This window comes from Zea mays, chromosome 8, assembly GCF_902167145.1.
Source record: "Zea mays cultivar B73 chromosome 8, Zm-B73-REFERENCE-NAM-5.0, whole genome shotgun sequence".
In the NCBI taxonomy this organism is placed as follows: Eukaryota; Viridiplantae; Streptophyta; class Magnoliopsida; order Poales; family Poaceae; genus Zea; species Zea mays.
The window spans coordinates 49514050-49658228 of record NC_050103.1 but is presented as its reverse complement, the minus strand read 5'-3'; positions in this window follow the sequence as shown (position 1 = coordinate 49658228).

Sequence of the window (144179 nt, the reverse complement as noted above, 5' to 3'; positions counted from 1 at the left end):
AAACTCATGTTTGGGGTAGTTTCACGCAATTTCGTTGTCGCACGTCACCCATTTCGAAAACGGGTGTCGGGGTGCATACAAAGCACGAGTTTTTGCCACCGGAACCATTTCTTCGTTTTTCGCAACGAACATGCCCAATCCACTACTTTAGGTACAAAACTCATGTTTGGGGTGGTTTCGCGCAATTTCGTTGCCGCACGTCACCCATTCCGAAAACGGGTGTCGGGGTGCATACAAAGCACGAGTTTTTGCCACCGGAACCATTTCTTCGTTTTTCGCAACGAACATGCCCAATCCACTACTTTAGGTCCAAAACTCATGTTTGGGGTAGTTTCACGCAATTTCGTTGTCGCATGTCACCCATTCCGAAAACGGGTGTCGGGGTGCATACAAAGCACGAGTTTTTGCCACCGGAACCATTTCTTCGTTTTTCGCAACAAACATGCCCAATCCACTACTTTAGGTCCAAAACTAATGTTTGGGGTGGTTTCGCGCAATTTCATTGTCGCACGTCACTCATTCCGAAAACGGGTGTCGGGTATGCACAAAGCACGAGTTTTTGCCACCGGAACCATTTCTTCGTTTTTCGCAACGAACATGCCCAATCCACTATTTTAGGTCCAAAACTCATGTTTGGGGTGGTTTCGTGCAATTTCGTTGTCGCACGTCACCCATTCCGAAAACGGGTGTCGGGGTGCATACAAAGCATGAGTTTTTGCCACCGGAACCATTTCTTCGTTTTTCGCAACGAACATGCCCAATCAACTACTTTAGGTCCAAAACTCATGTTTGGTGTGGTTTCGCGCAATTTCGTTGTCACACGTCACCCATTCCGAAAACGGGTGTTGGGTGCATACAAAGCACGAGTTTTTGCCACCGGAACCATTTCTTCGTTTTTCGTAACGAACATGCCCAATGCACTACTTTAGGTCCAAAACTCATGTTTGGGGTGGTTTCGCGCAATTTCGTTGCCGCACGTCTCCCATTCCGAAAACGGGTGTCGGGGTGCATACAAAGCACGAGTTTTTGCCACTGGAACCATTTCTTCGTTTTTCGCAACGAACATGCCCAATCCACTACTTTAGGTCCAAAACTCATGTTTGGGGTGGTTTCGCGCAATTTCGTTGTCGCACGTCACCCATTCCGAAAACGGGTGTCGGGTGCATACAAAGCACGAGTTTTTGCCACTGGAACCATTTCTTCGTTTTTCGCAACGAACATGCCCAATCCACTACTTTAGGTCCAAAACTCATGTTTGGTGTGGTTTCGCGCAATTTCGTTGTCGCACGTCACCCATTCCGAAAACGGGTGTCAGGTGCATACAAAGCACGAGTTTTTGCCACCGGAACCATTTCTTCGTTTTTCGCAACGAACATGCCCAATCCACTACTTTAGGTACAAAACTCATGTTTGGGGTGGTTTCGCGCAATTTCTTTGCCGCACGTCACCCATTCTGAAAACGGTTGTCGGGGTGCATACAAAGCACGAGTTTTTGCCACCGAAACCATTTCTTCGTTTTTCGCAACGAACATGCCGAATCCACTACTTTAGATCCAAAACTCATGTTTGGGGTGGTTTCTCGCAATTTCGTTGTCGCACGTCACCCATTCCGAAAACGGGTGTGGGGTGCATAAAAGCACGAGTTTTTGCCACCAGAACCATTTCTTCGTTTTTCGCAACGAACATGCCCAATCCACTACTTTAGGTCCAAAACTCATGTTTGGTGTGGTTTCGCGCAATTTCGTTGTCACACGTCACCCATTCCGAAAACGGGTGTCGGGTGCATACAAAGCACGAGTTTTTGCCACCGGAACCATTTCTTCGTTTTTCGCAACGAACATGCCCAATCCACTACTTTAGGTCCAAAACTCATGTTTGGGGTGGTTTCGCGCAATTTCGTTGTCGCACGTCCCCCATTCCGAAAACGGGTGTCGGGTGCATACAAAGCACGAGTTTTTGCCACTGGAACCATTTCTTCGTTTTTCGCAACGAACATGCCCAATCCACTACTTTAGGTCCAAAACTCATGTTTGGTGTGGTTTCGCGCAATTTCGTTGTCGCACGTCACCCATTCCGAAAACGGGTGTCAGGTGCATACAAAGCACGAGTTTTTGCCACCGGAACCATTTCTTCGTTTTTCGCAACGAACATGCCCAATCCACTACTTTAGGTCCAAAACTCATGTTTGGGGTGGTTTCGCGCAATTTCGTTGTCGCACGTCACCCATTCCGAAAACGGATGTCGGGGTGCATACAAAGCACGAGTTTTTGCCACCGGAACCATTTCTTCGTTTTTCGCAACGAACATGCCGAATCCACTACTTTAGATCCAAAACTCATGTTTGGGGTGGTTTCTCGCAATTTCGTTGTCGCACGTCACCCATTCCGAAAACGGGTGTGGGGTGCATAAAAGCACGAGTTTTTGCCACCGGAACCATTTCTTCGTTTTTCGCAACGAACATGCCCAATCCACTACTTTAGGTCCAAAACTCATGTTTGGTGTGGTTTCGCGCAATTTCGTTGTCGCACGTCACCCATTCCGAAAACGGGTGTCAGGTGCATACAAAGCACGAGTTTTTGCCACCGGAACCATTTCTTCGTTTTTCACAACGAACATGCCCAATCCACTACTTTAGGTACAAAACTCATGTTTGGGGTGGTTTCGCGCAATTTCGTTGCCGCACGTCACCCATTCCGAAAACGGGTGTCGGGGTGCATACAAAGCACGAGTTTTTGCCACCGGAACCATTTCTTCGTTTTTCGCAACGAACATGCCCAATCCACTACTTTAGGTCCAAAACTCATGTTTGGGGTAGTTTCACGCAATTTCGTTGTCGCACGTCACCCATTCCGAAAACGGGTGTCGGGGTGCATACAAAGCACGAGTTTTTGCCACCGGAACCATTTCTTCGTTTTTCGCAACGAACATGCCCAATCCACTACTTTAGGTCCAAAACTAATGTTTGGGGTGGTTTCGCGCAATTTCGTTGTCGCACGTCACTCATTCCGAAAACGGGTGTCGGGTATGCACAAAGCACGAGTTTTTGCCACCGGAACCATTTCTTCGTTTTTCGCAACGAACATGCCCAATCCACTATTTTAGGTCCAAAACTCATGTTTGGGGTGGTTTCGTGCAATTTCGTTGTCGCACGTCACCCATTCCGAAAACGGGTGTCGGGGTGCATACAAAGCATGAGTTTTTGCCACCGGAACCATTTCTTCGTTTTTCGCAACGAACATGCCCAATGCACTACTTTAGGTCCAAAACTCATGTTTGGGGTGGTTTCGCGCAATTTCGTTGCCGCACGTCACCCATTCCGAAAACGGGTGTCGGGGTGCATACAAAGCACGAGTTTTTGCCACCGGAACCATTTCTTCGTTTTTCGCAACGAACATGCCCAATCCACTACTTTAGGTCCAAAACTAATGTTTGGGGTGGTTTCGCGCAATTTCGTTGTCGCACGTCACTCATTCCGAAAACGGGTGTCGGGTATGCACAAAGCACGAGTTTTTGCCACCGGAACCATTTCTTCGTTTTTCGCAACGAACATGCCCAATCCACTATTTTAGGTCCAAAACTCATGTTTGGTGTGGTTTCGTGCAATTTCGTTGTCGCACGTCACCCATTCCGAAAACGGGTGTCGGGGTGCATACAAAGCATGAGTTTTTGCCACCGGAACCATTTCTTCGTTTTTCGCAACGAACATGCCCAATCCACTACTTTAGGTCCAAAACTCTTGTTTGGTGTGGTTTCGCGCAATTTCGTTGTCACACGTCACCCATTCCGAAAACGGGTGTCGGGTGCATACAAAGCACGAGTTTTTGCCACCGGAACCATTTCTTCGTTTTTCGCAACGAACATGCCCAATCAACTACTTTAGGTCCAAAACTCATGTTTGGTGTGGTTTCGCGCAATTTCGTTGTCACACGTCGCCCATTCCGAAAATGGGTGTCGGGTGCATACAAAGCACGAGTTTTTGCCACCGGAACCATTTCTTCGTTTTTCACAACGAACATGCCCAATGCACTACTTTAGGTCCAAAACTCATGTTTGGGGTGGTTTCGCGCAATTTCGTTGCCGCACGTCACCCATTCCAAAAACGGGTGTCGGGGTGCATACAAAGCACGAGTTTTTGCCACCGGAACCATTTCTTCGTTTTTCGCAACGAACATGCCCAATCCACTACTTTAGGTCCAAAACTCATGTTTGGGGTGGTTTCGCGCAATTTTGTTGTCGCACGTCACCCATTCCGAAAACGGGTGTCGGGTGCATACAAAGCACGAGTTTTTGCCACTGGAACCATTTCTTCGTTTTTCGCAACGAACATGCCCAATCCACTACTTTAGGTCCAAAACGCATGTTTGGTGTGGTTTCGCGCAATTTTGTTGCCGCACGTCACCCATTCCGTAAACGGGTGTCAGGTGCATACAAAGCACGAGTTTTTGCCACCGGAACCATTTCTTCGTTTTTCGCAACGAACATGCCCAATCAACTACTTTAAGTCCAAAACTCATGTTTGGTGTGGTTTCACGCAATTTCGTTGTCACACGTCACCCATTCCGAAAACGGGTGTCGGGGTGCATACAAAGCACGAGTTTTTGCCACCGGAACCATTTCTTCGTTTTTCGCAACGAACATGCCCAATCCACTACTTTAGCTCCAAAACTAATGTTTGGGGTGGTTTCGCGCAATTTCGTTGTCGCACGTCACTCATTCCGAAAACGGGTGTCGGGTATGCACAAAGCACGAGTTTTTGCCACCGGAACCATTTCTTCGTTTTTCGCAACGAACATGCCCAATCCACTACTTTAGGTCCAAAACTAATGTTTGGGGTGGTTTCGCGCAATTTCGTTGTCGCACGTCACTCATTCCGAAAACGGGTGTCGCGAAACCACCCCAAACATGAGTTTTGGACCTAAAATAGTGGATTGGGCATGTTCATTGAGAAAAGCGAAGAAATGGTTCTGGTGGCAAAAACTCATGCTTGGTATACACCCGACACCCGTTTTCGGAATGGGGTGACGTGCGACAACGAAATTGTGCGAAACCACCCCAAACCTGAATTTTGGACCTAAAGTAGTGGATTGGGCATGTTCGTTGCGAAAAACGAAGAAATGGTTCCGGTGGCAAAAACTCGTGCTTTGTATGCACCCCGACAACCGTTTTCAGAATGGGTGACGTGCGGCAACGAAATTGCATGAAACCACCCCAAACATGAGTTTTGGACCTAAAGTAGTGGATTGGGCATGTTCGTTGCGAAAAACGAAGAAATGGTTCCGGTGGCAAAAACCCATGCTTTGTATGCACCCCGACAACCGTTTTCAGAATGGGTGACGTGCGGCAACGAAATTGCGCGAAACCACCCCAAACATGAGTTTTGGACGTAAATTAGTGGATTGGGCATGTTCATTGCGAAAAACGAAGAAATGGTTCCGGTGGCAAAAACTCGTGCTTTGTATGCACCCCGACAACGGTTTTCAGAATGGGTGACGTGCTGATGTGCACCCGTTGGGTGATTGCCCGATCTTTCGATGAGAGGGTGTGGAATAACTCGATTGGGGAAGGAGACGACGTTCACGGCCCGACTACAGCCTTCCAAAGACGCTGCGCTTTAGCAACCGATACACCACCTCCTATGGCTGTCACGATCTTGTGGAGCGTGACACCCTGGCCCTTAGGGCACTCGTCCTGCAAGCAATCGAAGAACTAGCAAGAACAAGTAGAACAAGTTCTGAATTACTAGATCTAAATGTAGGTTTCAAAATCAAACTCCAATATGGTGGGGTTCCGAAGACAAGAAGACGGGCGGCTGAACCAGCACGCGCGCTTACAAGCAAGTAGCGAGAGCTAAACTTGATCTAAACAAAACCCGTTGTTCTTGGTGGCGGCTAGGGGGTTTATAAACATGGGAGGACGACCACAAGGGTATTGGGGTCATGCTGCAACCCTAGGATGCGTCCCTAATGGACCTAACTTGATATACGACCCATTGGGCCAAAATAGGGTGACGCAGCACCATGGGCAGAAAAGGCAGGAAATGTCTCGGTAAGAAAACAATGATTACGGCGGCCTCAGAACAGATATGACTATAATTCCGGATCCATATGAAAGTAGACTTGATAAGCTTTCCATGTTGTGCTTGAACATTCCAATCGGAGCCCGCATCTGACCGTGGTGACCGTCACAAGTTGGTGTTCTTCTGCAGTCCGAATCCAGCATGTTCAAATCCTTTTCCCTTTCGGTCTTCTCCCTGATTCCTAAGCAAAACAAGAGTGCACGGGTCTCCATGGTCTAAATATGATGGACATGAACTCAAGAGTGTAATCACCTGATGGTTGAGTTGACGAGCACGAGCGCGAGTAATGGGACCAGAAATTGGTACTTGTATTGGTATAGATGCATCAGTAGTGTGGATGTCTTCATCATTCTCCCCTTCTTGCATTTGAGTCGTCCTCGACTCAAGCTCAACTTCCTCTCCCAAGTAGGGCTTTAAATCTGCAATGTTAAATGTGGGGCTAACCCCAAAGTCTGCAGGCAGATCTAGCCTATATGCATTGTCGTTAATTTTCTCTAGCACTTTAAACGGTCCATCGGCTCGAGGCAACAATTTAGATTTTCGTAATTCAGGAAACCTTTCCTTTCTCAAATGCAACCAAACTAAATCTCCAGGTTCAAAATTTATTTCCTTTCTACCTTTATCACTAGCAAACTTATATCTAGCATTCATACGCTCTATGTTTTCTTTAGTAGTTTCATGCAGTTTTAACATCAATTCAGCACGCCTAGTAGCATCAAAATTTAGTTTTTCAGAAGATGGCAAAGGCATTAAATCAATAGGAGCACGAGGCAACAAACCATATACAATCTGAAATGGGCACATCTTTGTAGTAGAATGCAATGATCGATTATAAGCAAATTCAACATGAGGCAAACAGTCCTCCCACATCTTAATATTCTTCTTTAGAACTGCCCTTAACATAGTAGACAATGTTCTATTCACAACTTCAGTTTGACCATCAGTTTGAGGATGACATGTAGTAGAAAATAAAAGCTTAGTCCCCAATTTTGCCCACAAAGTCCTCCAAAAATGACTAAGAAATTTAGCATCACGATCAGAAACGATTGTGTTGGGCACACCATGCAAGCGAACAATTTCACGAAAGAACAAATCAGCAATATGAGTAGCATCGTCAGTTTTATGACATGGTATGAAATGTGCCATCTTAGAAAATCTATCAACAACCACAAACACACTATCACGTCCCTTCCTAGTCCTAGGCAATCGCAGCACAAAATCCATAGAAATATCTTCCCAAGGAGCACTAGGAACGGGTAGAGGCAAATACAAACCGTGTGGATTTAACCGTGACTTCGCCTTTTGACATGTCGTGCAACGAGCAACCAATCTCACCACATCTCTTCTCATCTTGGGCCAAAAGAAATGACCAGCAAGTATGTCCTCCGTTTTCTTTGCTCCAAAATGTCCCATTAAGCCACCTCCATGTGCTTCCTGTAACAACAACAAACGAACGGAGCTAGCTGGAATGCATAGCTTGTTAGCTCTAAACACAAACCCATCACTAACGATATATTTGTTCCATCCTTTCCCATCTTTACAATGCAGCAACACATCTTTAAAATCAGCATGATGAACATATTGGTCTTTAATCGTCTCTAATCCAAAGATTTTGTAGTCAAGTTGATTCAGCAAAGTATATCTCTTAGACAAAGCGTCAGCAATGATATTCTCTTTTCCTTTCTTGTGCTTAATAACATAAGGAAACGATTCGATAAATTCAACCCACTTAGCATGTCTACGGTTCAGTTTTCCTTGACTACGAATATGTTTCAAAGATTCATGATCAGAATGAATAACAAACTCTTTGGGCCACAAATAATGCTGCCATGTTTCTAATGTTCGCACAAGAGCATATAATTCATTATCATAAGTAGAATAATTTAGAACAGACCCACTCAATTTTTCACTAAAATATGCAACAGGTTTGCCTTCTTGTAACAAAACACCACCCAATCCAATTCCACTAGCATCACATTCAAGCTCAAAAGTCTTATTAAAATCAGGAAGTTGGAGGAGAGGTGCATGTGTCAACTTATCTTTCAGCACGTTGAAAGCGTGCTCTTGTACTTTGCCCCAACTAAAATGCACTCCCTTCTTCGTAAGCTCATTCAAAGGTGCAGCAATGGTGCTAAAGTCCTTCACAAAACGGCGATAGAAGCCAGCAAGTCCTAGGAAACTCCGCACCTGTGTGATAGTCTTTGGCATAGGCCATCCATGTATCGCTTCTACCTTGGCTTGATCAACCTCAATTCCCTGTGGAGTCACAACATAACCAAGAAACGAAACTCGATCGGTGCAAAATGTGCACTTCTCAAGGTTACCAAATAAACGTGCATCTCGTAAAGCATTAAAAAAAGCACGCATGTGATCAACATGTTCATCCATAGATTTGCTGTAGATCAATATGTCATCAAAGTATACTACCACAAATTTTCCAATGAAGGCACGCAAAACCTCGTTCATTAATCTCATGAAAGTGCTAGGTGCATTAGTTAACCCAAAAGGCATGACTAACCACTCATACAATCCGAACTTAGTTTTGAAAGCAGTTTTCCATTCATCTCCCAATTTCATACGAATCTGGTGGTACCCACTACGCAAATCAACTTTAGAAAAGACAATGGCACCACTCAATTCATCAAGCATATCATCTAAACGTGGAATAGGGTGTCGATAACGTATCGTGATATTATTAATAGCCCTACAATCAACACACATACGCCATGTTCCATCTTTTTTAGGCACTAAAATAACCGGAACAGCACACGGACTAAGAGACTCACGCACGTAACCTTTGTTGAGTAGTTCTTGCACTTGTCGCTGAATTTCTTTTGTTTCCTCTGGATTTGTCCTATATGGCGCACGATTCGGCAAAGATGCACCAGGAATAAGATCAATTTGGTGCTCAATCCCTCGTATAGGTGGCAGCCCCTCTGGTATCTCACTTGGAAATACATCAGAATACTCCTGCAAAATGTTAGTAATAACAGGAGGCAAAGAATGCTGCATATCATGAATTGAAATCAAAGCATCCTTGCATACCAAGGCGTAGGCAACAGTAGTGGAAGCAAATAATTCATTAACATCAGTTTTTGTTGCAAGCAAGCAATGTCCTTTCAATTTTATCCCATCTTTGTTATTACCAACAGCTTTAATATTCTTGTTGTTCTCAGTTTTAGCTTTGGTAGCTTTAGCAACATCATCACGCACAATAGCCTCAGGGGACATGGGAAGCAAAATAATTTTCTTATCATGGTGTATGAGAGAATATTGATTTGATCTACCATGATGCATACAATCTGAATCAAATTGCCATGGTCTACCTAGCAGAATATTACTAGCATCCATAGGCACAACATCACAGTCAACAACATCACGATATGAACCAATAGCAAAATTAATTCGTACCAGCTTGGTTACCTTGACCTTACCACTATTGTTGAGCCATTGAATGTGATATGGATGCGGGTGCGGTTTGGTCGTAAGTGCAAGCTTCTCCACCATGTCGCTGCTAGCCAAGTTGTTGCAGCTACCTCCATCAATGATCAAACGACATGAACGCTCCTTAATGACACACTTTGTTTGAAACAACGTATGTCGCTGATTCTGCTCTGCCTTCTCCATTTGTGCACTAAGCACACACTGTACAATGAGGCTCTCATAATGCTCTGCATCATCTGCACCAATCTGTTCTTCGGGTGGTTCCTTAGTGCCTGCATCATCAGCCGCAAGCAAAGCAAGTGTAGCTTCATCCAAATCACTAGCAGAGGAATACCCACCATCGTCTTTTACCACCAAAACACGCTGATTAGGACAATCACGCTGCACGTGTCCATAGCCCTTGCATCGATAACACAGAACATCTCTTGTTCTACCCGTGGAGGCTACTGAAGAGGCACTACCTGCTGGTTTCTGGGCAGATTTGGTTGTTGAATTTGTGGAAGATGCACGTGGTTTGTCGCCGGAGGAAGGCGGGGGTGCTGGTCGACTTGGCGAGGGAGTTGGTGCTGGTGTACGACCGGTCATGGACGTAGTCGTGCGCTGTTGCCATGGTGTAGATTTTCCTGCAGAAACATTAGACCTTGCACTAGCACGTCGTCCCTGCACTTCCCTTTCAGCTTTGCAAGCAAGATGAAACAATCGGGTTACATTAGCATAATCTTTATAAGCAAGGATGTCCTGAATTTCCCTATTTAACCCGCCCAAAAATCTAGCCATACCAGATTCCTCACCCTCCTCTATGTTACAACGCAGCATACCCATTTGTAATTCCTGATAATATTCTTCTACACTTTTAGTACCCTGTCTCAATTGTTGCAACTTGTTTAACATATCACGTGCATAATAAGAAGGAACAAATCTAGCCCGCATGACCCGTTTCAACGCATCCCAAGTTTGTGGCATGTTATTAGGATTCTTCTTACCATGTTCTATCCACCAAACAGAATCAAATTAAGTAAACTCACTAGTAGCAGCTCTAACCCGCGCATTCTCAGGAAATTCATGGCATGCAAACTTTTGATCAACCGCAATCTCCCAAGTAATGTAAGCATCAGGGTCATATTTACCATCAAAAGGAGGTATTTTAAATTTAACCTTACTAAAAGCATCATCAATCCATGTACCTCACGTCGGCGAAAACCACCCATACCTCTACGGTTCGTAGTCGCCGGCGATTAGGTGCTTCTTGGTCATCTTGTTCAGTATCAGCAACATAGTCATCCTAGTTACCTTCGGCGCCCTCATCACGCCCACCATTGGTATTAGCATGCATCTCATCAAATCGCCTCAAGAGTGCGACAAGGCTCTTGTCAATATGAGCAACTGTCATTTCCACATTTGCAAGTTTGGTGTTTGTGTCAATCTGTGTGGCCTCCAATTGCCCCATCTTTTCATTCGTCACCTGCATGTCATTATCAAGACCTTCCGTGTGCGTTTTCACCAGCCTTACAAAGTGTTGTATGATACCCTTGGTGCGAGGAGAGTGTGGCATATTACGAGAAGCATCATTAACCTCCAATCCTGCCATGGTTAGATGAACAGAGGCAACAAGAAAAAAAATGTGAAGGAATAAAAACTCTACAACTATTAGGATGTAGCTACTGCAAGGCGCTCACTTTCAACCTGCCACACAAGCTCTTACCATTTCTTACCTTGCACAACAGGAGGGGTCAGCAACCAACAAGTCTGCAACCGTGGAATAAGTGTATCGGTGCCGCAGCAACACGACCTGTCAAACTGTAGTCGAAATATGTAGAGTTGTAGGTGGGCTGAAGCAAGGAATACACTAGTACCACGTTAGTTACAAAAGCAAGCTGAATAATCGTTCAACGGTGGTACTGTGCTGGTCCTAGGCTAAACCATGCTAGAGACGTGAGCCTAGGCACAAAGGTAGTCACTGAAAAAGAACAACTAGCACAGCACAAAGAGAAACAACAGATTTAGAGATTCAGCCCCCATCTTCTTCTTTTCCTTTTTTTTCTTTTCTATTCTTTCTTTTCTTCTTCTTCTGTTTTTTTTGCAGGGACCTAAACCCTTTTTTTCACTATGACAACCCAAACAATAAAGATATTGCTAACAGCCCCTTTAAATCAGATTTAACAAATCTTGTTAATATAGAAAGTCCAGAAATCTCTACGATGATTGCGGAGCGCTCAGAACGAGTTTTGAGATAAGGTCAGATCCGTTGGAAAGAAGATAAGATAAGCTTTCCAGATTGTATTTAAACTTCCAAATCGGATATGATATGTATCCGTGGTGGCAAAAACGAACCAAAGATGTTTTTGGTGATGGTGGATCTCGTGGTGACCAAAACGTGGTAGAACTCAAAACTCTAAAGGAATAAACTAAGACCAGCAACTCGACACAACCGATGCAACCAAAAACTCAACAAGCCCTAACTAAGTAGTACTAGTAAATGCTCAATGGTTTATAGGATTGCGGTAAAACTAATCTACTATTTTTTTGGCTTTTTCTGGACTATAGGAGATAAGAAAACAGCGAAGAAAAGTAAACCTCTCACAGATAAACCTTGCTCTGATACCAACTGATGTGCACCCGTTGGGTGATTGCCCGATCTTTCGATGAGAGGGTGTGGAATAACTCGATTGGGGAAGGAGACGACGTTCACGGCCCGACTACAGCCTTCCAAAGACGCTGCGCCTTAGCAACCGATACACCACCTCCTATGGCTGTCACGATCTTGTGGAGCGTGACACCCTGGCTCCTAGGGCACTCGTCCTGCAAGCAATCGAAGAACTAGCAAGAACAAGTAGAACAAGTACTGAATTACCAGATCTAAATGTAGGTTTCAAAATCAAACTCCAATATGGTGGGGTTCCGAAGACAAGAAGACGGGCGGCTGAACCAGCACGCGCGCTTACAAGCAAGTAGCGAGAGCTAAACTTGATCTAAACAAAACCCGTTGTTCTTGGTGGCGGCTAGGGGGTTTATAAACATGGGAGGACGACCACAAGGGTATTGGGGTCGTTCTGCAACCCTAGGATGCGTCCCTAATGGACCTAACTTGATATACGACCCATTGGGCCAAAATAGGGTGACGCAGCACCATGGGCAGAAAAGGCAGGAAATGTCTCGGTAAGAAAACAATGATTACGGTGGCCTCAGAACAGATATGACTATAATTCCGGATCCATATGAAAGTAGACTTCATAAGCTTTCCATGTTGTGCTTGAACATTCCAATCCGAGCCCGCATCTGACCGTGGTGACCGTCACAAGTTGGTGTTCTTCTATAGAACGAATCCAGCAAGTTCAAATCCTTTTCCCTTTCGATCTTCTCCCTGATTCCTAAGCAAAACAAGAGTGCACGGGTCTCCATGGTCTAAATATGATGGACATGAACTCAAGAGTGTAATCACCTGATGGTTGAGTTGACGAGCACGAGCGCGAGTAATGGAACCAGAAATTGGTACTTGTATTGGTATAGATGCATCAGTAGTGTGGATGTCTTCATCACGTGCGGCAACGAAATTGCGTGAAATCACCCCAAACATGAGTTTTGGACCTAAAGTAGTGGATTGGGCATGTTCGTTGCGAAAAACGAAGAAATGGTTCCGTTGGCAAAAACCCGTGCTTTGTACGCACCCTGACAACCGTTTTCAGAATGGGTGATGTGTGGCAACGAAATTGCGCGAAACCACCCCAAACATGTGTTTTGGACCTAAAGTAGTGGATTGGGCATGTTCATTGCGAAAAACGAAGAAATGGTTCCGTGGCAAAAACTCGTGCTTGGTATGCACCCGACACCCTTTTTGGAATGGGCGACGTGTGACAACGAAATTGCGCGAAACCACCCCAAACATGAGTTTTGGACCTAAAGTAGTGGATTGGGCATGTTCGTTGCGAAAAACGAAGAAATGGTTCCGGTGGCAAAAACTCGTGCTTTGTATGCACCCCGACAACCGTTTTCAGAATGGGTGACGTGCGGCAACGAAATTGCGCGAAACCACCCCAAACATGAGTTTTGGACCTAAAGTAGTGGATTGGGCATGTTCGTTGCGAAAAACGAAGAATTGATTCGGTGGCAAAAACTCGTGCTTTGTATGCACCCCGAAAACCGTTTTCAGAATGGGTGACGTGCGGCAACGAAATTGCGTGAAACCACCCCAAACATGAGTTTTGGACCTAACGTAGTGGATTGGGCATGTTCGTTGCGAAAATCGAAGAAATGGTTCCGGTGGCAAAAAGCTGTGCTTTGTATGCACCCCGACAACCGTTTTCAGAATGGGTGACGTGCGGCAACGAAATTGCGCGAAACCACCCCAAACATGAGTTTTGGACCTAAAGTAGTGGATTCGGCATGTTCATTGCGAAAAATGAAAAAATGGTTCCGGTGGCAAAAACTCCCGTTTTTGGAATGGGTGTCGTGCGATAACGAAATTGCGCGAAACCACCCCAAACATGAGTTTTGGACCTAAAGTATTGGATTGGGCATGTTCGTTGCGAAAAACGAAGAAATGGTTCCGGTGGCAAAAACTCGTGCTTTGTATGCACCCCGACAACCGTTTTCAGAATGGGTGACGTGCGGCAACGAAATTGCGCGAAACCACCCCAAACATGAGTTTGGACCTAAAGTAGTGGATTGGGCATGTTCTTTGCTTTAAACGAAAAAATGGTTCCGGTGGCAAAAACTCATGCTTTGTATGCACCCGACACCCGTTTTCGGAATGGGTGTCGTGCGACAACGAAATTGCGCGAAACCACCCCAAACATGAGTTTTGGACCTAAAGTAGTGGATTGGGCATGTTCGTTGCGAAAAACGAAGAAATGGTTCCGGTGGCAAAAACTCGTGCTTTGTATGCACCCCCGACAACCGTTTTCAGAATGGGTGACGTGCGGCAACGAAATTGCGCGAAACCACCCAAACATGAGTTTTGGACCTAAAGTAGTGGATTGGGCATGTTCGTTGCGGAAAACGAAGAAATGGTTCCGGTGGCAAAAACTCGTGCTTTGTATGCACCCCGACAACCGTTTTCAGAATGGGTGACGTGCGGCAACGAAATTGCGCGAAACCACCCCAAACATGAGTTTTGGACCTAAAGTAGTGGATTGGGCATGTTCGTTGCGAAAAACGAAGAATTGATTCGGTGGCAAAAACTCGTGCTTTGTATGCACCCCGAAAACCGTTTTCAGAATGGGTGACGTGCGGCAACGAAATTGCGTGAAACCACCCCAAACATGAGTTTTGGACCTAACGTAGTGGATTGGGCATGTTCGTTGCGAAAATCGAAGAAATGGTTCCGGTGGCAAAAACCTGTGCTTTGTATGCACCCCGACAACCGTTTTCAGAATGGGTGACGTGCGGCAACGAAATTGCGCGAAACCACCCCAAACATGAGTTTTGGACCTAAAGTAGTGGATTCGGCATGTTCGTTGCGAAAAATGAAAAAATGGTTCCGGTGGCAAAAACTCCCGTTTTTGGAATGGGTGTCGTGCGATAACGAAATTGCGCGAAACCACCCCAAACATGAGTTTTGGACCTAAAGTATTGGATTGGGCATGTTCGTTGCGAAAAACGAAGAAATGGTTCCGGTGGCAAAAACTCGTGCTTTGTATGCACCCCGACAACCGTTTTCAGAATGGGTGACGTGCGGCAACGAAATTGCGCGAAACCACCCCAAACATGAGTTTGGACCTAAAGTAGTGGATTGGGCATGTTCTTTGCTTTAAACGAAAAAATGGTTCCGGTGGCAAAAACTCATGCTTTGTATGCACCCGACACCCGTTTTCGGAATGGGTGTCGTGCGACAACGAAATTGCGCGAAACCACCCCAAACATGAGTTTTGGACCTAAAGTAGTGGATTGGGCATGTTCGTTGCGAAAAACGAAGAAATGGTTCCGGTGGCAAAAACTCGTGCTTTGTATGCACCCCCGACAACCGTTTTCAGAATGGGTGACGTGCGGCAACGAAATTGCGCGAAACCACCCAAACATGAGTTTTGGACCTAAAGTAGTGGATTGGGCATGTTTGTTGCAAAAAACGAAGAAATGGTTCCGGTGGCAAAAACTCGTGCTTTGTATGCACCCCCGACAACCGTTTTCAGAATGGGTGACGTGCGGCAACGAAATTGCGCGAAACCACCCAAACATGAGTTTTGGACCTAAAGTAGTGGATTGGGCATGTTTGTTGCGAAAAACGAAGAAATGGTTCCGGTGGCAAAAACTCGTGCTTTGTATACACCCGACACCCGTTTTCGGAATGGGTGACGTGCGACAACGAATTTGCGCGAAACCACACCAAACATGAGTTTGGGACCTAAAGTAGTGGATTGGGCATGTTCGTTGCGAAAACGAAGAAATGGTTCCGGTGGCAATAACTCGTGCTTTGTATGCACCCGACACCCGTTTTCGGAATGGGTGATGTGCGACAACGAATTTGCGCGAAACCACACCAAACATGAGTTTGGGACCTAAAGTAGTGGATTGGGCATGTTCGTTGCGAAAAACGAAGAAATGGTTCCGGTGGCAATAACTCGTGCTTTGTATGCACCCGACACCCGTTTTCAGAATGGGTGTCGTGCGACAACGAAATTGCGCGAAACCACCCCAAACATGAGTTTTGGACCTAAAGTAGTGGATTGGGCATGTTCGTTGCGAAAAACGAAGAAATGGTTCCGGTGGCAAAAACTCGTGCTTTGTATGCACCCGACACCCGTTTTCGAAATGGGTGACGTGCGACAACGAAATTGCGGGAAACCACCCCAAACATGAGTTTTGGACCTAAAGTAGTGGATTAGGCATGTTCGTTGCGAAAAACGAAGAAATGGTTCCGGTGGCAAAAACTCGTGCTTTGTATGCACCCCGACACCCGTTTTCAGAATGGGTGACGTGCAGCAACAAAATCGCGCGAAACCAACCAGAACATGAGTTTTGGACCTAAAGTAGTGGATTGGGCATGTTCGTTGCGAAAAACGAAGAAATTGTTCCGATGGCAAAAACTCGTGCTTTGTATGCACCCCGACAACCGTTTTCAGAAACGGTGACGTGCGGCAACAAAATTGCGCGAAACCACCCCAAACATGAGTTTTGGACCTAAAGTAGTGGATTGGGCATGTTTGTTGCGAAAAATGAAGAAATGGTTCCGGTGGCAAAAACTCATGCTTTGTATGCACCCGACACCCGTTTTCAGAATGGGTGACGTGCGACAACGAAATTGCGCGAAACCACCCCAAACATGAGTTTTGGACCTAAAGTAGTGGATTCGGCATGTTCGTTGCGAAAAACGAAAAAATGGTTCCGGTGGTAATAACTCGTGCTTACAACCGTTTTCAGAATGGGTGACGTGCGGCAACGAAATTGCGCGAAACCACCCCAAACATGAGTTTTGGACCTAAAGTAGTGGATTGGGCATGTTCGTTGGGAAAAAGAAATGGTTCAGGTTGCAAAAACTCGTGCTTTGTATGCACCTGACACCCGTTTTTGGAATGGGTGTCGTGCGATAACGAAATTGCGCGAAACCACCCCAAACATGAGTTTTGGACCTAAAGTATTGGATTGGGCATGTTCGTTGCGAAAAACGAAGAAATGGTTCCGGTGGCAAAAACTCGTGCTTTGTATGCACCCCGACAACCGTTTTCAGAATGGGTGACGTGCGGCAACGAAATTGCGCGAAACCACCCCAGACATGAGTTTTGGGGCATGTTCTTTGCTTTAAACGAAAAAATGGTTCTGGTGGCAAAAACTCATGCTTTGTATGCACCCGACACCCGTTTTCGGAATGGGTGTCGTGCGACAACGAAATTGTGCGAAACCACCCCAAACATGAGTTTTGGACCTAAAGTAGTGGATTGGGCATGTTCGTTGCGAAAAACGAAGAAATGGTTCCGGTGGCAAAAACTCGTGCTTTGTATGCACCCGACACCCGTTTTTGAAATGGGTGACGTGCGACAACAAAATTGTGGGAAACCACCGCAAACATGAGTTTTGGACCTAAAGTAGTGGATTGGGCATGTTCGTTGCGAAAGACGAAGAAATGGTTCCGGTGGCAAAAACTCGTGCTTTGTATGCACCCCCGACAACCGTTTTCAGAATGGGTGACGTGCGGCAACGAAATTGCGCGAAACCACCCAAACATGAGTTTTGGACCTAAAGTAGTGGATTGGGCATGTTTGTTGCGAAAAACGAAGAAATGGTTCCGGTGGCAAAAACTCGTGCTTTGTATGCACCCGACACCCGTTTTCGGAATGGGTGACGTGCGACAACGAATTTGCGCGAAACCACACCAAACATGAGTTTGGGAGCTAAAGTAGTGGATTGGGCATGTTCGTTGAGAAAAACGAAGAAATGGTTCCGGTGGCAAAAACTCGTGCTCTTATGCACCCCGACACCCGTTTTTGGAATGGGTGACGTGCGACAACGAAATTGCGCGAAACCACCTCAAACATGAGTTTTGGACCTAAAGTAGTGGGTTGGGCATGTTCGTTGCGAATAACGAAGAAATGGTTCCGGTGGCAAAAACTCGTGTTTTGTATGCACCCGACACCCGTTTTCGGAATGGGTGATGTGCGACAACGAAATTGCGCGAAACCACCCCAAACATGAGTTTTGGACCTAAAGTAGTAGATTGGGCATGTTCGTTGTGAAAAACGAAGAAATGGTTCCGTTGGCAAAAACTCGTGCTTTGTATGCACCCCGACACCCGTTTTCAGAATGTGTGACGTGCGGCAACGAAATTGCGCGAAACCAACCCAAACATGAGTTTTGGACCTAAAGTAGTGGATTGGGCATGTTCGTTGCGAAAAACGAAAAAATGGTTTCCGTGGCAAAAACTTGTGCTCTGTATGCACCCGACATCCGTTTTCGGAATGGGTGTCGTGCGACAACGAAATTGTGTGAAACCAACCCAAACATGAGTTTTGGACCTAAAGTAGTGGATTGGGCATGTTCGTTGCGAAAAACGATGAAATGGTTCCGGTGGCAAAAACTCGTGCTTTGTATGCACCCGACACCCGTTTTCGGAATGGGTGACGTGCGACAACGAAATTGCGCGAAACCACCTCAAACATGAGTTTTGGACCTAAAGTAGTGGATTGGGCATGTTCGTTGAGAAAAACGAAGAAATGGTTCCGGTAGCCAAAATTCGTCCTTTGTTGCACCCCCAACAACTGTTTTCGAAATGGGTGACGTGCGGCAACGAAATTCCGCGAAACCACTCCAAACATGAGTTTTGGACCTAAAGTAGTGGATTGGGCATGTTCGTTGCGAAAAACGAAGAAATGGTTCCGGTGGCAAAAACTCGTGCTTTGTATGCACCCGACACCCGTTTTCGAAATGGGTGACGTGCGACAACGAAATTGCGAGAAACCACCCCAAACATGAGTTTTGGACCTAAAGTAGTGGATTGGGCATGTTCGTTGCGAAAAACGAAGAAATGGTTCCGGTGGCAAAAACTCGTGCTTTGTATGCACCCCCGACAACCGTTTTCAGAATGGGTGACGTGCGGCAACGAAATTGCGCGAAACCACCCAAACATGAGTTTTGGACCTATAGTAGTGGATTGGGCATGTTTGTTGCAAAAAACGAAGAAATGGTTCCGGTGGCAAAAACTCGTGCTTTGTATGCACCCGACACCTGTTTTCGGAATGGGTGACGTGCGACAACGAAATTGCGCGAAACCACCCCAAACATGAGTTTTGGACCTAAAGTAGTGGATTCGGCATGTTCGTTGCGAAAAATGAAAAAATGGTTCCGGTGGTAATAACTCGTGCTTACAACCGTTTTCAGAATGGGTGACGTGCGGCAACGAAATTGCGCGAAACCACCCCAAACATGAGTTTTGGAACTAAAGTAGTGGATTGGGCATGTTCGTTGCGAAAAAGAAATGGTTCCGGTTGCAAAAACTCGTGCTTTGTATGCACCTGACACCCGTTTTTGGAATGGGTGTCGTGCGATAACGAAATTGCGCGAAACCACCCCAAACATGAGTTTTGGACCTAAAGTATTGGATTGGGCATGTTCGTTGCGAAAAACGAAGAAATGGTTCCGGTGGCAAAAACTCGTGCTTTGTATGCACCCCGACAACCGTTTTCAGAATGGGTGACGTGCGGCAACGAAATTGCGCGAAACCACCCACAAACATGAGTTTTGGGGCATGTTCTTTGCTTTAAACGAAAAAATGGTTCTGGTGGCAAAAACTCATGCTTTGTATGCACCCGACACCCGTTTTCGGAATGGGTGTCGTGCGACAACGAAATTGCGCGAAACCACCCCAAACATGAGTTTTGGACCTAAAGTAGTGGATTGGGCATGTTCGTTGCGAAAAACGAAGAAATGGTTGCGGTGGCAAAAACTCGTGCTTTGTATGCACCCGACACCCGTTTTTGAAATGGGTGACGTGCGACAACGAAATTGCGGGAAACCGACGCAAACATGAGTTTTGGACCTAAAGTAGTGGATTGGGCATGTTCGTTGCGAAAAACGAAGAAATGGTTCCGGTGGCAAAAACTCGTGCTTTGTATGCAACCCCGACAACCGTTTTCAGAATGGGTGACGTGCGGCAACGAAATTGCGCGAAACCACCCAAACATCAGTTTTAGACCTAAAGTAGTGGATTGGGCATGTTTGTTGCGAAAAACGAAGAAATGGTTCCGGTGGCAAAAACTCGTGCTTTGTATGCACCCGACACCCGTTTTCAGAATGGGTGACATGCGACAACGAATTTGCGCGAAACCACACCAAACATGAGTTTGGGACCTAAAGTAGTGGATTGGGCATGTTCGTTGCGAAAAACGAAGAAATGGTTCCGGTGGCAAAAACTCGTGCTCTTATGCACCCCTACACCCGTTTTTGGAATGGGTGACGTGCGACAACGAAATTGCGCGAAACCACCTCAAAAATGAGTTTTGGACCTAAAGTAGTGGATTGAGCATGTTCGTTGCGAATAACGAAGAAATGGTTCCGGTGGCAAAAACTCGTGTTTTGTATGCACCCGACACCCGTTTTCGGAATGGGTGACGTGCGACAACGAAATTGCGCGAAACCACCTCAAACATGAGTTTTGGACCTAAAGTAATGGATTGGGCATGTTCGTTGAGAAAAACGAAGAAATGATTCCGGTAGCCAAAATTCGTCCTTTGTATGCACCCCAACAACTGTTTTCGGAATGGGTGACGTGCGGCAACGAAATTCCGGGAAACCACTCCAAACATGAGTTTTGGACCTAAAGTAGTGGATTGGGCATGTTCGTTGCGAAAAACGAAGAAATGGTTCCGGTGGCAAAAACTCGTGCTTTGTATGCACCCGACACCCGTTTTCGAAATGGGTGACGTGCGAGAACGAAATTGCGAGAAACCACCCCAAACATGAGTTTTGGACCTAAAGTAGTGGATTGGGCATGTTCGTTGCGAAAAACGAAGAAATGGTTCCGGTGGCAAAAACTCGTGCTTTGTATGCACCCCCGACAACCGTTTTCAGAATGGGTGACGTGCGGCAACGAAATTGCGCGAAACCACCCAAACATGAGTTTTGGACCTATAGTAGTGGATTGGGCATGTTTGTTGCAAAAAACGAAGAAATGGTTCCGGTGGCAAAAACTCGTGCTTTGTATGCACCCGACACCCGTTTTCGGAATGGGTGACGTGCGACAACGAAATTGCGCGAAACCACCCCAAACATGAGTTTTGGACCTAAAGTAGTGGATTCGGCATGTTCGTTGCGAAAAAACGAAAAATGGTTCCGGTGGTAATAACTCGTGCTTACAACCGTTTTCAGAATGGGTGACGTGCGGCAACGAAATTGCGCGAAACCACCCCAAACATGAGTTTTGGACCTAAAGTAGTGGATTGGGCATGTTCGTTGCGAAAAAGAAATGGTTCCGGTTGCAAAAACTCGTGCTTTGTATGCACCTGACACCCGTTTTTGGAATGGGTGTCGTGCGATAACGAAATTGCGCGAAACCACCCCAAACATGAGTTTTGGACCTAAAGTATTGGATTGGGCATGTTCGTTGCGAAAAACGAAGAAATGGTTCCGGTGGCAAAAACTCGTGCTTTGTATGCACCCCGACAACCGTTTTCAGAATGGGTGACGTGCGGCAACGAAATTGCGCGAAACCACCCCAAACATGAGTTTTGGGGCATGTTCTTTGCTTTAAACGAAAAAATGGTTCTGGTGGCAAAAACTCATGCTTTGTATGCACCCGACACCCGTTTTCGGAATGGGTGTCGTGCGACAACGAAATTGCGCGAAACCACCCCAAACATGAGTTTTGGACCTAAAGTAGTGGATTGGGCATGTTCGTTGCGAAAAACGAAGAAATGGTTCCGGTGGCAAAAACTCGTGCTTTGTATGCAACCCCGACAACCGTTTTCAGAATGGGTGACGTGCGGCAACGAAATTGCGCGAAACCACCCAAACATCAGTTTTGGACCTAAAGTAGTGGATTGGGCATGTTTGTTGCGAAAAACGGAGAAATGGTTCCGGTGGCAAAAACTCGTGCTTTGTATGCACCCGACACCCGTTTTCAGAATGGGTGACGTGCGACAACGAATTTGCGCGAAACCACACCAAACATGAGTTTGTGACCTAAAGTAGTGGATTGGGCATGTTCGTTGCGAAAAACGAAGAAATGGTTCCGGTGGCAAAAACTCGTGCTCTTATGCACCCCGACACCCGTTTTTGGAATGGGTGACGTGCGACAACGAAATTGCGCGAAACCACCTCAAACATGAGTTTTGGACCTAAAGTAGTGGATTGGGCATGTTCGTTGCGAATAACGAAGAAATGGTTCCGGTGGCAAAAACTCGTGTTTTGTATGCACCCGACACCCGTTTTCGGAATGGGTGACGTGCGACAACGAAATTGCGCGAAACCACCTCAAACATGAATTTTGGACCTAAAGTAGTGGATTGGGCATGTTCGTTGAGAAAAACGAAGAAATGATTCCGGTAGCCAAAATTCGTCCTTTGTATGCACCCCAACAACTGTTTTCGGAATGGGTGACGTGCGGCAACGAAATTCCGGGAAACCACTCCAAACATGAGTTTTGGACCTAAAGTAGTGGATTGGGCATGTTCGTTGCGAAAAACGAAGAAATGGTTCCGGTGGCAAAAACTCGTGCTTTGTATGCACCCGACACCCGTTTTCGAAATGGGTGACGTGCGACAACGAAATTGCGAGAAACCACCCCAAACATGAGTTTTGGACCTAAAGTAGTGGATTGGGCATGTTCGTTGCGAAAAACGAAGAAATGATTCCGGTGGCAAAAACTCGTGCTTTGTATGCACCCCCGACAACCGTTTTCAGAATGGGTGACGTGCGGCAACGAAATTGCGCGAAACCACCCAAACATGAGTTTTGGACCTATAGTAGTGGATTGGGCATGTTTGTTGCAAAAAACGAATAAAATGGTTCCGGTGGCAAAAACTCGTGCTTTGTATGCACCCGACACCCGTTTTCGGAATGGGTGACGTGCGACAACGAAATTGCGCGAAACCACCCCAAACATGAGTTTTGGACCTAAAGTAGTGGATTCGGCATGTTCGTTGCGAAAAACGAAAAAATGGTTCCGGTGGTAATAACTCGTGCTTACAACCGTTTTCAGAATGGGTGACGTGCGGCAACGAAATTGCGCGAAACCACCCCAAACATGAGTTTTGGACCTAAAGTAGTGGATTGGGCATGTTCGTTGCGAAAAAGAAATGGTTCCGGTTGCAAAAACTCGTGCTTTGTATGCACCTGACACCCGTTTTTGGAATGGGTGTCGTGCGATAACGAAATTGCGCGAAACCACCCCAAACATGAGTTTTGGACCTAAAGTATTGGATTGGGCATGTTCGTTGCGAAAAACGAAGAAATGGTTCCGGTGGCAAAAACTCGTGCTTTGTATGCACCCCGACAACCGTTTTCAGAATGGGTGACGTGCGGCAACGAAATTGCGCGAAACCACCCCAAACATGAGTTTTGGGGCATGTTCTTTGCTTTAAACGAAAAAATGGTTCTAGTGGCAAAAACTCATGCTTTGTATGCACCCGACACCCGTTTTCGGAATGGGTGTCGTGCGACAACGAAATTGCGCGAAACCACCCCAAACATGAGTTTTGGACCTAAAGGTGGATTGGGCATGTTCGTTGCGAAAAACGAAGAAATGGTTCCGGTGGCAAAAACTCGTGCTTTGTATGCACCCCCGACAACCGTTTTCAGAATGGGTGACGTGCGGCAACGAAATTGCGCGAAACCACCGAAACATGAGTTTTGGACCTAAAGTAGTGGATTGGGCATGTTTGTTGCGAAAAACGAAGAAATGGTTCCGGTGGCAAAAACTCGTGCTTTGTATGCACCCGACACCCGTTTTCGGAATGGGTGACGTGCGACAACGAATTTGCGCGAAACCACACCAAACATGAGTTTGGGACCTAAAGTAGTGGATTCGGCATGTTCGTTGCGAAAAACGAAGAAATGGTTCCGGTGGCAAAAACTCGTGCTCTTATGCACCCCGACACCCGTTTTTGGAATGGGTGACGTGCGACAACGAAATTGCGCGAAACCACCTCAAACATGAGTTTTGGACCTAAAGTAGTGGATTGGGCATGTTCGTTGCGAATAACAAAGAAATGGTTCCGGTGGCAAAAACTCGTGTTTTGTATGCACCCGACACCCGTTTTCGAAATGGGTGATGTGCGACAACGAAATTGCGCGAAACCACCCCAAACATGAGTTTTGGACCTAAAGTAGTAGATTGGGCATGTTCGTTGCGAAAAACGAAGAAATGGTTCCGTTGGCAAAAACTCGTGCTTTGTATGCACCCCGACACCCGTTTTCAGAATGGGTGACGTGCGGCAACGAAATTGCGCGAAACCAACCCAAACATGAGTTTTGGACCTAAAGTAGTGGATTGGGCATGTTCGTTGCGAAAAACGAAAAAATGGTTTCCGTGGCAAAAACTTGTGCTCTGTAGGCACCCGACATCCGTTTTCGGAATGGGTGTCGTGCGACAACGAAATTGTGTGAAACCAACCCAAACATGAGTTTTGGACCTAAAGTAGTGGATTGGGCATGTTCGTTGCGAAAAACGAAGAAATGGTTCCGGTGGCAAAAACTCGTGCTTTGTATGCACCCGACACCCGTTTTCGGAATGGGTGACGTGCGACAACGAAATTGCGCGAAACCACCTCAAACATGAGTTTTGGACCTAAAGTAGTGGATTGGGCATGTTCGTTGAGAAAAACGAAGAAATGGTTCCGGTAGCCAAAATTCGTCCTTTGTAGGCACCCCAACAACTGTTTTCGGAATGGGTGACGTGCGGCAACGAAATTCCACGAAACCACTCCAAACATGAGTTTTGGACCTAAAGTAATGGATTGGGCATGTTCGTTGCGAAAAACGAAGAAATGGTTCCGGTGGCAAAAACTCGTGCTTTGTGTGCACCCGACACCCGTTTTCGAAATGGGTGACGTGCGACAACGAAATTGCGGGAAACCACCCCAAACATGAGTTTTGGACCTAAAGTAGTGGATTGGGCATGTTCGTTGCGAAAAACGAAGAAATGGTTCCGGTGGCAAAAACTCGTGCTTTGTATGCACCCCCGACAACCGTTTTCAGAATGGGTGACGTGCGGCAACGAAATTGCGCGAAACCAACCCAAACATGAGTTTTGGACCTAAAGTAGTGGATTGGGCATGTTCGTTGCGAAAAACGAAAAAATGGTTTCCGTGGCAAAAACTTGTGCTCTGTAGGCACCCGACATCCGTTTTCGGAATGGGTGTCGTGCGACAACGAAATTGTGTGAAACCAACCCAAACATGAGTTTTGGACCTAAAGTAGTGGATTGGGCATGTTCGTTGCGAAAAACGAAGAAATGGTTCCGGTGGCAAAAACTCGTGCTTTGTATGCACCCGACACCCGTTTTCGGAATGGGTGACGTGCGACAACGAAATTGCGCGAAACCACCTCAAACATGAGTTTTGGACCTAAAGTAGTGGATTGGGCATGTTCGTTGAGAAAAACGAAGAAATGGTTCCGGTAGCCAAAATTCGTCCTTTGTAGGCACCCCAACAACTGTTTTCGGAATGGGTGACGTGCGGCAACGAAATTCCGCGAAACCACTCCAAACATGAGTTTTGGACCTAAAGTAATGGATTGGGCATGTTCGTTGCGAAAAACGAAGAAATGGTTCCGGTGGCAAAAACTCGTGCTTTGTATGCACCCGACACCCGTTTTCGAAATGTGTGACGTGCGACAACGAAATTGCGGGAAACCACCCCAAACATGAGTTTTGGACCTAAAGTAGTGGATTGGGCATGTTCGTTGAGAAAAACGAAGAAATGGTTCCGGTAGCCAAAATTCGTCCTTTGTAGGCACCCCAACAACTGTTTTCGGAATGGGTGACGTGCGGCAACGAAATTCCGCGAAACCACTCCAAACATGAGTTTTGGACCTAAAGTAATGGATTGGGCATGTTCGTTGCGAAAAACGAAGAAATGGTTCCGGTGGCAAAAACTCGTGCTTTGTATGCACCCGACACCCGTTTTCGAAATGTGTGACGTGCGACAACGAAATTGCGGGAAACCACCCCAAACATGAGTTTTGGACCTAAAGTAGTGGATTGGGCATGTTCGTTGCGAAAAACGAAGAAATGGTTCCGGTGGCAAAAACTCGTGCTTTGTATGCACCCCCGACAACCGTTTTCAGAATGGGTGACGTGCGGCAACGAAATTGCGCGAAACCACCTAAACATGAGTTTTGGACCTATAGTAGTGGATTGGGCATGTTTGTTGCAAAAAACGAAGAAATGGTTCCGGTGGCAAAAACTCGTGCTTTGTATGCACCCGACACCCGTTTTCGGAATGGGTGACGTGCGACAACGAATTTGCGCGAAACCACACCAAACATGAGTTTGGGACCTAAAGTAGTGGATTGGGCATGTTCGTTGCGAAAAACGAAGAAATGGTTCCGGTGGCAAAAACTCGTGCTCTTATGCACCCCGACACCCGTTTTTGGAATGGGTGACGTGCGACAACGAAATTGCGCAAAACCACCTCAAACATGAGTTTTGGACCTAAAGTAGTGGATTGGGCATGTTCGTTGCGAATAACGAAGAAATGGTTCCGGTGGCAAAAACTCGTGTTTTGTATGCACCCGACACCCGTATTCGGAATGGGTGATGTGCGACAACGAAATTGCGCGAAACCACCCCAAACATGAGTTTTGGACCTAAAGTAGTAGATTGGGCATGTTCGTTGCGAAAAACGAAGAAATGGTTCCGTTGGCAAAAACTCGTGCTTTGTATGCACCCCGACACCCGTTTTCAGAATGGGTGACGTGCGGCAACGAAATTGCGCGAAACCAACCCAAACATGAGTTTTGGACCTAAAGTAGTGGATTGGGCATGTTCGTTGCGAAAAACGAAAAATGGTTTCCGTGGCAAAAACTTGTGCTCTATATGCACCCGACATCCGTTTTCGGAATGGGTGTCGTGCGACAACGAAATTGTGTGAAACCAACCCAAACATGAGTTTTGGACCTAAAGTAGTGGATTGGGCATGTTCGTTGCGAAAAACAAAGAAATGGTTCCGGTGGCAAAAACTCGTGCTTTGTATGCACCCCGACACCCGTTTTCAGAATGGGTGACGTGCGGCAAAAAAATCGCGCGAAACCAACCCAAACATGAGTTTTGGACCTAAAGTAGTGGATTGGGCATGTTCGTTGCGAAAAACGAAGAAATTGTTCCGGTGGCAAAAACTCGTGCTTTGTATGCTCTCGACACCCGTTTTCGGAATGCGTGCCGTGCGACAACGAAATTGCGCGAAACCACCCCAAACATGAGTTTTGGACCTAAAGTAGTGGATTGGGCATGTTCGTTGAGAAAAACGAAGAAATGGTTCCGGTAGCCAAAATTCGTCCTTTGTATGCACCTCAACAACTGTTTTCGGAATGGGTGACGTGCGGCAACGAAATTCCGCGAAACCACTCCAAACATGAGTTTTGGACCTAAAGTAGTGGATTGGGCATGTTCGTTGCGAAAAACGAAGAAATGGTTCCGGTGGCAAAAACTCGTGCTTTGTATGCACCCGACACCCGTTTTCGGAATGGGTGACGTGCGACAACGAAATTGCGGGAAACCACCCCAAACATGAGTTTTGGACCTAAAGTAGTGGATTGGGCATGTTCGTTGCGAAAAACGAAGAAATGGTTCCGGTGGCAAAAACTCGTGCTTTGTATGCACCCCCCCGACAACCGTTTTCAGAATGGGTGACGTGCGGCAACGAAATTGCGCGAAACCACCCAAACATGAGTTTTGGACCTAAAGTAGTGGATTGGGCATGTTTGTTGCGAAAAACGAAGAAATGGTTCCGGTGGCAAAAACTCGTGCTTTGTATGCACCCGACACCCGTTTTCGGAATGGGTGACATGCGACAACGAATTTGCGCGAAACCACACCAAACATGAGTTTGGGACCTAAAGTAGTGGATTGGGCATGTTCGTTGCGAAAAACAAAGAAATGGTTCCGGTGGCAAAAACTCGTGCTCTTATGCACCCCGACACCCGTTTTTGGAATGGGTGACGTGCGACAACGAAATTGCGCAAAACCACCTCAAACATGAGTTTTGGACCTAAAGTAGTGGATTGGGCATGTTCGTTGCGAATAACGAAGAAATGGTTCCGGTGGCAAAAACTCGTGTTTTTTATGCACCCGACACCCGTATTCGGAATGGGTGATGTGCGACAACAAAATTGCGCGAAACCACCCCAAACATGAGTTTTGGACCTAAAGTAGTAGATTGGGCATGTTCGTTGCGAAAAACGAAGAAATGGTTCCGTTGGCAAAAACTCGTGCTTTGTATGCACCCCGACACCCGTTTTCAGAATGGGTGACGTGCGGCAACGAAATTGCGCGAAACCAACCCAAACATGAGTTTTGGACCTAAAGTAGTGGATTGGGCATGTTCGTTGTGAAAAACGAAAAATGGTTTCCGTGGCAAAAACTTGTGCTCTGTATGCACCCGACATCCGTTTTCGGAATGGTTGTCGTGCGACAACGAAATTGTGTGAAACCAACCCAAACATGAGTTTTGGACCTAAAGTAGTGGATTGGGAATGTTCGTTGCGAAAAACGAAGAAATGGTTCCAGTGGCAAAAACTCGTGCTTTGTATGCACTCGACACCCGTTTTTGGAATGGGTGCCGTGCGACAACGAAATTGCGCAAAACCACCCCAAACATGAGTTTTGGACCTAAAGTAGTGGATTGGGCATGTTCGTTGCGAAAAACGAAAAATGGTTTCCGTGGCAAAAACTTGTGCTCTGTATGCACCCGACATCCGTTTTCGGAATGGTTGTCGTGCGACAACGAAATTGTGTGAAACCAACCCAAACATGAGTTTTGGACCTAAAGTAGTGGATTGGGAATGTTCGTTGCGAAAAACGAAGAAATGGTTCCGGTGGCAAAAACTCGTGCTTTGTATGCACTCGACACCCGTTTTTGGAATGGGTGCCGTGCGACAACGAAATTGCGCGAAACCACCCCAAACATGAGTTTTGGACCTAAAGTAGTGGATTGGGCATGTTCGTTGCGAAAAACGAAGAAATGGTTCCGGTAGCCAAAATCCGTGCTTTGTATGCACCCCGACAACTGTTTTCGGAATGGGTGACGTGCGGCAACGAAATTCCGCGAAACCACTCCAAACATGAGTTTTGGACCTAAAGTAGTGGATTGGGCATGTTCGTTGCGAAAAACAAAGAAATGGTTCCGGTGGCAAAAACTCGTGCTTTGTATGCACCCGACACCCGTTTTCGGAATGGGTGACGTGCGACAACGAATTTGCGCGAAACCACACCAAACATGAGTTTGGGACCTAAAGTAGTGGATTGGGCATGTTCGTTGCGAAAAACAAAGAAATGGTTCCGGTGGCAAAAACTCGTGCTCTTATGCACCCCGACACCCGTTTTTGGAATGGGTGACGTGCGACAACGAAATTGCGCAAAACCACCTCAAACATGAGTTTTGGACCTAAAGTAGTGGATTGGGCATGTTCGTTGCGAATAACGAAGAAATGGTTCCGGTGGCAAAAACTCGTGTTTTGTATGCACCCGACACCCGTATTCGGAATGGGTGATGTGCGACAACGAAATTGTGCAGAACCACCCCAAACATGAGTTTTGGACCTAAAGTAGTAGATTGGGCATGTTCGTTGTGAAAAACGAAGAAATGGTTCCGTTGGCAAAAACTCGTGCTTTGTATGCACCCCGACACCCGTTTTCAGAATGGGTGACGTGCGGCAACGAAATTGCGCGAAACCAACCCAAACATGAGTTTTGGACCTAAAGTAGTGGATTGGGCATGTTCGTTGCGAAAAACGAAAAATGGTTTCCGTGGCAAAAACTTGTGCTCTGTATGCACCCGACATCCGTTTTCGGAATGGGTGTCGTGCGACAACGAAATTGTGTGAAACCAACCCAAACATGAGTTTTGGGCCTAAAGTAGTGGATTGGGAATGTTCGTTGCGAAAAACGAAGAAATGGTTCCGGTGGCAAAAACTCGTGCTTTGTATGCACTCGACACCCGTTTTTGGAATGGGTGCCGTGCGACAACGAAATTGGGCGAAACCACCCCAAACATGAGTTTTGGACCTAAAGTAGTGGATTGGGCATGTTCGTTGCGAAAAACGAAGAAATGGTTCCGGTAGCCAAAATTCGTGCTTTGTATGCACCCCGACAACTGTTTTCGGAATGGGTGACGTGCGGCAACGAAATTCCGCGAAACCACTCCAAACATGAGTTTTGGACCTAAAGTAGTGGATTGGGCATGTTCGTTGCGAAAAACGAAGAAATGGTTCCGGTGGCAAAAACTCGTGCTTTGTATGCACCCCGACACCCGTTTTCAGAATGGGTGACGTGCGGCAAAAAATTCGCACGAAACCAACCCAAACATGAGTTTTGGACCTAAAGTAGTGGATTGGGCATGTTCGTTGCGAAAAACGAAGAAATTGTTCCGGTGGCAAAAACTCGTGCTTTGTATGCACTCGACACCCGTTTTCGGAATGCGTGCCGTGCGACAACGAAATTGCGCGAAACCACCCCAAACATGAGTTTTGGACCTTAAGTAGTGGATTGGGCATGTTCGTTGCGAAAAACGAAGAAATGTTCCGGTAGCCAAAATTCGTGCTTTGGATGCACCCCAACAACTGTTTTCGGAATGGGTGACGTGCGGCAACGAAATTCCGCGAAACCACTCCAAACATGAGTTTTGGACCTAAAGTAGTGGATTGGGCATGTTCATTGCGAAAAACGAAGAAATGGTTCCGGTGGCAAAAACTCGTGCTTTGTATGCACCCCGACACCCGTTTTCAGAATGGGTGACGTGCGGCAACAAAATCGCGCGAAACCAACCAGAACATGAGTTTTGGACCTAAAGTAGTGGATTGGGCATGTTCGTTTCAATACCAAGCAGAACATGAGTCTCAATACCAAGCTGCGGGAACGACTCAACACTGTCCGGGCTGATAGCTTCAATGAGTTGGTCAACATGGCCATCTCACAGGAGGATTGCATTGTTGCTCACCGGGCAGAGAAGAAGAGAAAGGCACCAATGGCAGCACCATCCGCTCAGGCTCAGAGGTTCCGGATTGTTTCTCACAATCAGAGTAGGGGTTTTCAGCAGCAGGCAGGCAGATGGGTGATCAGGCCACCTCAGCAGCAGCAGCAGCCGACACCCAACCGCTACCCAGCTCCCGCTCCAAGGAACAATCAGCCTCCGCAGCAGCAGCAGTTCCGCCAGGGCAATGGGAACAAGTGTTTCACTTGTGGTAATGTGGGCCACTATGCCAAGAATTGTCCCAGGAACCAGCAGAAGCAGATGCCAGCACCAAATCAAGACAAGGGAAGAAAGCAGAAGGTGCAAGTCAGGCAAGGGAAGCTCAACTTCACTACTCTGGAGGAAGTACCTGAAGGAGCTCCTATCATGACCGGTACCTTTTCAGTTTATAATCAACCTACTTTAATTCTGTTTGATTCTGGTGCATCTCATAGTTTCATTAGCCAAAAGTTCAGTGCTAGATGCAAACTGCCATTCTCTCACTCAAAAGGGTCATTCATGATAGTCACACCTAGGGGTAAAATTGCAACTAATCAATTAAACCAAAGTGTGCCTATTCAACTGGGAAGCCACATTGTCAAAACCACTCTTCTTGTGTTGGGATTGGAAAATGTGGACATTATTCTAGGGGCAAATTGGATGACCTTGCACCAAGTTGTGCTTGATGTAGCCAGTCGTACCGTGGAAGTTAATTCTCCTTTCTGCGGGAATTTCACTTTGATTCTGCCTAGTTAGGGTTCTTCTCAGTCATGTGCTTTCTCTATGACGGAGTTACCCCTGAAGAAGATCCCAGTGGTCTGTGAGTATGCAGATGTCTTCCCTGATGAATTGCCAGGAATGCCACCAGACCGGGATGTTGAATTCGCCATCGAGTTGCAACCGGGAACGACCCCAATTTCCAAGAGGCCCTACCGAATGCCACCCGCTGAGTTGGCAGAGTTGAAGAAGCAGTTGCAAGAATTGCTGGATAAGGGTTTCATTCGCCCAAGCACTTCGCCTTGGGGATGTCCAGCACTATTTGTGAAGAAGAAGGATGAAAGCTTGAGGCTGTGTATAGATTACCGCCCTCTTAATGCGGTAACTATCAAGAACAAGTATCCTTTGCCTCGTATTGATGTTCTCTTTGACCAGTTGGTCGGGGCCAAGGTGTTTTCCAAGATAGACCTTCGCTCTGGCTACCATCAGATCAAAATACGAGCAAGTGATATCCCGAAGACGGCATTCTCAACCAGATATGGGCATTATGAATTCTTGGTGATGTCATTTGGGCTGACAAATGCACCAGCATATTTCATGTATCTGATGAATTCTGTTTTCATGCCGGAATTGGACAAGTTCGTGGTGGTTTTCATCGATGACATTCTGGTGTTCTCAAAGAACGAAGAAGAACATGCCGGGCATTTGCATGTAGTGCTTCAACGTCTGCGAGAGCACCACCTTTATGCCAAGTTATCCAAGTGTGATTTTTGGCTAAAGGAAATCAAATTCTTGGGTCACACTATCTCTCAGGCTGGAATAGCTGTTGATCCTGATAAAGTACAAGAAGTGATGAATTGGAGGCCACCAACAACTGTTCGCCAGATTCGGAGTTTTCTGGGATTAGCTAGTTATTACCGAAGGTTTATTCCGGACTTCTCTCGAATTGCGAAGCCTATTACTGAGTTGCTGAAGAAAGAAGTCAAATTTGTGTGGAGTCAGAAGTGCGAAGATGCCTTCCATGCATTAAGGCAGCATCTGACCACAGCACCAGTATTGGCGCAACCTGACAGCAGCAAGCCTTTTGATGTGTATTGCGATGCCTCTAGCACCGGGCTAGGTTGTGTCTTGATGCAAGACAACCGAGTCATTGCTTATGCCTCGAGAGCACTCAGGCCTCATGAGCAAAACTATCCCACTCATGACCTTGAGTTAGCAGCAGTGGTTCATGCATTGAAGATGTGGAGGCACTATCTAATGGGAACCCACTGCAACATCTTCACTGATCATAAGAGCCTTAAGTACATTTTTACTCAGACTGATCTCAACATGAGGCAGAGAAGATGGCTAGAGCTGATCAAGGATTATGACCTGGAGGTACATTATCACCCAGGAAAAGCTAATGTGGTAGCAGATGCCTTGAGTCAGAAGTTGCAATGCAATTGTATTCTGATGGATTCTCGCATTAACACCTTGTGTGATGAGTTGAGCAAGATGCAAGTTGAAGTGATTCCTTCTGGTTCTTTGTCTCACATTTCTGTTGAGCCAGCTTTGCAAGACCAGATTATCATGGCCCAGCTCAGTGACAAGGGAGTGCAGATTATCAAAAAGAATCTCCATCAGAAGGTTGAGAAGTATAATTGTTTCCACCAGGATGAGAAGGGTGTGTTATGGTTCAAAAGCAGATTGGTGATTCCTAAGGACCAGGATCTCAAGAGGAAAATTTTGGATGAGGCTCATCTCTCCAAATTCTCTATGCACCCGGGAAGCACCAAGATGTACCATGATCTGAAGCCTTTGTACTGGTGGACCAGAATGAAGAGGGAGATAGCCCAGTATGTATCAAAGTGTGACACCTGTCAGAGGATAAAGGCAAGCCACTTGAAGTCAGCTGGAGCTTTGCAACCACTGTCTGTACCTTCGTGGAAGTGGGATGACATCATCATGGATTTCATTGTGGGTCTGCCCAACACCTCTCGTCATCATGATTCGATTTGGGTTATTGTGGACCGATTGACGAAAGTGGCACATTTTCTTCCTGTGCACACCACTGATAAGGCTCAGAAATATGCAGAATTGTATATTGACCGGATCGTGTGTTTGCACGGATTACCTCGGACCATTGTTTCTGACCGAGGAGCCCAATTTGTTGCCAGATTTTGGGAACAATTGCAAGAGTCTTTGGGAACCAAGCTAATCAGGAGTTCAGCTTACCACCCACAGACTGATGGTCAGACGGAAAGGGTAAACCAAATCCTGAAGGATATGCTGAGAGCTTGTGCGATCGATTGTGGCAAGAACTGGGATAAGCACCTCTCCTTGGCAGAGTTTGCTTATAACAATAGTTATCAATCCAGCCTAAAGATGGCACCTTTTGAAGCTCTCTATGGAAAAAGGTGTAGGACACCACTCAATTGGTCTCAACCTGGTGAAAGAGAAGTTTTTGGACCTGATTTAGTGACTGAAGCTGAAAGGAAGGTCAAGCTAATCAGGAAGAATCTAGAAGCTGCTCAGGCCAGGCAGAAGAGCTATCATGATAAAAGAAGAAAACCTCTCCAGTTCGAGGTGGGAAGTTTTGTATACCTCAAGGTATCACCCACCAAGGGAGTGCAGAGGTTTGGGATCAAAGGCAAGCTAGCCCCTCGTTACATTGGACCTTATGAGATCATAGAAGCATGTGGACCCGTGGCATACAAGCTGAAGTTACCTTCAAAGATGTCTGCCATTCACAGTGTATTCCATGTATCTCAGCTGAAGAAGTGTGTTCGATTGCCGACCGAGATCATAGCAGAACCAGAATTGGAGATAGAGCCAGATCTATCGTACCAAGAGTACCCCTCCAAGATTCTGGATTGCAAAGAAAGATCAACTCGGGCTAAATCGATCAAGATGTACAAGGTCCAGTGGAGTAATCACTCAGAGGAGGAAGCTACTTGGGAAACCGAGGAATTCTTAAGATCCAACTTCCCCGATTGCCTACCTAAGGAAGCTGGTACGTAATCACCCCCAACCCCTCCTCCCGCCCTTCGAATCTAATTTCCAAAAATATGATCTTAATTCAGAATGAAGAAACTATGAAGTAAAACTTAAAAGGACTTCCTTCTGATGTTTCAAAGAGAATGACATTCGAAGAGCAATTTTACCCTAATAATAACAACAATCACCCATTTCGTATAAGTCTCACCCTTCGCTTCACCCTAGGAGGACTCTGGCCCGAATCTCGGGACGAGATTCCTTTAAGGGGGAAGGCTGTGACACCCCAGTGTCACCTAGGGTTTCTCTCAAAATGCCAAACCTAGAACCATTATTTTATGAGAACCAAAGTAAGCATGAGCATCAAAATAACTTAAGTAATAAAGAAGTCACCAAGTATATACTTAAAAGTGTCATGATCAAAACAATTGAGTCCTTGAAAAGGTAAGAATGTGCAGCCCTAATTAAAAACCCTAAGTGAGCCCCATGAGCAAAATTCAAGAAAATAAGAGAAAGGGAATGAAAAGTTTAAAATGTTGATTTGAGCCAATTATATAAGTTAAAGTATATTTATCGAGCAACAAGAAAGGTTGAGAAAGCTTAGCCAAAATAACTCAAATAAATCCCCAAATCAGCCCTTGATCTATGAACCCTTAGAGAAATTCAGATTTCTGAATTTCTGAATTTCAGACCTCTTCCCAAAGATCATCTGCGTTCTCTGCTTTTTGAAACTCAAAGCCAGGAGATCCAAATATCAAAGTCGTGCCAAATTCCCTTGAACACATCCTGGAAAAGTTTGAACTCAAACCAAATTCATTTGGCATGGTTTTGGCGCAGCTTGACCTCGGGACCAGGCATTCTGACACTAGCACCTTGGTGACGCTACAACTCCCTGTCCCTAGCCTAAAACCGCGCGACGTCCATACACAAAAGACAAAGCTTGGTCAGGTGAACAAATCCTTCACAACGATCTTGCCCAAATTCACGACGGCCAATCACTCGGGCCCGTGCCAGAGATCTTAACTTCGTCATGCTACTGAAGAATGAGGGCCCAGAAGAATAGACGACCAGCCCAACTGCGGCCCATAGTGGACGACCTAGGGTTGGCCGCCCTAGGGGCTGCGCCCCCTCTATTTATCCAGGAGCTGCGCCTCCTTTATTCTCGAGTTTTGTTTTACGTTAGCCTTAGCTACTCTCGAACACGCGCAAATCTGCGCTGTCTTCGTGTATTCAGAACTCCACCCTCGAGTAATATATTAGATTGCTCGCATCTTGTTCTTGTTCGTTCTTCGATTGCGCACAGGAAACGATCTTCGTGATCAGGCCGATCTCGCATCAGCAAGGTCGGTAACCACAGGGAGTTGGTTCAGCGATTGCATTGGCGCCTCGGGCTTGCTCGTCGTAGTCGGATCGCAAGGGTCATCTTCCGACAAATCGGAATTATCTCTACTCACCGAAAGATCGGGCACCTCAGCTTCATCACCATGTCTGCTTAAAAGAAGCAAATCTAGCTAAGTTAATGATGGTAGAATTTGAAAAGCTAAAAATTGATTTTAGAAACAACTAGTGCTTTTGGCAAACCAAACCCCTCAGCCAAACAGCTGCATAGTCTAGAGGTAGAGGAGTAGACTCCTCACACCGGTTAAGTCTAGCTGAGTATTAGTATACTCAGCCTTGCTTGTGGCACCATTTTTGCAGGTACCATTCAGGATATGGTTGATGGTGTGAGTTGGCCTACCACCCTGCCACCTGGTTGGACGGTCGAGTGGGATGTTGCTCCGACTGGAGAGGAGCATGAGGAATAGTGGGCTAGGCCTTGTCCATTTCCTCATTACCAACGACATCGATTATCCGCTGCACTTTATTTTGTGAACTTTATTTGCTACGCAAAAACTCCGATTTATGTAATAACTCAGTACTTAATTTGTGGTTTCCTGTTTTATTGTATTTCTTCTGTGACTCACCTTCGAGTGAGATTGTGGAATTTGATCCTAGTTAAGTGGCTCTATCAGACTAGATCTGAAGAACTGACGGGTTATTCCGATTTAAGTGTGTTACGGCCCCTGAGGCATGACTGAGGCACTTAAGCTGGAATAATTCGGGTGGTTCTGCCACAGTGTCGGGGTGCATACAAAGCACGAGTTTTTGCCAGCGAAACCATTTCTTCGTTTTTCGCAACGAACATGCCCAATCCACTGCTTTAGGTCCAAAACTCATGTTTGAGGTGGTTTCTCGCAATTTCGTTGTCGCACGTCACCCATTCTGAAAACGGGTATCGGGGTGCATAAAAGCACGAGTTTTTGCCACCGGAACCATTTCTTCGTTTTTCGCAACGAACATGCCCAATCCACTACTTTAGGTCCAAAACTCATGTTTGGGTGGTTTCGCACAATTTCGTTGCCGCACGTCACCCATTCCGAAAACGGGTGTCGGGTGCATACAAAGCACGAGTTTTTGCCACCGGAACCATTTTTTCGTTTTTCGCAACGAACATGCCCAATCCACTACTTTAGGTCCAAAACTCATGTTTGGGGTGGTTTCGCGCAATTTCGTTGTAGCACGTCAACCATTCTGAAAACAGTTGTCGGGGTGCATACAAAGCACGAGTTTTTTCCACCGGAACCATTTCTTCGTTTTTCACAACGAACATGCCCAATCCACTACTCTAGGTCCAAAACTCTTGTTTGGGGTGGTTTCGCGCAATTTCGTTGTCGCACGTCACCCATTCCGAAAACGGGTGTCGGGTGCATACAAAGCACGAGTTTTTGCCACCGGAACCATTTCTTCGATTTTCACAACGAACATGCCCAATCCACTACTTTAGGTCCAAAACTCATGTTTGGGGTGGTTTCGCGCAATTTTGTTGTCGCACGTCACCCATTCGGAAAACGGGTGTCGGGGCGCATACAAAGCACGAGTTTTTGCCACCGGAACCATTTATTCGTTTTTCGCAACGAACATGCCCAATCCACTACTTTAGGTCCAAAACACATGTTTGGGGTGGTTTCGCGCAATTTCGTTGTCGCACGTCACCCATTCCGAAAACGGGTGTCGGGTGCATACAAAGCACGAGTTTTTGCCACCGTAACCATTTCTTCGTTTTTCGCAACGAACATGCCCAATCCACTACTTTAGGTCCAAAACTCATGTTTGGGTTGGTTTCGCGCAATTTCGTTGTCGCACGTCACCCATTCTGAAAACGGGTATTGGGGTGCATAAATGCTCGAGTTTTTGCCACTGGAACCATTTCTTCGTTTTTCGCAACGAACATGCCCAATCCACTACTTTAGGTCCAAAACTCATGTTTGGGGTGGTTTCGCACAATTTTGTTGTCGCACGTTAGCCATTCCGAAAACGGGTGTCGGGTGCATACAAAGCACGAGTTTTTGCCACCGGAACCATTTCTTTGTTTTTCGCAACGAACATGCCTAATCCACTACTTTAGGTCCAAAACTCATGTTTGGGGTGGTTTCGCGCAATTTCGTTGCCGCGCGTCACCCATTCTGAAAACGGGTGTCGGGGTGCATACAAAGCACGAGTTTTTGCCACCGGAACCATTTCTTCATTTTTCGCAACGAACATGCCCAATCCACTACTTTAGGTCCAAAACTCATGTTTGGGGTGGTTTCACACAATTTCGATGTCGCACGTCTCCCATTCTGAAAACGGGTGTCAGGGTGCATACAAAGCACAAGTTTTTGCCACCGGAACCATTTCTTCGTTTTTCACAACAAACATGCCCAATGCACTACTTTAGGTCCAAAACTCATGTTTGGGGTGGTTTCGCGCAATTTCCTTGCCGCACGTCACCCATTCTGAAAACAGTTGTCGGGTGCATACAAAGCACGAGTTTTTGCCACCGGAACCATTTTTTCGTTTTTCGCAACGAACATGCCCAATCCACTACTTTAGGTCCAAAACTCATGTTTGGGGTGGTTTCGCGCAATTTCGTTGTAGCACGTCAACCATTCTGAAAACGGTTGTCGGGGTGCATACAAAGGACGAGTTTTTGCCACCAGAACCATTTCTTCGTTTTTCACAACGAACATGCCCAATCCACTACTCTAGGTCCAAAACTCATGTTTGGGGTGATTTCGCGCAATTTCGTTGTCGCACGTCACCCATTCCGAAAACGGGTGTCGGGTGCATACAAAGCACGAGTTTTTGCCACCGGAACCATTTCTTCGATTTTCACAACGAACATGCCCAATCCACTACTTTAGGTCCAAAACTCATGTTTGGGGTGGTTTCGCGCAATTTCGTTGTCGCACGTCACCCATTCGGAAAACGGGTGTCGGGGCGCGTACAAAGCACGAGTTTTTGCCACCGGAACCATTTATTCGTTTTTCGCAACGAACATGCCCAATCCACTACTTTAGGTCCAAAACACATGTTTGGGGTGGTTTCGCGCAATTTCGTTGTCGCACGTCACCCATTCCGAAAACTGGTGTCGGGTGCATACAAAGCACGAGTTTTTGCCACCGTAACCATTTCTTCGTTTTTCGCAACGAACATGCCCAATCCATGTCACACCCGGTTTTGAAGGTAAACCGAATGCGAACCATGTACGTGCCAGGATCAGTAATTCACGTACACAGCAATTACATAAATGACTCATCATAGCACAATGCTTCGAATTACAATAAAGACTAAGTAATAATATTACAGACTAGAGTCATTTACATAATATAAATCAAAGTACACAGAATCGAAACGTAGCCAACGTAAATAAACCCACCACAGGCAGCTGACTGGGGGAGGTCGCTAGCCTAATCCTCGAACTCATCGACATCCTGTAATTCCTGGAGATCCGCCTCGACGCCTTCTTCTTTACCTGAGCATAGATTGCACCAAGGGCAACCTGGTGTTTTGTGAAAGCAAGGGTGAGTACACATCAACGTACTCAGCAAATGTCCCGTTTGGCTGAAGTGGACTAGCTTTATGTGGGGTTAAGTCGAGCAGTTGCTTTTAGTTGGTCGGGTTATTATTACTAGTAGAAAGCCAGGTTTTAGCATTAACCCAAGTTATTAACCCAAAGTACTCTTTCCAAACGGAAAGAATACCACTTACCATTACCATAAGCATAATCATAACCATCCTCCTCATCACCACCTGTAAACCAACCATCTCTGATCAAGTATCACTAATCAATGGAGCTCCCTTGGCCGCTCATAACCGCGAGCACGGCTGATATATCAGTTTCATAACACTCTGCAGAGGTTGTGCACTTTACCCACAAGCCGTGATTCCCTCTTGCCTCGGGCCGATCAAACCCTTAAACACTACCAAGGTGAATAGGCAGGGTTTCACTACGTAGCCTTTACAAAGATTCCCCGGGGCTGTAGCCACCCGTTAGGTTTCCTAAATGCACCGCACTCCTCCCCAAGGGGCAAACCCAAACTTGGCAGAGCGAGCCGCATACACCGAGCCCCATTGACGGCACGACGGCTAAGTGAACTACATCCCGGATCCTCTAATTATTCAGCTAAGGGCACCCCATTCCACCCTCATGGTTGCACTGTTTTCCCGGGCGGTCATCCATAGAACAGGTCCTTACGGAGAGGCACTCGAGAAACCGCTCGAGTCCCCTTGAAAACCACAAGTATAATCATAAAGAAGAACGGGAAAACAGCGTATCATAGATAATCACATCATGTTCATTGATTAGAGTTGAGCAATAGCATCAGACTAAGTAGTAATAATCCGACCCAAATAGGTAAACAAGGACATGGATAACAAAAGCTAGTCAATCCTTAGGTATAAACGTGTAATGCGGGAGGTGAATTAAAGAATGAATAGGACATAGATAGGTCAAAGGACACTTGCCTCCACCAAACGACTGCTGCTCAGGGGCTTCTCCTGCGAATTCCTCGGGCTCTTCGACCGGATCGTTCTCTATGCGAGCGCAAACATACATACATACATCCACATATTTAATACAAAAGAACAGTACACCATACAAGATAACAAATAAAGCGAATATGCATCCAGTATGACATTCGATAACGCATTTGTTATGGTTAGAAAGAAACGGGGAAAGGTCTCGCAGGGGGTTAAATCTTATGCACTAATGACACAATTGGTTTTTAACAAAATAATTCTGTTATATATATTTATATATACTGATGGAAACCTAATCACTTTTAGTTGATCAACATTGCACAGGGTAAACAATTAACTACGTGAATCAATAACATAACGAAATTTTAAATTAAACTTCCTATTTTCCTATAGCATGAACAGTGATTAGCCTACTTAAAATACAGTAATTATGATCACAGAAAGTAAATAAAATAAAATAAAAAAAATAAAAAAACAGAAGGGGGGGGGGGCGGTTGAACCGGCCCTAGGGCGGTTGAACCGGCCCTAGGCGGGGCGCGGGCGCGGGCGGGGCTGGGGCTGACCGGGCGGCTGAGCCGCTGAGCCGGCCGGTTGAACCGGCGGCGGGCGGCCGAGCTGGCGGGGGGGGGGGGCGCAGGGGGCGGCCGAGCCGCAGGGCGCGCAGGGGCGCGGGGCAGGGCGCGGGGCAGGGCGCGGGGCGGCCGAGCGGCCGAGCCGGCGGGGTGGGGCGGGCGGCCGAACCGGCCATGGGGCCGAGCGGCGAGGGGAAGGGGAGGGAGGAGAGGGGAGAGAGGGAGGAGGGAGAGAGAGAGGAGGGGGGGGCTCACCGGCGTCGGGGATCGACGGCGAGGGGCGGCCGGCGGCAGGGGGCGGCGCGGCGACCTAGGGCAGGGGGCGGGTAGGGGGTAGGGGCGGCGGCTTAGGTGGGGAGGGAGAAAATGAGGGGGGAGAGGGAGAGGGTTAGGGAATAAGGGAAAGAGGGGGGGGCGGCTGGGCCTTCCAGGCCCAAGAGGGGGGGCGCGCAGGGGCCTGGGCCGGCCGGGGTCGGCCCACGGCGCGGGAGAGAGAGAAAAAGAGGAGAGAAAAAGAGAGGGAGAAAAAAGAAAGAAAAGATCTTCTCCACATTTTCGAAATCCGATCTTTCTACATGAATGCAATTGCACTTTCAAAGCAATCAAAAGAAATGCAAGGTTCGGCATGGTGCATCAAACAACATAAAGTATTTAGGGTTTTTCCTTACACGGGAATTCCAAACCGAATCCCGCTTAGAACTTTGGAAAAGGTCAAGGTTTAGCGAAGGGAAAAAGAAAAGGAAAAGGTAACGCCCGAATTTTGGCGAGTAAAGAAAAGAAAAAAATTCACTGCAAAATTCGGGGCGTTACAAACCTATCCCCCTTAAAAGAATCTCGCCCTCGAGATTCAGGGCTGGCTAGCAAAGAGCTCCGGGTACTTAGCCATCAGATCATCTTCACGCTCCCAGGTTGCTTCTTCCTCAGAGTGGTGACTCCATCTGACTTTGCACATTCTGACGGTCTTCCTTCGGGTGACTCTATCTGCAACCTCAAGGATCTGAGCTGGCTTCTCAACATAGGTCAAGTCCTCCTGGACTTCCAGACCTTCCACTGGCAACTGCTCTTCTGGCACACGCAAGCACTTCTTCAACTGAGACACATGAAAGACATCATGCACAGCAGACAAATTCTCTGGCAAACTGAGCTGATAAGCCACTTCTCCTCGTCTTGCAAGAATCTGATACGGACCAATGTAGCGGGGTGCTAGCTTGCCTTTCACTCCGAATCTTCTGACTCCTCTGATCGGTGACACTTTCAGATAAACAAAGTCTCCGACTTCGAAACTCAGCTCTCTTCTTCTTGTGTCTGCATAGCTTCGCTGCCTTGATTGCGCTATCTTCAGATTCTCTCGGACCATCTTGATGTTCTCTTCGGCTTCAAGCAAAATATCTGGCCCAAACACCTGCTTCTCTCCAGGCTGATCCCATTGCAACGGAGTTCTGCAACTCCTTCCATACAGCGCTTGAAACGGTGACATCTTCAAACTGGCCTGATAACTGTTGTTATAGGAAAACTCTGCATAAGGCAATCGCTTGTCCCATCCGGACTGATCTTGCAACGCACAGGCTCTCAACATATCTTCAAGAATTTGATTGGTTCTTTCAGTCTGACCATCTGTCTGCGGGTGATAAGCTGAACTGAAATTCAGATGCGTGCCCAAGGCTTCATGCAACTGCTGCCAGAAATGAGAGGTGAACTGCGTTCCTCTGTCTGACACTATCTTCTTTGGCACACCATGAAGACAAACGATCCGAGACATATACAATTCTGCCAATACTGCACTGTTGTAGTTGGTCTTGACAGGTATGAAGTGGGCTGACTTGGTCAAGCGGTCCACTACTACCCAAATGGAATCGTAGCCGGCTCGAGTGCGAGGCAATCCGACTATGAAATCCATACCAATTTCATCCCATTTCCACTGAGGGATCTGCAACGGTTGCAACAATCCAGCTGGTCTCTGGTGTTCTGCCTTAATTCTTCGACAACTATCGCACATAGCCACATGCTCTGCGATTTCTCTTTTCATTCCGTACCACCAGAATTTCTTCTTCAGATCCTGATACATCTTCTCACTACCAGGGTGAATCGAATAGGCTGTCTCATGAGCTTCCTTGAGAATCAACTCCCGAATAGACTGGACATTGGGAATACACAAGCGGTCTTTGAACCATATCACGCCTTCTGCATCTTCTCGAAACTCTTTGCCTCTGCCATCTAGAATCAGTCGCCGGATCTCACTGATTTTCTCATCATTCTTCTGCGCTTCTTTGATTTCGCGCTCCAAGGTAGGTTCCAATTCAACTGTGACTCCTCGCGAATTGTTCAGAAATCCGAGACTCAACCTGTCAAACTCTTTGGCCAACTCATAAGGCATCGGGCGAGCAACCATCAGATTGACTCGACTCTTTCTGCTCAAAGCATCTGCCACTACGTTTGCTTTGCCTGGATGGTAATGAATCTCCAACTCATAGTCTTTGATCAATTCTAACCATCTTCGTTGCCTCATGTTCAATTCTGACTGAGTGAATATGTACTTCAGACTCTTGTGGTCTGTGTAAACATCGCATTTCTGTCCATACAGATAGTGCCTCCATGTCTTCAGTGCGTGAACCACTGCTGCCAACTCTAGATCATGGATTGGGTAATTCTTCTCATGAACCTTCAACTGTCGGGACGAGTAAGCCACAACTCTTCCCTCTTGCATCAACACACATCCCAAACCTGTGTAACAAGCATCGCAATACACCGAGAAGGACTTGTGCACATCAGGCAAGACTAGGACAGGCGCTGTTGTCAACTTCTCTTTCAGCGCTTCAAAGGCCTCTTGGCATTTCTGGGTCCACTTGAACTCAACCTTGTTGCCTAGCAACGCTGTCATTGGCTTCGCAATCTTCGAAAACCCTTCAATGAATCGCCGATAATATCCGGCCATTCCAATGAAGCTCTTGATTCCTCTAGCATCTGTTGGCGCTTTCCAGTTCAGAATGTCTGCCACTTTCTTCGGATCCACAGCCAATCCTTCCTTGTTGATTATGTGACCCAAGAACAGGACTTCATTGATCCAGAACTCACACTTGCTCAACTTTGCATACAACTGGTGCTCTCGCAATCTCTGCAATACCAGCCTCAAATGATCTGCATGCTCTTCTTCACTTTGAGAATAAACCAGAATATCATCAATGAATACCACCACAAACTTATCAAGGTAATCCATGAATACACTGTTCATCAAGTTCATGAAGAATGCTGGCGCATTGGTCAAACCAAAAGACATCACTGTGAACTCGTACAACCCATACTTGGAAATGAATGCCGTCTTCGGAATGTCCGAAGGTCGGATCCTGAGCTGATGATAACCTGACCTCAGATCGATCTTGGAGAACACACTGGCTCCTCTCAACTGGTCGAGCAGATCTTCTATTCTGGGCAAAGGATACTTGTTCTTGATCGTGACCTCATTCAAAGCTCGGTAATCGATACACATCCTTTTGGTGCCATCTTTCTTTTCTACGAACAAGACAGGGGCGGCCCAAGGCGAGGTGCTTGGCCGGATGTAACCTTTCTCTGACAGCTCATCAATTTGCTTCTTAAGCTCAACCAACTCTGGTCCAGATATTCTGTAAGCTCTCTTAGAGATGGGGGCGGTTCCAGGAAGAAGCTCTATAGCAAACTCAACTTTCCGCTCTGGTGGCATACCCGGTAAATCCTTTGGAAACACATCTGGGAATTCAGACACAACCTTGATACTCTCAATTGGGTCTGCTTCACTGCTATCGACAGCCATCTGATAACAACTTCCTTTCTTTGGCTCAGGCGGGACTAACTCGGTCACCACTTCCTCTCCTAGTGGGGACACCAACTTGATTGTCCTTTTATCACAACTGATAACTGCCTGATACTTATCTAGCCAATTCATCCCTAGGATGACATCTATTCCCTGAGTACCCATTACTATAAGGTTGGCGGGAAATGCTATCCCCCTTATTTTCACACTTATATTCAAACAAATGCTATCGGCTCGAATTCTACCACCGGCTGAGTCAATTTGAATGGGGGTTAACATGGTAGTAGTTGGAAGATTATGTGCTTCTACCCATGATGCAGTAATGAAAGAATGTGTTGCTCCAGTATCAAATAACACTGCTGCAATATGGGAGTCGACTGGGAACATACCTACTATCATGTCGGGGGTCTCCTGAACTGCTTCAGCCTCCAAGTGATTCAGCCTTCCATGATTATAGCGCTGTTGAGGGCGATTGCCTGCTCCAGGCTGAGGCACATTCTGCTTCGCTGGGGCATTGGGGCCTGACTGCTGCTGGGCTGCCTTCTTCGGGCATTGCATCACCCAGTGGCCTTGTTCTCCACAGTGGAAACATGCTCTGTTTCCAACTTGAGCTGGTGCTGCCTGACTGTTCTGCTGATTTGCTGGGGCAGGAAGACGAGGGGCCTGCTGATTCTGCTTTTGAAACTGACCTCCTGACTGATTGCTCTGACGGTTCTGGTACTGATGCTGAGGATACTGCCTTTGGAACTGCTGATACTGCTGACGCTGCTGATGCTGCTGAGATGGACGCTGGTTCTGCCTGAACTGCTGAGGTTGATTGCCTGAGAAACGGGGACGGCTGCTGCTTCCAGGCTGGGGTCCACTGATCTTGCGCTTACGATCTTCCATCTCCTTGCGCTTCCTTTCTGTCATGATTGCTCTGTCAATCAGGTGCTGGAATGTCGGGAAGGTGTGATTCATCAGCTGATACTGCAGAGGGTCAACCAAGCCTCTCAGGAAACGGTACTGTCGCTTGGCGTCGGTGTTGACATCTTCAGGAGCATAGCGAGACAACTGCAGAAACCTGTCCCGATACTCACTGACAGACGATGACCCTTGCTTAAGGGCCAGGAACTCCTCCTTCTTCACTGTCATCAGACCTGCAGGCACATGGTACTGACGAAAGCTACCTCGGAATTCTTCCCAGGTGATGGTGTCGGGGTTGGCATGGGTGGCGAGGTAAGACTCCCACCATGACTGGGCTGCTCCTCTCAACAGACGGGGACCATACAGAACTTTCTCCCGGTCATCGCACTGAGCGGTATGCAACTCCCGCTCCACAGTGCGCAGCCAATCTTCAGCATCCATAGGGTCAGAAGAGTGAGCGAACGTTGGTGGATGACCTCTCATGAATTCAGCACGCTTGTCTCTAGGCATCTGAGGCATCTGAGGCTGGGGTGGTGCTTGCTGCTGTTGCTGCTGCTGCTGCTGCTGAATGGCGGCCAGAGTTTGACCGATGGCTTGAACTGCCTGAGTCTGCATCAGAAACATCTGCTCAATCGACATCGGGGGCGGGGGCGGCAGGTGCTGCTGCTGGGGCACCTCATCCTGCGGAGCGGCTCGCTCCTGCTGAGCACGCCTTCCTCCTCTACGCCTGTTCTCTGACATCTGCAGAACGCAACCACACATCAGAACTGATCTGGCAAAGCTTGCAGCATAAGAAAAGAGTATAGAATTCTCCAACAGCACTGAACAGATGAGCATCTTCACTGATCTCCAACACAGACCACACAGCTTCTCAGATAAAGAGGAAAGGAGAATAATGGGTTTCCCAACTATATAACTAACTTTATTGACATAGTATGTAAACCAAAATGCAGGGGATACCCACACTCTGGTAACAGTCATTACAAAGATCCAAACCAAACATAGTTCATCATGACAAACATAAATGCACAGGATATAGCAAACTACCCTGTCTAACTAAGACTAACTAAGACCGAGACTAACGCTAAGACTGAAGCTTCTACGTATATATATTTCGTATTAATTACAAGATCCAACTCTAACGATCTATGGTTCTAGGTTTATCTTGGTCTTGCAGGCGGGATTGCCATAAGACTGGTGTCCACGCTGAGGTGAGCGGTACGGGTGCTGAGTCCCAACGGGAGCGGGGGAACCACCGTCCAGATAACGACGTTCCGCGCGCTCAGCCCGCAGCAGGGCGATCTCAGCACGAGCCCTACTCAGCTCGTCTAGTGCATGGTCCAGCTCCGTGTTTAGCACGGCGGCTAGGTTGACTGTGCTGCTCAACCTAGGATTGCCCTCACCGACAGGTGAGACAATCACGCCTCCTGTGCTGCCAGATGAACGGCGGGGGTAATACTTCAGGTCAAGACCGTCAGCTGCCCCACCGAAAACCGAGCAGTAGTGCGAAAGCGCACGCCGTGCAGCATCTTGCATGGCTGCCTCAGCTGAGTCCCGTTCAGAGATAGAATAGTGCTCTGAACAGGCCTCTGCACCCTGGAGACTGTCCTCCGGGCAGCGCACCAAGCAAGTCGCCTCCCAGCGGTCCGGGTAGACCCCGCGACTATGCTGGTAGACCACACAGCGATACTCGACGGACCAAGTATGCCGGTCAAATGCCCGACGTAGCAGGGTGTCGAGCGCATCATGGAAGTGACACCCGCGAGCAGCGTCGCGAGTGATGGGTCGAGCAACCCATCCTTCCGGCTCAGGGTTAGCAGAGAAGTCGGTGTCGTGGCTCGAGCTGTCGTCGCCTCCTCCGTCGTCTGGGTCTCCTCCAGCAGCTACTCCAGAGGCTGGGGCGCCCAGTGGTGGTGCAGGGGGCGGCTCCAGAGGAAGCACAGGGGAGCAGCTCCTCACAGACTCTATCTCCTGGTGGAGCGAGAGGGAAGAGCTCTGCTGCTCCTGTCGTCGACGTTCCTGCTCCTCACGCAGGCGGTGGTGTAGTCTCTCCAAGTGGCTGGACTGTCCGGCCACGGGACGGCGGAGCGGACGCTCAGCAAGGCGGGAGGGTAAGAAGGGGATGACTGACTTTCGTGCGGTGTGTCTAAGTCGAGCCATCTACAAAAGACATCGCAAGCAAAAGGGTGAGAACAGAATTAATATGACCAGCAAGTAATGAATCATAAATAAATGAAGGATCAGAATAAAACATAATTTTCAGCAAGGTATAATATATAGTAGAACATAGGTTTGGTCGGTAGGACCAACTTTTGAAGGGATATCAAAGTCAAGGAAGAGACAGAGGTCTATAATCCTTAGAACGACCATTCTACTCTAGGTTAGCGGTCCTACAGTCACCTGGCTCTGATACCACTTATGTCACACCCGGTTTTGAAGGTAAACCGAATGCGAACCATGTACGTGCCAGGATCAGTAATTCACGTACACAGCAATTACATAAATGACTCATCATAGCACAATGCTTCGAATTACAATAAAGACTAAGTAATAATATTACAGACTAGAGTCATTTACATAATATAAATCAAAGTACACAGAATCGAAACGTAGCCAACGTAAATAAACCCACCACAGGCTGACTGGGGGAGGTCGCTAGCCTAATCCTCGAACTCATCGACATCCTGTAATTCCTGGAGATCCGCCTCGACGCCTTCTTCTTTACCTGAGCATAGATTGCACCAAGGGCAACCTGGTGTTTTGTGAAAGCAAGGGTGAGTACACATCAACGTACTCAGCAAATGTCCCGTTTGGCTGAAGTGGACTAGCTTTATGTGGGGTTAAGTCGAGCAGTTGCTTTTAGTTGGTCGGGTTATTATTACTAGTAGAAAGCCAGGTTTTAGCATTAACCCAAGTTATTAACCCAAAGTACTCTTTCCAAACGGAAAGAATACCACTTACCATTACCATAAGCATAATCATAACCATCCTCCTCATCACCACCTGTAAACCAACCATCTCTGATCAAGTATCACTAATCAATGGAGCTCCCTTGGCCGCTCATAACCGCGAGCACGGCTGATATATCAGTTTCATAACACTCTGCAGAGGTTGTGCACTTTACCCACAAGCCGTGATTCCCTCTTGCCTCGGGCCGATCAAACCCTTAAACACTACCAAGGTGAATAGGCAGGGTTTCACTACGTAGCCTTTACAAAGATTCCCCGGGGCTGTAGCCACCCGTTAGGTTTCCTAAATGCACCGCACTCCTCCCCAAGGGGCAAACCCAAACTTGGCAGAGCGAGCCGCATACACCGAGCCCCATTGACGGCACGACGGCTAAGTGAACTACATCCCGGATCCTCTAATTATTCAGCTAAGGGCACCCCATTCCACCCTCATGGTTGCACTGTTTTCCCGGGCGGTCATCCATAGAACAGGTCCTTACGGAGAGGCACTCGAGAAACCGCTCGAGTCCCCTTGAAAACCACAAGTATAATCATAAAGAAGAACGGGAAAACAGCGTATCATAGATAATCACATCATGTTCATTGATTAGAGTTGAGCAATAGCATCAGACTAAGTAGTAATAATCCGACCCAAATAGGTAAACAAGGACATGGATAACAAAAGCTAGTCAATCCTTAGGTATAAACGTGTAATGCGGGAGGTGAATTAAAGAATGAATAGGACATAGATAGGTCAAAGGACACTTGCCTCCACCAAACGACTGCTGCTCAGGGGCTTCTCCTGCGAATTCCTCGGGCTCTTCGACTGGATCGTTCTCTATGCGAGCGCAAACATACATACATACATCCACATATTTAATACAAAAGAACAGTACACCATACAAGATAACAAATAAAGCGAATATGCATCCAGTATGACATTCGATAACGCATTTGTTATGGTTAGAAAGAAACGGGGAAAGGTCTCGCAGGGGGTTAAATCTTATGCACTAATGACACAATTGGTTTTTAACAAAATAATTCTGTTATATATATTTATATATACTGATGGAAACCTAATCACTTTTAGTTGATCAACATTGCACAGGGTAAACAATTAACTACGTGAATCAATAACATAACGAAATTTTAAATTAAACTTCCTATTTTCCTATAGCATGAACAGTGATTAGCCTACTTAAAATACAGTAATTATGATCACAGAAAGTAAATAAAATAAAATAAAAAAAATAAAAAAACAGAAGGGGGGGGGGCGGTTGAACCGGCCCTAGGGCGGTTGAACCGGCCCTAGGCGGGGCGCGGGCGCGGGCGGGGCTGGGGCTGACCGGGCGGCTGAGCCGCTGAGCCGGCCGGTTGAACCGGCGGCGGGCGGCCGAGCTGGCGGGGGGGGGGGCGCAGGGGGCGGCCGAGCCGCAGGGCGCGCAGGGGCGCGGGGCAGGGCGCGGGGCAGGGCGCGGGGCGGCCGAGCGGCCGAGCCGGCGGGGTGGGGCGGGCGGCCGAACCGGCCATGGGGCCGAGCGGCGAGGGGAAGGGGAGGGAGGAGAGGGGAGAGAGGGAGGAGGGAGAGAGAGAGGAGGGGGGGGCTCACCGGCGTCGGGGATCGACGGCGAGGGGCGGCCGGCGGCAGGGGGCGGCGCGGCGACCTAGGGCAGGGGGCGGGTAGGGGGTAGGGGCGGCGGCTTAGGTGGGGAGGGAGAAAATGAGGGGGGAGAGGGAGAGGGTTAGGGAATAAGGGAAAGAGGGGGGGGGGGGCGGCTGGGCCTTCCAGGCCCAAGAGGGGGGGCGCGCAGGGGCCTGGGCCGGCCGGGGTCGGCCCACGGCGCGGGAGAGAGAGAAAAAGAGGAGAGAAAAAGAGAGGGAGAAAAAAGAAAGAAAAGATCTTCTCCACATTTTCGAAATCCGATCTTTCTACATGAATGCAATTGCACTTTCAAAGCAATCAAAAGAAATGCAAGGTTCGGCATGGTGCATCAAACAACATAAAGTATTTAGGGTTTTTCCTTACACGGGAATTCCAAACCGAATCCCGCTTAGAACTTTGGAAAAGGTCAAGGTTTAGCGAAGGGAAAAAGAAAAGGAAAAGGTAACGCCCGAATTTTGGCGAGTAAAGAAAAGAAAAAAATTCACTGCAAAATTCGGGGCGTTACAATCCACTACTTTAGGTCCAAAACTCATGTTTGGGTTGGTTTCGCGCAATTTCGTTGTCGCACGTCACCCATTCTGAAAACGGGTATTGGGGTGCATAAATGCTCGAGTTTTTGCCACTGGAACCATTTCTTCGTTTTTCGCAACGAACATGCCCAATCCACTACTTTAGGTCCAAAACTCATGTTTGGGGTGGTTTCGCACAATTTCGTTGTCGCACGTTAGCCATTCCGAAAACGGGTGTCGGGTGCATACAAAGCACGAGTTTTTGCCACCGGAACCATTTCTTTGTTTTTCGCAACGAACATGCCTAATCCACTACTTTAGGTCCAAAACTCATGTTTGGGGTGGTTTCGCGCAATTTCGTTGTCTCGCGTCACCCATTCTGAAAACGGGTGTCGGGGTGCATACAAAGCACGAGTTTTTGCCACCGGAACCATTTCTTCATTTTTCGCAACGAACATGCCCAATCCACTACTTTAGGTCCAAAACTCATGTTTGGGTTGGTTTCGCGCAATTTCGTTGTCGCACGTCACCCATTCTGAAAACGGGTATTGGGGTGCATAAATGCTCGAGTTTTTGCCACTGGAACCATTTCTTCGTTTTTCGCAACGAACATGCCCAATCCACTACTTTAGGTCCAAAACTCATGTTTGGGGTGGTTTCGCACAATTTTGTTGTCGCACGTTAGCCATTCCGAAAACGGGTGTCGGGTGCATACAAAGCACGAGTTTTTGCCACCGGAACCATTTCTTTGTTTTTCGCAACGAACATGCCTAATCCACTACTTTAGGTCCAAAACTCATGTTTGGGGTGGTTTCGCGCAATTTCGTTGCCGCGCGTCACCCATTCTGAAAACGGGTGTCGGGGTGCATACAAAGCACGAGTTTTTGCCACCGGAACCATTTCTTCATTTTTCGCAACGAACATGCCCAATCCACTACTTTAGGTCCAAAACTCATGTTTGGGTGGTTTCACACAATTTCGATGTCGCACGTCTCCCATTCTGAAAACGGGTGTCAAGGTGCATACAAAGCACGAGTTTTTGCCACCGGAACCATTTCTTCGTTTTTCACAACAAACATGCCCAATGCACTACTTTAGGTCCAAAACACATGTTTGGGGTGGTTTCGTGCAATTTCGTTGCCGCACGTCACCCATTCTGAAAACGGTTGTCGGGTGCATACAAAGCACGAGTTTTTGCCACCGGAACCATTTTTTCGTTTTTCGCAACGAACATGCCCAATCCACTACTTTAGGTCCAAAACTCATGTTTGGGGTGGTTTCGCGCAATTTCGTTGTAGCACGTCAACCATTCTGAAAACGGTTGTCGGGGTGCATACAAAGGACGAGTTTTTGCCACCGTAACCATTTCTTCGTTTTTCACAACGAACATGCCCAATCCACTACTCTAGGTCCAAAACTCATGTTTGGGGTGATTTCGCGCAATTTCGTTGTCGCACGTCACCCATTCCGAAAACGGGTGTCGGGTGCATACAAAGCACGAGTTTTTGCCACCGGAACCATTTCTTCGATTTTCACAACGAACATGCCCAATCCACTACTTTAGGTCCAAAACTCATGTTTGGGGTGGTTTCGCGCAATTTCGTTGTCGCACGTCACCCATTCGGAAAACGGGTGTCGGGGCGCGTACAAAGCACGAGTTTTTGCCACCGGAACCATTTATTCGTTTTTCGCAACGAACATGCCCAATCCACTACTTTAGGTCCAAAACACATGTTTGGGGTGGTTTCGCGCAATTTCGTTGTCGCACGTCACCCATTCCGAAAACTGGTGTCGGGTGCATACAAAGCACGAGTTTTTGCCACCGTAACCATTTCTTCGTTTTTCTCAACGAACATGCCCAATCCACTACTTTAGGTCCAAAACTCATGTTTGGGTTGGTTTCGCGCAATTTCGTTGTCGCACGTCACCCATTCTGAAAACGGGTATTGGGGTGCATAAATGCTCGAGTTTTTGCCACTGGAACCATTTCTTCGTTTTTCGCAACGAACATGCCCAATCCACTACTTTAGGTCCAAAACTCATGTTTGGGGTGGTTTCGCACAATTTCGTTGTCGCACGTTAGCCATTCCGAAAACGGGTGTCGGGTGCATACAAAGCACGAGTTTTTGCCACCGGAACCATTTCTTTGTTTTTCGCAACGAACATGCCTAATCCACTACTTTAGGTCCAAAACTCATGTTTGGGGTGGTTTCGCGCAATTTCGTTGTCGCGCGTCACCCATTCTGAAAACGGGTGTCGGGGTGCATACAAAGCACGAGTTTTTGCCACCGGAACCATTTCTTCATTTTTCGCAACGAACATGCCCAATCCACTACTTTAGGTCCAAAACTCATGTTTGGGGTGGTTTCACACAATTTCGATGTCGCACGTCTCCCATTCTGAAAACGGGTGTCGGGGTCCATACAAAGCACGAGTTTTTGCCATCGGAACCATTTCTTCGTTTTTCACAACAAACATGCCCAATGCACTACTTTAGGTCCAAAACTCATGTTTGGGGTGGTTTCGCGCAATTTCGTTGCCGCACGTCACCCATTCTGAAAACGGTTGTCGGGGGTGCATACAAAGCACGAGTTTTTGCCACCGGAACCATTTCTTCGCTTTTCGCAACGAACATGCCCAATCCACTACTTTAGGTCCAAAACTCATGTTTGGTGTGGTTTCACACAATTTCGATGTCGCACGTCTCCCATTCTGAAAACGGGTATCGGGGTGCATAAAAGCACGAGTTTTTGCCACCGGAACCATTTCTTCGTTTTTCGCAACGAACATGCCTAATCCACTACTTTAGGTTCAAAACTCATGTTTGGGGAGGTTTCGCACAATTTCGTTGTCGCACATCACCCATTCCGAAAACGGGTGTCGGGTGCATACAAAGCACGAGTTTTTGCCACCAGAACCATTTCTTCGTTTTTCGCACTGAACATGCCTAATCCACTACTTTAGGTCCAAAACTCATGTTTGGGGAGGTTTCGCGCAATTTCGTTGTAGCACGTCACCCATTCCAAAAAACAGGTGTCGGGGTGCATACAAAGCACGAGTTTTTGCCACCGGAACCATTTCTTCGTTTTTCGCAACGAACATGCCCAATCCACTACTTTAGGTTCAAAACTCATGTTTGGGGTGGTTTCGCACAATTTTATTGTCGCACGTCACCCATTCCGAAAACGGGTGTCGGGTGCATACAAAGCACAAGTTTTTGCCACTGGAACCATTTCTTCGTTTTTCTCAACGAACATGCCCAATCCACTACTTTAGGTCCAAAACTCATGTTTGGGGTGGTTTTGCGCAATTTCGTTGTCGCACGTCACCCATTCCGAAAACGGGTGTCGGGGTGCATACAAAGCACGAGTTTTTGCCAGCAGAACTATTTCTTCGTTTTTCGCAACGAACATGCCCAATCCACTACTTTAGGTCCAAAACTCATGTTTGAGGTGGTTTCTCGCAATTTCGTTGTCGCACGTCACCCATTCTGAAAACGGGTATCAGGGTGCATAAAAGCACGAGTTTTTGCCACCGGAACCATTTCTTCGTTTTTCGCAACGAACATGCCCAATCCACTACTTTAGGTCCAAAACTCATGTTTGGGTGGTTTCGCACAATTTCGTTGCCGCACGTCACCCATTCCGAAAACGGGTGTCGGGTGCATACAAAGAACGAGTTTTTGCCACCGGAACCATTTTTCGTTTTTCGAAACGAACATGCCCAATCCACTACTTTAGGTCCAAAACTCATGTTTGGGGTGGTTTCGCGCAATTTCGTTGTAGCACGTCAACCATTCTGAAAACGGTTGTCGGGGTGCATACAAAGCACGAGTTTTTGCCACCGGAACCATTTCTTCGTTTTTCACAACGAACATGCCCAATCCACTACTCTAGGTCCAAAACTCATGTTTGGGGTGGTTTCGCTCAATTTCGTTGTCGCACGTCACACATTCCGAAAACGGGTGTCGGGTGCATACAAAGCACGAGTTTTTGCCACCGGAACCATTTCTTCGTTTTTCGCAACGAACATGCCCAATCCACTACTTTAGGTCCAAAACTCATGTTTGGGGTGGTTTCGCGCAATTTCGTTGTCGCACGTCACCCATTCCGAAAACGGGTGTCGGGGTGCATACAAAGCACGAGTTTTTGCCACCGGAACCATTTCTTCGTTTTTCGCAACGAACATGCCCAATCCACTACTTTAGGTCCAAAACGCATGTTTGGGGTGGTTTCGCGCAATTTCGTTGTCGCACGTCACCCATTCCGAAAACGGGTGTCGGGTGCATACAAAGCAAGAGTTTTTGCCACCGTAACCATTTCTTCGTTTTTCGCAACGAACATGCCCAATCCACAACTTTAGGTCCAAAACTCATGTTTGGGTTGGTTTCGCGCAATTTCGTTGTCGCATGTCACCCATTCTGAAAACGGGTATTGGGGTGCATAAAAGCACGAGTTTTTGCCACTGGAACCATTTCTTCGTTTTTCGCAACGAACATGCCCAATCCACTACTTTAGGTCCAAAACTCATGTTTGGGGTGGTTTCGCACAATTTCGTTGTCGCACGTTAGCCATTCCGAAAACGGGTGTCAGGTGCATACAAAGCACGAGTTTTTGCGACCGAAACCATTTCTTTGTTTTTCGCAACGAACATGCCTAATCCACTACTTTAGGTCCAAAACTCATGTTTGGGGTGGTTTCGCGCAATTTCGTTGCCGCGCGTCACCCATTCTGAAAACGGGTGTCGGGGTGCATACAAAGCACGAGTTTTTGCCACCGGAACCATTTCTTCGTTTTTCGCAACGAACATGCCCAATCCACTACTTTAGGTCCAAAACTCATGTTTGGGGTCGTTTCACACAATTTCAATGTCGCACGTCTCCCATTCTGAAAACGGGTATCGGGGTGCATAAAAGCACGAGTTTTTGCCACCGGAACCATTTCTTCGTTTTTCGCAACGAACATGCCTAATCCACTACTTTAGGTTCAAAACTCATGTTTGGGGAGGTTTCGCACAATTTCGTTGTCGCACATCACCCTTTCCGGAAACGGGTGTCGGGTGCATACAAAGCACGAGTTTTTGCCACCAGAACCATTTCTTCGTTTTTCGCAACGAACATGCCTAATCCACTACTTTAGGTCCAAAACTAATGTTTGGGGAGGTTTCGCGCAATTTCGTTGTAGCACGTCACCCATTCCGAAAACGGGTGTCGGGGTGCATACAAAGCACGAGTTTTTGCCACCGGAACCATTTCTTCGTTTTTCGCAACGAACATGCCCAATCCACTACTTTAGGTCCAAAACTCATGTTTGGGGTGGTTTCGCACAATTTTGTTGTCGCACGTCACCCATTCCGAAAACGGGTGTCGGGTGCATACAAAGCACGAGTTTTTGCCACCGGTACCATTTCTTTGTTTTTCTCAACGAACATGCCCAATCCACTACTTTAGGTCCAAAACTCATGTTTGGGGTGGTTTCGCGCAATTTCGTTGCCGCACGTCACCCATTCCGAAAACGGGTGTCGGGGTGCATACGAAGCACAAGTTTTTGCCAGCAGAACCATTTCTTCTTTTTTCGCAACGAACATGCCCAATCCACTACTTTAGGTCCAAAACTCATGTTTGAGGTGGTTTCTCGCAATTTCGTTGTCGCACGTCACCCATTGTGAAAACGGGTATCGGGGTGCATAAAAGCACGAGTTTTTGCCACCGGAACCATTTCTTTGTTTTTCACAACGAACATGCCCAATCCACTACTTTAGGTCCAAAACTCATGTTTGGGTGGTTTCACACAATTTCGTTGCCGCACGTCACCCATTCCGAAAACGGGTGTCGGGTGCATACAAAGCACGAGTTTTTGCCACCGGAACCATTTTTTCGTTTTTCGCAACGAACATGCCCAATCCACTACTTTAGGTCCAAAACTCATGTTTGGGGTGGCTTCGCGCAATTTCGTTGTCGCACGTCACCCATTCCGAAAACGGGTGTCGGGTGCATACAAAGCACGAGTTTTTGCCACCGGAACCATTTCTTCGTTTTTCGCAACGAACATGCCCAATCCACTACTTTAGGTCCAAAACTCATGTTTGGGGTGGTTTCGCACAATTTCGTTGTCGCAAGTCACCCATTCCGAAAACGGGTGTCAGGGTGCATACAAAGCACGAGTTTTTGCCACCGGAACCATTTCTTCGTTTTTCGCAACGAACATGCCCAATCCACTACTTTAGGTCCAAAACGCATGTTTGGGGTGGTTTCGCGCAAATTTCGTTGTCGCACGTCACCCATTCCGAAAACGGGTGTCGGGTGCATACAAAGCACGAGTTTTTGCCACCAGAACCATTTCTTCGTTTTTCGCAACGAACATGCCTAATCCACTACTTTAGGTCCAAAACTAATGTTTGGGGAGGTTTCGCGCAATTTCGTTGTAGCACGTCACCCATTCCGAAAACGGGTGTCGGGGTGCATACAAAGCACGAGTTTTTGCCACCGGAACCATTTCTTCGTTTTTCGCAACGAACATGCCCAATCCACTACTTTAGGTCCAAAACTCATGTTTGGGGTGGTTTCGCACAATTTTGTTGTCGCACGTCACCCATTCCGAAAACGGGTGTCGGGTGCATACAAAGCACGAGTTTTTGCCACCGGTACCATTTCTTTGTTTTTCTCAACGAACATGCCCAATCCACTACTTTAGGTCCAAAACTCATGTTTGGGGTGGTTTCGCGCAATTTCGTTGCCGCACGTCACCCATTCCGAAAACGGGTGTCGGGGTGCATACGAAGCACAAGTTTTTGCCAGCAGAACCATTTCTTCTTTTTTCGCAACGAACATGCCCAATCCACTACTTTAGGTCCAAAACTCATGTTTGAGGTGGTTTCTCGCAATTTCGTTGTCGCACGTCACCCATTGTGAAAACGGGTATCGGGGTGCATAAAAGCACGAGTTTTTGCCACTGGAACCATTTCTTTGTTTTTCACAACGAACATGCCCAATCCACTACTTTAGGTCCAAAACTCATGTTTGGGTGGTTTCACACAATTTCGTTGCCGCACGTCACCCATTCCGAAAACGGGTGTCGGGTGCATACAAAGCACGAGTTTTTGCCACCGGAACCATTTTTTCGTTTTTCGCAACGAACATGCCCAATCCACTACTTTAGGTCCAAAACTCATGTTTGGGGTGGCTTCGCGCAATTTCGTTGTCGCACGTCACCCATTCCGAAAACGGGTGTCGGGTGCATACAAAGCACGAGTTTTTGCCACCGGAACCATTTCTTCGTTTTTCGCAACGAACATGCCCAATCCACTACTTTAGGTCCAAAACTCATGTTTGGGTGGTTTCGCACAATTTCGTTGTCGCAAGTCACCCATTCCGAAAACGGGTGTCAGGGTGCATACAAAGCACGAGTTTTTGCCACCGGAACCATTTCTTCGTTTTTCGCAACGAACATGCCCAATCCACTACTTTAGGTCCAAAACGCATGTTTGGGGTGGTTTCGCGCAAATTTCGTTGTCGCACGTCACCCATTCCGAAAACGGGTGTCGGGTGCATACAAAGCACGAGTTTTTGCCACCAGAACCATTTCTTCGTTTTTCACAACGAACATGCCCAATCCACTAATCTAGGTCCAAAACTCATGTTTGGGGTGGTTTCGCGCAATTTCGTTGTCGCACGTCACCCATTCCGAAAACGGGTGTCGGGTGCATACAAAGCACGAGTTTTTGCCACCAGAACCATTTCTTCGTTTTTCGCAACGAACATGCCCAATCCACTACTTAGGTCCAAAACTCATGTTTGGGGTGGTTTCGCACAATTTCGTTGTCGCAAGTCACCCATTCCGAAAACGGGTGTCGGGGTGCATACAAAGCACGAGTTTTTGCCACCGGAACCATTTCTTCGTTTTTCGCAACGAACATGCCCAATCCACTACTTTAGGTCCAAAACGCATGTTTGGGGTGGTTTCGCGCAAATTTCGTTGTCGCACGTCACCCATTCCGAAAACTGGTGTCGGGTGCATACAAAGCACGAGTTTTTTCCACCGTAACCATTTCTTCGTTTTTCGCAACGAACATGCCCAATCCACTACTTTAGGTCCAAAACTCATGTTTGGGTTGGTTTCGCGCAATTTCGTTGTCGCACGTCACCCATTCTGAAAACGTGTATTGGGGTGCATAAAAGCACGAGTTTTTGCCACCGGAACCATTTCTTCGTTTTTCGCAACAAACATGCCCAATCCACTACTTTAGGTCCAAAACTCATGTTTGGGGTGGTTTCGCACAATTTCTTTGTCGCACGTTAGCCATTCCGAAAACGGGTGTCGGGTGCATACAAAGCACGAGTTTTTGCCACCGGAACCATTTCTTTGTTTTTCGCAACGAACATGCCTAATCCACTACTTTAGGTCCAAAACTCATGTTTGGGGTGGTTTCGCGCAATTTCGTTGCAGCACGTCACCCATTCTGAAAACTGGTGTCGGGGTGCATACAAAGCACGAGTTTTTGCCACCGGAACCATTTCTTCGTTTTTCGCAACGAACATGACCAATCCACTACTTTAGGTCCAAAACTCATGTTTGGGGTCGTTTCACACAATTTGGATGTCGCACGTCTCCCATTCTGAAAACGGGTATCGGGGTGCATAAAAGCACGAGTTTTTGCCACCGGAACCATTTCTTCGTTTTTCGCAACGAACATGCCTAATCCACTACTTTAGGTTCAAAACTCATGTTTGGGGAGGTTTCGCACAATTTCGTTGTCGCACATCACCCATTCCGAAAACGGGTGTCGGGTGCATACAAAGCACGAGTTTTTGCCACCAGAACCATTTCTTCGTTTTTCGCAACGAACATGCCTAATCCACTACTTTAGGTCCAAAACTCATGTTTGGGGAGGTTTCGCGCAATTTCGTTGTAGCACGTCACCCATTCCGAAAACGGGTGTCGGGGTGCATACAAAGCACGAGTTTTTGCCACCGGAACCATTTCTTCGTTTTTTGCAACGAACATGCCCAATCCAATACTTTAGGTCCAAAACTCATGTTTGGGGTGGTTTCGCACAATTTTGTTGTCGCACGTCACCCATTCCGAAAACGGGTGTCGGGTGCATACAAAGCACGAGTTTTTGCCACCGGTACCATTTCTTTGTTTTTCTCAACGAACATGCCCAATCCACTACTTTAGGTCCAAAACTCATGTTTGGGGTGGTTTCGCGCAATTTCTTTGTCGCACGTCACCCATTCCGAGAACGGGTGTCGGGTGCATACAAAGCACGAGTTTTTGCCACCGGAACCATTTCTTCGTTTTTCGCAACAAACATGCCCAATCCACTACTTTAGCTCCAAAACTCATGTTTGGGGTGGTTTCGCGCAATTTCGTTGTCGCACGTCACCCATTCCGAAAACGGGTGTCGGGGTGCATACAAAGCACGAGTTTTTGCCACCGGAACCATTTCTTCGTTTTTCGCAACGTACATGCCCACTTTAGGTCCAAAACTCATGTTTGAGGTGGTTTCGCGCAATTTCGTTGTCGCACGTCACCTATTCTGAAAACGGGTATCAGGGTGCATAAAAGCACGAGTTTTCGCCACCGGAACCATTTCTTCGTTTTTCGCAACGAACATGCCCAATCCACTACTTTAGGTACAAAACTCATGTTTGGGGTGGTTTCGCGCAATTTCGTTGCCGCACGTAACCCATTCCGAAAACGGGTGTCGGATGCATAAAAGCACGAGTTTTTGCCATCGGAACCATTTCTTTGTTTTTCGCAACGAACATGCCCAATCCACTACTTTAGGTCCAAAACTCATGTTTGGGGTGGTTTCACGCAATTTCGTTGCCGCACGTCACCCATTCTGAAAACGGGTGTCGGGTGCGTACAAAGCACGAGATTTTGCCACCGGAACCATTTCTTCGTTTTTCGCAACGAACATGCCCAATCCACTACTTTAGGTCCAAAACTCATGTTTGGGGTGGTTTCACGCAATTTCGTTGCCGCACGTCACCCATTCTGAAAACGGGTGTCGGGGTGCGTACAAAGCACGAGTTTTTGCCACCGGAACCATTTCTTCGTTTTTCGCAACGAACATGCCTAATCCACTACTTTAGGTCCAAAACTCATGTTTGGGGTGGTTTCGCACAATTTCGTTGTCGCACGTCACCCATTCCGAAAACGGTTGTCGGTTGGATACAAAGCACGAGTTTTTGCCACCGGAACCATTTCTTCGTTTTCGCAACGAACATGCCCAATCCACTACTTCAGGTCCAAAACTCAAGTTTGGGGTGGTTTCGCGTAATTTCATTGTCGCACGTCACCCATTCCGAAAACGGGTGTCGGGGTGCATACAAAGCACGAGTTTTTGCCAGCGGAACCATTTCTTCGTTTTTTCGCAACGAACATGCCCAATCCACTACTTTAGGTCCAAAACTCATGTTTGAGGTGGTTTCGCGCAATTTCGTTGTCGCACGTCACCCATTCTGAAAACGGGTATCGGGGTGCATAAAAGCACGAGTTTTTGCCACCGGAACCATTTCTTCGTTTTTCGCAACGAACATGCCCAATCCACTATTTAGGTCCAAACGTTTGGGGTGCTTTCGCACAATTTTTGTCGCACGTCACCCATTCCGAAAACGGGTGTCGGGTGCATACAAAGCACGAGTTTTTGCCACCGGAACCATTTCTTTGTTTTTCGCAACGAACATGCCCAATCCACTACTTTAGGTCCAAAACTCATGTTTGGGGTGGTTTCACGCAATTTCGTTGCCGCACGTCACCCATTCTGAAAACGGGTGTCGGGGTGCATACAAAGCACGAGTTTTTGCCTCCGGAACCATTTCTTCGTTTTTCGCAACGAACATGCCCAATCCACTAGTTTAGGTCCAAAACTGATGTTTGGGGTGGTTTCGCGCAATTTCGTTGTCGCACGTCGCCCATTCCGAAAACGGGTGTCGGGTGCATACAAAGCACGAGTTTTTGCCACCGGAACCATTTCTTCGTTTTTCGCAACGAACTTGCCCAATCCACTACTTTAGGTCCAAAACTCATGTTTGGGGTGGTTTCGCACAATTTCGTTGTCGCACGTCACCCATTCCGAAAACAGGTGTCGGGTGCATACAAGGCACGAGTTTTTGCCACCGGAACCATTTCTTCGTTTTTCGCAACGAACATGCCCAATCCACTACTTTAGGTCCAAAACTCATGTTTGGGGTGGTTTCGCGCAATTTCGTTGTCGCACGTCACCCATTCCGAAAACGGGTGTCGGGTGCATACAAAGCACGAGTTTTTGCCACCGGAACCATTTCTCCGTTTTTCGCAACGAACATGCCCAATCCACTACTTTAGGTTCAAAACTCATGTTTGGGGTTGTTTCGCACAATTTCGTTGTTGCACGTCACCCATTCCGAAAACGGGTGTCGGGGTGCATACAAAGCACGAGTTTTTGCCAGCGGAACCATTTTCTTTGTTTTTCGCAACGAACATGCCCAATCCACTACTTTAGGTCCAAAACTCATGTTTGGGGTGGTTTCACACAATTTCGTTGTCGCACGTCACCCATTCCGAAAACGGGTGTCGTGTGCATACAAACACGAGTTTTTGCCACCGGAACCATTTTTTTCGTTTTTCGCAACGAACATGCCCAATCCACTACTTTAGGTCCAAAACTCATGTTTGGGGTGGTTTCGCGCAATTTCGTTGCCGCACGTCACCCATTCTGAATACGTTTGTCGGGGTGCATACAAAGCACGAGTTTTTGCCACCGGAACCATTTCTTCGTTTTTCGCAACGAACATGCCCAATCCACTACTTTAGGTCCAAAACTCATGTTTGGGGTGGTTTCGCGCAATTTCGTTGTCGCACGTCACCCATTCCGAAAACGGGTGTCGGGTGCATACAAAGCACGAGTTTTTGCCACCGGAATCATTTCTTCGTTTTTCGCAACGAATATGCCCAATCCACTACTTTAGGTCCAAAACTCATGTTTGGGGTGGTTTCGCACAATTTCGTTGTCGCACGTCACCCATTCCGAAAACGGGTGTCGGGGTGCATACAAAGCACGAGTTTTTGCCACAGGAACCACTTCTTCGTTTTTCACAACGAACATGCCCAATCCACTACTTTAGGTCCAAAACTCATGTTTGGGGTGGTTTCGCGCAATTTCGTTGTCGCACGTCACCCATTCCGAAAACGGTTGTCGGGTGCATACAAAGCACGAGTTTTTGCCACCGGAACCATTTCTTCGTTTTCGCAACGAACATGCCCAATCCACTACTTTAGGTCCAAAACTCATGTTTGGGGTGGTTTTGCGTAATTTCATTGCCGCACGTCAACCATTCTGAAAACGGTTGTCGGGGTGCATACAAAGCACGAGTTTTTGCCAGCGGAACCATTTCTTCGTTTTTCGCAACGAACATGCCCAATCCACTACTTTAGGTCCAAAACTCATGTTTGAGGTGGTTTCGCGCAATTTCGTTGTCGCACGTCACCCATTCTGAAAACGGGTATCGGGGTGCATAAAAGCACGAGTTTTTGCCACCGGAACCATTTCTTCGTTTTTCGCAACGAACATGCCCAATCCACTATTTAGGTCCAAACTGATGCGGACATCAACACCAACACGAGCACATCTACACCAGCAGCACCTTCTCCAGCCCAGGCGCCACCCCTTCCACCTGGGCCAGTGACTCGGGCCCGTGCAAGAGAATTGAACTACATCATGTTGTTAAAGAACGAAGGCCCGGAAGAATAGACGACCAGCCCAATTGCGGCCCATAATGGACGACCTAGGGTTGGCCGCCCCTAGGGGCTGCGCCCCCTCTCTATTTATTCAGGAGCTGCGCCTCCTTTATTTCCAGAGTTTTGTTTTACGTTAGCCTTAGCTACTCTCGAACACGCGCAAATCTGCGCTGTCTTCGTGTATTCAGAACTCCACCCTCGAGCAATAGATTAGATTGCTCGCATCTTGTTCTTGTTCGTTCTTCGATTGCGCACAGGAAACGATCTTCGTGATCAGGCCGATCTCGCATCAGCAAGGTCGGTAACCACAGGGAGTTGGTTCAGCGATTGCATTGGCGCCTCGGGCTTGCTCGTCGTAGTCGGATCGCAAGGGTCATCTTCCGCCAAATCGGAATTATCTCTACTCGCCGAAAGATCGGGCACCTCAGCTTCATCAATTGGTATCAGATTTCCAGGTTGATCGGTGAGTTTATCGAGTGTTTTTTTTTCCTACAGTCCACAAAACCACATAAAAATTCAGGTTAGATCTTATCCCAGCACCCTTTTGAGCCTCGCACTTTCTTTCAATAATCTGCATTGTTGAATTTGTGTGCTTTCGCGTCATTTGTTGCTGGTTGCATTGTGTTCTTCCACCATTCAAACCCTAGCGCCGCCACCATCTCCCGTTTGATCACGCCACAAACCGAGTCAACATCGTTTCCTTATTTTTCAACTTCGGTTACGTCAAAAAAAAACAGAAAAAACAAACCGAGTCAACGGCCGTTTCCTTGATTTTCTCCTTCGGTTACGAAAAAAAACAGAAAAAAAAACAAACTGAGTCAACGGCCGCTTCCTTGTTTTTCTCCTTCGGTTACGTCAAAAAAACAGAAAAAAAAAGATAACGAAGGAGAAAGGATACAGTTGTTTCATCCCGGTCGTTTTTAGAACATAACTTGAGGTACCTTCCGTAAACCAGGCATAACTTTTCGCTCGGGTGTCCAAAAAATCTGAAATTTTTACAGGAGCTTGTTGACACCATTCTGAGCCCGGCCAAACTGACCTTCGGTCTGTTTGGTTTCGACAAAATTGTCAAAAAAAATCAGGAAAATAAAGAAAAAAAATTCGTCAAAGTTCTCGCACGCTTTTCAGAGAACTTCCTGATTTTCTATAGACCACATCTGATATCTGTTTTAGGTGAAACTTCGTGTAGCTCCTATCTTGTTGCTTCTTGTGCTGAGAAAAATATCAAAAAAATCATACAAAAAAGAAAAACAAAATCACCTGTGATTTCTACTAGTGCCTTTTTGGCATCACTAGTACAATATTTACGGTACTGCGATTCTGCTAGTTCCATCCATCTTTTGCACCTGTGGCCAGCAATATAGTTTCGTGTTTTGCACTATAATTCAACTTTGCATTATTGTTTGATCGTGCTAATCCTTGACTTGAGTGCAGCCTACCCACAACTCCACATATTTCTACGACGAGCAGGTTTCTGTTTCTCCACGCAATCGCTCATCCAATCTTTCACCGGTTCCACCTGTTGGTTGCAGTTCACCACTGTGGCTTGGTAAGAACGGATAAGAACTTGATAACAGCACTAGTGTGAGCGTCTTGTGAGCAGTACACCCCTGTTTTTGTCGTTGGTTTTTCTCCTTTTGGTGTTTGCGCTAACTATGGCAGGAGCACACGACATGGTGGATGCCCAGTTGCAGGAAGTAAGGGGACAAGTTGATGGACTTGCTGCTGACATTAGGACGATGCATGAACGGCTTGATTCAACAATCACTTCGACGACCGAGCGTTTCAACCAACTTGACCTTGCTCAAACGGCGACTCGCACCACACTCGACACCATCCTGGCACGCCTTGATGCACTGACCACAAAGATGGAGCAGGAATACGGCGGTGACACTGAGCAGGACGATGGAGATCGCCGTGGTCGTGCACGTCGTGTGGTTCGTCATCCCCCTAATGACTTATTTTCTAAGATTAAATTTAAAATTCCATCTTTTAATGGTAAATATGATCCTGCTGCATATCTTGATTGGGAATTAGAGGTAGAACAGAAATTTTCATGCCATGATATTCCTGCTAATAGCCAAGTGAAGGCTGCCATTAGTGAATTTACTGATTTTGCTTTAATTTGGTGGCGTGAGTATAAACAAAAACTTCCCATTAACAGTGTCATTACTTGGACCCAATTAAAAACTGCCATGCGCCACAGATTTGTTCCTTCCTATTATGCTCGTGATTTGCTTAACAAAATGCAGCGTTTTCAACAAGGTTCACAGTCTGTTGAGGATTATTACCAGGAGTTACAAAAGGGTATGCTTCGTTGTGGTTTAGTTGAGTCAGATGACGCTGCTATGGCGCGTTTTCGTGGTGGTTTAAACAGGGAAATTCAGGATATACTTGATTATAAGGATTATTTTGATATAACCACATTGTTTGAATATGCTTGCAAAGCTGAACGTGAAGTGCAGGGACGACGATCAAAGACATATACTAACTCTTTTGCAGGCCGGGGTCCAACACACAGCTCAACTCCTTCCAGCCCTGCACCTCCTACGCCTAGCACTACATCGCGCACAGGGCCGGCCAAGCCAGTGGCGCCCCCTGCCAAAGGCGCCGCTTCTTCCACAGGACGTACACGGGATATTCAGTGCCATCGTTGCAGAGGGTTTGGGCACATGATTCGGGACTGCCCAAACAAGCGTACCTTGCTTATACGTGACAATGGTGAGTACTCTTCAGCCAGTGATTCTGAGGAAACTAGTCATGCTATGATTGCCACTAACCATGCAGAAAATGAGGAAGTCCACGTTGATCCCATCGACGCCGATAGGTATGAGAGCCTTGTTGTGCAGCGTGTTCTCAGCACACAGGTTGCCCAGGCCGAAAAAAATCAGCGACACACTCTATTCCATACCAAGGGCGTCGTGCACGAACGGTCGATTCGCATCATCATCGATAGTGGCAGCTGCAACAATTTGGCAAGTACAGCGTTGGTAGAGAAATTATCCTTGCCCACTCGCACACATCCACATCCGTATCACATTCAATGGCTTAATGATGGTGGTAAAATAAAGGTAACACGTTCGGTACGTGTCCCCTTTTCGCTGGGTTCTTATTCTGATTATGCTGATTGCGATGTTATTCCTATGGAAGCATGCTCTTTGTTATTAGGTCGACCTTGGCAATATGATACTGATAGTTTACATCATGGTCGTTCAAATCATTATTCTTTCATGTTTAAAGGCCAGAAAATAATTATACATCCAATGACCCCTGACCAAATTTTGAAAGATGATCTTACTAGGGCTGCTAAAACTGCACAACAAGTCAAATCGACATCAGCCGCACCTATTAAATCTGAAATCAAGTTGCACTCTCCTGTTTTACTTGCTACACGTGCTGATTTTGATGATCTCCATGAAGCTCATATGCCCTGTTATGCACTTGTATGCTCGCGAATGCTTGTTCCGCTTGATGATGCACCGTCTTTGGATATACCCCCTGCTGTTGTTAACCTTTTGCAGGAGTATGCTGATGTTTATCCTACGGACTTACCACCGGGTCTTCCTCCCCTCCGTGGCATTGAGCATCAGATCGATCTCATCCCCGGCGCTTCTCTTCCGAACCGCGCCCCGTACCGTACAAATCCAGATGAGACGAAGGAGATCCAGCGCCAGGTGCAGACACTGCTTGATAAGGGTTACATTCGTGAGTCTCTTAGCCCTTGCTCGGTTCCTGTTTTACTCGTCCCAAAGAAAGATGGGTCATGGCGTATGTGCGTAGATTGTCGTGCTATTAATAACATCACAGTTCGTTATCGATATCCTATTCCACGCCTTGATGATATGCTAGATGAGCTTAGTGGTGCCGTTATTTTCTCTAAGGTTGATTTGCGTAGCGGTTACCATCAGATTAGAATGAAACTCGGTGATGAATGGAAAACGGCTTTTAAAACAAAATTTGGTTTATATGAATGGTTGGTTATGCCATTTGGATTGACTAATGCTCCCAGCACCTTTATGCGTTTAATGAACGAAGTTCTACGGGCCTTCATAGGTTTGTTTGTTGTTGTTTATTTCGATGATATCCTTATTTACAGCAAGTCTATAGAGGAGCATTTAGAACATTTGCGTGCTGTTTTTGACGCTTTGCGTGCTGCTCGCTTGTTTGGTAACATGGAAAAGTGCACATTTTGCACGCAACGTGTCTCGTTTCTTGGTTATGTGGTTACTCCGCAGGGCATTGAGGTGGATAGCAGCAAGATTGCTGCCATTCGGGAGTGGCCTACACCGACGACGGTCACACAAATTCGGAGCTTTCTTGGACTTGCCGGTTTCTACCGCAGATTTGTTCGTGATTTTAGCTCCATTGCAGCGCCTCTACATGAGCTTACAAAGAAAGATGTGCCGTTTGCTTGGAGTGATTCGCAGGAGGTAGCGTTCAGCACTTTGAAAGATAAGTTAACCCAAGCTCCCCTATTGCAATTGCCTGATTTTAATGAAGTGTTTGAGCTTGAATGCGATGCTAGCGGTATTGGGCTAGGTGCTGTTTTGTTACAAGAAGGAAAACCAGTTGCTTATTTTAGTGAAAAATTAAGCGGTGCTAGTCTGAAATATTCTACTTATGATAAGGAGCTTTACGCTTTAGTGCGCACTTTGCATACATGGCAGCACTATCTTTGGCATCGTGAGTTTATAATCCATTCTGATCATGAGGCTTTAAAACATATTCGTACCCAAACAAATCTGAACCGTCGTCATGCTAAATGGGTAGAATTCATTGAGTCCTTTCCTTACATTATTAAACACAAGAACGGGAAGGACAATGTTATTGCTGATGCTTTGTCTCGTCGCTATACCATGCTGTCACAGTTAGATTTTAAAATCTTTGGTTTGGACACTGTGAAGGATCAATATGTTGACGATGCTGATTTTAAAGATGCTTTCGGCCATTGTATTAATGGGAAACCATGGGGCAAATTTCACATACAGGATGGGTTCCTGTTTCGCGCTAACAAGCTGTGTGTTCCAGCTAGCTCGGTTCGTCTTTTGTTGTTACAGGAAGCGCATGGAGGCGGTCTCATGGGGCATTTTGGCGTCTACAAGACACATGAGGTGTTGGCTGCCCACTTCTTTTGGCCTCGGATGCGCGCTGATGTGGAGCGCCTTGTTGCACGCTGCACTACTTGTCAGAAAGCTAAGTCACGGTTGAACAACCATGGTTTGTATATGCCTTTGCCTGTCCCTTCTTCTCCTTGGCTTGATATCTCTATGGACTTTGTTTTGGGCTTGCCTAGAACTAAGAAGGGGAGGGATAGTATTTTTGTGGTTGTTGATAGATTCTCTAAAATGGCTCACTTTATACCTTGTCATAAAACTGATGATGCTAGCATTGTTGCTGAATTGTTCTTTAGAGAAATTATTCGTTTACATGGTATTCCAAAAACAATAGTCTCTGATCGCGATGCTAAGTTTCTAAGCCATTTTTGGAGATCTCTTTGGAATAAATTGGGAACTAAATTGTTGTTTAGCACTACTTGTCACCCTCAGACTGATGGACAAACTGAGGTAGTAAATAGAACTTTATCTACCATGCTTAGGGCTGTTTTAGACAAGAATTTGAGACGTTGGGAGGATTGCTTGCCTCATGTTGAATTTGCTTACAATCATGCCACGCATTCTTCTACAAAGATGTGCCCTTTCCAGATTGTTTATGGTTACATTCCTAGGGCACCTATTGATTTGATTTCACTTAATGCCGCGAACGCCCCACATGTAGATGCTTCTGCACATGTTGAACAAATGATTACCATACATGAACAAACGAAACAGAACATTGCTGCTACTAATACAAAAAATCAGGTTGCTGGTAGTAAAGGAAGAAAACATGTTACTTTTGAACCTGGTGATATGGTTTGGTTGCATTTGAGAAAGGATCGTTTTCCTACTTTGCGCCGTTCTAAATTGATGCCTCGTGCTGCTGGTCCTTTTAAGATACTAACCAAGATTAATGATAATGCTTATACCCTCGACCTACCTGCGGAGTTTGGTGTTTCCACTAGTTTTAATGTTGCAGATTTGAAACCGTATGTGGGACAAGATGAGGAGTTGTCGTCGAGGACGACTTCAGTTCAAGAAGGGGAGGATGATGCGGACATCAACACCAACACGAGCACATCTACACCAGCAGCACCTTCTCCAGCCCAGGCGCCACCCCTTCCACCTGGGCCAGTGACTCGGGCCCGTGCAAGAGAATTGAACTACATCATGTTGTTAAAGAACGAAGGCCCGGAAGAATAGACGACCAGCCCAATTGCGGCCCATAATGGACGACCTAGGGTTGGCCGCCCCTAGGGGCTGCGCCCCCTCTCTATTTATTCAGGAGCTGCGCCTCCTTTATTTCCAGAGTTTTGTTTTACGTTAGCCTTAGCTACTCTCGAACACGCGCAAATCTGCGCTGTCTTCGTGTATTCAGAACTCCACCCTCGAGTAATAGATTAGATTGCTCGCATCTTGTTCTTGTTCGTTCTTCGATTGCGCACAGGAAACGATCTTCGTGATCAGGCCGATCTCGCATCAGCAAGGTCGGTAACCACAGGGAGTTGGTTCAGCGATTGCATTGGCGCCTCGGGCTTGCTCGTCGTAGTCGGATCGCAAGGGTCATCTTCCGCCAAATCGGAATTATCTCTACTCGCCGAAAGATCGGGCACCTCAGCTTCATCACAAACGTTTGGGGTGGTTTCGCACAATTTTTGTCGCATGTCACCCATTCCGAAAACGGGTGTCGGGTGCATACAAAGCACGAGTTTTTGCCACCGGAACCATTTCTTTGTTTTTCGCAACGACCATGCCCAATCCACTACTTTAGGTCCAAAACTCATGTTTGGGTGGTTTCGCACAATTTCGTCGCCGCACGTCACCCATTCTGAAAACGGGTGTGGGGTGCATACAAAGCACGAGTTTTTGCCACCGGAACCATTTCTTCGTTTTTCGCAACGAACATGCCCAATCCACTACTATAGGTCCAAAACTCATGTTTGAGGTGGTTTCGCGCAATTTCGTTGTCGCCCGTCACCCATTCTGAAAACGGGTATGCACGAAAGCACGAGTTTTTGCCACCGGAACCATTTCTTCGTTTTTCGCAACGAACATGCCCAATCCACTACTTTAGGTCCAAAACTCATGTTTGGGGTGGTTTCGCACAATTTCGTTGTCACACGTCACCCATTCCGAAAACAGGTGTCGGGTGCATACAAAGCACGAGTTTTTGCCACCGGAACCATTTCTTTGTTTTTCGCAACGAACGTGCCCAATCCACTACTTTAGGTCCAAAACTCATGTTTGGGGTGGTTTCACGCAATTTCGTTGCCGCACGTCACCCATTCTGAAAACGGGTCTCGGGGTGCATACAAAGCACGAGTTTTTGCCACCGGAACCATTTCTTCGTTTTTCGCAACGAACATGCCCAATCCACTAGTTTAGGTCCAAAACTCATGTTTGGGGTGGTTTCGCGCAATTTCGTTGTCGCACGTCGCCCATTCCGAAAACGGGTGTCGGGTGCATACAAAGCACGAGATTTTGCCACCGGAACCATTTCTTCGTTTTTCGCAACGAACTTGCCCAATCCACTACTTTAGGTCCAAAACTCATGTTTGGGGTGGTTTCGCACAATTTCGTTGTCGCACGTCACCCATTCCGAAAACAGGTGTCGGGTGCATACAAGGCACGAGTTTTTGCCACCGGAACCATTTCTTCGTTTTTCGCAACGAACATGCCCAATCCACTACTTTAGGTCCAAAACTCATGTTTGGGGTGGTTTCACGCAATTTCGTTGCAGCACGTCACCCATTCTGAAAACTGGTGTCGGGGTGCATACAAAGCACGAGTTTTTGCCACCGGAACCATTTCTTCGTTTTTCGCAACGAACATGCCCAATCCACTACTTTAGGTTCAAAACTCATGTTTGGGGTCGTTTCGCACAATTTCGTTGTTGCACGTCACCCATTCCGAAAACGGGTGTCGGGGTGCATACAAAGCACGAGTTTTTGCCAACGGAACCATTTTCTTTGTTTTTCGCAACGAACATGCCCAATCCACTACTTTAGGTCCAAAACTCATGTTTGGGGTGGTTTCACACAATTTCGTTGTCGCACGTCACCCATTCCGAAAACGGGTGTCGTGTGCATACAAACACGAGTTTTTGCCACCGGAACCATTTTTTCGTTTTTCGCAACGAACATGCCCAATCCACTACTTTAGGTCCAAAACTCATGTTTGGGGTGGTTTCGCGCAATTTCGTTGCCGCACGTCACCCATTCTGAATACGTTTGTCGGGGTGCATACAAAGCACGAGTTTTTGCCACCGGAACCATTTCTTCGTTTTTCGCAACGAACATGCCCAATCCACTACTTTAGGTCCAAAACTCATGTTTGGGGTGGTTTCGCGCAATTTCGTTGTCGCACGTCACCCATTCCGAAAACGGGTGTCGGGTGCATACAAAGCACGAGTTTTTGCCACCGGAATCATTTCTTCGTTTTTCGCAACGAATATGCCCAATCCACTACTTTAGGTCCAAAACTCATGTTTGGGGTGGTTTCGCGCAATTTCGTTGTCGCACGTCACCCATTCCGAAAACGGGTGTCGGGGTGCATACAAAGCACGAGTTTTTGCCACAGGAACCACTTCTTCGTTTTTCGCAACAATCCACTACTTTAGGTCCAAAACTCATGTTTGGGGTGGTTTCGCGCAATTTCGTTGTCGCACGTCACCCATTCCGAAAACGGTTGTCGGGTGCATACAAAGCACGAGTTTTTGCCACCGGAACCATTTCTTCGTTTTCGCAACGAACATGCCCAATCCACTACTTTAGGTCCAAAACTCATGTTTGGGGTGGTTTCGCGTAATTTCATTGCCGCACGTCAACCATTCTGAAAACGGTTGTCGGGGTGCATACAAAGCACGAGTTTTTGCCAGCGGAACCATTTCTTCGTTTTTCGCAACGAACATGCCCAATCCACTACTTTAGGTCCAAAACTCATGTTTGAGGTGGTTTCGCGCAATTTCGTTGTCGCACGTCACCCATTCTGAAAACGGGTATCGGGGTGCATAAAAGCACGAGTTTTTGCCACCGGAACCATTTCTTCGTTTTTCGCAACGAACATGCCCAATCCACTATTTAGGTCCAAAACTCATGTTTGGGGTGGTTTCGCACAATTTCGTTGTCGCACGTCACCCATTCCGAAAACGGGTGTCGGGTGCATACAAAGCACGAGTTTTTGCCACCGGAACCATTTCTTTGTTTTTCGCAACGAACATGCCCAATCCACTACTTTAGGTCCAAAACTCATGTTTGGGTGGTTTCGCACAATTTCGTTGCCGCACGTCACCCTTTCTGAAAACGGGTGTGGGGGTGCATACAAAGCAAGAGTTTTTGCCAGCGGAACCATTTCTTCGTTTTTCGCAACGAACATGCCCAATCCACTACTTTAGGTCCAAAACTCATGTTTGAGGTGGTTTCGCGCAATTTCGTTGTCGCACGTCACCCATTCTGAAAACGGGTATCGGGGTGCATAAAAGCACGAGTTTTTGCCACCGGAACCATTTCTTCGTTTTTCGCAACGAACATGCCCAATCCACTATTTAGGTCCAAAACTCATGTTTGGTGTGGTTTCGCACAATTTTTGTCGCACGTCACCCATTCCGAAAACGGGTGTCGGGTGCATACAAAGCACGAGTTTTTGCCACCGGAACCATTTCTTTGTTTTTCGCAACGAACATGCCCAATCCACTACTTTAGGTCCAAAACTCATGTTTGGGTGGTTTCGCACAATTTCGTTGTCGCACATCACCCATTCCGAAAACGGGTGTCGGGGTGCATACAAAGCACGAGTTTTTGCCACAGGAACCATTTCTTTGTTTTTCGCTACAAACATGCCCAATCCACTACTTTAGGTCCAAAACTCATGTTTGAGGTGGTTTCGCGCAATTTCGTTGTCGCACGTCACCCATTCTGAAAACGGGTATCGGGGTGCATAAAAGCACGAGTTTTTGCCACCGGAACCATTTCTTCGTTTTTCGCAACGAACATGCCCAATCCACTACTTTAGGTCCAAAACTCATGTTTGGGGTGGTTTCACATAATTTCGTTGTCGCACGTCACCCATTCCGAAAACGGGTGTCGGGTGCATACAAAACACGAGTTTTTACCACCGGAACCATTTTTTCGTTTTTCACAACGAACATGCCCAATCCACTACTTTAGGTCCAAAACTCATGTTTGGGGTGGTTTCGCGCAATTTCGTTGCCGCATGTCACCCATTCTGAAAACGGTTGTCGGGGTGCATACAAAGCACGAGTTTTTGCCACCGGAACCATTTCTTCGTTTTTCGCAACGAACATGCCCAATCCACTACTTTAGGTATAAAACTCATGTTTGGGGTGGTTTCGCGCAATTTCGTTGTAGCACGTCACCCATTCCGAAAACGGGTGTCGGGTGCATACAAAGCACGAGTTTTTGCCACCGGAATCATCTCTTCGTTTTTCGCAACGAATATGCCCAATCCACTACTTTAGGTCCAAAACTCATGTTTGGGGTGGTTTCGCGCAATTTCGTTGTCGCACGTCACCCATTCCGAAAACGGGTGTCGGGGTGCATACAAAGCACGAGTTTTTGCCACCGGAACCATTTCTTCTTTTTTCGCAACAAACATGCCCAATCCACTACTTTAGGTCCAAAACTCATGTTTGGGGGTGGTTTCGCACAATTTCGTTTTCGCACGTCACCCATTCCGAAAACAGGTGTCGGGTGCATACAAAGCACGAGTTTTTGCCACCAGAACAATTTCTTTGTTTGTCGCAACGAACATGCCCAATCCACTACTTTAGGTCAAAAACTCATGTTTGGGGTGGTTTCACGCAATTTTGTTGCCGCACGTCACCCATTCTGAAAACGGGTGTCGGGGTGCGTACAAAGCACGAGTTTTTGCCACCGGAACCATTTTTTCATTTTTCGCAACGAACATGCCCAATCCACTACTTTAGATCCAAAACTCATGTTTGGGGTGGTTTCGCGCAATTTCGTTGTCGCACGTCGCCCGTTCCGAAAACGGGTGTCGGGTGCATACAAAGCACGAGTTTTTGCCACCGGAACCATTTCTTCGTTTTTCGCAACGAAATTGCCCAATCCACTACTTTATGTCGAAAACTCATGTTTGGGGTGGTTTCGCGTAATTTCGTTGCCGCAAGTCAACCATTCTGAAAACGGTTGTCGGGGTGCATACAAAGCACGAGTTTTTGCCACCGGAACCATTTCTTCGTTTTCGCAACGAACATGCCCAATCCACTACTTTAGGTCCAAAACTCATGTTTGGGGTGGTTTCGCGCAATTTCGTTGTCGCACGTCACCCATTCCGAAAACGGGTGTCGGGTGCATACAAAGCACGAGTTTTTGCCACCGGAACCATTTCTTCGTTTTTCGCAACGAACATGCCCAATCCACTACTTTAGGTCCAAAACTCATGTTTGGGGTGGTTTCGCACAATTTCGTAGTCGCACGTCACCCATTCCGAAAACGGGTGTCGGGGTGCATACAAAGCACGAGTTTTTGCCAGCGGAACCATTTCTTTGTTTTTCGCAACAAAAATACCCAATCCACTACTTTAGGTCCAAAACTCATGTTTGAGGTGGTTTCGCGCAATTTCGTTGTCGCACGTCACCCATTCTGAAAACGGGTATCGGGGTGCATAAAAGCACGAGTTTTTGCCACCGGAACCATTTCTTCGTTTTTCGCAACGAACATGCCCAATCCACTATTTAGGTCCAAAACTCATGTTTGGGGTGGTTTCGCACAATTTTTGTCGCACGTCACCCATTCCGAAAACAGGTGTCGGGTCCAGACAAAGCACGAGTTTTTGCCACCGGAACCATTTCTTTGTTTTTCGCAACGAACATGCCCAATCCACTACTTTAGGTCCAAAACTCATGTTTGGGTGGTTTCGCACAATTTCGTTGTCGCACGTCACCCATTCCGAAAACGGGTGTCGGGGTGCATACAAAGCACGAGTTTTTGCCACCGGAACCATTTCTTTGTTTTTCGCTACAAACATGCCCAATCCACTACTTTGGGTCTAAAACTCATGTTTGAGGTGGTTTCGCGCAATTTCGTTGTCGCACGTCACCCATTCTGAAAACGGGTATCGGGGTGCATAAAAGCACGAGTTTTTGCCACCGGAACCATTTCTTCGTTTTTCACAACGAACATGTCCAATCCACTACTTTAGGTCCAAAACTCATGTTTGGGGTGGTTTCTCACAATTTCGTTGTCGCACGTCACCCATTCCGAAAACGGGTGTCGGGTGCACACAAAGCACGAGTTTTTACCACCGGAACCATTTTTTCGTTTTTCGCAACGAACATGCCCAATCCACTACTTTAGGTCCAAAACTCATGTTTGGGGTGGTTTCGCGCAATTTCGTTGCCGCACGTCACCCATTCTGAAAACGGTTGTCGGGGTGCATACAAAGCACGAGTTTTTGCCACCGGAACCATTTCTTCGTTTTTCGCAACGAACATGCCCAATCCACTACTTTAGGTCCAAAACTCATGTTTGGGGTGGTTTCGCGCAATTTCGTTGTAGCACGTCACCCATTCCGAAAACGGGTGTCTGGTGCATACAAAGCACGAGTTTTTGCCACCGGAATCATCTCTTCGTTTTTCGCAACGAATATGCCCAATCCACTACTTTAGGTCCAAAACTCATGTTTGGGGTGGTTTCGCGCAATTTCGTTGTCGCACGTCACCCATTCCGAAAACGGGTGTCGGGGTGCATACAAAGCACGAGTTTTTGCCACCGGAACCATTTCTTCTTTTTTCGCAACGAACATGCCCAATCCACTACTTTAGGTCCAAAACTCATGTTTGGGGGTGGTTTCGCACAATTTCGTTTTCGCACGTCACCCATTCCGAAAACAGGTGTCGGGTGCATACAAAGCACGAGTTTTTGCCACCAAAACAATTTCTTTGTTTGTCGCAACGAACATGCCCAATCCACTACTTTAGGTCAAAAACTCATGTTTGGGGTGGTTTCACGCAATTTCGTTGCCGCACGTCACCCATTCTGAAAACGGGTGTCAGGGTGCATACAAAGCACGAGTTTTTGCCACCGGAACCATTTCTTCATTTTTCGCAACAAACATGCCCAATCCACTACTTTAGATCCAAAACTCATGTTTGGGGTGGTTTCGCGCAATTTCGTTGTCGCACGTCGCCCGTTCCGAAAACGGGTGTCGGGTGCATACAAAGCACGAGTTTTTGCCACCGGAACCATTTCTTCGTTTTTCGCAACGAAATTGCCCAATCCACTACTTTATGTCCAAAACTCATGTTTGGGGTGGTTTCGCGTAATTTCGTTGTCGCAAGTCATCCATTCTGAAAACGGTTGTCGGGGTGCATACAAAGCACGAGTTTTTGCCACCGGAACCATTTCTTCGTTTTCGCAACAAACATGCCCAATCCACTACTTTAGGTCCAAAACTCATGTTTGGGGTGGTTTCGCGCAATTTCGTTGTCGCACGTCACCCATTCCGAAAACGGGTGTCGGGTGCATACAAAGCACGAGTTTTTGCCACCGGAACCATTTCTTCGTTTTTCGCAACGAACATGCCCAATCCACTACTTTAGGTCCAAAACTCATGTTTGGGGTGGTTTCGCACAATTTCGTAGTCGCACGTCACCCATTCCGAAAACGGGTGTCGGGGTGCATACAAAGCACGAGTTTTTGCCAGCGGAACCATTTCTTTGTTTTTCGCAACAAAAATGCCCAATCCACTACTTTAGGTCCAAAACTCATGTTTGAGGTGGTTTCGCGCAATTTCGTTGTCGCACGTCACCCATTCTGAAAACGGGTATCGGGGTGCATAAAAGCACGAGTTTTTGCCACCGGAACCATTTCTTCGTTTTTCGCAACGAACATGCCCAATCCACTATTTAGGTCCAAAACTCATGTTTGGGGTGGTTTCGCACAATTTTTGTCGCACGTCACCCATTCCGAAAACAGGTGTCGGGTCCAGACAAAGCACGAGTTTTTGCCACCGGAACCATTTCTTTGTTTTTCGCAACGAACATGCCCAATCCACTACTTTAGGTCCAAAACTCATGTTTGGGTGGTTTCGCACAATTTCGTTGTCGCACGTCACCCATTCCGAAAACGGGTGTCGGGGTGCATACAAAGCACGAGTTTTTGCCACCGGAACCATTTCTTTGTTTTTCGCTACAAACATGCCCAATCCACTACTTTGGGTCCAAAACTCATGTTTGAGGTGGTTTCGCGCAATTTCGTTGTCGCACGTCACCCATTCTGAAAACGGGTATCGGGGTGCATAAAAGCACGAGTTTTTGCCACCGGAACCATTTCTTCGTTTTTCACAACGAACATGTCCAATCCACTACTTTAGGTCCAAAACTCATGTTTGGGGTGGTTTCTCACAATTTCGTTGTCGCACGTCACCCATTCCGAAAACGGGTGTCGGGTGCACACAAAGCACGAGTTTTTACCACCGGAACCATTTTTTCGTTTTTCGCAACGAACATGCCCAATCCACTACTTTAGGTCCAAAACTCATGTTTGGGGTGGTTTCGCGCAATTTCGTTGCCGCACGTCACCCATTCTGAAAACGGTTGTCGGGGTGCATACAAAGCACGAGTTTTTGCCACCGGAACCATTTCTTCGTTTTTCGCAACGAACATGCCCAATCCACTACTTTAGGTCCAAAACTCATGTTTGGGGTGGTTTCGCGCAATTTCGTTGTAGCACGTCACCCATTCCGAAAACGGGTGTCTAGTGCATACAAAGCACGAGTTTTTGCCACCGGAATCATCTATTCGTTTTTCGCAACGAATATGCCCAATCCACTACTTTAGGTCCAAAACTCATGTTTGGGGTGGTTTCGCGCAATTTCGTTGTCGCACGTCACCCATTCCGAAAACGGGTGTCGGGTGCATACAAAGCACGAGTTTTTGCCACCAAAACAATTTCTTTGTTTGTCGCAACGAACATGCCCAATCCACTACTTTAGGTCAAAAACTCATGTTTGGGGTGGTTTCACGCAATTTCGTTGCCGCACGTCACCCATTCTGAAAACGGGTGTCGGGGTGCATACAAAGCACGAGTTTTTGCCACCGGAACCATTTCTTCATTTTTCGCAACAAACATGCCCAATCCACTACTTTAGATCCAAAACTCATGTTTGGGGTGGTTTCGCGCAATTTCGTTGTCACACGTCGCCCGTTCCGAAAACGGGTGTCGGGTGCATACAAAGCACGAGTTTTTGCCACCGGAACCATTTCTTCGTTTTCGCAACAAACATGCCCAATCCACTACTTTAGGTCCAAAACTCATGTTTGGGGTGGTTTCGCGCAATTTCGTTGTCGCACGTCACCCATTCCGAAAACGGGTGTCGGGTGCATACAAAGCACGAGTTTTTGCCACCGGAACCATTTCTTCGTTTTTCGCAACGAACATGCCCAATCCACTACTTTAGGTCCAAAACTCATGTTTGGGGTGGTTTCGCACAATTTCGTAGTCGCACGTCACCCATTCCGAAAACGGGTGTCGGGGTGCATACAAAGTACGAGTTTTTGCTAGCGGAACCATTTCTTTGTTTTTCGCAACAAAAATGCCCAATCCACTACTTTAGGTCCAAAACTCATGTTTGAGGTGGTTTCGCGCAATTTCGTTGTCGCACGTCACCCATTCTGAAAACGGGTATCGGGGTGCATAAAAGCACGAGTTTTTGCCACCGGAACCATTTCTTCGTTTTTCGCAACGAACATGCCCAATCCACTATTTAGGTCCAAAACTCATGTTTGGGGTGGTTTCGCACAATTTTTGTCGCACGTCACCCATTCCGAAAACGGGTGTCGGGTCCATACAAAGCACGAGTTTTTGCCACCGGAACCATTTCTTTGTTTTTCGCAACGAACATGCCCAATCCACTACTTTAGGTCCAAAACTCATGTTTGGGTGGTTTCGCACAATTTCGTTGTCACACGTCACCCATTCAGAAAACGGGTGTCGGGGTGCATACAAAGCACGAGTTTTTGCCACCGGAACCATTTCTTTGTTTTTCGCTACAAACATGCCCAATCCACTACTTTGGGTCCAAAACTCATGTTTGAGGTGGTTTCGCGCAATTTCGTTGTCGCACGTCACCCATTCTGAAAACGGGTATCGAGGTGCATAAAAGCACGAGTTTTTGCCACCGGAACCATTTCTTCGTTTTTCACAACGAACATGTCCAATCCACTACTTTAGGTCCAAAACTCATGTTTGGGGTGGTTTCACACAATTTCGTTGTCGCACGTCACCCATTCCGAAAACGGGTGTCGGGTGCATACAAAGCACGAGTTTTTACCACCGGAACCATTTTTTCGTTTTTCGCAACGAACATGCCCAATCCACTACTTTAGGTCCAAAACTCATGTTTGGGGTGGTTTCGCGCAATTTCGTTGTCGCGCGTCACCCATTCTGAAAACGGTTGTCGGGGTGCATACAAAGCACGAGTTTTTGCCACTGGAACCATTTCTTCGTTTTTGCGACGAACATGCCCAATCCACTACTTTAGGTCCAAAACTCATGTTTGGGGTGGTTTCGCGCAATTTCGTTGTAGCACGTCACCCATTCCGAAAACGGGTGTCGGGTGCATACAAAGCACGAGTTTTTGCCACCGGAATCATCTCTTCGTTTTTCGCAACGAATATGCCCAATCCACTACTTTAGTGATGAGAACATAACCCGCACAGATATGGCCATGTTAATGGCTCCTGCTACAAAGACATTGAGGAACAAAGAAGTTGATTGGGGACCAAGTAATGATATTTCCAACATTTCCAACCAAGCAAGCACATCATCAAATTTAAAGATATACTTGGGTGAGGAGCACACACTAGAGTCGAGGACGACTCTATTAAAAGAAGGGGAGGATGATGAGGACATCACTGCCATCAATACAACCACACTAGCGACCCCCTTCACCATTTAATCATGGACCAGTGAAACGAGTCCGTGCACGTAAATTTAATTATCAGGTGAACTCGTTCCTTGTTGTTGAAGCTAATCATTCCTTAAATGAGGTATTAATACCTTGTGATTACTTTATTATGCTAAGGTGTTTGGGAGGTAAACCATCTAGAATTTGAGAAGGCAACAAGGCTATAAAAGCTGCTCCACTTGAAGGGATTTCGTAACTGCAGCAAGTGCAAGTTGAAGAGGCCATATCTTTCAACTCCCAAGGCCAATGAAGGCAAATAAGCATTTGATGGAAAGCACTCTTCGTCTACTTCTTGGTGGAGAAAGAATCAATTAGAGATACCAAATGAGGCGTCCAGAAACTGTCGAGAGAACTTCTTGACTCCACCAGTCCGAGGGAATTCGTAACTGCAGCAAGCACCATATTAAATGGAGCATATCTTTCATCTCCCAAGATTGTTTAGTCAAATAAGTACTTGTTGGAAAGCTCTCTTCGTCTACTTTCTGGCGGCTGAAGAATCAATGGGAGAAACCAAACGACACGTCCAGAAACTGTCGAGAGAGCTTCGTTCTCCACCAGAACTTCTTTCTATTCCTCTATTTAAGCAACTAGCAGCCACCAAAGAACTTGGGTTTTTGTTTGATGTAAGTTTAGCCTTTGCTACTTCCTTGTAAACGCGTGTGTCGGCTAGACCACCCGGATACTTGAAACAGAACCCCAACTCTATCAGATCCGTGAGCGTCTGCTTTTTATCTTGTTCTTGCTTGTTCTCGATTGCTTGCAGGTTCAAGGTTGTTCTTGGCACGGCAAGAGCAACAACAACAGGAGCCGGTGTAACTATCGCTAAGGCGCAGCACCCTTGTGGTTGTTGTAGTCGGATAGCACAACGTCGACCTCCACCCCAAATCGTAGTTACCAGGAGACGGTGTACCTGTCGCTCAAGGCGCCACACCATCTTGGTTGTGGTAGTCGGGCAGCCAAGGTCGTTCTCCAACAAGTTTTCCACCTCCATCATCTCTCATCGAAAGATCGGGCACCCTTCTACCCGTTGGGTTATCAAGTGGTATCAAATTTCAGGTTGCTCGGTGAGAGATCTCAATCTTCCTTGTTTTATTTACCTACAGTCCACTTTTGCCCAAAGATATATTTAGAGCAGAAATTCACCTAAAAACAGTTTGAGCCTTTGCTTTACTACTTAGTTTTCGACTTGTTGAATTCACGGTTGCTGCATTTGGGTCGAGTTGCTGGTCTAAAGTTTTCTTACCGCTAGAGTTTCGAGTTCGCGCCACCTTGTTACAATCACCAGTTTAGACCTCTTGCTGCAATTCAACCAAAAAGAAGAGAAAGCAAAAGGCGAGTGCATAAAAAAAGCCGCACTAATCAGCAAAATAAAAAAAGACACGTGCAAAAAAGAGAGAGAGAGAAAAAACCAGTTCTGAATTTTGGTAGATAAAATTTGTAAGTGCAACAAAACAAAAGGCAGTTTGTGTGCCTTCTTTTTATAGTTTCAAAAATCCGATTGCTGTTCTGACCTTTTGGTGATACTATTTGTGTAACGGCTCGCGTCTCTATTACGGTTTGGACTAGGACCAGCACAACACCATTGTAGAACGTTTATTCAACTTGTTGTGGCTAACGTGGTACTAGCTATTCCTTGGAACTATTGAAATTGCAGCTACCTATAAATCCACAAATTTTTCTACAACACCACCAGGTTGTGCTAGCTGCCACCGTTGTTGTTATTCTTGCTGTTTGCTGGCACCTCCTGTATTGCGTGGTGAGAATTTGTAAGAACTTGCTTAACCAGTTTGAGAATGAGAGATTACAACAATAAATCCTAGTAGTTTATAGGATCAAAGATATTTTTATTGTTTTCTTGTCTTTACTAAACATGGCAGGTGATATGGAGATTTTTGAGCCAACTGAACATTATATTCAAGGCATCATTCGACACTTACCTTCATATGCCGGTAAATTCGATCCTCATGCATACATTGATTGGGAGCTAAAGGTAGATAATGAATTTGATAAGCATGATCTATCTCAAAAACAAAAGATTTATATTGCCTCTAATTTGTTAACTGAGCACGCATTGATGGAATGGAAACACATTTGTAGGCACAACAAAGTTCCACAATCTTGGGAAGACTTCAAACTTCATTTTAGAGATGCATTCATTCCTGCATACTATTCTGATCATTTGCTTTCTAAATTAGACACCTTAAAGCAGGGTGCTAGGACTGTGATAGATTATTATTATGATTTTAAAATTTGTACCATGTTTGCTCGTTTAGATGAATGCATGGAAGATGTAATGACTAGGTTCATGAAAGGACTCAATTCTGAAATTCAGACTATAGTCATGCATGAAGCATACAAACACATTTCTCACTTGTTTTTGCTTGCATGTAAAGCTGAAAATGAGATTCTATTATATAATTATACAAGCACTGAACATGTGAGCCATAGTTCCTCTTTTGCATCTGCTCTACATGCTGATCAAGAACACAAAATAATGAAACCAGCTATTGTTTTTCCATCATCACAAGAAGAATTGATTGCTGACACTTGTGATAGTGAAGATTTGTGGTATAATGATTCACATGTACTAAGGCAACAACTAGTAAATGATCATGTTACATCTGTTATTGAACCAAACATTTTGGCTAAAAAGGAACATGTAATTTGTATTGCAAACGAAACTGAAGAAATAAATTTGCTCTCTTCTTTAAATACTTGGGGATATATTGAGTTTGATGATCTTTTTGAGCTCGGTAATTTGGAAAATATTTTATTTGCTAGATCAACTATACCTTGTCCTTCTCATGTTATATTTTACATTGCTGGCAAGTACAACAACATAGGACAATTTCTTGTGCATAGAATTTCTATTTCATCTAGATATGTTGTTTCTTCACTTTTTGCAAATAAGATATTGGTATGTTCTCAAGAAGAAAAGAATCTCTTGTTTCCATGTACTTTAGTAGAAGTTTCAAGTTTATATTTGAAAGACATTGATAAAAGCTTAGTCATCAACATCAATCATGATGCAAAACCGAGGACGGTTTGCTGTCAAGAAGGGGAGAATGATGAGAACATAACCCGCACAGATATGGCCATGTTAATGGCTCCTGCTACAAAGACATTGAGGAACAAAGAAGTTGATTGGGGACCAAGTAATGATATTTCCAACATTTCCAACCAAGCAAGCACATCATCAAATTTAAAGATATACTTGGGTGAGGAGCACACACTAGAGTCGAGGACGACTCTATTAAAAGAAGGGGAGGATGATGAGGACATCACTGCCATCAATACAACCACACCAGCGACCCCCTTCACCATTTAATCATGGACCAGTGAAACGAGTCCGTGCACGTAAATTTAATTATCAGGTGAACTTGTTCCTTGTTGTTGAAGCTAATCATTCCTTAAATGAGGTATTAATACCTTGTGATTACTTTATTATGCTAAGGTGTTTGGGAGGTAAACCATCTAGAATTTGAGAAGGCAACAAGGCAATAAAAGCTGCTCCACTTGAAGGGATTTCGTAACTGCAGCAAGTGCAAGTTGAAGAGGCCATATCTTTCAACTCCCAAGGCCAATGAAGGCAAATAAGCATTTGATGGAAAGCACTCTTCGTCTACTTCTTGGTGGAGAAAGAATCAATTAGAGATACCAAATGAGGCGTCCAGAAACTGTCGAGAGAACTTCTTGACTCCACCAGTCCGAGGGAATTCGTAACTGCAGTAAGCACCATATTAAATGGAGCATATCTTTCATCTCCCAAGATTGTTTAGTGCAAATAAGTACTTGTTGGAAAGCTCTCTTCGTCTACTTTCTGGCGGCTGAAGAATCAATGGGAGAAACCAAACGACACGTCCAGAAACTGTCGAGAGAGCTTCGTTCTCCACCAGAACTTCTTTCTATTCCTCTATTTAAGCAACTAGCAGCCACCAAAGAACTTGGGTTTTTGTTTGATGTAAGTTTAGCCTTTGCTACTTCCTTGTAAACGCGTGTGTCGGCTAGACCACCCGGATACTTGAAACAGAACCCCAACTCTATCAGATCCGTGAGCGTCTGCTTTTTATCTTGTTCTTGCTTGTTCTCGATTGCTTGCAGGTTCAAGGTTGTTCTTGGCACGGCAAGAGCAACAACAACAGGAGCCAGTGTAACTATCGCTAAGGCGCAGCACCCTTGTGGTTGTTGTAGTCGGATAGCACAACGTCGACCTCCACCCCAAATCGTAGTTACCAGGAGACGGTGTACCTGTCGCTCAAGGCGCCACACCATCTTGGTTGTGGTAGTCGGGCAGCCAACGTCGTTCTCCAACAAGTTTTCCACCTCCATCATCTCTCATCGAAAGATCGGGCACCCTTCTACCCGTTGGGTTATCATTTAGGTCCAAAACTCATGTTTGGGGTGGTTTCGCGCAATTTCGTTGTCGCACGTCACCCATTCCGAAAACGGGTGTCGGGGTGCATACAAAGCACGAGTTTTTGCCACCGGAACCATTTCTTCTTTTTTCGCAACGAACATGCCCAATCCACTACTTTAGGTCCAAAACTCATGTTTGGGGGTGGTTTCGCACAATTTCGTTTTCGCACGTCACCCATTCCGAAAACAGGTGTCGGGTGCATACAAAGCACGAGTTTTTGCCACCAGAACAATTTCTTTGTTTGTCGCAGCGAACATGCCCAGTCCACTACTTTAGGTCAAAAACTCATGTTTGGGGTGGTTTCACGCAATTTCGTTGTCGCACGTCACCCATTCTGAAAACGGGTGTCGGGGTGCATACAAAGCACGAGTTTTTGCCACCGGAACCATTTCTTCATTTTTCGCAACGAACAAGCCCAATCCACTACTTTAGATCCAAAACTCATGTTTGGGGTGGTTTCGCGCAATTTCGATGTCGCACGTCGCCCGTTCCAAAAACGGGTGTCGGGTGCATACAAAGCACGAGTTTTTGCCACCGGAACCATTTCTTCGTTTTTCGCAATGAAATTGCCCAATCCACTACTTTATGTCCAAAACTCATGTTTGGGGGTGGTTTCGCGTAATTTTGTTGCCGCAAGTCAACCATTCTGAAAACGGTTGTCGGGGTGCATACAAAGCACGAGTTTTTGCCACCGGAACCATTTCTTCGTTTTCGCAACGAACATGCCCAATCCACTACTTTAGGTCCAAAACTCATGTTTGGGGTGGTTTCGCGCAATTTCGTTGTCGCACGTCACCCATTCCGAAAACGGGTGTCGGGTGCATACAAAGCACGAGTTTTTGCCACCGGAACCATTTCTTCGTTTTTCGCAACGAACATGCCCAATCCACTACTTTAGGTCCAAAACTCATGTTTGGGGTGGTTTCGCACAATTTCGTTGTCGCACGTCACCCATTCCGAAAACGGGTGTCGGGTACATACAAAGCACGAGTTTTTGCCAGCGGAACCATTTCTTTGTTTTTCGCAACAAAAATGCCCAATCCACTACTTTAGGTCCAAAACTCATGTTTGAGGTGGTTTCGCGCAATTTCGTTGTCGCACGTCACCCATTCTGAAAACGGGTATCGGGGTGCATAAAAGCACGAGTTTTTGCCACCGGAGCCATTTCTTCGTTTTTCGCAACGAACATGCCCAATCCACTATTTAGGTCCAAAACTCATGTTTGGGGTGGTTTCGCACAATTTTTGTCGCACGTCACCCATTCCGAAAACGGGTGTCGGGTGCATACAAAGCACGAGTTTTTGCCACCGGAACCATTTCTTTGTTTTTCGCAACGAACATGCCCAATCCACTACTTTAGGTCCAAAACTCATGTTTGGGTGGTTTCGCACAATTTCGTTGTCGCACGTCACCCATTCCGAAAACGGGTGTCGGGGTGCATACAAAGCACGAGTTTTTGCCACCGGAACCATTTCTTTGTTTTTCGCTACAAACATGCCCAATCCACTACTTTGGGTCCAAAACTCATGTTTGAGGTGGTTTCGCGCAATTTCGTTGTCGCACGTCACCCATTCTGAAAACGGGTATCAGGGTGCATAAAAGCACGAGTTTTTGCCACCGGAACCATTTCTTCGTTTTTCGCAACGAACATGCCCAATCCACTACTTTAGGTCCAAAACTCATGTTTGGGGTGGTTTCACACAATTTCGTTGTCACACCACACGTCACTCATTCCGAAAACGGGTGACGGGTGGATACAAAGCACGAGTTTTTACCACCGGAACCATTTTTTCGTTTTTCGCAACGAACATGCCCAATCCACTACTTTAGGTCCAAAACTCATGTTTGGGGTGGTTTCGCGCAATTTCGTTGCCGCACGTCACCCATTCTGAAAACGGTTGTCGGGGTGCATACAAAGCACGAGTTTTTGCCACCGGAACCATTTCTTCGTTTTTCGCAACGAACATGCCCAATCCACTACTTTAGGTCCAAAACTCATGTTTGGGGTGGTTTCGCGCAATTTCGTTGTAGCACGTCACCCATTCCGAAAACGGGTGTCGGGTGCATACAAAGCACGAGTTTTTGCCACCGGAATCATTTCTTCGTTTTTCGCAACGAATATGCCCAATCCACTACTTTAGGTCCAAAACTCATGTTTGGGGTGGTTTCGCGCAATTTCGTTGTCGCACGTCACCCATTCCGAAAACGGGTGTCGGGGTGCATACAAAGCACGAGTTTTTGCCAACGGAACCATTTCTTCTTTTTTCGCAACGAACATGCCCAATCCACTACTTTAGGTCCAAAACTCATGTTTGGGGGTGGTTTCGCACAATTTCGTTTTCGCACGTCACCCATTCCGAAAACAGGTGTCGGGTGCATACAAAGCACGAGTTTTTGCCACCAGAACAATTTCTTTGTTTGTCGCAACGAACATGTCCAATCCACTACTTTAGGTCAAAAACTCATGTTTGGGGTGGTTTCACGCAATTTCGTTGCCGCACGTCACCCATTCTGAAATCGGGTGTCGGGGTGCATACAAAGCACGAGTTTTTGCCACCGGAACCATTTCTTCATTTTTCGCAACGAACATGCCCAATCCACTACTTTAGATCCAAAACTCATGTTTGGGGTGGTTTCGCGCAATTTCGTTGTCGCACGTCGCCCGTTCCGAAAACAGGTGTCGGGTGCATACAAAGCACGAGTTTTTGCCACCGGAACTATTTCTTCGTTTTTTTCGCAACGAACTTGCCCAATCCACTACTTTATGTCCAAAACTCATGTTTGGGGTGGTTTCGCGTAATTTCGTTGCCGCAAGTCAACCATTCTGAAAACGGTTGTCGGGGTGCATACAAAGCACGAGTTTTGCCACCGGAACCATTTCTTCGTTTTCGCAACGAACATGCCCAATCCACTACTTTAGGTCTAAAACTCATGTTTGGGGTGGTTTCGCGCAATTTCGTTGTCGCACGTCACCCATTCCGAAAACGGGTGTCGGGTGCATACAAAGCACGAGTTTTTGCCACCGGAACCATTTCTTCGTTTTTCGCAACGAACATGCCCAATCCACTACTTTAGGTCCAAAACTCATGTTTGGGGTGGTTTCGCGCAATTTCGTTGTAGCACGTCACCCATTCCGAAAACGGGTGTCGGGTGCATACAAAGCACGAGTTTTTGCCACCGGAATCATTTCTTCGTTTTTCGCAACGAATATGCCAAATCCACTACTTTAGGTCCAAAACTCATGTTTGGGGTGGTTTCGCGCAATTTCGTTGTCGCACGTCACCCATTCCGAAAACGGGTGTCGGGGTGCATACAAAGCACGAGTTTTTGCCAACGGAACCATTTCTTCTTTTTTCGCAACGAACATGCCCAATCCACTACTTTAGGTCCAAAACTCATGTTTGGGGGTGGTTTCGCACAATTTCGTTTTCGCACGTCACCCATTCCGAAAACAGGTGTCGGGTGCATACAAAGCACGAGTTTTTGCCACCAGAACAATTTCTTTGTTTGTCGCAACGAACATGTCCAATCCACTACTTTAGGACAAAAACTCATGTTTGGGGTGGTTTCACGCAATTTCGTTGCCGCACGTCACCCATTCTGAAATCGGGTGTCGGGGTGCATACAAAGCACGAGTTTTTGCCACCGGAACCATTTCTTCATTTTTCGCAACGAACATGCCCAATCCACTACTTTAGATCCAAAACTCATGTTTGGGGTGGTTTCGCGCAATTTCGTTGTCGCACGTCGCCCGTTCCGAAAACAGGTGTCGGGTGCATACAAAGCACGAGTTTTTGCCACCGGAACCATTTCTTCGTTTTTTTCGCAACGAACTTGCCCAATCCACTACTTTATGTCCAAAACTCATGTTTGGGGTGGTTTCGCGTAATTTCGTTGCCGCAAGTCAACCATTCTGAAAACGGTTGTCGGGGTGCATACAAAGCACGAGTTTTGCCACCGGAACCATTTCTTCGTTTTCGCAACGAACATGCCCAATCCACTACTTTAGGTCTAAAACTCATGTTTGGGGTGGTTTCGCGCAATTTCGTTGTCGCACGTCACCCATTCCGAAAACGGGTGTCGGGTGCATACAAAGCACGAGTTTTTGCCACCGGAACCATTTCTTCGTTTTTCGCAACGAACATGCCCAATCCACTACTTTAGGTCCAAAACTCATGTTTGGGGTGGTTTCGCACAATTTCGTTGTCGCACGTCACCCATTCCGAAAACGGGTGTCGGGGTGCATACAAAGCACGAGTTTTTGCCAGCGGAACCATTTCTTTGTTTTTCGCAACAAAAATGCCCAATCCACTACTTTAGGTCCAAAACTCATGTTTCGGGTGGTTTCGCACAATTTCGTTGTCGCACGTCACCCATTCTGAAAACGGGTATCGGGGTGCATAAAAAAAGCACGAGTTTTTGCCATCGGAACCATTTCTTCGTTTTTCGCAACGAAAATGCACAATCCACTACTTTAGGTCCAAAACTCATGTTTCGGGTGGTTTCGCACAATTTCGTTGTCGCACGTCACCCATTCCGAAAACGGGTGTCGGGTGCATACAAAGCACGAGTTTTTGCCACCGGAACCATTTTTTCGTTTTTCTCAACGAACATGCTCAATCCACTATTTTAGGTCCAAAACTCATGTTTGGGGTGGTTTCGCGCAATTTCGTTTCCGCACGTCACCCATTCTGAAAACGGTTGTCGGGGGTGCATACAAAGCACGTGTTTTTGCCACCGGAACCATTTCTTCGTTTTTCGCAACGAACATGCCCAATCCACTACTTTAGGTCCAAAACTCATGTTTGGGGTGGTTTCGCGCAATTTTGTTGTCGCATGTCACCCATTCCGAAAACGGGTGTCGGGTGCATACAAAGCACGAGTTTTTGCCACCGGAATCAATTTTTCGTTTTTCGCAACGAATATGCCCAATCCACTACTTTAGGTCCAAAACTCATGTTTGGGGTGGTTTCGCGCAATTTTGTTGTCGCACGTCACCCATTCCAAAAATGGGTGTCGGGGTGCAAACAAAGCACGAGTTTTTGCCAACGGAACCATTTCTTCGTTTTTCGCAACGAACATGCCCAATCCACTACTTTAGGTCCAAAACTCATGTTTGGGGTGGTTTCGCGCAATTTCGTTGTCGCACGTCACCCATTCCGAAACGGTTGTCGGGTGCATACAAAGCACGAGTTTTTGCCACCGGAACCATTTCTTCGTTTTCGCAACGAACATGCCCAATCCACTACTTTAGGTCCAAAACTCATGTTTGGGGTGGTTTCGCGCAATTTCATTGTCGCACGTCACCCATTCCGAAAACGGGTATCGGGGTGCATAAAAGCACGAGTTTTTGCCAGCGGAACCATTTCTTCGTTTTTCGCAACGAACATGCCCAATCCACTACTTTAGGTCCAAAACTCATGTTTGAGGTGGTTTCCCGCAATTTCGTTGTCGCACGTCACCCATTCTGAAAACGGGTATGGGGGTGCATAAAAGCACGAGTTTTTGCCACCGGAACCATTTCTTCGTTTTTCGCAACGAACATGCCCAATCCACTATTTAGATCCAAAACTCATGTTTGGGGTGGTTTCGCACAATTTCGTTGTCGCACGTCACCCATTCCGAAAACGGGTGTCGGGTGCATACAAAGCATGAGTTTTTGCCACCGGAACCATTTCTTTGTTTTTCTCAACGATCATGCCCAATCCACTAGTTTAGGTCCAAAACTCATGTTTGGGTGGTTTCGCACAATTTCGTTGCCGCACGTCACCCATTCTGAAAACGGGTGTGGGGGTGCATACAAAGCACGAGTTTTTGCCACCGGAACCATTTCTTCGTTTTTCGCAACGAACATGCCCAATCCACTACTTTAGGTCCAAAACTCATGTTTGAGGTGGTTTCGCGCAATTTCGTTGTCGCACGTCACCCATTCTGAAAACGGGTATGCATAAAAGCACGAGTTTTTGCCACCGGAACCATTTCTTCGTTTTTCGCAACGAACATGCTCAATCCACTACTTTAGGTCCAAAACTCATGTTTGGGGTGGTTTCGCACAATTTCGTTGTCACACGTCACCCATTCCGAAAACAGGTGTCGGGTGTATACAAAGCACGAGTTTTTGCCACCGGAACCATTTCTTTGTTTTTCGCAACGAACATGCCCAATCCACTACTTTAGATCTAAAACTCATGTTTGGGGGTGGTTTCGCACAATTTCGTTTTCGCACGTCACCCATTCGGAAAACAGGTGTCGGGTGCATACAAAGCACAAGTTTTTGCCACCAGAACAATTTCTTTGTTTGTCGCAACGAACATGTCCAATCCACTACTTTAGGACAAAAACTCATGTTTGGGGTGGTTTCACGCAATTTCGTTGCCGCACGTCACCCATTCTGAAATCGGGTGTCGGGGTGCATACAAAGCACGAGTTTTTGCCACCGGAACCATTTCTTCATTTTTCGCAACGAACATGCCCAATCCACTACTTTAGATCCAAAACTCATGTTTGGGGTGGTTTCGCGCAATTTCGTTGTCGCACGTCGCCCGTTCCGAAAACAGGTGTCGGGTGCATACAAAGCACGAGTTTTTGCCACCGGAACCATTTCTTCGTTTTTTCGCAACGAACTTGCCCAATCCACTACTTTATGTCCAAAACTCATGTTTGGGGTGGTTTCGCGTAATTTCGTTGCCGCAAGTCAACCATTCTGAAAACGGTTGTCTGGGGTGCATACAAAGCACGAGTTTTGCCACCGGAACCATTTCTTCGTTTTCGCAACGAACATGCCCAATCCACTACTTTAGGTCTAAAACTCATGTTTGGGGTGGTTTCGCGCAATTTCGTTGTGGCACGTCACCCATTCCGAAAACGGGTGTCGGGTGCATACAAAGCACGAGTTTTTGCCACCGGAACCATTTCTTCGTTTTTCGCAACGAACATGCCCAATCCACTACTTTAGGTCCAAAACTCATGTTTGGGGTGGTTTCGCACAATTTCGTTGTCGCACGTCACCCATTCCGAAAACGGGTGTCGGGGTGCATACAAAGCACGAGTTTTTGCCAGCGGAACCATTTCTTTGTTTTTCGCAACAAAAATGCCCAATCCACTACTTTAGGTCCAAAACTCATGTTTCGGGTGGTTTCGCACAATTTCGTTGTCGCACGTCACCCATTCTGAAAACGGGTATCGGGGTGCATAAAAAAAGCACGAGTTTTTGCCATCGGAACCATTTCTTCGTTTTTCGCAACGAAAATGCACAATCCACTACTTTAGGTCCAAAACTCATGTTTCGGGTGGTTTCGCACAATTTCGTTGTCGCACGTCACCCATTCCGAAAACGGGTGTCGGGTGCATACAAAGCACGAGTTTTTGCCACCGGAACCATTTTTTCGTTTTTCTCAACGAACATGCTCAATCCACTATTTTAGGTCCAAAACTCATGTTTGGGGTGGTTTCGCGCAATTTCGTTTCCGCACGTCACCCATTCTGAAAACGGTTGTCGGGGGTGCATACAAAGCACGTGTTTTTGCCACCGGAACCATTTCTTCGTTTTTCGCAACGAACATGCCCAATCCACTACTTTAGGTGCAAAACTCATGTTTGGGGTGGTTTCGCGCAATTTTGTTGTCGCATGTCACCCATTCCGAAAACGGGTGTCGGGTGCATACAAAGCACGAGTTTTTGCCACCGGAATCAATTTTTCGTTTTTCGCAACGAATATGCCCAATCCACTACTTTAGGTCCAAAACTCATGTTTGGGGTGGTTTCGCGCAATTTTGTTGTCGCACGTCACCCATTCCAAAAATGGGTGTCGGGGTGCAAACAAAGCACGAGTTTTTGCCAACGGAACCATTTCTTCGTTTTTCGCAACGAACATGCCCAATCCACTACTTTAGGTCCAAAACTCATGTTTGGGGTGGTTTCGCGCAATTTCGTTGTCGCACGTCACCCATTCCGAAACGGTTGTCGGGTGCATACAAAGCACGAGTTTTTGCCACCGGAACCATTTCTTCGTTTTCGCAACGAACATGCCCAATCCACTACTTTAGGTCCAAAACTCATGTTTGGGGTGGTTTCGCGCAATTTCATTGTCGCACGTCACCCATTCCGAAAACGGGTATCGGGGTGCATAAAAGCACGAGTTTTTGCCAGCGGAACCATTTCTTCGTTTTTCGCAACGAACATGCCCAATCCACTACTTTAGGTCCAAAACTCATGTTTGAGGTGGTTTCGCGCAATTTCGTTGTCGCACGTCACCCATTCTGAAAACGGGTATGGGGGTGCATAAAAGCACGAGTTTTTGCCACCGGAACCATTTCTTCGTTTTTCGCAACGAACATGCCCAATCCACTATTTAGATCCAAAACTCATGTTTGGGGTGGTTTCGCACAATTTCGTTGTCGCACGTCACCCATTCCGAAAACGGGTGTCGGGTGCATACAAAGCATGAGTTTTTGCCACCGGAACCATTTCTTTGTTTTTCTCAACGATCATGCCCAATCCACTAGTTTAGGTCCAAAACTCATGTTTGGGTGGTTTCGCACAATTTCGTTGCCGCACGTCACCCATTCTGAAAACGGGTGTGGGGGTGCATACAAAGCACGAGTTTTTGCCACCGGAACCATTTCTTCGTTTTTCGCAACGAACATGCCCAATCCACTACTTTAGGTCCAAAACTCATGTTTGAGGTGGTTTCGCGCAATTTCGTTGTCGCACGTCACCCATTCTGAAAACGGGTATGCATAAAAGCACGAGTTTTTGCCACCGGAACCATTTCTTCGTTTTTCGCAACGAACATGCTCAATCCACTACTTTAGGTCCAAAACTCATGTTTGGGGTGGTTTCGCACAATTTCGTTGTCACACGTCACCCATTCCGAAAACAGGTGTCGGGTGTATACAAAGCACGAGTTTTTGCCACCGGAACCATTTCTTTGTTTTTCGCAACGAACATGCCCAATCCACTACTTTAGATCTAAAACTCATGTTTGGGGTGGTTTCACGCAATTTCGTTGCCGCACGTCACCCATTCTGAAAACGGGTGTCGGGTGCATACAAAGCACGAGTTTTTGCCACCGGAACCATTTCTTCGTTTTCGCAACGAACATGCCCAATCCACTACTTTAGGTCCAAAACTCATGTTTGTGGTGGTTTCGCGCAATTTCGTTGTCGCACGTCACCCATTCCGAAAACGGGTGTCGGGTGCATACAAAGCACGAGTTTTTGCCATCGGAACCATTTCTTCGTTTTTCGCAACGAACATGCCCAATCCACTACTTTAGGTCCAAAACTCATGTTTGGGGTGGTTTCGCACAATTTCGTTGTCGCACGTCACCCATTCCGAAAACGGGTGTCGGGGTGCATACAAAGCACAAGTTTTTGCCACCGGAACCATTTCTTTGTTTTTCGCAACAAAAATGCCCAATCCACTACTTTAGGTCCAAAACTCATGTTTGAGGTGGTTTCGCGCAATTTCGTTGTCGCACGTCACCCATTCTGAAAACGGGTATCGGGGTGCATAAAAGCATGAGTTTTTGCCACTGGAACCATTTCTTCGTTTTTCGCAACGAACATGCCCAATCCACTGTTTAGGTCCAAAACTCATGTTTGGGGTGGTTTCGCCCAATTTTTGTCGCACGTCACCCATTCCGAAAACGGGTGTCGGGTGCATACAAAGCACGAGTTTTTGCCACCAGAACCATTTCTTTGTTTTTCGCAACGAACATGCCCAATCCACTACTTTAGGTCCAAAACTCATGTTTGGGTGGTTTCGCACAATTTCGTTGTCGCACGTCACCCATTCCGAAAACGGGTGTCGGGGTGCATACAAAGCACGAGTTTTTGCCACCGGAACCATTTCTTTGTTTTTCGCTACAAACATGCCCAATCCACTACTTTAGGTCCAAAACTCATGTTTGAGGTGGTTTCGCGCAATTTCGTTGTCGCACGTCACGCATTCTGAAAACGGGTATCGGGGTGCATAAAAGCACGAGTTTTTGCCACCGGAACCATTTCTTCGTTTTTCGCAACGAACATGCCCAATCCACTACTTTAGGTCCAAAACTCATGTTTGGGGTGGTTTCACACAATTTCGTTGTCGCACGTCACTCATTCCGAAAACGGGTGTCGGGTGGATACAAAACACGAGTTTTTACCACCGGAACCATTTTTTCGTTTTTCGCAACGAACATGCCCAATCCACTATTTTAGGTCAAAAACTCATGTTTGCGGTGGTTTCGCGCAATTTCGTTTCCGCACGTCACCCATTCTGAAAACGGTTGTCGGGGTGCATACAAAGCACGTGTTTTTGCCACCGGAACCATTTCTTCGTTTTTCGCAACGAACATGCCCAATCCACTACTTTAGGTCTAAAACTCATGTTTGGGGTGGTTTCGCGCAATTTTGTTGTCGCACGTCACCCATTCCGAAAACGGGTGTCGGGTGCATACAAATCACGAGTTTTTGCCACCGGAATCATTTCTTCGTTTTTCGCAACGAATATGCCCAATCCACTACTTTAGGTCCAAAACTCATGTTTGGGGTGGTTTCGCGCAATTTCGTTGTCGCACGTCACCCATTCCGAAAACGGGTGTCGGGGTGCATACAGAGCACGAATTTTTGCCACCGGAACCATTTCTTCTTTTTTCGCAACGAACATGCCCAATCCACTACTTTAGGTCCAAAACTCATGTTTGGGGGTGGTTTCGCACAATTTCGTTTTCGCACGTCACCCATTCCGAAAACTGGTGTCGGGTGCATACAAAGCACGAGTTTTTGCCACCAGAACAATTTCTTTGTTTGTCGCAACGAACATGCCCAATCCACTACTTTAGGTCAAAAACTCATGTTTGGGGTGGTTTCACGCAATTTCGTTGCCGCACGTCACCCATTCTGAAATCGGGTGTCGGGGTGCATACAAAGCACGAGTTTTTGCCACCGGAACCATTTCTTCATTTTTCGCAACGAACATGCCCAATCCACTACTTTAGATCCAAAACTCATGTTTGGGGTGGTTTCGCGCAATTTCGTTGTCGCACGTCGCCCGTTCCAAAAACGGGTGTCGGGTGCATACAAAGCACAAGTTTTTGCCACCGGAACCATTTCTTCGTTTTTTCGCAACGAACTTGCCCAATCCAGTACTTTATGTCCAAAACTCATGTTTGGGGTGGTTTCGCGTAATTTCGTTGCCACAAGTCAACCATTCTGAAAACGGTTGTCGGGGTGCATACAAAGCACGAGTTTTTGCCACCGGAACCATTTCTTCGTTTTCGCAATGAACATGCCCAATCCACTACTTTAGGTCTAAAACTCATGTTTGGGATGGTTTCGCGCAATTTCGTTGTCGCACGTCACCCATTCCAAAAACGGGTGTTGGGTGCATACAAAGCACGAGTTTTTGCCACCGGAACCATTTCTTCATTTTTCGCAACGAACATGCCCAATCCACTACTTTAGGTCCAAAACTCATGTTTGGGGTGGTTTCGCACAATTTCGTTGTCGCACGTCACCCATTCCGAAAACGGGTGTCGGGGTGCATACAAAGCACGAGTTTTTGCCAGCGGAACCATTTCTTTGTTTTTCGCAACAAAAATGCCCAATCCACTACTTTAGGTCCAAAACTCATGTTTCGGGTGGTTTCGCACAATTTCGTTGTCGCACGTCACCCATTCTGAAAACGGGTATCGGGGTGCATAAAAAAGCACGAGTTTTTGCCATCGGAACCATTTCTTCGTTTTTCGCAACGAAAATGCCCAATCCACTACTTTAGGTCCAAAACTCATGTTTCGGGTGGTTTCACACAATTTCGTTGTCGCACGTCACCCATTCCGAAAACGGGTGTCGGGTGCATACAAAGCACGAGTTTTTGCCACCGGAACCATTTTTTCGTTTTTCGCAACGAACATGCCCAATCCACTATTTTAGGTCCAAAACTCATGTTTGAGGTGGTTTCGCGCAATTTCGTTTCCGCACGTCTCCCATTTTGAAAACGGTTGTCGGGGTGCATACAAAGCACGTGTTTTTGCCACCGGAACCATTTCTTCGTTTTTCGCAACGAACATGCCCAATCCACTACTTTAGGTCCAAAACTCATGTTTGGGGTGGTTTCGCGCAATTTTGTTGTCGCAAGTCACCCATTCTGAAAACGGGTGTCGGGTGCATACAAAGCACGAGTTTTTGCCACCGGAATCAATTTTTCGTTTTTCGCAACGAATATGCCCAATCCACTACTTTAGGTCCAAAACTCATGTTTGGGGTGGTTTCACGCAATTTTGTTGTCGCACGTCACCCATTCCAAAAATGGGTGTCGGGGTGCAAACAAAGCACGAGTTTTTGCCAACGGAACCATTTCTTCGTTTTTCGCAACGAACATGCCCAATCCACTACTTTAGGTCCAAAACTCATGTTTGGGGTGGTTTCGCGCAATTTCGTTGTCGCACGTCACCCATTCCGAAACGGTTGTCGGGTGCATACAAAGCACGAGTTTTTGCCACCGGAACCATTTCTTCGTTTTCGCAACGAACATGCCCAATCCACTACTTTAGGTCCAAAACTCATGTTTGGGGTGGTTTCGCGCAATTTCATTGTCGCACGTCACCCATTCCGAAAACGGGTATCGGGGTGCATAAAAGCACGAGTTTTTGCCAGCGGAACCATTTCTTCGTTTTTCGCAACGAACATGCCCAATCCACTACTTTAGGTCCAAAACTCATGTTTGAGGTGGTTTCGCGCAATTTCGTTGTCGCACGTCACCCATTCTGAAAACGGGTATGGGGGTGCATAAAAGCACGAGTTTTTGCCACCGGAACCATTTCTTCGTTTTTCGCAACGAACATGCCCAATCCACTATTTAGATCCAAAACTCATGTTTGGGGTGGTTTCGCACAATTTCGTTGTCGCACGTCACCCATTCCGAAAACGGGTGTCGGGTGCATACAAACCATGAGTTTTTGCCACCGGAACCATTTCTTTGTTTTTCTCAACGATCATGCCCAATCCACTAGTTTAGGTCCAAAACTCATGTTTGGGTGGTTTCGCACAATTTCGTTGCCGCACGTCACCCATTCTGAAAACGGGTGTGGGGGTGCATACAAAGCACGAGTTTTTGCCACCGGAACCATTTCTTCGTTTTTCGCAACGAACATGCCCAATCCACTACTTTAGGTCCAAAACTCATGTTTGAGGTGGTTTCGCGCAATTTCGTTGTCGCACGTCACCCATTCTGAAAACGGGTATGCATAAAAGCACGAGTTTTTGCCACCGGAACCATTTCTTCGTTTTTCGCAACGAACATGCTCAATCTACTACTTTAGGTCCAAAACTCATGTTTGGGGTGGTTTCGCACAATTTCGTTGTCACACGTCACCCATTCCGAAAACAGGTGTCGGGTGCATACAAAGCACGAGTTTTTGCCACCGGAACCATTTCTTTGTTTTTCGCAACGAACATGCCCAATCCACTACTTTAGATCTAAAACTCATGTTTGGGGTGGTTTCACGCAATTTCGTTGTCGCACGTCACCCATTCTGAAAACGGGTATCGGGGTGCATAAAAGCACGAGTTTTTGCCACCGGAACCATTTCTTCGTTTTTCGCAACGAACATGCCCAATCCACTACTTTAGGTCCAAAACTCATGTTTGGGGTGGTTTCACACAATTTTGTTGTCGCACGTCACTCATTCCGAAAACGGGTGTCGGGTGGATACAAAACACGAGTTTTTACCACCGGAACCGTTTTTTCGTTTTTCGCAACGAACATGCCCAATCCACTATTTTAGGTCCAAAACTCATGTTTGGGGTGGTTTCGCGCAATTTCGTTTCCGCACGTCACCCATTCTGAAAACGGTTGTCGGGGTGCATACAAAGCACGTGTTTTTGCCACCGGAACCATTTCTTCGTTTTTCGCAACGAACATGCCCAATCCACTACTTTAGGTCTAAAACTCATGTTTGGGGTGGTTTCGCGCAATTTTGTTGTCGCACGTCACCCATTCCGAAAACGGGTGTCGGGTGCATACAAAGCACGAGTTTTTGCCACCGGAATCATTTCTTCGTTTTTCGCAACGAATATTCCCAATCCACTACTTTAGGTCCAAAACTCATGTTTGGGGTGGTTTCGCGCAATTTCGTTGTCGCACGTCACCCATTCCGAAAACGGGTGTCGGGGTGCATACAAAGCACGAATTTTTGCCACCGGAACCATTTCTTCTTTTTTCGCAACGAACATGCCCAATCCACTACTTTAGGTCCAAAACTCATGTTTGGGGGTGGTTTCGCACAATTTCGTTTTCGCACGTCACCCATTCCGAAAACAGGTGTCGGGTGCATAAAAAGCACGAGTTTTTGCCACCAGAACAATTTCTTTGTTTGTCGCAACGAACATGCCCAATCCACTACTTTAGGTCAAAAACTCATGTTTGGGGTGGTTTCACGCAATTTCGTTGCCGCACGTCACCCATTCTGAAATCGGGTGTCGGGGTGCATACAAAGCACGAGTTTTTGCCACCGGAACCATTTCTTCATTTTTCGCAACGAACATGCCCAATCCACTACGTTAGATCCAAAACTCATGTTTGGGGTGGTTTCGCGCAATTTCGTTGTCGCACGTCGCCCGTTCCGAATACGGGTGTCGGGTGCATACAAAGCACGAGTTTTTGCCACCGGAACCATTTCTTCGTTTTTTCGCAACGAACTTGCCCAATCCACTACTTTATGTCCAAAACTCATGTTTGGGGTGGTTTCGCGTAATTTCGTTGCCGCAAGTCAACCATTCTGAAAACGGTTGTCGGGGTGCATACAAAGCACGAGTTTTTGCCACCGGAACCATTTCTTCGTTTTCGCAACGAACATGCCCAATCCACTACTTTAGGTCCAAAACTCATGTTTGGGGTGGTGAGGTGCCCGATCTTTCGGCGAGTAGAGATAATTCCGATTTGGCAGAAGATGACCCTTGCGATCCGACTACGACGAGCAAGCCCGAGGCGCCAATGCAATCGCTGAACCAACTCCCTGTGGTTACCGACCTTGCTGATGCGAGATCGGCCTGATCACGAAGATCGTTTCCTGTGCGCAATCGAAGAACGAACAAGAACAAGATGCGAGCAATCTAATCTATTACTCGAGGGTGGAGTTCTGAATACACGAAGACAGCGCAGATTAGCGCGTGTTCGAGAGTAGCTAAGGCTAACGTAAAACAAAACTCAGAGAATAAAGGAGGCGCAGCTCCTGAATAAATAGAGAGGGGGCGCAGCCCCTAGGGGCGGCCAACCCTAGGTCGTCCATTATGGGCCGCAATTGGGCTGGTCGTCTATTCTTCCGGGCCTTCGTTCTTTAACAACATGATGTAGTTCAATTCTCTTGCACGGGCCCGAGTCACTGGCCCAGGTGGAAGGGGTGGCGCCTGGGCTAGAGAAGGCGCTGCTGGTGTAGATGTGCTCGTGTTGGTGTTGATGTCCGCATCATCCTCCCCTTCTTGAACTGAAGTCGTCCTCGACGGCAACTCCTCATCTTCTCCCGCATACGGTTTCAAATCTTCAACATTAAAACTAGTGGAAACACCAAACTCCGCAGGCAGGTCAAGGATATAAGCATTATCATTAATCTTGGTTAGTACCTTAAAAGGACCAGCAGCACGAGGCATCAATTTAGAACGGCGCAAAGTAGGAAAACGATCCTTTCTCAAATGCAACCAAACCATATCACCAGGTTCAAAAGTAACATGTTTTCTTCCTTTACTACCAGCAACCTGATTTTTTGCATTAGTAGCAGCAATGTTCTGTTTCGTTTGTTCATGTATGGTAATCATTTGTTCAACATGTGCAGAAGCATCTACATGTGGGGCGTTCGCAGCATTAAGTGAAATCAAATCAATAGGTGCCCTAGGAATGTAACCATAAACAATCTGGAAAGGGCACATCTTTGTAGAAGAATGTGTGGCATGATTGTAAGCAAATTCAACATGAGGCAAGCAATCCTCCCAACGTCTCAAATTCTTGTCTAAAACAGCCCTTAGCATGGTAGATAAAGTTCTATTTACTACCTCAGTTTGTCCATCAGTCTGAGGGTGACAAGTAGTGCTAAACAACAATTTAGTTCCCAATTTATTCCAAAGAGATCTCCAAAAATGGCTTAGAAACTTAGCATCGCGATCAGAGACTATTGTTTTTGGAATACCATGTAAACGAATAATTTCTCTAAAGAACAATTCAGCAACAATGCTAGCATCATCAGTTTTATGACAAGGTATAAAGTGAGCCATTTTAGAGAATCTATCAACAACCACAAAAATACTATCCCTCCCCTTCTTAGTTCTAGGCAAGCCCAAAACAAAGTCCATAGAGATATCAAGCCAAGGAGAAGAAGGGACAGGCAAAGGCATATACAAACCATGGTTGTTCAACCGTGACTTAGCTTTCTGACAAGTAGTGCAGCGTGCAACAAGGCGCTCCACATCAGCGCGCATCCGAGGCCAAAAGAAGTGGGCAGCCAACACCTCATGTGTCTTGTAGACGCCAAAATGCCCCATGAGACCGCCTCCATGCGCTTCCTGTAACAACAAAAGACGAACCGAGCTAGCTGGAACACACAGCTTGTTAGCGCGAAACAGGAACCCATCCTGTATGTGAAATTTGCCCCATGGTTTCCCATTAATACAATGGCCGAAAGCATCGTTAAAATCAGCATCGTCAACATATTGATCCTTCACAGTGTCCAAACCAAAGATTTTAAAATCTAACTGTGACAGCATGGTATAGCGACGAGACAAAGCATCAGCAATAACATTGTCCTTCCCGTTCTTGTGTTTAATAATGTAAGGAAAGGACTCAATGAATTCTACCCATTTAGCATGACGACGGTTCAGATTTGTTTGGGTACGAATATGTTTTAAAGCCTCATGATCAGAATGGATTATAAACTCACGATGCCAAAGATAGTGCTGCCATGTATGCAAAGTGCGCACTAAAGCGTAAAGCTCCTTATCATAAGTAGAATATTTCAGACTAGCACCGCTTAATTTTTCACTAAAATAAGCAACTGGTTTTCCTTCTTGTAACAAAACAGCACCTAGCCCAATACCGCTAGCATCGCATTCAAGCTCAAAAACTTTATTAAAATCAGGCAATTGCAAGAGGGGAGCTTGGGTTAACTTATCTTTCAAAGTGCTGAACGCTACCTCCTGCGAATCACTCCAAGCAAACGGCACATCTTTCTTTGTAAGCTCATGTAGAGGCGCTGCAATGGAGCTAAAATCACGAACAAATCTGCGGTAGAAACCGGCAAGTCCAAGAAAGCTCCGAATTTGTGTGACCGTCGTCGGTGTAGGCCACTCCCGAATGGCAGCAATCTTGCTGCTATCCACCTCAATGCCCTGCGGAGTAACCACATAACCAAGAAACGAGACACGTTGCGTGCAAAATGTGCACTTTTCCATGTTACCAAACAAGCGAGCAGCACGCAAAGCATCAAAAACAGCACGCAAATGTTCTAAATGCTCCTCTATAGACTTGCTGTAAATAAGGATATCATCGAAATAAACAACAACAAACAAACCTATGAAGGCCCGTAGAACTTCGTTCATTAAACGCATAAAGGTGCTGGGAGCATTAGTCAATCCAAATGGCATAACCAACCATTCATATAAACCAAATTTCGTTTTAAAAGCCGTTTTCCATTCATCACCGAGTTTCATTCTAATCTGATGGTAACCGCTACGCAAATCAACCTTAGAGAAAATAACGGCACCACTAAGCTCATCTAACATATCATCAAGGCGTGGAATAGGATATCGATAACGAACTGTGATGTTATTAATAGCACGACAATCTACGCACATACGCCATGATCCATCTTTCTTTGGAACGAGTAAAACAGGAACCGAGCAAGGGCTAAGAGACTCACGAATGTAACCCTTATCAAGCAGCGTCTGCACCTGGCGCTGGATCTCCTTCGTCTCCTCTGGATTTGTACGGTACGGGGCGCGGTTCGGAAGAGAAGCGCCGGGGATGAGATCGATCTGATGCTCAATGCCACGGAGGGGAGGAAGACCCGGTGGTAAGTCCGTAGGATAAACATCAGCATACTCCTGCAAAAGGTTAACAACAGCAGGGGGTATATCCAAAGACGGTGCATCATCAAGCGGAACAAGCATGCGCGAGCATACAAGTGCATAACAGGGCATATGAGCTTCATGGAGATCATCAAAATCAGCACGTGTAGCAAGTAAAACAGGAGAGTGCAACTTGATTTCAGATTTAATAGGTGCGGCTGATGTCGATTTGACTTGTTGTGCAGTTTTAGCAGCCCTAGTAAGATCATCTTTCAAAATTTGGTCAGGGGTCATTGGATGTATAATTATTTTCTGGCCTTTAAACATGAAAGAATAATGATTTGAACGACCATGATGTAAACTATCAGTATCATATTGCCAAGGTCGACCCAATAACAAAGAGCATGCTTCCATAGGAATAACATCGCAATCAGCATAATCAGAATAAGAACCCAGCGAAAAGGGGACACGTACCGAACGTGTTACCTTTATTTTACCACCATCATTAAGCCATTGAATGTGATACGGATGTGGATGTGTGCGAGTGGGCAAGGATAATTTCTCTACCAACGCTGTACTTGCCAAATTGTTGCAGCTGCCACTATCGATGATGATGCGAATCGACCGTTCGTGCACGACGCCCTTGGTATGGAATAGAGTGTGTCGCTGATTTTTTTCGGCCTGGGCAACCTGTGTGCTGAGAACACGCTGCACAACAAGACTCTCATACCTATCGGCGTCGATGGGATCAACGTGGACTTCCTCATTTTCTGCATGGTTAGTGGCAATCATAGTATGACTAGTTTCCTCAGAATCACTGGCTGAAGAGTACTCACCATTGTCACGTATAAGCAAGGTACGCTTGTTTGGGCAGTCCCGAATCATATGTCCAAACCCTCTGCAACGATGGCACTGAATATCCCGTGTACGTCCTGTGGAAGAAGCGGCACCTTTGGCAGGGGGCGCCACTGGCTTGGTCGTCCCTGTGCGCGATGTAGTGCTAGGCGTAGGAGGTGCAGGGCTGGAAGGAGTTGAGCTGTGTGTTGGACCCCGGCCTGCAAGAGAGTTAGTATATGTCTTTGATCGTCGTCCCTGCACTTCACGTTCAGCTTTGCAAGCATATTCAAACAATGTGGTTATATCAAAATAATCCTTATAATCAAGTATATCCTGAATTTCCCTGTTTAAACCACCACGAAAACGCGCCATAGCAGCGTCATCCGACTCAACCAAACCACAACGAAGCATACCCTTTTGCAACTCCTGGTAATATTCCTCAACAGATTGTGAACCTTGTTGAAAACGCTGCATTTTGTTAAGCAAATCACGAGCATAATAGGAAGGAACAAATCTGTGGCGCATGGCAGCTTTTAATTGGGTCCAAGTAATGACACTGTTAATGGGAAGTTTTTGTTTATACTCACGCCACCAAATTAAAGCAAAATCAGTAAATTCACTAATGGCAGCCTTCACTTGGCTATTAGCAGGAATATCATGGCATGAAAATTTTTGTTCTACCTCTAATTCCCAATCAAGATATGCAGCAGGATCATATTTACCATTAAAAGATGGAATTTTAAATTTAATCTTAGAAAATAAGTCATTAGGGGGATGACGAACCACACGACGTGCACGACCACGGCGATCTCCATCGTCCTGCTCAGTGTCACCGCCGTATTCCTGCTCCATCTTTGTGGTCAAGGCATCAAGGCGTGCCAGGATGGTGTCGAGTGTGGTGCGAGTCGCCGTTTGAGCAAGGTCAAGTTGGTTGAAACGCTCGGTCGTCGAAGTGATCGTTGAATCAAGCCGTTCATGCATCGTCCTAATGTCAGCAGCAAGTCCATCAACTTGTCCCCTTACTTCCTGCAACTGGGCATCCACCATGTCGTGTGCTCCTGCCATAGTTAGCGCAAACACCAAAACACCAAAAGGAGAAAAAAAAACCAACGACAAAAACAGGCGTGTACTGCTCACAAGGCGCTCACACTAGTGCTGTTATCAAGTTCTTATCCGTTCTTACCAAGCCACAGTGGTGAACTGCAACCAACAGGTGGAACCGGTGAAAGATTGGATGAGCGATTGCCTGGCGAAACAGAAACCTTCTCGTCGTAGAAATATGTGGAGTTTTGGGTAGGCTGCACTCAAGTCAAGGATTAGCACGATCAAACAATAATGCAAAGTTGAATTATAGTGCAAAACACGAAACTATATTGCTGGCCACAGGTGCAAAGGATGGATGGAACTAGCAGAATGGCAGTAACGTAAATATTGTACTAGTGATGCCAAAAAGGCACTAGTAGAAATCACAGGTGATTTTGTTTTTCTTTTTTGTATGATTTTTTTGATATTTTTCTCAGCACAAGAAGCAACAAGATAGGAGCTACACGAAGTTTCACCTAAAACAGATATCAGATGTGGTCTACAGAAAATCAGGAAGTTCTCTGAAAAGCGTGCGAGAACTTTGACGAATTTTTTTCTTTATTTTCCTGAATTTTTTTGACAATTTTGTCGAACCCCAAACAGACCGTAGGTCAGTTTGGCCGGGCTCAGAATGGTGTCAACTAGCTCCTGTAAAAATTTCAGATTTTTTGGACACCCGAGCGAAAAGTTATGCCCGATTTACGGAAGGTACCTCAAGTTATGTTCTAAAAACGACCGGGATGAAACAACCGTATCCTTGCTCCTTCGTTTTCCCTTTTTTTTTGTTTCTGTTTTTTTTTTGATGTAACCGAAGGAGAAAAACAAGGAAGCGGTCGTTGACTCGGTTTGTTTCTTTTTTTTTCTGTTTTTTTTTTCGTAACCGAAGGAGAAAATCAAGGAAACGGCCGTTGACTCGGTTTGTTTTTTCTGTTTTCTTTTTGACGTAACCGAAGGAGAAAAACAAGGAGACGATGTTGACTCGGTTTGTGGCGTGATCAAACGGGAGATGGTGGCGGCGCTAGGATTTGAATGGTGGAAGAACACAATGCAACCAGCAACAAGGAAACGCGAAAGCACACAAATTCAACAATGCAGATTATTGAAAGAAAGTGCGAGGCTCAAAAGGGTGCTGGGATAAGATCTAACCTGAATTTTTATGTGGTTTTGTGGACTGTAGGAAAAAAAACGCTCGATAAACTCACCGATCAACCTGGAAATCTGATACCAATTGATGTAGCTGAGGTGCCCGATCTTTCGGCGAGTAGAGATAATTCCGATTTGGCAGAAGATGACCCTTGCGATCCGACTACGACGAGCAAGCCCGAGGCGCCAATGCAATCGCTGAACCAACTCCCTGTGGTTACCGACCTTGCTGATGCGAGATCGGCCTGATCACGAAGATCGTTTCCTGTGCGCAATCGAAGAACGAACAAGAACAAGATGCGAGCAATCTAATCTATTACTCGAGGGTGGAGTTCTGAATACACGAAGACAGCGCAGATTAGCGCGTGTTCGAGAGTAGCTAAGGCTAACGTAAAACAAAACTCAGAGAATAAAGGAGGCGCAGCTCCTGAATAAATAGAGAGGGGGCGCAGCCCCTAGGGGCGGCCAACCCTAGGTCGTCCATTATGGGCCGCAATTGGGCTGGTCGTCTATTCTTCCGGGCCTTCGTTCTTTAACAACATGATGTAGTTCAATTCTCTTGCACGGGCCCGAGTCACTGGCCCAGGTGGAAGGGGTGGCGCCTGGGCTAGAGAAGGCGCTGCTGGTGTAGATGTGCTCGTGTTGGTGTTGATGTCCGCATCATCACCCATTCTGAAATCGGGTGTCGGGGTGCATACAAAGCACGAGTTTTTGCCACCGGAACCATTTCTTCATTTTTCGCAACGAACATGCCCAATCCACTACTTTAGATCCAAAACTCATGTTTGGGGTGGTTTCGCGCAATTTCGTTGTCGCACGTCGCCCGTTCCGAATACGGGTGTCGGGTGCATACAAAGCACGAGTTTTTGCCACCGGAACCATTTCTTCGTTTTTTCGCAACGAACTTGCCCAATCCACTACTTTATGTCCAAAACTCATGTTTGGGGTGGTTTCACGTAATTTCGTTGCCGCAAGTCAACCATTCTGAAAACGGTTGTCGGGGTGCATACAAAGCACGAGTTTTTGCCACCGGAACCATTTCTTCGTTTTCGCAACGAACATGCCCAATCCACTACTTTAGGTCCAAAACTCATGTTTGGGGTGGTTTCACACAATTTCGTTGTCGCACGTCACTCATTCCGAAAACGGGTGTCGGGTGGATACAAAACACGAGTTTTTACCACCGGAACCATTTTTCGTTTTTCGCAACGAACATGCCCAATCCACTACTTTAGGTCCAAAACTCATGTTTAGGGTGGTTTCGCGCAATTTCGTTGTCGCACGTCACCCATTCTGAAAACGGTTGTCGGGGTGCATACAAAGCACGAGTTTTTGCCACCGGAACCATTTCTTCGTTTTTCGCAACGAACATGCCCAATCCACTACTTTAGGTCCAAAACTCATGTTTGGGGTGGTTTCGCGCAATTTCGTTGTAGCACGTCACCCATTCCGAAAACGGGTGTCGGGTGCATACAAAGCACGAGTTTTTGCCACCGGAATCATTTCTTCGTTTTTCGCAACGAATATGCCCAATCCACTACTTTAGGTCCAAAACTCATGTTTGGGGTGGTTTCGCGCAATTTCGTTGTCGCACGTCACCCATTCCGAAAACGGGTGTCGGGGTGCATACAAAGCACGAATTTTTGCCACCGGAACCATTTCTTCTTTTTTCGCAACGAACATGCCCAATCCACTACTTTAGGTCCAAAACTCATGTTTGGGGGTGGTTTCGCACAATTTCGTTTTCGCACGTCACCCATTCCGAAAACAGGTGTCGGGTGCATACAAAGCACGAGTTTTTGCCACCAGAACAATTTCTTTGTTTGTCGCAACGAACATGCCCAATCCACTACTTTAGGTCAAAAACTCATGTTTGGGGTGGTTTCACGCAATTTCGTTGCCGCACGTCACCCATTCTGAAATCGGGTGTCGGGGTGCATACAAAGCACGAGTTTTTGCCACCGGAACCATTTCTTCATTTTTCGCAACGAACATGCCCAATCCACTACTTTAGATCCAAAACTCATGTTTGGGGTGGTTTCGCGCAATTTCGTTGTCGCACGTCGCCCGTTCCAAAAACGGGTGTCGGGTGCATACAAAGCACGAGTTTTTGCCACCGGAACCATTTCTTCGTTTTTTCGCAACGAACTTGCCCAATCCAGTACTTTATGTCCAAAACTCATGTTTGGGGTGGTTTCGCGTAATTTCGTTGCCACAAGTCAACCATTCTGAAAACGGTTGTCGGGGTGCATACAAAGCACGAGTTTTTGCCACCGGAACCATTTCTTCGTTTTCGCAATGAACATGCCCAATCCACTACTTTAGGTCTAAAACTCATGTTTGGGATGGTTTCGCGAAATTTCGTTGTCGCACGTCACCCATTCCAAAAACGGGTGTTGGGTGCATACAAAGCACGAGTTTTTGCCACCGGAACCATTTCTTCATTTTTCGCAACGAACATGCCCAATCCACTACTTTAGGTCCAAAACTCATGTTTGGGGTGGTTTCGCACAATTTCGTTGTCGCACGTCACCCATTCCGAAAACGGGTGTCGGGGTGCATACAAAGCACGAGTTTTTGCCAGCGGAACCATTTCTTTGTTTTTCGCAACAAAAATGCCCAATCCACTACTTTAGGTCCAAAACTCATGTTTCGGGTGGTTTCGCACAATTTCGTTGTCGCACGTCACCCATTCTGAAAACGGGTATCGGGGTGCATAAAAAAGCACGAGTTTTTGCCATCGGAACCATTTCTTCGTTTTTCGCAACGAAAATGCCCAATCCACTACTTCAGGTCCAAAACTCATGTTTCGGGTGGTTTCACACAATTTCGTTGTCGCACGTCACCCATTCCGAAAACGGGTGTCGGGTGCATACAAAGCACGAGTTTTTGCCACCGGAACCATTTTTTCGTTTTTCGCAACGAACATGCCCAATCCACTATTTTAGGTCCAAAACTCATGTTTGGGGTGGTTTCGCGCAATTTCGTTTCCGCACGTCTCCCATTTTGAAAACGGTTGTCGGGGTGCATACAAAGCACGTGTTTTTGCCACCGGAACCATTTCTTCGTTTTTCGCAACGAACATGCCCAATCCACTACTTTAGGTCCAAAACTCATGTTTGGGGTGGTTTCGCGCAATTTTGTTGTCGCACGTCACCCATTCCGAAAATGGGTGTCGGGTGCATACAAAACACGAGTTTTTGCCACCGGAATCATTTCTTCGTTTTTCGCAACGAATATGCCCAATCCACTACTTTAGGTCCAAAACTCATGTTTGGGGTGGTTTCGCGCAATTTCGTTGTCGCACGTCACCCATTCCGAAAATGGGTGTCGGGGTGCAAACAAAGCACGAGTTTTTGCCAACGGAACCATTTCTTCGTTTTTCGCAACGAACATGCCCAATCCACTACTTTAGGTCCAAAACTCATGTTTGGGGTGGTTTCGCGCAATTTCGTTGTCGCACGTCACCCATTCCAAAACGGTTGTCGGGTGCATACAAAGCACGAGTTTTTGCCACCGGAACCATTTCTTCGTTTTCGCAACGAACATGCCCAATCCACTACTTTAGGTCCAAAACTCATGTTTGGGGTGGTTTCGCGCAATTTCATTGTCGCACGTCACCCATTCCGAAAACGGGTATCGGGGTGCATAAAAGCACGAGTTTTTGCCAGCGGAACCATTTCTTCGTTTTTCGCAACGAACATGCCCAATCCACTAATTTAGGTTCAAAACTCATGTTTGAGGTGGTTTCGCGCAATTTCGTTGTCGCACGTCACCCATTCTGAAAACGGGTATCGGGGTGCATAAAAGCACGAGTTTTTGCCACCGGAACCATTTCTTCGTTTTTCGCAACGAACATGCCCAATCCACTATTTAGATCCAAAACTCATGTTTGGGGTGGTTTTGCACAATTTCGTTGTCGCACGTCACCCATTCCGAAAACGGGTGTCGGGTGCATACAAAGCACGAGTTTTTGCCATCGGAACCATTTCTTCGTTTTTCGCAACGAACATGCCCAATCCACTACTTTAGGTCCAAAACTCATGTTTGGGGTGGTTTCACGCAATTTCGTTGCCGCACGTCACCCATTCTGAAAATGGGTGTCGGGGTGCATACAAAGCACGAGTTTTTGCCACCGGAACCATTTCTTCGTTCTTCGCAACGAACATGCCCAATCCACTACTTTAGGTCCAAAACTCATGTTTGGGGTGGTTTCGCGCAATTTCATTGTCGCACGTCACCCATTCCGAAAACGGGTATCGGGGTGCATAAAAGCACGAGTTTTTGCCAGCGGAACCATTTCTTCGTTTTTCGCAACGAACATGCCCAATCCACTACTTTAGGTCCAAAACTCATGTTTGAGGTGGTTTCGCGCAATTTCGTTGTCGCACGTCACCCATTCTGAAAACGGGTATCGGGGTGCATAAAAGCACGAGTTTTTGCCACCAGAACCATTTCTTCGTTTTTCGCAACGAACATGCCCAATCCACTATTTAGGTCCAAAACTCATGTTTGGGGTGGTTTCGCACAATTTCGTTGTCGCACGTCACCCATTCCGAAAACGGGTGTCGGGGGCATACAAAGCACGAGTTTTTGCCACCGGAACCATTTCTTTGTTTTTCGCAACGAACATGCCCAATCTACTAGTTTAGGTCCAAACCTCATGTTTGGGTGGTTTCGCACAATTTCGTTGCCGCACGTCACCCATTCTGAAAACGGGTGTGGGGGTGCATACAAAGCACGAGTTTTTGCCACCGGAACCATTTCTTCGTTTTTCGCAACGAACATGCCCAATCCACTACTTTAGGTCCAAAACTCATGTTTGAGGTGGTTTCGCGCAATTTCGTTGTCGCACGTCACCCATTCTAAAAACGGGTATGCATAAAAGCACGAGTTTTTGCCACCGGAACCATTTCTTCGTTTTTCGCAACGAACATGCCCAATCCACTACTTTAGGTCCAAAACTCATGTTTGTGGTGGTTTCGCACAATTTCGTTGTCGCACGTCACCCATTCCGAAAACAGGTGTCGGGTGCATACAAAGCACGAGTTTTTGCCACCGGAACCATTTCTTTGTTTTTCGCAACGAACATGCCCAATCCACTACTTTAGGTCTAAAACTCATGTTTGGGGTGGTTTCACGCAATTTCGTTGCTGCACGTCACCCATTCTGAAAACGGGTGTCGGGGTGCATACAGAGCACGAGTTTTTGCCACCGGAACCATTTCTTCGTTTTTCGCAACGAACATGCCCAATCCACTACTTTAGGTCCAAAACTCATGTTTGGGGTGGTTTCGCGCAATTTCGTTGTCGCACGTCGCCCGTTCCAAAAACGGGTGTCGGGTGCATACAAAGCACAAGTTTTTGCCACCGGAACCATTTCTTCGTTTTTCGCAACGAACATGCCCAATCCACTATTTAGGTCCAAAACTCATGTTTGGGGTGGTTTCGCACAATTTCGTTGTCGCACGTCACCCATTCCGAAAACGGGTGTCGGGTGCATACAAAGCACGAGTTTTTGCCACCGGAACCATTTCTTTGTTTTTCGCAACGAACATGCCCAATCCACTAGTTTAGGACCAAAACTCATGTTTGGGTGGTTTCGCACAATTTCGTTGCCGCACTTCACCCATTCTGAAAACGGGTGTGGGGGTGCATACAAAGCACGAGTTTTTGCCACCGGAACCATTTCTTCGTTTTTCGCAACGAACATGCCCAATCCACTACTTTAGGTCCAAAACTCATGTTTGGGGTGGTTTCGCACAATTTCGTTGTCGCACGTCACCCATTCCGAAAACAGGTGTCGGGTGCATACAAAGCACGAGTTTTTGCCACCGGAACCATTTCTTTGTTTTTCGCAACGAACATGCCCAATCCACTACTTTAGGTCTAAAACTCATGTTTGGGGTGGTTTCACGCAATTTCGTTGCCGCACGTCACCCATTCTGAAAACGGGTGTCGGGGTGCATACAAAGCACGAGTTTTTGCCACCGGAACCATTTCTTCGTTTTTCGCAACGAACATGCCCAATCCACTACTTTAGGTCCAAAACTCATGTTTGGGGTGGTTTCGCGCAATTTCGTTGTCGCACGTCGCCCGTTCCCAAAACGGGCGTCGGGTGCATACAAAGCACGAGTTTTTGCCACCGGAACCATTTCTTCGTTTTTCGCAACGAACTTGCCCAATCCACTACTTTAGGTCCAAAACTCATGTTTGGGGTGGTTTCGCGCAATTTCGTTGTCGCACGTCACCCGTTCCGAAAACGGGTGTCGGGTGCATACAAAGCACAAGTTTTTGCCACCGGAACCATTTCTTCGTTTTTCGCAACGAACATGCCCAATCCACTATTTAGGTCCAAAACTCATGTTTGGGGTGGTTTCGCACAATTTCGTTGTCGCACGTCACCCATTCCGAAAACGGGTGTCGGGTGCATACAAAGCACGAGTTTTTGCCACCGGAACCATTTCTTTGTTTTTCGCAACGAACATGCCCAATCCACTAGTTTAGGACCAATACTCATGTTTGGGTGGTTTCGCACAATTTCGTTATCGCATGTCACCCATTCTGAAAACGGGTATCGGGATGCATAAAAGCACGAGTTTTTGCTAGCGGAACCATTTCTTCGCTTTTCGCAACGAACATGCCCAATCCACTATTTAGGTCCAAAACTCATGTTTGGGGGTGGTTTCGCACAATTTCGTTGTTGATGCGGACATCAACACCAACACGAGCACATCTACACCAGCAGCACCTTCTCTAGCCCAGGCGCCACCCCTTCCACCTGGGCCAGTGACTCGGGCCCGTGCAAGAGAATTGAACTACATCATGTTGTTAAAGAACGAAGGCCCGGAAAAAATAGACGACCAGCCCAATTGCGGCCCATAATGGACGACCTAGGGTTAGCCGCCCCTAGGGGCTGCGCCCCCTCTCTATTTATTCAGGAGCTGCGCCTCCTTTATTTTCCGAGTTTTGTTTTACGTTAGCCTTAGCTACTCTCGAACACGCGCAAATCTGCGCTGTCTTCGTGTATTCAGAACTCCACCCTCGAGTAATAGATTAGATTGCTCGCCTCTTTTTCTTGTTCGTTCTTCGATTGCGCACATGAAACGATCTTCGTGATCAGGCCGATCTCGCATCAGCAAGGTCGGTAACCACAGGGAGTTGGTTCAGCGATTGCATTGGCGCCTCGGGCTTGCTCGTCGTAGTCGGATCGCAAGGGTCATCTTCCGCCAAATCGGAATTATCTCTACTCGCCGAAAGATCGGGCACCTCAGCTACATCAATTGGTATCAGATTTCCAGGTTGATCGGTGAGTTTATCGAGCATTTTTTTTCCTACAGTCCACAAAACCACATAAAAATTCAGGTTAGATCTTATCCCAGCACCCTTTTGAGCCTCGCACTTTCTTTCAATAATCTGCATTGTTGAATTTGTGTGCTTTCGCGTCATTTGTTGCTGGTTGCATTGTGTTCTTCCACCATTCAAACCCTAGCGCCGCCACCATCTCCCGTTTGATCACGCCACAAACCGAGTCAACATTGTTTCCTTGTTTTTCTCCTTCGGTTACGTCAAAAAAAACAGAAAAAACAAACCGAGTCAACGGTCGTTTCCTTGATTTTCTCCTTCGGTTACGAAAAAAAACAGAAAAAAAACAAATCGAGTCAACGACCGCTTCCTTGTTTTTCTCCTTCGGTTACATCAAAAAAAAAACAGAAACAAAAAAAAAGAAAACGAAGGAGAAAGGATACGGTTGTTTCATCCCGGTCGTTTTTAAAACATAACTTGAGGTACCTTCCGTAAACCGGGCATAACTTTTCGCTCGGGTGTCCAAAAAATCTGAAATTTTTACAGGAGCTTGTTGACACCATTCGGAGGCCGGCCAAACTCACCTTCGGTCTGTTTGGTTTCGACAAAATTGTCAAAAAAATTCAGGAAAATAAAGAAAAAAATTCGTCAAAGTTCTCGCACGCTTTTCAGAGAACTTCCTGATTTTCTGTATACCACATCTGATATCTGTTTTAGGTGAAACTTCGTGTAGCTCCTATCTTGTTGCTTCTTGTGCTAAGAAAAATATCAAAAAAATCATACAACAAAGAAAAACAAAATCACCTGTGATTTCTACTAGTGCCTTTTTGGCATCACTAGTACAATATTTACGTTACTGCCATTCTGCTAGTTCCATCCATCCTTTGCACCTGTGGCCAGCAATATAGTTTCGTGTTTTGCACTATAATTCAACTTTGCATTATTGTTTGATCGTGCTAATCCTTGACTTGAGTGCAGCCTACCCACAACTCCACATATTTCTACGACGAGCAGGTTTCTGTTTCTCCACGCAATCGCTCATCCAATCTTTCACCGGTTCCACCTGTTGATTGCAGTTCACCACTGTGGCTTGGTAAGAACGGATAAGAACTTGATAACAGCACTAGTGTGAGCGCCTTGTGAGCAGTACACCCCTGTTTTTGTCGTTGGTTTTTTCTCCTTTTGGTGTTTTGGTGTTTGCACTAACTATGGCAGGAGCACACGACATGGTGGATGCCCAGTTGCAGGAAGTAAGGGGACAAGTTGATGGACTTGCTGCTGACATTAGGACGATGCATGAACGGCTTGATTCAACGATCACTTCGACGACCGAGCGTTTCAACCAACTTGACCTTGCTCAAACGGCGACTCGCACCACACTCGACACCATCCTGGCACGCCTTGATGCCTTGACCACAAAGATGGAGCAGGAATACGGCGGTGACACTGAGCAGGACGATGGAGATCGTCGTGGTCGTGCACGTCGTGTGGTTCGTCATCCCGCTAATGACTTATTTTCTAAGATTAAATTTAAAATTCCATCTTTTAATGGTAAATATGATCCTGCTGCATATCTTGATTGGGAATTAGAGGTAGAACAGAAATTTTCATGCCATGATATTCCTGCTAATAGCCAAGTGAAGGCTGCCATTAGTGAATTTACTGATTTTGCTTTAATTTGGTGGCGTGAGTATAAACAAAAACTTCCCATTAACAGTGTCATTACTTGGACCCAATTAAAAACTGCCATGCGCCACAGATTTGTTCCTTCCTATTATGCTTGTGATTTGCTTAACAAAATGCAGCGTTTTCAACAAGGTTCACAGTCTGTTGAGGAATATTACCAGGAGTTACAAAAGGGTATGCTTCGTTGTGGTTTGGTTGAGTCGGATGACGCTGCTATGGCGCGTTTTCGTGGTGGTTTAAACAGGGAAATTCAGGATATACTTGATTATAAGGATTATTTTGATATAACCACATTGTTTGAATATGCTTGCAAAGCTGAACGTGAAGTGCAGGGACGACGATCAAAGACATATACTAACTCTCTTGCAGGCCGGGGTCCAACACACAGCTCAACTCCTTCCAGCCCTGCACCTCCTACGCCTAGCACTACATCGCGCACAGGGACGACCAAGCCAGTGGCGCCCCCTGCCAAAGGCGCCGCTTCTTCCACAGGACGTACACGGGATATTCAGTGCCATCGTTGCAGAGGGTTTGGACATATGATTCGGGACTGCCCAAACAAGCGTACCTTGCTTATACGTGACAATGGTGAGTACTCTTCAGCCAGTGATTCTGAGGAAACTAGTCATACTATGATTGCCACTAACCATGCAGAAAATGAGGAAGTCCACGTTGATCCCATCGACGCCGATAGGTATGAGAGTCTTGTTGTGCAGCGTGTTCTCAGCACACAGGTTGCCCAGGCCGAAAAAAATCAGCGACACACTCTATTCCATACCAAGGGCGTCGTGCACGAACGGTCGATTCGCATCATCATCGATAGTGGCAGCTGCAACAATTTGGCAAGTACAGCGTTGGTAGAGAAATTATCCTTGCCCACTCGCACACATCCACATCCGTATCACATTCAATGGCTTAATGATGGTGGTAAAATAAAGGTAACACGTTCGGTACGTGTCCCCTTTTCGCTGGGTTCTTATTCTGATTATGCTGATTGCGATGTTTTTCCTATGGAAGCATGCTCTTTGTTATTGGGTCGACCTTGGCAATATGATACTGATAGTTTACATCATGGTCGTTCAAATCATTATTCTTTCATGTTTAAAGGCCAGAAAATAATTATACATCCAATGACCCCTGACCAAATTTTGAAAGATGATCTTACTAGGGCTGCTAAAACTGCACAACAAGTCAATTCGACATCAGCCGCACCTATTAAATCTGAAATCAAGTTGCACTCTCCTGTTTTACTTGCTACACGTGCTGATTTTGATGATCTCCATGAAGCTCATATGCCCTGTTATGCACTTGTATGCTTCGCGCATGCTTGTTCCGCTTGATGATGCACCGTCTTTGGATATACCCCCTGCTGTTGTTAACCTTTTGCAGGAGTATGCTGATGTTTATCCTACGGACTTACCACCGGGTCTTCCTCCCCTCCGTGGCATTGAGCATCAGATCGATCTCATCCCCGGCGCTTCTCTTCCGAACCGCGCCCCGTACCGTACAAATCCAGAGGAGACGAAGGAGATCCAACGCCAGGTGCAGACGCTGCTTGATAAGGGTTACATTCGCGAGTCTCTTAGCCCTTGCTCGGTTCCTGTTTTACTCGTTCCAAAGAAAGATGGGTCATGGCGTATGTGCGTAGATTGTCGTGCTATTAATAACATCACAGTTCGTTATCGATATCCTATTCCACGCCTTGATGATATGTTAGATGAGCTTAGTGGTGCCATTATTTTCTCTAAGGTTGATTTGCGTAGCGGTTACCATCAGATTAGAATGAAACTCGGTGATGAATGGAAAACGGCTTTTAAAACGAAATTTGGTTTATATGAATGGTTGGTTATGCCATTTGGATTGACTAATGCTCCCAGCACCTTTATACGTTTAATGAACGAAGTTCTACGGGCCTTCATAGGTTTGTTTGTTGTTGTTTATTTCGATGATATCCTTATTTACAGCAAGTCTATAGAGGAGCATTTAGAACATTTGCATGCTGTTTTTGATGCTTTGCGTGCTGCTCGCTTGTTTGGTAACATGGAAAAGTGCACATTTTGCACGCAACGTGTCTCGTTTCTTGGTTATGTGGTTACTCCGCAGGGCATTGAGGTGGATAGCAGCAAGATTGCTGCCATTCGGGAGTGGCCTACACCGACGACGGTCACACAAATTCGGAGCTTTCTTGGACTTGCCGGTTTCTACCGCAGATTTGTTCGTGATTTTAGCTCCATTGCAGCGCCTCTACATGAGCTTACAAAGAAAGATGTGTCGTTTGCTTGGAGTGATTCGCAGGAGGTAGCGTTCAGCACTTTGAAAGATAAGTTAACCCAAGCTCCCCTCTTGCAATTGCCTGATTTTAATAAAGTTTTTGAGCATGAATGCGATGCTAGCGGTATTGGGCTAGGTGCTGTTTTGTTACAAGAAGGAAAACCAGTTGCTTATTTTAGTGAAAAATTAAGCGGTGCTAGTCTGAAATATTCTACTTATGATAAGGAGCTTTACGCTTTAGTGCGCACTTTGCATACATGGCAGCACTATCTTTGGCATCGTGAGTTCATAATTCATTCTGATCATGAGGCTTTAAAACATATTCGTACCCAAACAAATCTGAACCGTCGTCATGCTAAATGGGTCGAATTCATTGAGTCCTTTCCTTACATTATTAAACACAAGAACGGGAAGGACAATGTTATTGCTGATGCTTTGTCTCGTCGCTATACCATGCTGTCACAATTAGATTTTAAAATCTTTGGTTTGGACACTCTGAAGGATCAATATGTTGACGATGCTGATTTTAAAGATGCTTTCGGCCATTGTATTAATGGGATACCATGGGGTAAATTTCACATACAGGATGGGTTCCTGTTTCGCGCTAACAAGCTGTGTGTTCCAGCTAGCTCGGTTCGTCTTTTGTTGTTACATGAAGCGCATGGAGGCGGTCTCATGGGGCATTTTGGCGTCTACAAAACGCATGAGGTGTTGGCTGCCCATTTCTTTTGGCCTCGGATGCGCGCTGATGTGGAGCGCCTTGTTGCACGCTGCACTACATGTCAGAAAGCTAAGTCACGGTTGAACAACCATGGTTTGTATATGCCTTTGCCTGTCCCTTCTTCTCCTTGCCTTGATATCTCTATGGACTTTGTTTTGGGCTTGCCTAGAACTAAGAAGGGGAGGGATAGTATTTTTGTGGTTGTTGATAGATTCTCTAAAATGGCTCACTTTATACCTTGTCATAAAACTGATGATGCTAGCATTGTTGCTGAATTGTTCTTTAGAGAAATTATTCGTTTACATGGTATTCCAAAAACAATAGTCTCTGATCGCGATGCTAAGTTTCTAAGCCATTTTTGGAGATCTCTTTGGAATAAATTGGGAACTAAATTGTTGTTTAGCACTACTTGTCACCCTCAGACTGATGGACAAACTGAGGTAGTAAATAGAACTTTATCTACCATGCTTAGGGCTGTTTTAAACAAGAATTTGAGACGTTGGGAGGATTGCTTGCCTCATGTTGAATTTGTTTACAATCATGCCACACATTCTTCTACAAAGATGTGCCCTTTCCAGATTGTTTATGGTTACATTCCTAGGGCACCTATTGATTTGATTTCACTTAATGCTGCGAACGCCCCACATGTAGATGCTTCTGCACATGTTGAACAAATGATTACCATACATGAACAAACGAAACAGAACATTGCTGCTACTAATGCAAAAAATCAGGTTGCTGGTAGTAAAGGAAGAAAACATGTTACTTTTGAACCTGGTGATATGGTTTGGTTGCATTTGAGAAAGGATCGTTTTCCTACTTTGCGCCGTTCTAAATTGATGCCTCGTGCTGCTGGTCCTTTTAAGGTACCAACCAAGATTAATGATAATGCTTATATCCTTGACCTGCCTGCGGAGTTTGGTGTTTCCACTAGTTTTAATGTTGCAGATTTGAAACCGTATGCGGGAGAACATGAGGAGTTGCCGTTGAGGACGACTTCAGTTCAAGAAGGGGAGGATGATGCGGACATCAACACCAACACGAGCACATCTACACCAGCAGCACCTTCTCTAGCCCAGGCGCCACCCCTTCCACTTGGGCCAGTGACTCGGGCCCGTGCAAGAGAATTGAACTACATCATGTTGTTAAAGAACGAAGGCCCGGAAGAATAGACGACCAGCCCAATTGCGGCCCATAATGGACGACCTAGGGTTGGCCGCCCCTAGGGGCTGCGCCCCCTCTCTATTTATTCAGGAGCTGCGCCTCCTTTATTTTCCGAGTTTTGTTTTACGTTAGCCTTAGCTACTCTCGAACACGCGCAAATCTGCGCTGTCTTCGTGTATTTAGAACTCCACCCTCGAGTAATAGATTAGATTGCTCGCCTCTTTTTCTTGTTCGTTCTTCGATTGCGCACAGGAAACGATCTTCGTGATCAGGCCGATCTCGCATCAGCAAGGTCGGTAACCACAGGGAGTTGGTTCAGCGATTGCATTGGCGCCTCGGGCTTGCTCGTCGTAGTCGGATCGCAAGGGTCATCTTCCGCCAAATCGGAATTATCTCTACTCGCCGAAAGATCGGGCACCTCAGCTACATCAGTTGTCGCACGTCACCCATTCCGAAAACGGGTGTCGGGTGCATACAAAGCACGAGTTTTTGCCACCGGAACCATTTCTTTGTTTTTCACAACGAACATGCCCAATTCACTACTTTAGGTCCAAAACTCATGTTTGGGTGGTTTCGCACAATTTCGTTGCCGCACGTCACCCATTCTGAAAACGGGTGTGGGGGTGCATACAAAGCACGAGTTTTTGCCACCGGAACCATTTCTTCGTTTTTCGCAACGAACATGCCCAATCCACTACTTTAGGTCCAAAACTCATGTTTGAGGTGGTTTCGCGCAATTTCGTTGTCGCACGTCACCCATTCTGAAAACGGGTATTTATAAAAGCACGAGTTTTTGCCACCGGAACCATTTCTTCGTTTTTCGCAACGAACATGCCCAATCCACTACTTTAGGTCCAAAACTCATGTTTGGGGTGGTTTCGCACAATTTCGTTGTCGCACGTCACTCATTCCGAAAACAGGTGTCGGGTGCACACAAAGCACGAGTTTTTGCCACCGGAACCATTTCTTTGTTTTTCGCAACGAACATGCCAATCCACTACTTTAGGTCCAAAACTCATGTTTGGGGTGGTTTCACGCAATTTCGTTGCCGCACGTCACCCATTCCGAAAACGGGTGTGGGGTGCATACAAAGCACGGGTTTTTGCCACCGGAACCATTTTTCGTTTTTCACAACGAACATGCCCAATCCACTACTTTAGGTCCAAAAGTTTGGGGTGGTTTCGCGCAATTTCGTTGCCGCACGTCACCTGTTCTGAAAACGGTTGTCGGGGTGCATACAAAGCACGAGTTTTTGCCGCCGGAACCATTTCTTCGTTTTTCGCAACGAACATGCCCAATCCACTACTTTAGGTCCAAAACTCATGTTTGGGGTGGTTTGGCGTAACTTCGTTGCCGCACGTCAACCATTCTGAAAACGGGTGTCGGGGTGCATACAAAGCACGAGTTTTTGCCACCGGAACCATTTCTTCGTTTTTCGCAACGAACATGCCCAATCCACTACTTTAGGTCCAAAACTCATGTTTGGGGTGGTTTCGCGCAATTTCGTTGTCGCACGTCGCCCGTTCCGAAACGGGTGTCGGGTGCATACAAAGCACAAGTTTTTGCCTCCGGAACCATTTCTTCGTTTTTCACAGCGAACTTGCCCAATCCACTACTTTAGGTCCAAAACTCATGTTTGGGGTGGTTTCGCGTAATTTCGTTGCCCCACGTCAACCATTCTGAAAACGGTTGTCGGGGTGCATACAAAGCACGAGTTTTTGCCACCGGAACCATTTCTTTGTTTTCGCAACGAACATGCCCAATCCACTACTTTAGGTCCAAAACTCATGTTTGGGGTGGTTTCGCGCAATTTCGTTGTCGCACGTCACCCATTCTGAAAACGGTTGTCGGGGTGCATACAAAGCACGAGTTTTTGCCACCAGAACCATTTCTTCGTTTTTCGCAACGAACATGCCCAATCCACTACTTTAGGTCCAAAACTCATGTTTGGGGTGGTTTCGCGCAATTTCGTTGCCGCACGTCACCCGTTCTGAAAACGGTTGTCGGGGTGCATACAAAGCACGAGTTTTTGCCGCCAGAACCATTTCTTCATTTTTCGCAACAAACATGCCCAATCCACTACTTTAGGTCCAAAACTCATGTTTGCGGTGGTTTCGCGCAATTTCGTTGCCGCACGTCACCCATTCTGAAAACGGTTGTCGGGGTGCATACAAAGCACGAGTTTTTGTCACCGGAACCATTTCTTCGTTTTCGCAACTAACATGCCCAATCCACTACTTTTGGTACAAAACTCATGTTTGGGGTGGTTTCGCGCAATTTCATTGTCGCACGTCACCCATTCCAAAAACGGGTGTCGGGGTGCATACAAAGCTCGTAGTTTTTGCCAGCGGAACCATTTCTTCGTTTTTCGCAACGAACGTGCCCATTCCACTACTTTAGGTCCAAAACTCATTTTTGAGGTGGTTTCGCGCAATTTCGTTGTCGCATGTCACTCATTCTGAAAACGGGTATCGGGGTGCATAAAAGCACGAGTTTTTGCCACCGGAATCATTTCTTCGTTTTTCGCAACGAACATGCCCAATCCACTATTTAGGTCCAAAACTCATGTTTGGGGTGGTTTCGCACAATTTCGTTGTCGCACGTCACCCATTCCGAAAACGGGTGTCGGGTGCATACAAAGCACGAGTTTTTGCCGCCGGAACCATTTCTTCGTTTTTCGCAACGAATATGCCCAATCCACTACTTTAGGTCCAAAACTCATGTTTGGGGTGGTTTCGCGTAATTTCGTTGCCGCACGTCAACCATTCTGAAAACGGGTGTCGGGGTGCATACAAAGCACGAGTTTTTGCCACCGGAACCATTTCTTCGTTTTTCGCAACGAACATGCCCAATCCACTACTTTAGGTCCAAAACTCATGTTTGGGGTGGTTTCGCGCAATTTCGTTGTCGCACGTCGCCCGTTCCGAAACGGGTGTCGGGTGCATACAAAGCACATGTTTTTGCCACCGGAACCATTTCTTCGTTTTTCGCAACGAACTTGCCCAATCCACTACTTTAGGTCCAAAACTCATGTTTGGGGTGGTTTCGCGAAATTTCGTTGCCCCACGTCAACCATTCTGAAAACGGTTGTCAGGGTGCATACAAAGCACGAGTTTTTGCCACCGGAACCATTTCTTTGTTTTCGCAACGAACATGCCCAATCCACTACTTTAGGTCCAAAACTCATGTTTGGGGTGGTTTCGCGCAATTTCGTTGTCGCACGTCACCCATTCCGAAAACGGGTGTCGGGTGCATACAAAGCACGAGTTTTAGCCACCGGAACCATTTTTTCGTTTTTCGCAACGAACATGCCTAATCCACTACTTTAGGTCCAAAACTCATGTTTGGGGTGGTTTCGCGCAATTTCGTTGTCGCACGTCACCCATTCTGAAAACGGTTGTCGGGGTGCATACAAAGCACGAGTTTTTGCCACCGGAACCATTTCTTCGTTTTTCGCAACGAACATGCCCAATCCACTACTTTAGGTCCAAAACTCATGTTTGGGGTGGTTTCGCGCAATTTCGTTGCCGCACGTCACCCGTTCTGAAAACGGTTGTCGGGGTGCATACAAAGCACGAGTTTTTGCCGCCAGAACCATTTCTTCATTTTTCGCAACAAACATGCCCAATCCACTACTTTAGGTCCAAAACTCATGTTTGGGTTGGTTTCGCGCAATTTCATTGTCGCACGTCACCCATTCCGAAAACGGGTGTCGGGGTGCATACAAAGTGATGAAGCTGAGGTGCCCGATCTTTCGGCGAGTAGAGATAATTCCGATTTGTCGGAAGATGACCCTTGCGATCCGACTACGACGAGCAAGCCCGAGGCGCCAATGCAATCGCTGAACCAACTCCCTGTGGTTACCGACCTTGCTGATGCGAGATCGGCCTGATCACGAAGATCGTTTCCTGTGCGCAATCGAAGAACGAACAAGAACAAGATGCGAGCAATCTAATCTATTACTCGAGGGTGGAGTTCTGAATACACGAAGACAGCGCAGATTTGCGCGTGTTCGAGAGTAGCTAAGGCTAACGTAAAACAAAACTCGGGAAATAAAGGAGGCGCAGCTCCTGAATAAATAGAGAGGGGGCGCAGCCCCTAGGGGCGGCCAACCCTAGGTCGTCCATTATGGGCCGCAATTGGGCTGGTCGTCTATTCTTCCGGGCCTTCGTTCTTTAACAACATGATGTAGTTCAATTCTCTTGCACGGGCCCGAGTCACTGGCCCAGGTGGAAGGGGTGGCGCCTGGGCTGGAGAAGGTGCTGCTGGTGTAGATGTGCTCGTGTTGGTGTTGATGTCCGCATCATCCTCCCCTTCTTGAACTGAAGTCATCCTCGACGGCAACTCCTCATCTTCTCCCGCATACGGTTTCAAATCTGCAACATTAAAACTAGTGGAAACACCAAACTCCGCAGGTAGGTCGAGGGTATAAGCATTATCATTAATCTTGGTTAGTATCTTAAAAGGACCAGCAGCACGAGGCATCAATTTAGAACGGCGCAAAGTAGGAAAACGATCCTTTCTCAAATGCAACCAAACCATATCACCAGGTTCAAAAGTAACATGTTTTCTTCCTTTACTACCAGCAACCTGATTTTTTGTATTAGTACCAGCAATGTTCTGTTTCGTTTGTTCATGTATGGTAATCATTTGTTCAACATGTGCAGAAGCATCTACATGTGGGGCGTTCGCAGCACTAAGTGAAATCAAATCAATAGGTGCCCTAGGAATATAACCATAAACAATCTGGAAAGGGCATATCTTTGTAGAAGAATGCGTGGCATGATTGTAAGCAAATTCAACATGAGGCAAGCAATCCTCCCAACGTCTCAAATTCTTGTCTAAAACAGCCCTAAGCATGGTAGATAAAGTTCTATTTACTACCTCAGTTTGTCCATCAGTCTGAGGGTGACAAGTAGTGCTAAACAACAATTTAGTTCCCAATTTATTCCAAAGAGATCTCCAAAAATGGCTTAGAAACTTAGCATCGCGATCAGAGACTATTGTTTTTGGAATACCATGTAAACGAATAATTTCTCTAAAGAACAATTCAGCAACAATGCTAGCATCATCAGTTTTATGACAAGGTATAAAGTGAGCCATTTTAGAGAATCTATCAACAACCACAAAAATACTATCCCTCCCCTTCTTAGTTCTAGGCAAGCCCAAAACAAAGTCCATAGAGATATCAAGCCAAGGAGAAGAAGGGACAGGCAAAGGCATATACAAACCATGGTTGTTCAACCGTGACTTAGCTTTCTGACAAGTAGTGCAGCGTGCAACAAGGCGCTCCACATCAGCGCGCATCCGAGGCCAAAAGAAGTGGGCAGCCAACACCTCATGTGTCTTGTAGACGCCAAAATGCCCCATGAGACCGCCTCCATGCGCTTCCTGTAACAACAAAAGACGAACCGAGCTAGCTGGAACACACAGCTTGTTAGCGCGAAACAGGAACCCATCCTGTATGTGAAATTTGCCCCATGGTTTCCCATTAATACAATGGCCGAAAGCATCTTTAAAATCAGCATCGTCAACATATTGATCCTTCACAGTGTCCAAACCAAAGATTTTAAAATCTAACTGTGACAGCATGGTATAGCGACGAGACAAAGCATCAGCAATAACATTGTCCTTCCCGTTCTTGTGTTTAATAATGTAAGGAAAGGACTCAATGAATTCTACCCATTTAGCATGACGACGGTTCAGATTTGTTTGGGTACGAATATGTTTTAAAGCCTCATGATCAGAATGGATTATAAACTCACGATGCCAAAGATAGTGCTGCCATGTATGCAAAGTGCGCACTAAAGCGTAAAGCTCCTTATCATAAGTAGAATATTTCAGAATAGCACCGCTTAATTTTTCACTAAAATAAGCAACTGGTTTTCCTTCTTGTAACAAAACAGCACCTAGCCCAATACCGCTAGCATCGCATTCAAGCTCAAACACTTTATTAAAATCAGGCAATTGCAATAGGGGAGCTTGGGTTAACTTATCTTTCAAAGTGCTGAACGCTACCTCCTGCGAATCACTCCAAGCAAACGGCACATCTTTCTTTGTAAGCTCATGTAGAGGCGCTGCAATGGAGCTAAAATCACGAACAAATCTGCGGTAGAAACCGGCAAGTCCAAGAAAGCTCCGAATTTGTGTGACCGTCGTCGGTGTAGGCCACTCCCGAATGGCAGCAATCTTGCTGCTATCCACCTCAATGCCCTGCGGAGTAACCACATAACCAAGAAACGAGACACGTTGCGTGCAAAATGTGCACTTTTCCATGTTACCAAACAAGCGAGCAGCACGCAAAGCGTCAAAACAGCACGCAAATGTTCTAAATGCTCCTCTATAGACTTGCTGTAAATAAGGATATCATCGAAATAAACAACAACAAACAAACCTATGAAGGCCCGTAGAACTTCGTTCATTAAACGCAAAAAGGTGCTGGGAGCATTAGTCAATCCAAATGGCATAACCAACCATTCATATAAACCAAATTTCGTTTTAAAAGCCGTTTTCCATTCATCACCGAGTTTCATTCTAATCTGATGGTAACCGCTACGCAAATCAACCTTAGAGAAAATAACGGCACCACTAAGCTCATCTAGCATATCATCAAGGCGTGGAATAGGATATCGATAACGAACTGTGATGTTATTAATAGCACGACAATCTACGCACATACGCCATGACCCATCTTTCTTTGGGACGAGTAAAACAGGAACCGAGCAAGGGCTAAGAGACTCACGAATGTAACCCTTATCAAGTAGCGTCTGCACCTGGCGCTGGATCTCCTTTGTCTCATCTGGATTTGTACGGTACGGGGCGCGGTTCGGAAGAGAAGCGCCGGGGATGAGATCGATCTGATGCTCAATGCCACGGAGGGGAGGAAGACCCGGTGGTAAGTCCGTAGGATAAACATCAGCATACTCCTGCAAAAGGTTAACAACAGCAGGGGGTATATCCAAAGACGGTGCATCATCAAGCGGAACAAGCATTCGCGAGCATACAAGTGCATAACAGGGCATATGAGCTTCATGGAGATCATCAAAATCAGCACGTGTAGCAAGTAAAACAGGAGAGTGCAACTTGATTTCAGATTTAATAGGTGCGGCTGATGTCGATTTGACTTGTTGTGCAGTTTTAGCAGCCCTAGTAAGATCATCTTTCAAAATTTGGTCAGGGGTCATTGGATGTATAATTATTTTCTGGCCTTTAAACATGAAAGAATAATGATTTGAACGACCATGATGTAAACTATCAGTATCATATTGCCAAGGTCGACCTAATAACAAAGAGCATGCTTCCATAGGAATAACATCGCAATCAGCATAATCAGAATAAGAACCGAGCGAAAAGGGGACACGTACCGAACGTGTTACCTTTATTTTACCACCATCATTAAGCCATTGAATGTGATACGGATGTGGATGTGTGCGAGTGGGCAAGGATAATTTCTCTACCAATGCTGTACTTGCCAAATTGTTGCAGCTGCCACTGTCGATGATGATGCGAATCGACCGTTCGTGCACGACGCCCTTGGTATGGAATAGAGTGTGTCGCTGATTTTTTTCGGCCTGGGCAACCTGTGTGCTGAGAACACGCTGCACAACAAGACTCTCATACCTATCGGCGTCGATAGGATCAACGTGGACTTCCTCATTTTCTGCATGGTTAGTGGCAATCATAGCATGACTAGTTTCCTCAGAATCACTGGCTGAAGAGTACTCACCATTGTCACGTATAAGCAAGGTACACTTGTTTGGGCAGTCCCGAATCATATGCCCAAACCCTCTACAACGATGGCACTGAATATCCCGTGTACGTCCTGTGGAAGAAGCGGCGCCTTTGGCAGGGGCGCCACTGGCTTGGTCGTCCCTGTGCGCGATGTAGTGCAAGGCGTAGAAGGTGCAGGGCTGGAAGGAGTTGAGCTGTGTGTTGGATCCCGACCTGCAAGAGAGTTAGTATATGTCTTTGATCGTCGTCCCTGCACTTCACGTTCAGCTTTGCAAGCATATTCAAACAATGTGGTTATATCAAAATAATCCTTATAATCAAGTATATCCTGAATTTCCCTGTTCAAACCACCACGAAAACGCGCCATAGCAGCGTCATCCGACTCAACTAAACCACAACGAAGCATACCCTTTTGTAACTCCTGGTAATAATCCTCAACAGACTGTGAACCTTGTTGAAAACGCTGCATTTTGTTAAGCAAATCACGAGCATAATAGGAAGGAACAAATCTGTGGCGCATGGCAGTTTTTAATTGGGTCCAAGTAATGACACTGTTAATGGGAAGTTTTTGTTTATACTCACGCCACCAAATTAAAGCAAAATCAGTAAATTCACTAATGGCAGCCTTCACTTGGCTATTAGCAGGAATATCATGGCATGAAAATTTCTGTTCTACCTCTAATTCCCAATCAAGATATGCAGCAGGATCATATTAACCATTAAAAGATGGAATTTTAAATTTAATCTTAGAAAATAAGTCATTAGGGGGATGACGAACCACACGACGTGCACGACCACGGCGATCTCCATCGTCCTGCTCAGTGTCACCGCCGTATTCCTGCTCCATCTTTGTGGTCAATGCATCAAGGCGTGCCAGGATGGTGTCGAGTGTGGTGCGAGTCGCCGTTTGAGCAAGGTCAAGTTGGTTGAAACGCTCGGTCGTCGAAGTGATCGTTGAATCAAGCCGTTCATGCATCGTCCTAATGTCAGCGGCAAGTCCATCAACTTGTCCCCTTACTTCCTGCAACTGGGCATCCACCATGTCGTGTGCTCCTGCCATAGTTAGCGCAAACACCAAAAGGAGAAAAACCAACGACAAAAACAGGGGTGTACTGCTCACAAGGCGCTCACACTAGTGATGTTATCAAGTTCTTATCTGTTCTTACCAAGCCACAGTGGTGAACTGCAACCAACAGGTGGAACTGGTGAAAGATTGGATGAGCGATTGCGTGGAGAAACAGAAACCTGCTCGTCGTAGAAATATGTGGAGTTGTGGGTAGGCTGCATTCAAGTCAAGGATTAGCACGATCAAACAATAATGCAAAGTTGAATTATAGTGCAAAACACGAAACTATATTGCTGGCCACAGGTGCAAAGGATGGATGGAACTAGCAGAATGGCAGTACCGTAAATATTGTACTAGTGATGCCAAAAAGGCACTAGTAGAAATCACAGGTGATTTTTGTTTTTCTTTTTTGTATGATTTTTTTGATATTTTTCTCAGCACAAGAAGCAACAAGATAGGAGCTACACGAAGTTTCACCTAAAACAGATATCAGATGTGGTCTACAGAAAATCAGGAAGTTCTCTGAAAAGCGTGCGAGAACTTTGACGGATTTTTTTCTTTATTTTCCTGGATTTTTTTGACAATTTTGTCGAACCCCAAACAGACCGGGATGTTTTCAGAATGGTGTCAACTAGCTCCTGTAAAAATTTCAGATTTTTTGGACACTCGAGCGAAAAGTTATGCCCGGTTTACGGAAGGTTCCTCAAGTTATGTTTTAAAAACGACCGGGATGAAACAAACGTATCCTTTCTCCTTCGTTTTCTTTTTTTTGTTTCTGTTTTTTTTTTATGTAACCGAAGGAGAAAAACAAGGAAGCGGTCGTTGACTCGGTTTGTTTTTTTTTTCTGTTTTTTTTCGTAACCGAAGGAGAAAATCAAGGAAACGGCCGTTGACTCGGTTTGTGGCGTGATCAAACGGGAGATGGTGGCGGCGCTAGGGTTTGAATGGTGGAAGAACACAATGCAACCAGCAACAAATGACGCGAAAGCACACAAATTCAACAATGCAGATTATTGAAAGAAAGTGCGAGGCTCAAAAGGGTGCTGGGATAAGATCTAACCTGAATTTTTTATGCGGTTTTGTGGACTGTAGGAAAAAAAAACGCTCGATAAACTCACCGATCAACCTGGAAATCTGATACCAATTGATGAAGCTGAGGTGCCCGATCTTTCGGCGAGTAGAGATAATTCCGATTTGTCGGAAGATGACCCTTGCGATCCGACTACGACGAGCAAGCCCGAGGCGCCAATGCAATCGCTGAACCAACTCCCTATGGTTACCGACCTTGCTGATGCGAGATCGGCCTGATCACGAAGATCGTTTCCTATGCGCAATCGAAGAACGAACAAGAACAAGATGCGAGCAATCTAATCTATTACTCGAGGGTGGAGTTCTGAATACACGAAGACAGCGCAGATTTGCGCGTGTTCGAGAGTAGCTAAGGCTAACGTAAAACAAAACTCGGGAAATAAAGGAGGCGCAGCTCCTGAATAAATAGAGAGGGGGCGCAGCCCCTAGGGGCGGCCAACCCTAGGTCGTCCATTATGGGCCGCAATTGGGCTGGTCGTCTATTCTTCCGGGCCTTCGTTCTTTAACAACATGATGTAGTTCAATTCTCTTGCACGGGCCCGAGTCACTGGCCCAGGTGGAAGGGGTGGCGCTTGGGCTGGAGAAGGTGCTGCTGGTGTAGATGTGCTCGTGTTGGTGTTGATGTCCGCATCACAAAGCACGAGTTTTTGCCAGCGGAACCATTTCTTCGTTTTTCGCAACGAACGTGCCCAATCTACTACTTTAGGTCCAAAACTCATGTTTGAGGTGGTTTCGTGCAATTTCGTTGTCGCATGTCACCCATTCTGAAAACGGGTATCGGGGTGCATAAAAGCACGAGTTTTTGCCACCGGAACCATTTCTTCGTTTTTCGCAACGAACATGCCCAATCCACTATTTAGGTCCAAAACTCATGTTTGGGGTGGTTTCGCACAATTTCGTTGTCGCACGTCACCCATTCCGAAAACGGGTGTCGGGTGCATACAAAGCACGAGTTTTTGCCACCGGAACCATTTCTTTGTTTTTCACAAAGAACATGCCCAATCCACTACTTTAGGTCCAAAACTCATGTTTGGGTGGTTTCGCGCAATTTCGTTGCCGCACGTCACCCATTCTGAAAACGGGTGTGGGGGTGCATACAAAGCACGAGTTTTTGCCACCGGAACCATTTCTTCGTTTTTCGCAACGAACATGCCCAATCCACTACATTAGGTCCAAAGCTCATGTTTGAGGTGGTTTCGCGCAATTTCGTTGTCGCACCTCACCCATTCTGAAAACGGGTATTTATAAAAGCACGAGTTTTTGCCACCGGAACCATTTCTTCGTTTTTCGCAACGAACATGCCCAATCCACTACTTTAGGTCCAAAACCCATGTTTGGGGTGGTTTCGCAAAATTTCGTTGTCGCACGTCACCCATTCCGAAAACAGGTGTCGGGTGCATACAAAGCACGAGTTTTCGCCACCGGAACCATTTCTTTGTTTTTCGCAACGAACATGCCCAATCCACTACTTTAGGTCCAAAACTCATGTTTGGGGTGGTTTCACGCAATTTCGTTGTCGCACGTCACCCATTCTAAAAACGGGTGTCGGGGTGCATACAAAGCACGAGTTTTTGCCACCGGAACCATTTCTTCGTTTTTCACAACGAACATGCCCAATCCACTACTTAGGTCCAAAACTCATGTTTGGGGTGGTTTCGCACAATTTCGTTGTCGCACGTCACCCATTCCGAAAACGGGTGTCGGGTGCATACAAAGCACGAGTTTTTGCCACCGGAACCATTTCTTCGTTTTTAGCAACGAACTTCCCCAATCCACTACTTTAGGTCCAAAGCTCATGTTTGGGGTGGTTTCTCGTAATTTCGTTGCCGCACGTCAACCATTCTGAAAACGGTTATCGGAGTGCATACAAAGCACGAGTTTTTGCCACCGGAACCATTTCTTCGTTTTCGCAACGAACATGCCCAATCCACTACTTAAGGTCCAAAACTCATGTTTGGGGTGGTTTCGCGCAATTTTGTTGTCGCACGTCACCCATTCCGAAAATGGGTGTCGGGTGCATACAAAGCACGAGTTTTTGCCACCGCAACCATTTCTTCGTTTTTCGCAACGAACATGCCCAATCCACTACTTTAGGTCCAAAACTCATGTTTGGCGTGGTTTCACACAATTTCGTTGTCGCACATCACCCATTCCGAAAACGGGTGTCGGGGTGCATACAAAGCTCGAGTTTTTGCCAGCGGAACCATTTCTTTGTTTTTCGCAACAAACATGCCCAATCCACTACTTTAGGTTCGAAACTCATGTTTGAGGTGGTTTTGCGCAATTTCGTTGTCGCACGTCACCCATTCTGAAAATGGGTATCGGGGTGCACAAAAGCACGAGTTTTTGCCACCAGAACCATTTCTTCGTTTTTCGCAACGAACATGCCCAATCCACTACTTTAGGTCCAAAACTCATGTTTGGGGTGGTTTCACACAATTTCGTTGTCCCAAGTCAACCATTCCGAAAACGGGTGTCGGGTGCATACAAAGCACGAGTTTTTGCCAGCGGAACCATTTCTTCGTTTTTCGCAACGAACATGCCCAATCCACTACTTTAGGTCCAAAACTCATGTTTGAGGTGGTTTTGCGCAATTTCGTTGCCGCACGTCACCTATTCTGAAAACGGTTGTCGGGGTGCATACAAAGCACGAGTTTTTGCCACCGGAACCATTTCTTCGTTTTTCGCAACGAACATGCCCAATCCACTACTTTAGGTCCAAAACTCATGTTTGGGGTGGTTTCGCGCAATTTCGTTGTCGCACGTCGCCCATTCCGAAAACGGGTGTCGGGTGCATACAAAGCACGAGTTTTTGTCACCGGAACCGTTTCTTCGTTTTTCGCAACGAATATGCCCAATCCACTACTTTAGGTCCAAAACTCATGTTTGAGGTGGTTTCGCGCAATTTCATTGCCGCACATCACCCATTCCGAAAACTGGTGTCGTGCATACAAAGCACGAGTTTTTGCCACCGGAACCATTTCTTCGTTTTTTGCAACGAACATGCCCAATCCACTACTTTAGGTCCAAAACTCATGTTTGGGGTGGTTTCGCGCAATTTCGTTGTCGTACGTCACCTATTCCGAAAACGGGTGTCGGGTGCATACAAAGCACGAGTTTTTGCCACCGGAACCATTTCTTCGTTTTTCGCAACGAACATGCCCAATCCACTACTTTAGGTCCAAAACTCTTGTTTGGGGTGGTTTCGCGCAATTTCGTTGTCGCACGTCGCCCATTCCGAAAACGGGTGTCGGGTGCATACAAAGCACGAGTTTTTGTCACCGGAACCGTTTCTTCGTTTTTCGCAACGAATATGCCCAATCCACTACTTTAGGTCCAAAACTCATGTTTGGGGTGGTTTCGCGCATTTTCGTTGTCGCACGTCACTCATTCCGAAAAAAGGTGTCGGGTGCATACAAAGCACGAGTTTTTGCCACCGGAACCATTTCTTCGTTTTTCGCAACGAACATGCCCAATCCACTACTTTAGGTCCAAAACTCATGTTTGGGGTGGTTTCGCACAATTTCGTTGTCGCACGTCACCCATTCCGAAAACGGGTGTCGGGTGCATACAAAGCACGAGTTTTTGCCACCGGAACCATTTCTTCGTTTTTAGCAACGAACTTCCCCAATCCACTACTTTAGGTCCAAAGCTCATGTTTGGGGTGGTTTCTCGTAATTTCGTTGCCGCACGTCAACCATTCTGAAAACGGTTATCGGAGTGCATACAAAGCACGAGTTTTTGCCACCGGAACCATTTCTTCGTTTTCGCAACGAACATGCCCAATCCACTACTTAAGGTCCAAAACTCATGTTTGGGGTGGTTTCGCGCAATTTTGTTGTCGCACGTCACCCATTCCGAAAATGGGTGTCGGGTGCATACAAAGCACGAGTTTTTGCCACCGCAACCATTTCTTCGTTTTTCGCAACGAACATGCCCAATCCACTACTTTAGGTCCAAAACTCATGTTTGGCGTGGTTTCACACAATTTCGTTGTCGCACATCACCCATTCCGAAAACGGGTGTCGGGGTGCATACAAAGCTCGAGTTTTTGCCAGCGGAACCATTTCTTTGTTTTTCGCAACAAACATGCCCAATCCACTACTTTAGGTTCGAAACTCATGTTTGAGGTGGTTTTGCGCAATTTCGTTGTCGCACGTCACCCATTCTGAAAATGGGTATCGGGGTGCACAAAAGCACGAGTTTTTGCCACCAGAACCATTTCTTCGTTTTTCGCAACGAACATGCCCAATCCACTACTTTAGGTCCAAAACTCATGTTTGGGGTGGTTTCACACAATTTCGTTGTCCCAAGTCAACCATTCCGAAAACGGGTGTCGGGTGCATACAAAGCACGAGTTTTTGACAGCGGAACCATTTCTTCGTTTTTCGCAACGAACATGCCCAATCCACTACTTTAGGTCCAAAACTCATGTTTGAGGTGGTTTTGCGCAATTTCGTTGTCGCACGTCACCTATTCTGAAAACGGTTGTCGGGGTGCATACAAAGCACGAGTTTTTGCCACCGGAACCATTTCTTCGTTTTTCGCAACGAACATGCCCAATCCACTACTTTAGGTCCAAAACTCATGTTTGGGGTGGTTTCGCGCAATTTCGTTGTCGCACGTCGCCCATTCCGAAAACGGGTGTCGGGTGCATACAAAGCACGAGTTTTTGTCACCGGAACCGTTTCTTCGTTTTTCGCAACGAATATGCCCAATCCACTACTTTAGGTCCAAAACTCATGTTTGAGGTGGTTTCGCGCAATTTCATTGCCGCACATCACCCATTCCGAAAACTGGTGTCGTGCATACAAAGCACGAGTTTTTGCCATCGGAACCATTTCTTCGTTTTTTGCAACGAACATGCCCAATCCACTACTTTAGGTCCAAAACTCATGTTTGGGGTGGTTTCGCGCAATTTCGTTGTCGTACGTCACCTATTCCGAAAACGGGTGTCGGGTGCATACAAAGCACGAGTTTTTGCCACCGGAACCATTTCTTCGTTTTTCGCAACGAACATGCCCAATCCACTACTTTAGGTCCAAAACTCATGTTTGGGGTGGTTTCGCGCAATTTCGTTGCCGCACGTCACCCATTCTGAAAACGGTTGTCGGGTGCAATAAAAGCACGAGTTTTTGCCACCGGAACCATTTCTTCGTTTTTCGCAACGAACATGCCCAATCCACTACTTTAGGTCCAAAACTCATGTTTGGGGTGGTTTCGCGCATTTTCGTTGTCGCACGTCACCCATTCCGAAAAAAGGTGTCGGGTGCATACAAAGCACGAGTTTTTGCCACCGGAACCATTTCTTCGTTTTTCGCAACGAACATGCCCAATCCACTACTTTAGGTCCAAAACTCATGTTTGGGGTGGTTTCGCACAATTTCGTTGTCGCACGTCACCCATTCCGAAAACGGGTGTCGGGGTGCATACAAAGCACGAGTTTTTGCCACTGGAACCATTTCTTCGTTTTTCGCAACGAACATGCCCAATCCACTACTTTAGGTCCAAAACTCATGTTTGAGGTGGTTTTGCGCAATTTCGTTGTCGCACGTCACTCATTCTGAAAATGGGTATCGGGGTGCATAAAAGCACGAGTTTTTTCCAAAGGAACCATTTCTTCGTTTTTCGCAACGAACATGCCCAATCCACTACTTTAGGTCCAAAACTCATGTTTGGGGTGGTTTCGCACAATTTCTTTGTCGCACGTCACCCATTCCGAAAACGGGTGTCGGAGTGCATACAAAGCATGAGTTTTTGCCACCGGAACCGTTTCTTCGTTTTTCGCAACGAATATGCCCAATCCACTATGATGTACCCGTTGGGTGATTGCCCGATCTTTCGATGAGAGGGTGTGGAATAACTCGATTGGGGGAGGAGACGACGTTCACGGCCCGACTACAGCCTTCCAAAGACGCTGCGCCTTAGCAACCGATACACCACCTCCTATGGTTGTCACGATCTTGTGGAGCGTGACACCTTGGCCACTAGGGCACTCGTCCTGCAAGCAATCGAAGAACTAGCAAGAACAAGTAGAACAAGTACTGAATTACCAGATCTAAATGTAGGTTTAAAAATCAAACTCCAATATGGTGGGGTTCCGAAGACAAGAAGACGGGCGGCTGAACTAGCACGCGCGCTTGCAAGCAAGTAGCGAGAGCTAAACTTGATCTAAACAAAACCCGCTGTTCTTGGTGGCGGCTAGGGGGTTTATAAACATGGGAGGACGACCACAAGGGTATTGGGGTCGTGCTGCAACCCTAGGATGCGTCCCTAATGGACCTAACTTGATACACGACCCATTGGGCCAAAATAGGGTGACGCAGCACCATGGGCAGAAAAGGCAGGAAATGTCTCGGTAAGAAAACAATGATTACGGCGGCCTCAGAATAGATATGACTATAATTCCGGATCCATATGAAAGTAGACTTGATAAGCTTTCCATGTTGTGCTTGAACATTCCAATCCGAGCCCGCATCTGACCGTGGTGACCGTCACAAGTTGGTGTTCTTCTGCAGTCCGAATCCAGCATGTTCAAATCCTTTTCCCTTTCGGTCTTCTCCCTGATTCCTAAGCAAAACAAGAGTGCACGGGTCTCCATGGTCTAAATATGATGGACATGAACTCAAGAGTGTAATCACCTGATGGTTGAGTTGACGAGCACGAGCGCGAGTAATGGGACCAGAAATTGGTACTTGTATTGGTATAGATGCATCAGTAGTGTGGATGTCTTCATCATTCTCCCCTTCTTGCATTTGAGTCGTCCTCGACTCAAGCTCAACTTCCTCTCCCAAGTTGGGCTTTAAATCTGCAATGTTAAATGTGGGGCTAACCCCAAAGTCTGCAGGCAGATCTAGCCTATATGCATTGTCGTTAATTTTCTCTAGCACTTTAAACGGTCCATCGGCTCGAGGCAACAATTTAGATTTTCGTAATTCAGGAAACCTTTCCTTTCTCAAATGCAACCAAACTAAATCTCCAGGTTCAAAATTTATTTCCTTTCTACCTTTATCACTAGCAAACTTATATCTAGCATTCATACGCTCTATGTTTTCTTTAGTAGTTTCATGCAGTTTTAACATCAATTCAGCACGCCTAGTAGCATCAAAATTTAGTTTTTCAGAAGATGGCAAAGGCATTAAATCAATAGGAGCACGAGGCAACAAACCATATACAATCTGAAATGGGCACATCTTTGTAGTAGAATGCAATGATCGATTATAAGCAAATTCAAGATGAGGCAAACAGTCCTCCCACATCTTAATATTCTTCTTTAGAACTGCCCTTAACATAGTAGACAAAGTTCTATTCACAACTTCAGTTTGACCATCAGTTTGAGGATGACATGTAGTAGAAAATAAAAGCTTAGTCCCCAATTTTGCCCACAAAGTCCTCCAAAAATGACTAAGAAATTTAGCATCACGATCAGAAACGATTGTGTTGGGCACACCATGCAAGCAAACAATTTCACGAAAGAACAAATCAGCAATATGAGTAGCATCGTCAGTTTTATGACATGGTATGAAATGTGCCATCTTAGAAAATCTATCAACAACCACAAACACACTATCACGTCCCTTCCTAGTCCTAGGCAATCCCAGCACAAAATCCATAGAAATATCTTCCCAAGGAGCACTAGGAACGGGTAGAGGCAAATACAAACCGTGTGGATTTAACCGTGACTTCGCCTTTTGACATGTCGTGCAACGAGCAACCAATCTCACCACATCTCTTCTCATCTTGGGCCAAAAGAAATGACCAGCAAGTATGTCCTCCGTTTTCTTTGCTCTAAAATGTCCCATTAAGCCACCTCCATGTGCTTCCTGTAACAACAACAAACGAACGGAGCTAGCTGGAATGCATAGCTTGTTAGCTCTAAACACAAACCCATCACTAACGATATATTTGTTCCATCCTTTCCCATCTTTACAATGCAGCAACACATCTTTAAAATCAGCATCATGAACATATTGGTCTTTAATCGTCTCTAATCCAAAGATTTTGTAGTCAAGTTGATTCAGCAAAGTATATCTCCTAGACAAAGCGTCAGCAATGATATTCTCTTTTCCTTTCTTGTGCTTAATAACATAAGGAAACGATTCGATAAATTCAACCCACTTAGCATGTCTACGGTTCAGTTTTCCTTGACTACGAATATGTTTCAAAGATTCATGATCAGAATGAATAACAAACTCTTTGGGCCACAAATAATGCTGCCATGTTTCTAATGTTCGCACAAGAGCATATAATTCCTTATCATAAGTAGAATAATTTAGAACAGACCCACTCAATTTTTCACTAAAATATGCAACAGGTTTGCCTTCTTGTAACAAAACACCACCCAATCCAATTCCACTAGCATCACATTCAAGCTCAAAAGTCTTATTAAAATCAGGAAGTTGGAGGAGAGGTGCATGTGTCAACTTATCTTTCAGCACGTTGAAAGCGTGCTCTTGTACTTTGCCCCAACTAAAATGCACTCCCTTCTTCGTAAGCTCATTCAAAGGTGCAGCAATGGTGCTAAAGTCCTTCACAAAACGGCGATAGAAGCCAGCAAGTCCTAGGAAACTCCGCACCTGTGTGATAGTCTTTGGCATAGGCCATCCATGTATCGCTTCTACCTTGGCTTGATCAACCTCAATTCCCTGTGGAGTCACAACATAACCAAAAAACGAAACTCGATCGGTGCAAAATGTGCACTTCTCAAGGTTACCAAATAACCGTGCATCTCGTAAAGCATTAAAAACAGCACGCATGTGATCAACATGTTCATCCATAGATTTGCCGTAGATCAATATGTCATCAAAGTATACTACCACAAATTTTCCAATGAAGGCACGCAAAACCTCGTTCATTAATCTCATGAAAGTGCTAGGTGCATTAGTTAACCCAAAAGGCATGACTAACCACTCATACAATCCGAACTTAGTTTTGAAAGCAGTTTTCCATTCATCTCCCAATTTCATACGAATCTGGTGGTACCCACTACGCAAATCAACTTTAGAAAAGACAATGGCACCACTCAATTCATCAAGCATATCATCTAAACGTGGAATAGGGTGTCGATAACGTATCGTGATATTATTAATAGCCCTACAATCAACACACATACGCCATGTTCCATCTTTTTTAGGCACTAAAATAACCGGAACAGCACACGGACTAAGAGACTCACGCACGTAACCTTTGTCAAGTAGTTCTTGCACTTGTCGCTGAATTTCTTTTGTTTCCTCTGGATTTGTCCTATATGGCGCACGATTCGGCAAAGATGCACCAGGAATAAGATCAATTTGGTGCTCAATCCCTCGTATAGGTGGCAGCCCCTCTGGTATCTCACTTGGAAATACATCAGAATACTCCTGCAAAATGTTAGTAATAACAGGAGGCAAAGAATGCTGCATATCTTGAATTGAAATCAAAGCATCCTTGCATACCAAGGCGTAGGCAACAGTAGTGGAAGCAAATAATTCATTAACATCAGTTTTTGTTGCAAGCAAGCAATGTCCTTTCAATTTTATCCCATCTTTGTTATTACCAACAACTTTAATATTCTTGTTGTTCTCAGTTTTAGCTTTGGTAGCTTTAGCAACATCATCACGCACAATAGCCTCAGGGGACATGGGAAGCAAAATAATTTTCTTATCATGGTGTATGAGAGAATATTGATTTGATCTACCATGATGCATACAATCTGAATCAAATTGCCATGGTCTACCTAGCAGAATATTACAAGCATCCATAGGCACAACATCACAGTCAACAACATCACGATATGAACCAATAGCAAAATTAATTCGTACCAGCTTGGTTACCTTGACCTTACCACTATTGTTGAGCCATTGAATGTGATATGGATGCGGGTGCGGTTTGGTCGTAAGTGCAAGCTTCTCCACCATGTCGCTGCTAGCCAAGTTGTTGCAGCTACCTCCATCAATGATCAAACGACATGAACGCTCCTTAATGACACACTTTGTTTGAAACAACGTATGTCGCTGATTCTGCTCTGCCTTCTCCATTTGTGCACTAAGCACACGCTGTACAATGAGGCTCTCATAATGCTCTGCATCATCTGCACCAATCTGTTCTTCGGGTGGTTCCTTAGTGCCTGCATCATCAGCCGCAAGCAAAGCAAGTGTAGCTTCATCCAAATCACTAGCAAAGGAATACCCACCATCGTCTTTTACCACCAAAACACGCTGATTAGGACAATCACGTTGCACGTGTCCATAGCCCTTGCATCGATAACATAGAACATCTCTTGTTCTACCCGTGGAGGCTACTGAAGAGGCACTACCTGCTGGTTTCTGGGCAGATTTGGTTGTTGAGTTTGTGGAAGATGCACGTGGTTTGTCGCCGGAGGAAGGCGGGGGTGCTGGTCGACTTGGCGAGGGAGTTGGTGCTGGTGTACGACCGGTCATGGACGTAGTCGTGCGCTGTTGCCATGGTGTAGATTTTCCTGCATAAACATTAGACCTTGCACTAGCACGTCGTCCCTGCACTTCCCTTTCATCTTTGCAAGCAAGATGAAACAATCGGGTTACATTAGCATAATCTTTATAAGCAAGGATGTCCTGAATTTCCCTATTTAACCTGCCCAAAAATCTAGCCATAGCAGATTCCTCACCCTCCTCTATGTTACAACGCAGCATACCCATTTGTAATTCCTGATAATATTCTTCTACACTTTTAGTACCCTGTCTCAATTCTTGCAACTTGTTTAACATATCACGTGCATAATAAGAAGGAACAAATCTAGCCCGCATGACCCGTTTCAACGCATCCCAAGTTTGTGGCATGTTATTAGGATTCTTCTTACCATGTTCTATCCACCAAACAGAAGCAAATTCAGTAAACTCACTAGTAGCAGCTCTAACCCGCGCATTCTCAGGAAATTCATGGCATGCAAACTTTTGATCAACCGCAATCTCCCAAGTAATGTAAGCATCAGGGTCATATTTACCATCAAAAGGAGGTATTTTAAATTTAACCTTACTAAAAGCATCATCATTACCATGTACCTCACGTCGGCGAAAACCACCCATACCTCTACGGTTAGTACGTAGTCGCCGACGATTATGTGCTTCTTGGTCATCTTGTTCAGTATCAGCAACATAGTCATCCCAGTTACCTTCGACGCCCTCATCACGCCCACCATTGGTATTAGCATGCATCTCATCAAATCGCCTCAAGAGTGCGACAAGGCTCTTGTCAATATGAGCAACTGTCATTTCCACATTTGCAAGTTTGGTGTTTGTGTCGATCTGTGTGGCCTCCAATTGCCCCATCTTTTCATTCGTCACCTGCATGTCATTATCAAGACCTTCCGTGTGCGTTTTCACCAGCCTTACAAAGTGTTGTATGATACCCTTGGTGCGAGGAGAGTGTGGCATATTACGAGAAGCATCATCAACCTCCAATCCTGCCATGGTTAGACGAACAGAGGCAACAAGAAAAAAAATGTGAAGGAATAAAAACTCTACAACTATTAGGATGTAGCTACTGCAAGGCGCTCACTCTCAACCTGCCACACAAGCTCTTACCAATTCTTACCTTGCACAACACGAGGGGTCAGCAACCAACAAGTCTGCAACCGTGGAATAAGTGTATCGGTGCCGCAGCAACACGACCTGTCAAACTGTAGTCGAAATATGTAGAGTTGTAGGTGGGCTGAAGCAAGGAATACACTAGTACCACGTTAGTTACAAAAGCAAGCTGAATAATCGTTCAACGGTGGTACTGTGCTGGTCCTAGGCTAAACCATGCTAGAGACGTGAGCCTAGGCACAAAGGTAGTCACTGAAAAAGAACAACTAGCACAGCACAAAGAGAAACAACAGATTTAGAGATTCAGCCCCCTTCTTCTTCTTTTCCTTTTTTTTTCTTTTCTATTCTTTCTTTTCTTCTTCTTCTGTTTTTTTTGCAGGGACCTAAACCCTTTTTTCACTATGACAACCCAAACAATAAAGATATTGCTAACAGCCCCTTTAAATCAGATTTAACAAATCTTGTTAATATAGAAAGTCCAGAAATCTCTACGATGATTGCGGAGCGCTCAGAATGAATTTTGAGACAAGGTCAGATCCGTTGGAAAGAAGATAAGATAAGCTTTCCAGATTGTATTTAAACTTCCAAATCGGACATGAGATGTATCCGTGGTGGCAAAAACGAACCAGAGATGTTTATGGTGATGGTGGATCTCGCGGTGACCAAAACGTGGTAGAACTCAAAACTCTAAAGGAATAAACTAAGACCAGCAACTCGACACAACCGATGCAACCAAAAACTCAACAAGCCCTAACTAAGTAGTACTAGTAAATGCTCAATGGTTTATAGGATTGCGGTAAAACTAATCTACTATTTTTTGGCTTTTTCTGGACTATAGGAGATAAGAAAACAGCGAAGAAAAGTAAATCTCTCACCGATAAACCTTGCTCTGATTACCAGCTGATGTGCACCCGTTAGGTGATTGCCCGATCTTTCGATGAGAGGGTGTGGAATAACTCGATTGGGGGAGGAGACGACGTTCACGGCCCGACTACAGCCTTCCAAAGACGCTGCGCCTTAGCAACCGATACACCACCTCCTATGGCTGTCACGATCTTGTGGAGCGTGACACCCTAGCCACTAGGGCACTCGTCCTGCAAGCAATCGAAGAACTAGCAAGAACAAGTAGAACAAGTACTGAATTACCAGATCTAAATGTAGGTTTAAAAATCAAACTCCAATATGGTGGGGTTCCGAAGACAAGAAGACGGGCGGCTGAACTAGCACGCGCGCTTGCAAGCAAGTAGCGAGAGCTAAACTTGATCTAAACAAAACCCGCTGTTCTTGGTGGCGGCTAGGGGGTTTATAAACATGGGAGGACGACCACAAGGGTATTGGGGTCGTGCTGCAACCCTAGGATGCATCCCTAATGGACCTAACTTGATACACGACCCATTGGGCCAAAATAGGGTGACGCAGCACCATGGGCAGAAAAGGCAGGAAATGTCTCGATAAGAAAACAATGATTACGGCGGCCTCAGAACAGATATGACTATAATTCCGGATCCATAGGAAAGTAGACTTGATAAGCTTTCCATGTTGTGCTTGAACATTCCAATCCGAGCCCGCATCTGACCGTGGTGACCGTCACAAGTTGGTGTTCTTCTGCAGTCCGAATCCAGCATGTTCAAATCCTTTTCCCTTTCGGTCTTCTCCCTGATTCCTAAGCAAAACAAGAGTGCACGGGTCTCCATGGTCTAAATATGATGGACATGAACTCAAGAGTGTAATCACCTGATGGTTGAGTTGACGAGCACGAGCGCGAGTAATGGGACCAGAAATTGGTACTTGTATTGGTATAGATGCATCAGTAGTGTTGATGTCTTCATCACACTATTTTAGGTCCAAAACTCATGTTTGGGGTGGTTTCGCGCAATTTCGTTGTCGCACGTCACCCATTCCGAAAACGGGTATGGGGTGCATACAAAGCACGAGTTTTTGCCACCGGAACCATTTCTTCGTTTTTCGCAACGAACATGCCCAATCCACTACTTTAGGTCCAAAACTCATGTTTGGGGTGGTTTCTCGCAATTTCGTTATCGCACGTCACACATTTCGAAAACGGGTGTCGGGTGCATACAAAGCACGAGTTTTTGCCACCGGAACCATTTGTTCGTTTTTCGCAACGAACAGGCCCAATCCACTACTTTAGGTCCAAAACTCATGTTTGGGGTGGTTTCGCGCAATTTCGTTGCCGCACGTCACCCATTCCGAAAACGGGTGTCGGGTGCATACAAAGCACGAGTTTTTGCCACCGGAACCATTTCTTCGTTTTTCGCAACGAACATGCCCAATCCACTACTTTAGGTACAAAACTCATGTTTGGGGTGGTTTTGCGCAATTTCGTTGCCGCACGTCACCCATTCTGAAAACGGTTGTCGGGGTGCAATAAAAGCACGAGTTTTTGCCACCGGAACCATTTCTTCGTTTTTCGCAACGAACATGCCCAATCCACTACTTTAGGTCCAAAACTCATGTTTGGGGTGGTTTCGCACATTTTCTTTGTCGCACGTCACCCATTCCGAAAACGGGTGTCGGGGTGCATACAAAGCATGAGTTTTTGCCACCGGAACCGTTTCTTCGTTTTTCGCAACGAATATGCCCAATCCACTATTTTAGGTCCAAAACTCATGTTTGGGGTGGTTTCGCGCAATTTCGTTGTCGCACGTCACCCATTCCGAAAACGGGTGTCGGGGTGCATACAAAGCACGAGTTTTTGCCACAGGAACCATTTCTTCGTTTTTCGCAACGAACATGCCAAATCCACTACTTTAGGTCCAAAACTCATGTTTGGGGTGGTTTCGCGCAATTTCGTTGTCGCACGTCACCCATTCCGAAAACGGGTTTGGGGTGCATACAAAGCACGAGTTTTTGCCACCGGAACCATTTCTTCGTTTTTCGCAACGAACATGCCCAATACACTACTTTAGGCCCAAAACTCATGTTTGGGGTGGTTTCTCGCAATTTCGTTATCGCACGTCACACATTTCGAAAACGGGTGTCGGGTGCATACAAAGCACGAGTTTTTGCCACCGGAACCATTTCTTCGTTTTTCGCAACGAACAGGCCCAATCCACTACTTTAGGTCCAAAACTCATGTTTGGGGTGGTTTCGCGCAATTTCGTTGTCGCACGTCACCCATTCCAAAAACGGGTGTCGGGTGCATACAAAGCACGAGTTTTTGCCACCGGAACCGTTTCTTCGTTTTTCGCAACGAATATGCCCAATCCACTACTTTAGGTCCAAAACTCATGTTTGAGGTGGTTTCGCGCAATTTCGTTGTCGCACGTCACCCATTC